Source organism: Arachis hypogaea, chromosome 18, assembly GCF_003086295.3.
Source record: "Arachis hypogaea cultivar Tifrunner chromosome 18, arahy.Tifrunner.gnm2.J5K5, whole genome shotgun sequence".
Taxonomy (NCBI): Eukaryota; Viridiplantae; Streptophyta; class Magnoliopsida; order Fabales; family Fabaceae; genus Arachis; species Arachis hypogaea.
Genome location: NC_092053.1, coordinates 124,378,853 through 124,523,031, shown reverse-complemented (window position 1 = coordinate 124,523,031; position 144,179 = coordinate 124,378,853). Strand labels below are relative to the sequence as shown.

General features: G+C 36.4%; 7 protein-coding genes, 1 long non-coding RNA gene and 1 other non-coding gene across 12 annotated transcripts in view; 5 read left to right on the top strand and 4 right to left on the bottom strand.

Annotated features, from left to right (window-relative positions):
* Window positions 1-410, top strand: part of LOC112770921 (structural maintenance of chromosomes protein 2-1) — an 11,764-nt gene extending 11,354 nt beyond the window's left edge. The window contains exon 20 of the mRNA XM_025815404.2: window positions 49-410. Within this exon, the coding sequence (XP_025671189.1) occupies window positions 49-168 (120 nt within the window). The 3' untranslated portion in view covers window positions 169-410. The remainder of the gene's footprint in view (window positions 1-48) is intronic.
* A 12,860-nt stretch (window positions 411-13,270) lies between these two features.
* Window positions 13,271-19,266, bottom strand: LOC112770644 (CRM-domain containing factor CFM3, chloroplastic/mitochondrial). Of its 2 annotated transcripts, none has more exons than XM_025814970.2 (11): window positions 18,878-19,266; window positions 17,847-17,912; window positions 16,086-16,894; window positions 15,613-15,985; window positions 15,404-15,534; window positions 14,974-15,318; window positions 14,686-14,842; window positions 14,314-14,606; window positions 14,160-14,219; window positions 13,913-13,994; window positions 13,271-13,795 (listed from the first exon to the last, which is right to left on the bottom strand). In XM_025814970.2, the coding sequence occupies exons 3-11, from the start codon at window positions 16,869-16,871 to the stop codon at window positions 13,776-13,778; spliced, it is 2,247 nt and encodes a 748-aa protein (XP_025670755.1). In that variant the 5' UTR covers window positions 16,872-16,894; window positions 17,847-17,912; window positions 18,878-19,266; the 3' UTR covers window positions 13,271-13,775. The 2 variants fall into 2 exon arrangements, with proteins under 2 accessions (XP_025670755.1, XP_025670756.1); XM_025814971.2 differs by having other exon boundaries at window positions 13,271-13,703.
* Window positions 19,267-24,043: 4,777 nt separating this feature from the next.
* On the top strand, window positions 24,044-24,757 carry LOC140181463 (uncharacterized). The gene is made up of 2 exons (XM_072225058.1): window positions 24,044-24,079; window positions 24,314-24,757. The coding sequence occupies exons 1-2, from the start codon at window positions 24,044-24,046 to the stop codon at window positions 24,755-24,757; spliced, it is 480 nt and encodes a 159-aa protein (XP_072081159.1).
* A 32,718-nt stretch (window positions 24,758-57,475) lies between these two features.
* On the top strand, window positions 57,476-60,301 carry LOC112771745 (uncharacterized). The gene is made up of 3 exons (XM_025816555.3): window positions 57,476-58,671; window positions 58,831-58,932; window positions 59,983-60,301. Exons 1-2 carry the CDS (start codon window positions 57,561-57,563, stop codon window positions 58,911-58,913), a joined length of 1,194 nt encoding a protein of 397 aa, XP_025672340.1. The 5' UTR covers window positions 57,476-57,560; the 3' UTR covers window positions 58,914-58,932; window positions 59,983-60,301.
* Window positions 60,302-77,229: 16,928 nt separating this feature from the next.
* LOC112771579 (uncharacterized) lies at window positions 77,230-85,841 on the top strand. 2 transcript variants are annotated; one of them, XR_003187111.3, is made up of 12 exons: window positions 77,230-77,628; window positions 78,290-78,399; window positions 78,918-78,987; window positions 80,414-80,561; window positions 80,661-80,798; window positions 81,606-81,745; window positions 83,291-83,338; window positions 84,113-84,223; window positions 84,305-84,486; window positions 84,583-84,718; window positions 85,119-85,195; window positions 85,277-85,841. XR_003187111.3 is itself a non-coding variant. In XM_025816365.3 (12 exons), exons 1-12 carry the CDS (start codon window positions 77,374-77,376, stop codon window positions 85,397-85,399), a joined length of 1,524 nt encoding a protein of 507 aa, XP_025672150.1. In that variant the 5' UTR covers window positions 77,230-77,373; the 3' UTR covers window positions 85,400-85,841. The 2 variants fall into 2 exon arrangements, 1 of the variants encoding a protein (XP_025672150.1); XM_025816365.3 differs by having other exon boundaries at window positions 84,597-84,718.
* A 12,747-nt stretch (window positions 85,842-98,588) lies between these two features.
* LOC112770443 (uncharacterized) lies at window positions 98,589-99,491 on the bottom strand. The gene has a single exon (XM_072225057.1). It carries the CDS (start codon window positions 99,489-99,491, stop codon window positions 98,589-98,591), a length of 903 nt encoding a protein of 300 aa, XP_072081158.1.
* Window positions 99,492-104,952: 5,461 nt separating this feature from the next.
* On the bottom strand, window positions 104,953-112,799 carry LOC112770986 (uncharacterized). Of its 2 annotated transcripts, none has more exons than XM_025815515.3 (19): window positions 112,593-112,799; window positions 112,066-112,216; window positions 111,925-111,985; window positions 111,608-111,644; window positions 111,042-111,172; window positions 110,810-110,905; window positions 110,598-110,706; window positions 110,253-110,386; window positions 109,402-109,541; window positions 108,578-108,628; window positions 108,411-108,493; window positions 108,262-108,316; window positions 108,078-108,183; window positions 107,217-107,724; window positions 106,920-107,127; window positions 106,760-106,830; window positions 106,101-106,269; window positions 105,882-106,014; window positions 104,953-105,802 (listed from the first exon to the last, which is right to left on the bottom strand). In XM_025815515.3, the coding sequence occupies exons 2-19, from the start codon at window positions 112,162-112,164 to the stop codon at window positions 105,123-105,125; spliced, it is 2,871 nt and encodes a 956-aa protein (XP_025671300.1). In that variant the 5' UTR covers window positions 112,165-112,216; window positions 112,593-112,799; the 3' UTR covers window positions 104,953-105,122. The 2 variants fall into 2 exon arrangements, with proteins under 2 accessions (XP_025671300.1, XP_025671301.1); XM_025815516.3 differs by having other exon boundaries at window positions 112,066-112,174; window positions 112,593-112,772.
* Window positions 112,800-125,867: 13,068 nt separating this feature from the next.
* Window positions 125,868-125,975, top strand: LOC112773718 (small nucleolar RNA R71). The gene has a single exon (XR_003188254.1). It is a non-coding gene; the product is annotated as a small nucleolar RNA R71 (small nucleolar RNA).
* Window positions 125,976-129,562: 3,587 nt separating this feature from the next.
* On the bottom strand, window positions 129,563-133,121 carry LOC140181657 (uncharacterized). Its single transcript, XR_011876684.1, has 3 exons — window positions 132,978-133,121; window positions 132,832-132,885; window positions 129,563-130,145 (listed from the first exon to the last, which is right to left on the bottom strand). It is a non-coding gene; the product is annotated as an uncharacterized lncRNA (long non-coding RNA).
* Between the last annotated feature and the right edge of the window lie 11,058 nt (window positions 133,122-144,179).

Below are 144,179 nucleotides of genomic sequence, written 5' to 3'. Positions count from 1 at the left end.
ACTCATTGAATTGAATAGCCTCATGTCTTTTGGTTTCTTGTTTTGCAGTTTATTGTTGTTTCACTGAAGGAAGGAATGTTTAATAACGCAAATGTTCTTTTCCGGACAAAATTTGTCGATGGTGTTTCAACAGTCCAGCGAACTGTTGCTGCTAAGCAAAGCAAGTGAAATATTGGGATTATTGGTTCAATCCTGCAAATGAGTTCATCTTGCTAGAAAAAGAAAATGTTCATTCAACTTGTGAACAACAAACACTGTAAGGCTCTTATGTATTAGTATTTGTAGAGTAAGAACTTAATGTTGGACCTGGTTTAAGTAAATCCATACTGATCCATTTCAGATGGATTATAATCATCGATGTAAAAGTGTATGGAGAGTTTTGCTGTAAAATATAGTTTAATTTTCTTGTATTCATACCCTGTACGCAAGCCTTAGCCAGTGGTTTCGAAACCAGCTAGCCAGTGCACCTTGCATGAAATGCACCTTGGTTTCGAAACCAGCCAGTGGCTAGTAGTGGTTAGGTTAGTTAGAACCCCTACCCGTGTGGGTGTGTATCTAAACGCCCTCTGCGCACCCTTTCAGCACTCCTCTGGCTTAAAAAATCACCATTCATAAAATTATTTATATGCAATATATTAAATTTAATATTTACGATAATATATAAAAATTTATAGTATTTAAAATATGAAAATATAAAGTATAAACAACTTAATAACTTTTTTATATTTTGACAAAGCCAAGCAAGTCTAACCAATTAGTTAGGTTAATTTGCAAATATGGATTTGACTAAATAATAAATTTAAGACTTTTATAGCTGCTTGTATCTAGACATGTGACAGATCAAGTAAGGTTAGTCGGAGCACCAGTCAGCTGTCAATCTTTGACAAATTTCTGACCTCTTTCCACTCCATGAGTAGTGCAAGTCCTTGAGAAAAGAAATGTAAAAATAAATGACGAAGATGAGTAGTGTAGCTTTTCTCCCCGCAAGAAAAGGGTTGTGCTATGGTGCTGAAAGTAATTTTTTTCAGTACATGCTGAAATGAAGTGGTACGAAGTAGTTATAATCGGGGACAATAGCTGATGTGCAGTAGATGAGTGACAGTCATTCGGTAGTTGGAGAAAAATAATTGGTCATGTTTGCATGATAAATTAATGCATAGTTGAGAGATTAATGGATTGTTAAGGGAGATATTTTATTTTCTAATTTTGGGTATGGCCAAATTAGGGGTGGTAATAGGTAGGATATAATAGGGTTTGAATCTAATCCTAATCCTATCCGTAGATTAAGAATATTCTAATTCTAACCCTATTCATTCTTAACCTGCGGGTATTCGACCTACCCGCAGGGTACTAAAAAGATGCAGTATTATTATGTATCTTGATGATAATTTAGAATAGAATTGATTTTTATGAAAAAAAAAACGTAGTAAATTATCAATTAATGATCTTCTCTTAATAGCTAAGGATCGTTTGCATTCAGTGAAATTTTTGGTTCAATATCCACTTGAAATATATTTATATAAGTATATAACATATACATATATACGGTGCGGGTTGGTCGGGTAGAGTTGAGGCTCAATCCGCACGAGAACCCTACCTGCACCTTATCCTACCCACTGTAGATCGGATTAGCAACCATATCCGATTGAGTTGAATCGGGTTGGATACATACGGATAGGATTCATGTTGTCACCCCTAATCGCCGTACTATCTAGATCATGAAATACTCTTTTGGACATACAAATCAAATTGGGCCATGAAATGCTTTTATAGTAACAATAAACAAAAAATATAAAGCCTAGAATAAGGATTTTTTATTTTAATAAATAAATTAATTATAATAATTACTAAAATAAATAATTTAAAAAATATTTACTGAAAAAATATCTCTTTCTTATCTCGTTTACACTGTAAACAAGATAATTTTGCACGTATCTCATTTACAGTGTAAACGAAATATATAAACGAGATATGTATATTTTTTTAATTTTCGTATATCTCATTTACACTGTTATTTAAAATCGTCCATCTTCTCTATTATTTGAAACATTCTATTTTTAAAAGTTTGATCTAATTTATATTATTAATATTTTTTATTATTTTTAAAAATTATATTTAATTATTTATAAATACATATATCTTGTTTATACCGTAAACGAGATATACGAAAACTGAAAAATACACCTGTTCATACCCTGACCCAACGCTAAGGCCTAGGATCCAAGTAAAAAGGCCCAACCCAAAAGAGTTGAGCCTCACACTACACAAACTAGATGCCACGAAGTCGGCTATCTTCACGACTTGCTCTAAAGAAGTCGGTACGAGGATCAGCTGGCAGATAAACCCTCCCTCAAGAGGATAACTTCCCCTAGAATCTCTCTAACCACTTCCAAGAGCCATATCTCAACCATTCTAAGATAAAGGGACAGTTATTCCCCTTAAAAGGTGGAACTACTCCAACGGTGGTTATTGGTTCACCACTATAAATACACTGACACCTCTCAGGTATCTCTAAGCCCAATACTCTCTAGACCTGCTCACACCCTTGCTGACTTAGGCATCGGAGTGTCTTTGCAGGTACCACCCCCCGCTCGTTCATACTCACAAGTCGGACGGAGGCCCTCAAGGCGTAGACCCGCTCGAAGGATTCCTTCCTCAGACGATTGGGCCAACCTAGCAAGTCCAGCCCACCATCTCCGGTTACCCATCGTAACATTGGCGCCGTTGCCGGGGACCCGAGAGATCAACCAGTGATGGCGGACGGATCCCCTGAAGAGGGTCATGCAGAATCAGATTCCGAACAAGAGAATCTGGATATCGGAAACAATGATGCAGACCTGACCCTCCACCAGGAAACCAACGATCAGCACAGAGAAGGTACCTCCGGAGTCAAAAATCCGAAGGTGAATTCCTCAGAAGGGCGCGAATCGGAGAAGGATGGATAGTCCCATGCAACTGAACTTATGGGATTAGTCCATGTCCACCAAAGCCGCCTGGAACAATTGGAACAGGAACGGGAGCAACAAAGGGAGACCGAAAAGAACCTAAAAGAGGAGATGGAACGGCGAAAAGAGTTAGAAAGAAAACTCTTGAAGTTAGAATCCTCCCTCAAAGGTCGGAACTCCCGCGACGATCGAGAAGAGTCGCCCCTAGGAGGGAAAGACCCCTTCAGCGAGGACATAATGAGGGCAAAGGTTCCGAGGAACTTCAAAAGCCCCGATATGGACCTCTATGACGGATCCAAAGCATCACTTAAGCAATTTCAAAAGTCGAATGTATCTGGCTGATGCTTCTGACGCTACGCGATGCAAAGCTTTCCCGATAACCTTGTCGAAAGCGGCGATGAAGTGGTTCGACAGCCTCCCTCCGAGGTCTGTCACCAGTTTTGAAGACCTCTCAAGGAAGTTTTTGATGAGGTTCTCTATCCAGAAGGACAAAGTAAAACATGCGCCAAGCCTCCTGGGGATAAAGTAGGAGGTCGGAGAATCCTTACGAACCTATATGGAAAGGTTCAACAAAGCATGTTTAGAAATCCAAGACCTGCCCACCGAGGCAGTCATTATGGGGTTAGTCAATGGGCTTAGAGAAGGCCCCTTCTCACAGTCCATATCAAAAAGACACCCCACCTCCTTAAGTGATGTACAGGAAAGAGCTGAAAAGTACATCAACATGGAGGAGAATGCTAGGCTGAGAGATTCGAGTTGGCGACCTGGGCATCTCCCCTCAACAAAAGAGAGGGAGAGGGAGCCCAAGAAGAAGGAAGAACTCGGTCTCGACTGACCAAGGAAATATCACTCTTATACTCCTCTAAAGGTTTCCATAGTGGATGTATACAGAGAGATTTGCAATACTGAAAGGCTGCCACCTCCCAGGCCCATTAAAAATAAAAAAGAGGGGAGCCGCAGCGACTACTGTGAGTACCATAAAATATATGGTCACTCGACAAATGACTGTTATGACCTTAAAAATGTGATAGAAAAGCTGGCTAGAGAAGGCTGGCTCGACAGATATCTCTTAGAAAGGTCAGACGGTCATGGGAAGAGAAAGCGAGACGATATGGATAGAAGAGACCCACCACCGCAGACTCCGGAGAGACATATCCATATGATCTCAGGAGGATTCGCGGGAGGGGGACTCACCAAGTCCTCTCGCAAAAGACATCTCAAGCGAGTCTACCAGGTCGGAGGAGAGTCATCCGACCTCCCCACCATTTCATTCACAAGAGAAGATGGACAAGGAATAATCCCTGGGCATGATGACCCAGTGGTAATTACTATGATCCTAGCCAATGCCCATCTCCACAGAACCCTAGTAGATCAAGGGAGCTCAGCGGACATCCTTTTCAAGCCCGCTTTTGACAAACTAGGGTTGGATGAGAAAGAATTAAGAGCCTACCCCGACACCTTGTACGGACTAGGCGACACACCGATAAGACCACTAGGATTTCTACCCCTACACACTACCTTTGGAAAAGGGGAAAAATCCAAAACTCTGAGTATAGACTTCATAGTCATCGACGTAGGGTCAGCATATAATGCTTTGATCGGCAGAGCTACCCTTAATCGACTCGGAGCGGTGGTGTCAACTCTGCACCTTTGCATGAAATTCCCGACCCCAGCAGGAATAGCAACGGTGAGGGGAGATCAGAAGTTGGCAAGAAAGTGCTACAATGAAAGCCTGAACCTGAGGGGAAAAGGCAAAGAAGTCCACACCATAGAGCTCGGCGGTGCAAGGGCCCGAGAAGAGCTGCGACCACAGCCGGGAGGAAAAACTGAGGAAACATAGGTCGGCGAAGAGGAAGGAAAAAACACCAACATAGGAGCCAACCTAGGGGAAACCCTAAAGCAAGGGCTGATTAAGCTCCTAAGAGACAATTCCGACCTCTTTGCCTGGAAAGCCTCCGACATGCCCGGGATAGACCCCGAGCTTATGTCCCACAAGCTCTCGGTATACCCAGGGTCCCGACCTGTACAACAGAGAAGACGCAAGCTCGGCCCAGAACGAGCCCTAGCAGTGGAAGAGCAAGTGCAGGCACTCTTAGAAGCCGGCTTCATAAGAGAAGTTAAATATCCAACATGGCTAGCCAATGTAGTGCTAGTCAAAAAACAAAATGGCAAATGGAGAGTGTGTGTCGACTACACCAACTTAAATAAGGCATGTCCCAAGGACCCTTATCCACTACCAAGTATTGATACCCTAGTAGACTCTAGCTCGGGATATCAATACTTATCATTCATGGATGCCTACTCGGGGTATAACCAAATCCCGATGTATGAGCCCGACCAGGAGAAAACATCATTCATCACGCCCAGAGCTAATTTCTGTTACGTGGTCATGCCATTTGGATTGAAAAATGCGGGGGCCACATATCAGAGGCTGATGAATAAGGTGTTCGCTTCTCACCTTGGAAGCTTAATGGAAGTCTACGTCGACGACATGCTGGTGAAAACCAAGAAAGAGGCCGACCTCTTAACAGACCTCTCGCAAGTCTTTTACACCATAAGGTCACACGGGATGAGGCTAAATCCCGCAAAGTGTACCTTCGCGGTGGAGGCTGGAAAATTTCTAGGGTTTATGCTAACACAAAGGGGGATCGAAGCAAATCCCGATAAGTGTAGAGCTATCCTGGAAATGAAAAGCCCGACTTGCTTAAGAGAGGTCCAACAGCTAAACGGCCGACTTGCATCCCTCTCCCGATTCTTGGCAGGATCAGCACTAAAATCCCTTCCACTGTTCTCCTTATTGAAAAAGGGATGTCAGTTCAAGTGGACTCCTGAATGCGAAGAGGCGTTCCAGGAGTTCAAAAGATTCTTGAGTCAACCTCCGATACTGACCCGACCTGTAGTTGGAGAAGACCTCGTCCTATACTTATCTGTAGCAGACAAGGCTGTCGCGTCAGCCCTGATAAGAGAAGAAGAGGTCGGTCAGCATCCAGTGTATTTCATCAGCAAAGTTCTACAAGGCCCCGAGCTAAGGTACCACAAACTAGAGAAGTTTGCCTACTCCTTAGTGGTAGCCTCACGAAGGCTACGGCCTTACTTTCAAGCTCATACAATAAGAGTCCGCACGAACCAACCCATGAAGCAAATCCTCCAAAAGACGGATGTTGCAAGGAGAATGGTTCAATGGGCAATAGAGCTCTCCGAGTTCGATTTGAAGTACGAAACTCGGATAGCAATCAAAGCTCAATGCCTCACCGACTTCATAGCTGAGTACGCGGGAGACCAAAAGGAAAAGCCAACTACATGGGAACTCTATGTAGATGGATCCTCAAACAAGACAGGAAGCGGCGCAGGCATAATATTGGTCGATGAAAGGGGAACCCAAATAGAGGTTTTCCTCAAATTTGAATTCCCAACTTCAAATAATCAGGCAGAATATGAAGCCCTGACTGTTGGATTAAAGCTAGCAGAAGAAGTCGGTGCAACAAAAGTGATGGTATATAGCGACTCCCAAGTGGTGACCTCCCAGATAAGTGGAGAGTATCAGGCAAAAGACCCAAATATGAAGAGGTACTTGGAAAAAACTCTGGAGCATCTTGGGCGCTTTGCGGAAACCGAGATCAAACATATAACTCGGGATCTAAATAGCAGAGCAGACGCCCTATCCAAGTTAGCAAGTACCAAGCCAGGAGGGAATAACAGAAGCCTGATCCAAGAAACTCTCCAGGAACCTTCCGTGGAAAAAACAGAAGAAAGGCAAGTGGTCCTTGAGGTAACCGGATTAAGCCTCGGATGGATGAAACCATTGGTCGAATATATGAAATTCGACATCCTCCCCAAGGAGGAAAAAGAGGCTAAGAAAATCCGGAGGGAAGCACAACACTACACTCTGGTGAAAAATATTCTCTATAGAAGAGGGATATCAACACCATTGTTAAAGTGCGTATCGACCTCGAGAACCACCGAGGTATTAGAGGAGGTTCACAGTGGGATTTGCGGAAATCATCTTGGAGCCAGGTCGCTTGCCAGAAAAGTAATCCGAGCTGGATTCTATTGGCCGACCTTGCAGAGAGATGCCAGGGAATTTGTGAAAAAATGTCAACCATGCCAAATGCATGCAAATTTTCACGTGGCTCCCCCTGAGGAACTAATTAGTATAACTTCCCCATGGCCCTTTGCAAAATGGGGGATGGACCTGTTAGGCCCTTTCCCCCAAGCCCCGGGACAAGTCAAATACTTGATTGTGGGAATAGACTACTTCACAAAATGGATAGAAGCAGAACCACTGGCTACCATCACAGCCCAAAGAAGTCGGATGTTCCTCTACAAGAATATCATCACAAGATATGGGATACCATATTCCATCATTACAGATAATGGAACCCAGTTCACCAACTCTACCTTCAGAAGCCTGGTGGCCAGTATAAAGATTAAACACCAGTTCACCTCGGTAGAACATCCGCAAGCAAATGGACAAGCCGAAGCAGCCAACAAAGTCATACTGGCAGGGTTGAAGAAAAGGCTACAAGATACAAAAGGAGCCTGGGCTGAGGAGCTCCCACAAGTGTTATGGGCTTACAGGACAACGCCCCAATCCGCCACTGGAGAAACGCCCTTCCGACTTGTCTATGGGGTAGAAGCTATGATACCAGTAGAAATCAGTGAGCAAAGCCCAAGGGTGATTCTCCATGATGAAATCGGAAACATACATGGGCACAAAGAAGAGCTCGATTTGCTCCCCGAAGTCCGAGAAGAAGCCCAGATAAGAGAAGCAGCGCTGAAGCAAAGGATGACTACAAGATACAACAAAAAAGTCATTCGAAGAACCTTCACCCCAAATGACTTGGTCTTGATCAGAAACGACATTGGAGTCAATAAAACGGGGGAAGGAAAGCTCGCCGCCAATTGGAAAGGACCCTACAAAGTTAGCGAGGTCTTAGGAAAAGGTTATTATAAGGTGACCGATCTAAGTGGCACCGAGTTACCAAGGTCGTGGCATGCTTGTAACATGAAAAGGTACTATAGTTAAAAGCGAACTCTACTCCCTGATGTACTCTTTTCCCAACTTCATGATTTTTTCCCAAAATCAAAGGGTTTTTTCTGGAGAAGGATTTTTAACGAGGCATCATAGTAGAGGCTAAGGGAAAATAGGCTGTCAAAAGCCCTTAGTAGCAGTAAGGTACCTCCCCAATAAATAAAGATCTTTTTTTTACAATATCTCTTATAAATTCCTTCTCGTCTTTTCTTTCTACGAAACGCGCCGACTTAAGCTTGACAAAACGTGAAAATCCCATGAACCGACCTAGATGGTCGTCAGGATAAAACGACGAGGTACAAGTCGGTGTAAAGAGGTTATAAAAGTCGATCGTGAGAAACTTGGAGACATCTCGACTCATAAGTCGAAATGAAAAACCAAGTAGAAACAAAAACGAATCGCAAAAATAGCCTAAGTCATAGAAGCTCAATAAAACAAAGTTGAGTATAAGGAATAATCAAAAAGAGATCGAAAAACCTAGGAAAAAGTTTAAAGAATGTCCTAAAGCCCTTAAAGGCTTAGAAGGACAGACAAGCAAAAGGTTTTCAGAAAAGATTAAAGGGACTTCAAAAAATCAAAATTGGAAAGCATGCACACGTAAAAGGTAACTGAAACCCTTATCCAAAAAAAAGGGGGTATTTCTTTGTTAAAACTTAAAACCCTTATCCAAAAAAGGGGTACTCATAAATACTTTGTTTACGGCCTTAAAAGACCAGAAGAAATTGTTCAGTTACCACCACCACCAACAAACAAATATAAAGAGTTTAAAAAAGGGGGGACCCACAGGCTGGGCCCCCATATAGCCAATAAAGTTATTTTTTCAGAGGAGTAGACGGATCACCACCAGAACCAGGAAGAGTAGTCGGAGCAGCGTCAGGACCAGGGAAAGAAGCATCCATTGGAGATGGAAAGGAAGTCGGAGGAACCTTTGAAGAGCTCGGAGCATCCTTTGAACGAGGAGGGGACTCAATAATCCTCTGCCCCCCGAGTCTTCAAGTCTGACTCAGAAACAACTTGGGGGGCACGAGGAGACACTATATCGCCATCAATGACGACCTTGTCAGGATCCAAAGGAGAGAGATCCAAGTCAGGAGCAATGACTCCGACTTGCTCCTTAAAAACCCTCCAGGCCTCTTCAGATCCCTCGGCAATAGAGTCCTCCAATTCGTCATAGGCAGTCTGAGCATTCAGCAGATCTTTTTTCACAACCACAAGGTCCTCAAAAAGGCTTGAATAGCTCTCCTGCGCCTTCAGCTTTAAACCGACCTCCATGTTGCACTGGGCTTGCAACTTGCTCTCCCTCTCCTGGAGACCCTTCCTCTCCTCCTTTAGTTTAGCGACCTCCTTCTTCAACTTCTTCTCATGTTCTTGATATAAAAGAAGTCTCTCCTCCAACTCTTTAGCCTTCGAGGACAAACCAAGAGAGCTAAGAGGAGTCTTCTCGAAAATATCAAGAAATTTGGTGCACACCGCCGCTGCCCTGATACTCTCCTAAGCCAGAATAGTGAGGTGGTTCCGGATAGAAACATCATCCAAGCCTATACGGGCATGAGGATAGATGTACTTCCGGATAAATTCAGGGGTATCCACCTTGGCTTCACCCTCGAAAGAAGAGCTAGGCTCTAAAGCCTTGCGTTTTTTCCTTTCAGGCTCAGGGGAGGATCGGGGGGGAGGGGACGGCTGAGAAGGAGCAGAAGAGGAGATAACAATAGGTTCAGAAGGGGTCCCCAAACTACGGGAAGAAGAGGAAGGAGGAGGAAGAAAGGAGCTAGCTACCCTGGCGCCACCGATCCTGGCGCGAGATCTTGCCTTGGCCTCTTGAACCCTTTGGTAAGACTCATTTGAATTCTTCTTCGCCATCTCTGCAAAAGAGAAATAATTAGTAAAACAAGTCGGTAACTACAAGTCGGTAACCACAAGTCGGAAACAAGGTGGATAAGTAAAAACTACCTAGTTGCGACTGGACGAAGGATGGCACCCCCTGGAGAAATTTTTTATGTCCAAATATGGGGCCTCCCCCACACTTCTCGGAGGAACCCCACAATGGCTGCCTCCACTTCATCCAGGACATCCAGACCATATTTCTCACAGGGGGAGGCCTCCAGCCAGTATAGAGGAAAGCGAGGAGAAGAATTCTCATCCAAGAAAAAGGGGTGGTGACCCTCTACAGCTTGCACTTTGAAAAATAATTTTTGAAGTCATGGAAAGATTTATCAAAAAGGGTGAAGACCCTCCGACCTTGTATAGCCCGGAAGGACACCCATTGTTGTTTATTATTTTGCCCACTGAAGGACTTAGTCATATGGAAGAGAAAAAAGAAAATCCTCAAGGAAGTCGGAAAGTCTAAAGCATGGCTGACAAATTGATAAATTTTCAGAAAACCCCAGGAATTGGGATGAAGCTGGGTAGGTGCCACACGGCAGTGGCGTAAAACATCTATCTCAAAGTCAGAAAAGGGAAGGAAAACGCCCAGGCGGGTAAGCATGCTCTCATACATGAAAAAGAAATGAGGGGCTGCCTCCGAAGCCCTCCCAAAACAGACCCGGTCTTCTGGACCCGGGGCAAGTAGTTCATACTTCGGCTCATCCTCATCAGAGGTGCAGAGCCGGTGGCGAGTGCGAAGATCAGTAAGAAAATTAGTGTCGACCCAAGGTTCCTCCCCCAGGACTGTGACATCAACCCACTGAGCAAGACTTTCAACAGAAGACATTTTCTTTCTTTGGAAAAAGGGTTGGTAAAACCTACAAAAGGAAAAAAGAAGAGAAAATCAAAAAACATGGTCTCTAAGGGAGAAGTACGGAATCAAACAGAGGTCTACGGATCAACCTATCCATCTAAAAAATAAAAGCATGCAAACAGAAAGCATGTCGTTAAAGGAAAAGAAGAAAAATCTAACCTTTATCTGAGAATAAGGTTGGAGAAGATAAAAGCCTTCAAATGCAAGAATACTGCACGAACGGATGAAGAGAAAATTTGAAAAATCACAGAAACGAAACAACGAAAGAGAGGGAAAGTATTTATAAAACACGTTAGGGGCATAATGGTAAAAACGGGCAGTCATTAATGGGTGCACCGTTACCAAGGTAATTAATACCTAGGCGAACCCCTAACGGACGCGACGTTCGATTAGACGTAACTGTGAAAATCAAAAGTCACGAAAAGTCACGTCGGTTGCGCAAAATCACGTCGGTTCCCTCATAGGTCGGCTACGACCCTGAGTAGAATACTCGAACCCAATCTTAAAAGAGAAATTGGGCTCAAGTAGGGGCACTGTTCATACCCTGGCCCAACGCTAAGGCCCAGGATCCAAGTAAAAAGGCCCAACCCAAAAGAGTTGAGCCTCACACTACACAAACCAGATGCCACGAAGTCGGCTATCTTCACGACTTGCTCTAAAGAAGTCGGTACGAGGATCAGCTGGCAGATAAACCCCTCCCTCAAGAGGATAACTGCCCCTAGAATCTCTCTAACCACTTTCAAGAGCCATATCTCAACCATCCTAAGATAAAGGGACGGTTATTCCCCTTAAAAGGTGGAACTACTCCAACGGTGGCTATTGGTTCACCACTATAAATACACTGACACCTCTCAGGTATCTCTAAGCCCAATACTCTCTAGACCTGCTCACACCCTTGCTGACTTAGGCATCGGAGTGTCTTTGCAGGTACCACCCCCCGCTCGTTCATACTCACAAGTCGGACGGAGGCCCTCAAGGCGTAGACCCGCTCGAAGGCTTCCTTCCTCAGACGATTGGGCCAACCTAGCAAGTCCAGCCCATCATCTCCGGTTACCCATCGTAACAACACCTATTTCGTTTACACTATAATATCTCGTTTACAGTGTAAACGAGATAAGAGAGGGGTATTTATTTCGATAAATATTTTTTAAATTATTTATTTCAGTAATTATTATAATTAATTTATTTATTAAAATAAAAAATCCCCCAGAATAATAAGTAATGATAATAATAGTAATAATAATTATTTACCAAAAAAAATAGTAATAATAATTATAAATAAAGCAAACTGTGCAGTAAAAATTATAAATACTAAACCTTAGATAATTAAATGGTGCAAACACTAAAGAAACGTGTAACAATTTGAAATTTAAGAGGTGTTTGATGTTTAATGCAAATTTGGATAAAAGTATAAACTGGTTTGGAAGTGTTCAATTAAATATGAAAGTTTAAGTTGGTTTAATGGGTAGGAGTTAATAATTTGGATATATGGATTAGGATTAGGATTTAAGATTTATGTTACACATGTTAGGTTTAGGATTAGGGTTTAGTATTAGGATTTTATTGTTTGTTGTATACATATTAGGTTTAGGGTTAGGATTTTAAATTTAGGTTTAGGATTCAACCGGTTTAAGATTTAGGATATATTTTTCAATAATTATAGGAACTAACTTCATCAATACTAATATTATCATATCTAAATGATATACCAAATCAAGAGATTAAGGAGAAAAAAAGTAAACGAATTTAAAACACATCTTCAAATGAAGAACATATATTTAAAGATGGAACAAAAAAACAATAGAAAATATATACAAATTAACAGTTTAAAAAAAACATATTTTCACAAGAACATAAGAGTAAAGTTACAAGTCTAACAACAACTGAAAATGTAAGGACAAACACCACATAAAAAAACTAAATCCATCAATTAAAACAAATACAAAAATAAAAACAAATATAAATGTAATTTTGTACGACTTCAATATAAAAAAATTTTGTATCATAAAACATTTTAAATAAAAAACATATCAAATTTAATATTAATTATATATATTTTAATTAATTTTTAAATAATACAATACTTAATTAAAATATCCCGCAGGTTTCACCCTAATAAAGTTAAATTGATGGGCAGGTCTCACTCTAATAAAGTTAAATTTTCAATCATTTTGGTATCAAAAGTAGTCTGAGCAGCAAAAGTGAGAAACAAGAAACAGTAAAGCAAATAGGATGCGGGAAAAAACCCCCTAAAGTCAATGTTGCTCCCCGACTACTCAGCTCTACCTCCAACAGTCCAGCCACACCTCTAGCTCCGGCTGCTGCCACTCAGCTCCATCTCCAGCAACAGCGTCACTACTGCCGTCCACCTCCTCCATTGCAAGTTACTAATTAATATTTGACTCTTCTAGTAATTGGATCTGAGTTGTGTTTAGACATTCTGGTTCTTATAATCGGATTTAGGATTAATTGTATCTAGGAATTTCTGGTTCTTGTAATTATATCTAAGTTGTTTATCCTAATTTTTTTTCAAATATTTTCAGAAAGCCGTGGATATTCGTGGGGAATCGAGTCAGTCACAATTGTATCTCATCAAATTGGATATTTACATATTGCAAGGTAATAATTTACAAAGAGAGAGAGAGAGAGAGAGAGTAAGCAGTATCTAAGAATTAAGAAATAAGATAGCAGTGAGATTTCAATTGGTGATGGATTCCTTAAGCATGTCTCCCTGGAAAATTGAATAAACCGGAACGCAGCAATTTTATTCAGCATATATGCAGACTTGATACCTAGCTCTACCCGTCTCCTGGCTGCATGCAACGGCATGTCATCCAGAAACTTCACCGCAACTCTGTAAACCTGCCATCCGAGGATGGTCATCATTTTCAAAGTTTCCAAACTTCTAATCCTCAAAATCCCAGCCACCATCTTCCTCATTGCCAAAATCACTGTCATTTTGTTCCCCGTCCGAATCTTCAAGCTCACTCTGGAAATAACAATCAACAAATATTCAGTTCTCCTCGACTAGAGATCATCTTCCATATTTTATTTTATTTCATCAGTTCTCCTCGACAGCAGCTTTCAGATGATACGAAATTTGATGTTAATAGCGGAAAAAATGCGGTAAGAAAATAAGATCCAAAGCCAGTACATAAATCTTCTACAAGAAACTATATATTTTTGAGGGTGTCTTACCAGGGTGGATTCTGACATGATCTATTTGGTTAAGGTCCTCTATTCCACCCCTATCTTCAGGCTCCAAATCATGAGACAAACCCTTTGAATAATTCGAAGTGACAATATTCAGAGTATTGAATATACAAAACACAGAAAGCTGATGCTAACATGCAAGACCACCAGATACATAGAGAAATCTGATGATTAGGTAACATCTACCGGGCATGCAAATGATGAATGCAAGTTATGATAAGTCAACACTTACAAGTTCCTCTTTCATTTCTTCTATTTTTCTCCCCAATTCAGTAATATGCTTACTCAGTGCCTACACAAGTCATACAAGGTCAATTTTGAGACACAAAAGATATAGTATATAGAAGGAAATATACAGATTTGCCATTGACATAAAAATTTGGAACCTCATGACGTTGCATGGCAATTGACCGCTTTAGTGCCTTTGCCTTTGTTAGAAGGTTTCTTGGCTTTATGGTAACGGGACGCCTATAATTCTTCCCACGGTAGTAAATAAGACAAAATCCTTTTGGAAGTCTATCTATCGAAACTAGTATTCCACCACTCTCATATTCCAGTAATCTAGCTGTGTCCTCAACAAAAGCAAAGGTCTTTTGTTTTGTTATTAATTTAACAAGCTCACGATGTCTCCAATGCAAATGCATATTCTCAATGACACCATCAAAAACTCCACGTATACCTGAAGATTATCATTAATAGTTGTTAGGTAATGCACCATTATAATATAGCAACTTTCAAAACAGCTGAAAATTACCCACCAAGTGGCAAGTACGGCTTCATAATTAAACCAACCCTGCGGAACATAGCACGCTCTTCTTCTGATATTGTTTCCTGATCACAATCAGGATCAGCTGGAACCAAGGAAGCTTCTACCTTGGATAAAAGATTTTCTGCTCTAATTTTTTTGGTCTTGGCCTGTTCAGAATTAGAGTTGTAATGATAATAATAATAAGAAGAACAAGATCACTACCAATAATCATAAATAAATGAAAAATAAAAAAACTCGAGCATATAATCTTCAACAATGAAAAGGATTAGAGACTTACAAGAACCAGTTTACGTTCAACTTTTCTGAAAAGCTTAACATTCTTAGCTTTTGCAGACTCTTTGATCATCTTCTCACGTTCTTCAGCAGATATATCCTTTCCCCAGCGTGTCTGAGCTTCATAGAACTCAGCCAATGATCCTGCTTGAGTCGTTGCTTCATCTGTCCCTGATTGAGTTACATCAATGGCTCTGTGCCGTGCTTTCTCCTCATCATCTACTACTTGTTTCGTCATTTCTTGTCTTTCAGCTAAAACAGCAGCGACACTAGTCGGGACAAAGTCCTTCCCGCGATATATTACAATGAAATATTTATTTCTTATCAGCAAGGTGCCTCCTGTTAATTTCTGAACCAGGAAAGAAAAACAAGATTTATCATCATGCTCCATTGAACAATGACTAGGGCTATAACCGAAGCTACAGATAACATACCTTTAGCTCCCCAGCCATTAGTTCATTGTTTGTATTCAGGATACCACGCTTAACAGCAATCTTCACAACTAAGCTTTTTTCCCATAGCTTCAGAATAGCAACTGCAAGACCTTGGAGATTTCGATTTCTACCTTTACAAGGTTCAACAAAAGATCCATATAAGTAAAAGGACAATGATTTAATACATTACCGTAGTAGAATAACATTACCTAGAGCAAAATGACAAGGAAGAGCTTTGGAAAGTTTCCTCATATTCGTCAGCTCTGCATCTGTTAGTCTCGGAGGCATTCCAGTTGGAAGAAGTCTAAGGGGAGTCTTATATCCAGGTACAGTAGGAGGAAGTAAATCCGCATCAATAGGAAGTATTCCCGTGCCCCACCATTCGACAAAACGAGGACCTAAACCACCAAGCATCCTGTCAAACTCTTCTTCCTCTGGCGTCATGTTCGCAAGCTGTTCTTGATTCATCATAACCGGCTCACTCCTTTCCAAAGATGCAGGTGTTGGTCCTTCATAGTTTTTCCCACGAAACACCAGCATAACACTTCCTGACCTCCATATAACTAACCCTCTTGTTCTGCGCTGCAAAATGCTACAAGATTTCAGTTCATAAGTTCTCTAAACAAAAATGCTATTGAAATCAAGAACAAAATAAGAATAAGTGAAAGCGGAAGCAAGAAACCTCAACAATTTCATGAGCAGTCTTCATATCTCTGGCAAGAAGCTCATGGAACTTGAGCCTAACAACTTCCTTCTTCCTCCACTGATCATGAATCTTGTCCAGCACAGCCTGCGTGAGCCCAGCTTTGGCCACATTCACCTTCTCCTTCAGTTGCATCCCCAATCTTCGCAACCGCGCCCGCTCCTCCTCCTCAAGATTCAATTCCGCCAAAGTTGGCGGCTTCACCTTCCTCTTCTGCATCACCTTATTCTCTATCTCCACAGCTTCCTTCTCATCCTCACCATCTCTATCCCATGGCAGAAGCATGTCGTTAGCTTCATCCTCAGCCAATGCGGTATCAGAACGAACCCAGTCTCGGCGTAGCAAGCGACTTAAACCTCCGGGTGCTTCCACGTTATCGTCGTTGTAGGAGGCTAATCGTAAATTTCGCAAGCGGATAACGACTCTGTCGATTGCGTTGCAAGGGTTGTTGTCATTCCGCAAGAAGTGAGAGTCGTCGGGGTCAAAGAGGTCATCGGCGGCCGGTTGGGGGAAACGTGGTGAGGGTTTGGGGTTGGGGAATCGGGAAGAATTAGGGTTAGCGGGAGGCCACTTGGTGAGCCAACTGTCAGATGAGGTGACTTTATTGGAAGGTTTGGGTTGGGAGTGGGTTGGGTAGGTGGCAGAGACACAGAAAGGCCTCAGAATGCTAAGTTGATAAGAGTGCGAAGCAGTTGTGCACAAGTAAGAGGTCCCGACACTCAGAGGGAGTTCCGATAACTTAGCAGTACTGTTCCCAAGTGCCATATTAGCCTCTCCCCAGCATTTCTCTGCGCACTCAGAGTGGCACAAACATAGTTATCAGAACCGAACCGGTAATTGACCCGGTCATAATTATAAAAATAAAATTAAAATCAAAAGTTAAAACTTAAAATGCATGTCAAACATATTAATAACAATCTAGTTCCTGGTACAAAATACTTTCTCAATTTAAATGAACAAGAGAGAGAACAAAAAATAACACAATCAGTAAATCAAATTCAAGGAGTGATCTCAAAGTTGGCATCTATATCTTCATAGGACAAATTTGAAGCTGGACCAACATTTCCTTCATTTTGATTTGCATCTATATCTACATTTGTGTATTTTTTACAAATCAATACCAAGAATAATTTATAATAGGAACCGAGTTGTGATTAAGACATTTTTAAAATTCTAGCAAAAAAAAAATAGAGAGTGGGAACAACAATTTAACTGAACAATTTTATTCTGACTTGCAGAGAACATGAACCTAATTTTCAACAACAAATTCAAATATGATAATTTTTAGTAACAAGAGATTAAGCTCAAAAGATGATTTACAGATTTACAGCAACAAAAAATTCAGCTAAGTGATTATTTCAGCAAAACAACAACAGACAACCTTCAGTGATGATAATCAGTAATTCAACTCAATGATGATTTTCAGCCAAAAAAAAAATAGTTCAGTGATATTTTCAGCAACAAATTCAACTTTTAGCAACAAAGTCAAGGTGCATTAATGAATTACAGCAACAAAAAATTTAGCTAGGTGATTTTTTTAACAAGACAGCAACAGATTCAAGATTTGGTGATGATAATCAGTAAACAATTCCACTCAGTGATGATTTTCAGCAACAAAAAAATTAGCCCAGTGATATTTTCAGCAAAATATTCAACTTTCAGCAACAAAATCAAGGTGTAAAGATGAATTACAACAACAAAATTAAGCAAGAAAGAAAAGAGGAATTTGTTAGAACTCACCAAATCAGCTGCTGACGGCGAGGCTCGAAACAAGAAGACGACATCGACGACCAGCTCCGGGACGTGCTTAAAATAAAATATAAAATATAATTATTAAAAAATTAATATATAATTTTAAATATTTAAATTTAATGATTTTTAAGTTGATAAAATTCAAAATTTTACAATTTTACCTAATAAATTATCCATAATTTATCATTAAAAGTTCACAAACATCTTCAAACATTAAAATTTATAACTAATAAAAATCAAAATGCGCATAAATGACAAATCGGAATCAGAAAAATCAGCATAAACAACTCAGAATAAAAAAAATCAGCATAAACAACAATTCAGAGAAAATTCCAACATAAACAATGCAGTGAAGCACTGCACCACACCACCATCAACAACTCAAATCAGAAAAATCAACAACCAGAATCAACAAATCAGAAAAATCAGCATAAACAATTCAGAATTAGAATCATAGCATAAACAACTTAGAATCAGAAAAAATTCCAACATAAACAATTTGGCGCATTGAGTTGAATTGAAGATGTAGCACTAAAATCAAAGGATGCCTCAACTTCCAAGGCTAATTAACATCTGCTAAACAAAAATCCTAATTCAAACCTAGTGTTCAAAATTAGTAGAATCAAATCAGCCCTGATCACCTCAGAAGCATTAATAAAAATAAATAAATAAAATTCACCCCACAAAACAGAATCATATTTACATATTTGGAAGAATAAAAACTACATGCCAACCAAGAAGTAAGAACATGCCATTTACTATTTTTGACATCAAAACAAAGCACATGCTCTTGATTGGAATGATGGAAGTAGCAGCAGCGGTAGCACAAAGCAATTATATTATATCAGGACAAAAAGCATGAAAATTGGAAGCAATTTCTATTTCATATTTCATAGCTTCCATAGGGAATATTTGGAGACTAATCCTAACACAAGAACACACAAACGAAATCTATTGGATTTCTCATAATCCTAAGAAGTGACCCTTATTAAGATTACGAATATATCCAAATTTAATACCAAATCCAAATCTAATGCTTGTGCAGCTCTCAATGAGACTGATAAGACAGAGACAGAGTGAGCTCGGAGAGAAACAGAGAGCTTGAAGAGAGACGCGACGGCGAGGAGAAGAACTCCGAGCGCGACGGAGAGAAGAGGGCTGATCGATAGAGACCACTTTTGGCGACGACGGCACGCTTTCTATCACAATCCCGGCGGCGACGGCACCCTCTAGCCAAGGAGAGGAGATCAGTGATGGAGACGGTGGCGGCTAGGGCTTCTGGTGGTGATTGCTCTGATAGGGTTCAGGGTTGCCTTTGGTCTACTCGGTGGCTTTTTTTTTCACATAAAACGGCGCCGTTTTGACTAGCAGAAGAGCGAGCCACACCTTTCAGAAAACGGTCGGGTTCAACCGTTTTGCCGGTTAATCTTAATCTTGTATTCAAAATCTTGATCGCGTATCAGTGTAATCAGTCTTATTTTTAAGGATAAAGTATATTTTTTATTTTTAAAGTTTGGCGAAAATTTTAAAAATATTCATAAGTTTTATTTTGTTTTAATTTTATTCCAAAATTTTTTTATTTGCATCAAATATACTCTTCACAGTTAAATTTTCAAAAAATTTAAGACTAATGTAACAATAATACATGAAAATTATGCATGATTTGCAGGAGTTGAGGGTTGTTATAAAATTGTTGTTGAATTGGTCTCAAATTTTTTAAAAAATTAGTCGTCAGGAGTATAGTTGATGCAAATCGAACATTTCTATGACAAAATTGAAACAAAATAAAATTTAAAGATATTTTTGAAACTTTTATCAAATTTTAGGGACAAAAAATATACTTTATCCTATTTTTAATATGTATTTTTGAAGTAAATTTAAAAATAGTATATATTATTATTTATTAAAACAAATAATATTTTAAATACTTTATATAATTAAAATAAATATTAAAAATTAATTTATATTCTAATATCAATAAAATAACAAAATATCATTACAATTTATCTAAAAATTAAATATATATATATATATATATATATATATATATATATATATATATATATATATATATATATTGATATGGCCGCCTTTAATACGAGCTATAACTCGGTATTATAGCCGTTCTCACTAAGAGTTATAACTGTCGCCCGTTATAAGCTTGGCCTTTCATGAGCCATAACTCGGTCAGATTAATACTTCTATCATAACTGACATTCAAACGGCATAATTAAATCGGTTACAATATCAGTCATTCCAAAAACCGACGATTAATGCCGAGAATGTAACGGACGAAGAATTCATCATATAAAGCAAGGTAAAGCATTTCTTCTGGATTAAGTTCGAATAGGACAATATACTGACTTAAGATTTGGCGTGCCTTTGCAGGTACACTCCCCCTCTTCATTGCTCGTACACTCACGCTGCAACGAAAAGAAAAGTTCGGACTCAAGTGTTAGACGCTCAGCCTCCGAGGTTATAGCTCGGCCATCACCGGATAGTTGAAGCCGATCTATTTCACAGGCAAGATCAATCGGCGCCCACCATGGGGCCGAAGAAATCAATTCTTTCTTTTTGGTCCCATTACCTTCGCTTACACCCATGGCTAACGTACCACCCCCTTCCATATCCGAGCTTATGCGGATGGTAACCGAGCTACAGCAAGCTAATCAACGGATGGCCGACGAAAATCAAATAATGGCTGCCCAAATCGCTGAACTGAATCATGTCCGGATAGAAAATGACAACACTCATCACCGGCAATTAAAAGATAATGAGCATCATTCTGAACCCTCTCACGTCTCGGACACCATCCGAGCTGAGGGAGTCCAGCCTGAAGATGAAAACGAAGAGTCTGATGAACTCGTAAGACCTTTCACGCCAGAAGTGATGAACTTCGAGCTACCAAAAAGATTCGCCCTCCCGCTGACCCTCACGCCTTATGATGGGCTTGGAGACCCGAAGAAATTTCTCAAAAAATTCCGATCAATAATGATCGTTAACGGTGCATCAGATACTGTTTTATGCCGTTATTTTCCGAATTATTTAGACGGTCCTGCACTTGATTGGTTGTGTGCTTTGCCTGCAGGTTCCATTTCACGATTTCAACAACTAGCCAAGCTATTTGAAGAGTATTTCGCCGGATCTGCAATTTATTTGCATGACTCGGATTATCTTAATACAATCAAGCAAGGACAAAATGAAAGCCTGAAGGATTACATGACCCGTTTTACGAAGATCGCCATAAGCATACCAGACCTTCACCCCGAGGTCCATCTCCACGCAATCAAAAGCGGACTCCGACCAGGGAAGTTCCAAGAAACCATCGCGGTAGCCAAGCCAAAGACTCTTGCCGAGTTCCGCGAGAAAGCCAAAGGCCAAATCGATATCGAGGAGCTCATACAAGCTCGAAAGTCGGACAAAACGAGTTACAGAGATGAACATAAGACTCCGAGCAGTAAGCAAAGTTTTAAACTAACCCCTCGGTTTGATTCTTATACGGAGTTCAACACTAGGCGAGAGGACATAATAAAAGAAATCCTGAATTCAAAATTGATCAAGCCACCGAGAAAGGCTGGTACCTATCAAGATACTAAAAACGCGGATAAATCCAAATATTGTGCATTCCACCAAAAGCACGGCCACACTACTGACGACTGTGTGGTGGCCAAAGACCTTTTGAAAAGACTGGCTCGGCAAGGCCACCTTGACAAGTATATTGGAGGTCACATCCAAAAACATACAACGATGTCTACAACCAATGATTTACCCGAACAACCGCACCGAGGCAAAGAAAAGGTAACGTCGGGCAGTAATGAAAAGCCTCGAGAAATAATCAATTGTATTTCAGGAGGATACGCCAGTGGAGGATCCTCAAGCTTGGCAAGAAAAAGATCATTCCGAACAATATGCTCATTAGATGGCCCACAGAGCGAAGCCAAAGACACAACACAACTCGCACAAGTCACATTTACACAAGCAGACTTTAATTCTACATTACAAAACCTAGATGATCCTGTGGTGATCACTCTTCAGGTAGGAGACCTTTTGGTCAAGAAGGTACTTCTAGATCCTGGGAGCAGTGCCGACGTCCTGTTCTACTTGACATTTCAAAAAATGAAGCTTAGCAACAACATTCTCCAGTCAACAGGGAGAGATCTCGTCAGTTTCTCGGGTGAACGAGTTCCAATATTAGGGTCAGTGTGGTTACAAACCATACTGGGTGAGCATCCTCTTTCAAAAATATGTGATATTCAATATTTAGTAGTAGATTGCTTCAGTCCATATAATCTTATACTTGGCCGACCTTTCTTAAACAAGTTCGACCCCTCAGGACGATCATGTTGTCACAATCCATGGAGATTATAAAGAAGCTCGGCATTGTTACAACATCGGCATGAAGTTCCAAAATCATTGGAAACAACAAGTCAACAATGTCAACCTTACCAACAATAGCTCAGCATTAGCCGACCTGGATCCAAGAGCCGACTACCGAGAAAGACCTACTCCATCCGATGACTTACAGAAAGTGTATTTTAACAATGATCCTAACAAATCACCTTTGTAGGTACGTCAGTAAGTGCAGAGGAGCTACAAGCCATCACCACCTTCCTACAAAAACAAGCCGACTTATTTGCATGGACGCCTTCTGATATGCCCGGCATCGATCCACAGATCATCAGCCATAAATTAGCTATAAACCCATCTGCACGACCTGTGCAGCAAAAGAAAAGGAAACTTGGCGATCAAAAAAGAAGAGCATCATTAGAAGAAACGCAAAAGCTAATCAATGCAGAATTCATCAAAGAGATCAGATTCACCACCTGGCTGGCCAATGTGGTTATGGTAAGGAAACAAAACGGTAAGTGGCGCATGTGCGTCGATTTTACTGACTTAAACAAAGCATGCCCAAAGGATTCTTATCATTTACCATCCATAGACACTCTGGTAGATAACGCTTCCGGTTACGCTACCTTAAGTTTCATGGATGCCTATTCGGGGTACAACCAAATCCTTATGCACCCCTCCGATCAAAGTAAAATAGCATTTATTACTGACTTCGGCAACTACTGCTATAAGGTTATGCCTTTTGGACTAAAGAATGCATGAGCAACTTACCAGCATCTTATGGATAAGGTTTTTGCCAAACAGATCGGTAGAAACATAGAGGTTTACGTGGATGACATGGTCGCCAAGACAAAGGTCGGCCGGAACCATATTGACGACTTAACAGAGATATTCGGCCAAATACGCCACTACAATATGCGTCTGAACCCGGAAAAATGCGCTTTCACAATACAAGGTGGTAAGTTCTTGGGGTTTTTATTAACAAACAAGGGCATTGAGGCAAACCCTGACAAATGCCGAGCAGTTGTGGATATGACGAGCCCGAAAACAATAAAAGAAGTACAACGCCTCACAGGAAGGCTTGCTGCACTATCAAGATTTGTACCATGTTTAGCTTCAAAGTCTAGTCCTTTTTTCCAAACAATAAAAAAGAAAACCCGATTTCAATGGACCGACGATTGTGAAAGAGCTTTTAGCACACTTAAAGCAACTCTCTCACAACCGCCGATTTTACAAAAACCCCTTCAAGAGGAAGACTTATTTTTGTATTTATCAGTTACTGATTGGGCGATAAGCTCTGCTCTTGTCACAGAAAGGAACAAAACTCAGTATCCAGTATACTTCGTCAGCAAAACGCTCTACCACGCCGAGCTTAATTATCCGAGAATAGAGAAGCTGGCCTTAGCATTAGTATTTTCAGCAAGAAGACTCCGACCTTATTTCCAGAGTCATGTCATCAATGTCAAAATAGATCACCCATTGCGACAAGTGTTACACAAGCCAGACATTGCAGGGAGACTTATAAAGTGGTCGATCGAATTATCGGAGTTCGACATCAGATACCAGTCAAGAGGGCCGATCAAGTCACAATTTTGGCCGATTTTATTGCAGAACTTACCATACCCTCAGAAGAAGACCACACAAAACAATGGAGCTTATACATAGACGGCTCATCCAACAAGGAAGGATGTGGTGCTGGAATACGACTGGAGGCCGACGATGGTTCCATCCTTGAGCATTCCTTACACTTATCTTTTAAAGCTAGCAACAATCAGTCAGAATATGAAGCCCTAGTCGCAGGACTCCGACTTTGTTTAGACCTCCATATATCCACTATAATGGTATACTGTGACTCACTATTGGTTGTTCAACAGGTAAACGACCTGTTTCAAGTAAGAGATCCTCTTCTATCTAAATATTTACTGTTAGTTAAAGATTTAATCTCAAAATTTTCAACATTTGAAATACAACACATACCAAGAGAACAAAACCAAAGGGCCGACATTTTATCCAAGCTCGGCAGCACCCAGTCCGACATGTCTACATTACATCAATTTACTATAACATCTCCAAGTGTTAATCTAACAGAGGTGCTAAGTGTTACACAGGAAAGAGATTGGCGAACAGATTTCATAGCTTATCTCCAAACAGACCGTGTACCAGATACCACAGATAATGTAAAAAGGTTCCGAAAACAAGCAAGTTTTTTCACATTACTCAACGGAACCTTATACAGACGAGGATTCACTCGCCCACTGCTAAAATGCCTTAGCAAAGCCGAGGCCGACATAGCATTGTCCGAAGCCCATGAGGGTATTTGCGGAACACATACAGGAGCTCGGAGCTTAGCCTCCAAAATCCTCCGTGCTGGCTTCTTTTGGCCATCTCTCAAACATGACAGCGAAAACAAGGTTCGAACCTGTGCCAATTGCCAGAAGCACGCCTCGATCATCCATATTCCTGCCGAAGATATGCATCATTCCGATGTCACATGGCCCTTCAACCAATGGGGGTTATACATACTCGGTCCGTTCCCCACGGCACCAGGTTAGGTAAAATTTCTTGTTGTCGCAATTGATTATTTCTCAAAATGGGTCGAGGCCCAACCTTTGGCTAAGATTACATCCCAACAAATGATCTCTTTCGTTTAGAAAAATATTATTTGCCGTTTTGGCATTCCTCACCATATCATCACTAACAATGGTCGCCAGTTTGCCGATCAGAAATTTCAATCTTTTTTGCAGAACCTTAAAATCAAACAACACTTTGCCTCCGTTGAACATCCTCAGACAAACAGACTAGCAGAAGCAGCAAATAAATTCATCTTGCACGCCTTAAGAAGAAATTAGACAACGCTAAAGGGTTCTGGGCCGAGCTCATACCTGAAGTCCTTTGGGGATACAATACAACTCCTCAGTCATCAACCAAGGAGACACCATTCCGACTCGTATATGGCTCTGAAGCCATGATACCACTGGAAATCTCCCAAAGCTCAATCAGAACACAGCTCGGAATCCAAGATGAAGCTTGGCGAGCCGAGCTAGACAACATCAAAGAAATAAGGGATATAGCCACGCTCAGACAATGCGCGGCACAACAAATATTATCTCGGTGATACAATAAATCGGTAAGGAGTCGATCATTTGAAAAAGGAGATTTAGTCCTTCGAAAGACAGAAGTTGCACGAAGACCACCATCCCACGGAAAGCTCGCCGCAAACTGGGAGGGCCCATACCGAGTCACACAAGTCCTCGGCAACGGAGCATATAGACTAGAATCAATAAATGGTACAATCCTACCTAATACTTGGAATGTGTCCTCCCTAAAGAAATTCTATAGTTAAAAGTCGGGGACAGGCTTGTACTCTTTTTCTTACTACCAAGATTTTTCCCAAAAAAGAGTTTTGCTTGGAGAGGTTTTAACGAGACCAGCCTACCTGCACCTTTGTACTCAAAGGTTCATCAATTTAATCAATCAAGTTCATCTTCAAATATATATGAGCTATGCGCATCTATCACCATTTTGCTTTAATAATTTAAAGCATAACTACAAATTTGTCTACTATCGACACCCAAAATGACGAACAATTTCAAACCAAAATAACTCGGCGCTACTAACATACGAGAGAATATTCTGTTCAGAAATTCTAATCAAACAAGCAAAAGGCTTCTATAAACAAAAAGCCATTCCAGCCACTGATATGTAAACAAAATCAAGATATTCCATCAGCGTCAATAGCAAGTGTCACAAACTTTAAACCCTTAAACAAGTTCCAACAACATATCCAAAAAAGCTCAAAAAGTTCCCTTAAATTACTGCTTTTACAAAACAACAGAAGGAATATTAAACAATCTCGGCCTCGCCTTCGGCCTCCCCATCATCCTCGACCATCTTCCCATCACGAACAATCTTCGCAGGATCCATCTCAGAAAGATCAGCATCCGGAACCAAGAACTTCGCCTGTAAGCATGCTCTCTCAAAACCCTCAACAAAAGAGTCCAATATTTCATCACCTTTCTTTTTCTCCAGCTCTTTAAGCTGAGCAGTAACCTCAATTAACCGAGATTCCATGCTCGCTAGATCAGCTTCCTTTTTCTTCCAATCTTCCACATCCTTAGCATAATTATCTTTTGTTTCCTTCGACTGCTTCTCAGTTTCGGTCAACCGACTTTGTAACCCGGCAGCAATACCCTTACTCTTAATTAACTATTCTTTATACACAACACATTCCGCTTTTTCACCTGCCAGCTTTTTATGCCTCAATTCTTGACTACGCCCTAAGCTCGCTAGCCTAAGACCAACAACCTACAAAACATGATAACCACAAGGTATATAAAATATACAAATTAAAGTAGATTACCAATATAAAAGCACGATATTACCTGCATATACTGACCAATAGCCATCTCACCGACTTCATTCGCCAAAGAAGCATCGGCAAAAGATTGACAGTACTGGTCAGCCACAGCCATGTAGGGATACTCTTTCCCCCACACAGACACACCTCCACTTTGCTCAGATATCTCATGAAGTTTTCTTTGATTCACGACAAAGGCCTCAATTTCCTTTATAGCAACACCATGCTCTTTCCCACTAGACTCCTCAGACAAATCCACAACATCCGACTTCCTCATTTTCACAATCACCTTCCTTCGACCCTGAGTAGGCTGACTCACTTCTCCAGCCACTACCACCTTCTCAAGATTTGATGAGAAAACCTCCTTTTCCAAGTTCTTATTTTTGAACCGAGACCTCAGCGACGCAGCTGAAACGCCAGGATACTTCCCTCCTGCAAAATTCCAAGGAAACAACAAATCAGTACAACACAAGGCACTAAAATAAAACGAAATCACAAACAAAACTCACCCATATATTCTACCACAGCATCTCTGTTTTCATCCCACTTTAACAATTCAAACATCGAAATCAAGTCTTTCCGATCAATTTGTTCCACCAAGAACTCAATAATACAGACATTTCTCGGAGTAATGACTTCGGCACCGAGGATGTTCTGTGGTTTCGAACACCACCATAAAGGAAACCTCTCACCCAGCAACTCATCCATATAAAACGGAAACTCCCTTTCCACATTCTTCACTTTAAGGTACATCTCTTTAAAATCCTTAAAAGATGATTTATATAGTTTGAAAATACCAAACCCAGGAGTGCTGTTCAAATTAACCCACCCCCCTTTCCAAACCCCCTTTGCTTGGAACATAGAAAAGAATAAATCCACAAAAGGCTCTTCCTCCAGAAACTCCATCAATATCTCAAAGCATTGCAGAAATGCCCACCCATTATGATGCAACTGTGAAGGAGCACAGTTAAGTTGCTTCAGAATCTGACATTCAAAAACAGTAAAAGGCAACTTCACTCGTAACTTCTCTAACACACAACTATGCATGTAGAAAAACTCAAATCCCTGCCCCCTATGATAAACCCTATCCTCACTACAACATGGCAGCAACTCCACTTCAACACCACACCCAGCCCTTACAATTCTCTTCACATCTATCTCCTTCACAGCCGTGTCATCACGAAACAAAGACACTCGGGACTTTACATCATCACTTACCCAGTCATACGACCAATCAATCTTCCCTTTCTTCTCCTTTTCAAAACCCATGAGAGACCCAGAACAGAAAAGCAAAAAGAAGAAAGAAGATAAAGATGATAAAATAGAAATGAAAGAAATGACGTGCATATCTCTTTTACTCATTTTGTTTTCAAAACAGCAAAAACCAAAGGTCATGAAAAAGTTAGCAAGCCAAACCTTTGAACTTAACCACATCAGAAAAATAACTGTTACCTCAATCACACCAAATGGTGCAAGTGTCTTGGGAACATAAGAAGCTTTTAATACCCCACGCACTACTTCTCTCTCCTCAATACAGGGAAACAACCCACCAAATTCCAAGTAACTAATTTCATTTTTTAATGAAGTACGTTGAACTGGGGACTCACTCAATAACTCATCTGACCGAGTTATAACTCATCAAAAAGCTCAACCTGCTTCATTAAAAACCCCTCCTCATGTCAAGCTTGGGGGCTATGATATGTCTGCCTTTAATACGAGCTATAACTCGGTATTATAGCCGTTCTCACTAAGAGTTATAACTGTCGCCCGTTATAAGCTCGGCCTTTCATGAGTCATAACCCGGTAAGATTAATGCTCCTATCATAACCGATATTCAAACAGCATAATTAAATCGGTTACAATATCAGTCATTCCAGAAACCGACGATTAATGCCGAGAATGTAACGGACGAAGAATTCATCATATAAAGCAAGGTAAAGCATTTCTTCTGGATTAAGTTCGAATAGGACAATATACTGACTTAAGCTTTGGAGTGCCTTTACAGGTACACTCCCCCTCTCCTTTTCATTGCTCGTACACTCACGCTGCAACGAAAAGAAAAGTTCGGACTCAAGTGTTAGACGCTCAGCCTCCAAAATTATAGCTCGGCCATCATCGGATAGTTGAAGCCGAATATATATATATATATATATATATATATATATATATATAGATATAGATATATATATGCCTTTGTATCTTATAAAATTTTAAAATTTATATGTGTCATGTTTCATATTATGTCATGTTTTGTATCTATATTCATACATCATAATTGATAAATACTTCTCAATACTAAAACCTAATTTAATAAATTATAATACTCCTCCAACTTTTTAATTTCTGAGACACAGATAAATTCTGTTAGTAGACTCTTTTTTTTATGTGTTGTATGGAAATTGTGACGATAGATAAATAAAAATAAAAATTTTGTAATAAATTGAGATTGTTTTCTTAGAAGCTAGAACTACGATTAATAATTAACTCTGTCAAAAGCAAAGTAACTATACTGTGAATTATACACAAAGACATAAGAAATATAACATCTATGCTTAAAAATTAAGAAGAATTTATACTTAAATAATTTTTTTTCATTTTCCTTAAAAATAAAATTTTTAAATGTTATTTTTTTTTATTTTTGCAGCCTCCTCATAGAATAGATTTATTAGATTTGAAATATATGTGGTAAAAAAAATTACTTAATTAAACATAAATCTTGTGTTGTATTTATTTTTGGTGGACAAGACACAGAAATATGAACAGTAAATATTTAAAAAATATTTTAATAAAAAAATATGAATACTAAATAAAGTATTTTTAGGATAATTTTTTTTATGTGCACTTTTAAACGAAAGACATTTGTAGATACTGAAATTTAAAAAAATAAACATGGATTTTTAATGAAATTTTTTCTTTTTTTTCGACAGATAATTACCTTTTTTAAGAACCCTCATTTGAGTTTTTCCTTTGCGGAAAAGGTTTTAGAGAGATACACAGAGAATATAAAAAAATATTATTTTTCCTGTTTTTTTTTATATTTATATTTGTATTTTTATTTTTTTTTTCAATGTGTTTTTTTTCTCTTTATAAAAAGACCAAATTTAATACCTATTAAATCTTTTAATTTATACAATAAAAATTTAAAAATAAAAATAAAAAATTTAAAAAAATACAAAAATAAATTATATCAAAAAAATTTAAATGTTGAGTTTGAGAAGAAAGATTGAATTGGCAAAAACAAAATTTAGCAAGTACTGTATATATCATTCTTCGACAGTAAAAAAAAGAGAAAAATAAAAAAAAAATATAAAAAATATATTTATTTTAGTTATTTTGTATAATATGTTAGTTTTATCTATATATATATATATATATATATATATATATATATTGAAACATAACTAGTAGCAATTTAGTACAAATCTATTGGGTGTTTAATAACGGGACTACCCACGTCATTTGTTTTGTTGCTTTTCATTATTTCCATTATTTGACTTCAACTACCCCACGTTTCATTGGTTTTTATGTACTTATTTTAAAGATCAAAAGTCCAAAATGAATTTTGAACCTTTCCATTTTTTACTTATTCTAGTTGGCAACCCGTGTATTCGAACGGCCTTAAATAGATTTTTTTCGGTTAATTTTATTTTTAATTTTTGGATTCTAATTAAAATATAAAATATTTAATTTAGTGTTACAATTGATTAGAGATGATAAAATGGGTTGAATCTGTTAGGTATGTCTGCTAAATATGCTAAAAATGGTAGATCGGACTAGGATTTAAAATTCGCCAAATTAAAAAAAAATTCGTCAAATTTGCACCGTTAAATTGGCGGGTTTTGACGGGCGGGATGGGCCAGTCCGCCAAGCCGAAGATTTTTATTTTTTTATTAAATAAAAGAGTGATTACTATTATAAAATTAATAATTATAGAATTTTTAAAATACTTTTTTTTGTTTTTATTTTTTTTTTAGTTATTAACTTTATTTATTTTATTTTATAATTTCTTATATTTGCTTAAATTATGTGACTTATTTTTTAAAATAAAGATGGTTCTATTGACAAATATTATTTTGAATAATTTTATTGAAGTTAAAAATAAAAAAAGATAGTGAAAAAAATTATATTATAATTTGACTATCTTTTATTTGTATTTGATTTTTTAATTATTATTTTTGGTTAATTAATGAATTTTAATTTTGAAAAAAAAAAGAGTCAAGCGAACTAGCCTGCCGATCCACCAATCCGCCATAAAACGGGACGGGCTAGCATTTTGAACCCATCTTAGCTGACGGGACGAGTCGGCCCGGCCGCTTTGCCACCCCTACAATTGATAATGACTATACACTTGTGAATATTGTGACAAATTTACCATGTAAATATAAGATGATTAAACATATTTAGAGTGAAAAAAATATTATAATTTAAAATTTAAAAACATATAAATAGTTAAAAACTTTTGTAATTGAAGTCAGAAAACTTCTTAATATACTTGCACAATAACTTACTTATCTCCAATAACATAGTTTTATCTAAATATTCTAGTTAACTATTCCAAATCATCCAATTTTTTTTTAATAGTTATTAATTAAATAATTCTTTTCGCACACGGATCACAAAATAAAAATTATATTCTAACTATTAAAACTAAAAACTAAACATCAAGCACGACACTCGTCCATATGCTCATCAAAATTATAATTCGAATCTTTCAGAATAGCAAGTTGTTGCTTATTTCTGGGAAACAAGTCATTACTATGTTTAACACTTGGACTATGTGAATATTTGACACTCTGATTAATAACATCCTAAATAACATAAAAAAAGCAAAAATATTCACTGCAAAAAATACCATTTATACAAAAAAATTGAACAATAATCTTTAGTATTAATATCTACTCATATACTTTATTGAGTATACAATTTTATAGGAATTACCTTGTATTGTGGATCCCTCAAACATGTAATGTCACTTGATGGGTTCTCTATTGTTTTAGAAAAAAATAAATTAACATACATATATAATTAACTTACATTAATAGTTTCAAAAAAGCTGAACAAAAAATAACTCATTTTCACATATTAAGAATTAAGATGGAGGCAACATTTTTTTTCAAAGGAATATGAGAATCATCACTAAATCAACAAAATGCCTTTAGATAGAAGCAAACAGGAGTAAAAGGCGAAAAAGAAAAAAAGTTCTATAATTATTGTTTAGATCTCAAAAAGATAAAATTAATTTAAGAAAAAACCTTAGTCATGCTACATAATATCAAGTAATAACATATAATACCTGGAATACGATGTTTTGCATGAAAATATAATTATAAAAAGATAAAGGAGAATGCAAATATAATATAAAAAAACATAAATATAGTAATAGGCATAAATTGAGATTATCTCTTACTATTCAATTCTTGAACTTAGAATATATATTGTAAATTATATCACCAAAGCAATCAGTAATATATACATTTACACTCCATTTTATATCACCAATTGCATTGTATTTGCATAATCACTTAAAGACATTGGTTGAATAACTTCTTTTATCATATTATTTTTCTAAAATAAGAATTTTGAGAGTTGAAGCAGAACTGAATAGTAAAAAAGCTCTATCACAGTAAGTGATCTAATTAGATTAGGTACAAAACACTGCAATTCAAAAGATAGTTTTTCAATTTTTAGTAATGTAAGAAAAATTTGATGTCTTATATTATAGAATAAAGACCACAAAATCAAAACTCATTCGTTCATATGCCTGAAAGGTCAATACAAAGAACACAATCAAAACTCATGACTTCATATAAATGAAAAACCAACCAATTATGTATATACCACTTTCTTTATATGCACATTTAATAATCCAACATTTTTTTCTTTCGTTCACTTGTATACTGATCATGTTTTCAACTTGAACAAAGAACAACAAAAGAATATATTTATAGAAAATTTTGATGCATTCATTAATCGTGAAGAAAACCTTCCTCCACTAATGCCTTTTTATAAGTAAGGAAGTGTTATTTCCAAATCAATTTATGACGAAGTAACAAACAATTAGGGACATCAAAAAAAGAAAACTGTAAAAATTATATTACACATCTTGTTCATGAATCTAACTTTAAAATTAAAGTGAACCAAAATAAGTATCAATTAATGGAGAACACAAAATTATACTGACAAATGGCAACACCAATATTTTATTCCAATGTATACAAACAACATTTGTTAATTACTCAAGAGATGGAAGTTATCGGAGATAAATTATTCAAACAAGTTAAATAGGAAACACATGTTTTGAAAATTAACATTTTTCTCATTTGTAGTAGGACGTCACTCACTCATAGATCCAAAATTAAAAAAAAAATGGATATTTACATTGGGGCCATCATCATTATTCACACATGAAAGAACAATAAATATGAAGATGATACCAAAACTTTTCATCATAATTCATAACAACATAATAAAGATTACATCCAGAGAATCAAACTTGGTGCACATGTGAATGACCTTATATTAAGATCAAAGGTTTTTTTATTGCTTATTTCTATCCTCACGCAATCTTATATAGGAACTATTCACAAAATTCTAATTTCTAACACAGGTCCAATTTCAATCAATTTGTATTGAAAGACTCAACAAACTCATACTTCCGAAAATTCACATTCATCATCACACATTAAAAATTAAGTATTTCATACACAAATTTTGTCTTCTTTTTTTCTTTTGTTGAACTTCTGATCATTAAAATTTAATAAATTAAAGCAAACCTTAAAAGTATCAAATACACAATCCAAATACACAAGACTAAATGACTTTATTAAAGAGAAAAAAAATTAAGTTACACTATTCTTTCTTTAATTGTATGTTAATTGTTAACATTAGTTAGCAAAACCTTTCTTCAGCTAATACATTGAAAATTCAAGTAGCCAAGCACTAGGGTGAGCAAGAAAGAATAACCTAGGAAATATCAAACCATATTCAATCATTCTTGAACCATGGCTTTCGAAGGACGGTTTAATAACTAATACCAATTTAATCAAAATAAATTTCAAACGAATTCAGCACAACCAAGAAAAAGCAAAAAAGAATCTAGTATTTAATATTACACGAATTTGAAGCTTTTGTCATTGATAGTTAATTTTTTGAATGCCACAAAATTAAAAAATAAAAGACATGAATTGAGATAAAAGTTATAGCTCAACTTCTAAACACCTAAGAAAAAAATCGACATAAAAAAAGAAAAACCAGAATTCAAAAATGCAAATCATTAAAAAATTAGAAAAGAAGATATTTGAAGGAGAATGAGAAAGAAGACTGAGCCACAAGTTAAAAGATGTACATCACCTACTCCCTCTGACTCACATGCAAACTTTTTTCAATTCTGTAAAGGAGAAAGATTATAACCAAAACAAACATAGATTGATGTGAGAAATATAACTGCACATCTATAAAAAAGTACTGACTACCTCAACTACCCTCAAATCTTATGAGATATCGTGCCACCCTGTAATATAGAACCTAAGAATATAACAATAATAAATTTAAATAAACAATTTACTTAACCAATAATATAAGATGCACAATTTCCAAGGTTACCTAACTACTTCAACTACTTTAACATGTATTTATAAAAAAATTAACTACCTCACTTGTCCTAACCTCCTACATTATAGTTGACAAACCTATGAAACAAAACTTAAGAAGTGAACTATGACTCGCATTCTTGTAAGCACAAAAGAGAATGTCAATGACATAATGAAGTTAATAAACCTTTACTAAAAAAACCTAATAAAGCTAACATATGAAGTTGGTAAAACATATGATTCAGATAGAGTGCAAATACTGCAATATGTCATCATTATTCTATAACAGAACAACAGTAAACATCACATAGTAATGGTGACAAATGACAGCAGCAGCCAGCAGGTATTTTCTTTGAATCAGTATAGACTCGGAAATTGTCAGTCCTTTATTTTGAATGATAAAACCAGTGAATTTTTTAAATGAACACAACATGTGTAACTGCATGCATCTTAAATTAAGCAACAAATCAAACCTTCCTATTTCAAATCAACCAATCCAATTAGGTGAAAGTAAATATAATTAGTTTGTTTGAAACTCATTTACTAAAACAAATAAATAGCACAAAAAAAAATATTTTTGTTAATTAGATCAAGGCTTCAAAGGCACATACAAAAATTGATTCAAAAATTTTCGTTCTATTCTCACACAAAATGAAATGAAAATTAAGATTAAATATCTTAATTCTAAAATTTATTATAGATCACAAGTACCACCTAATGAGAGTTAGCTCAGAAGGGCTAGGTTGAATTCCAAGTAAATCTTATTCTAATTAATCTCAAAAGCTCTAATCTTAAAATCTCTCTTGGGAGGAGTCATGTGCCAGTTACCACTATAGATTCTGGGACTTAAGAGTTTCCTTCCTTATCTTTGGTCAATCAGAAACAAAAAAAGTTGTAAGTCCTTGGTGAATTCTTTCTATAAGATACTTAGTCGGGCAATCAAAGGAAAGGAGAAGACAAATAAAATTGTGCTGAACTGTTTCGTTTTCACTAAAAACCAATCTTTCTAACATAGGGAAAGGACCTTTCAACGTCATAAAATGTTATATTTGCTAGAAGAAATCAGAGACATTGATTCACACATTTTAAAGAGTTTATCTTTATCTTAGAGAAAGAAATATATGTTGAAAATGAAAAATAGTAAAAAAAGGTGAAAAATCAACATCTCTAATACATACACATTTATGAATATCCAGAATGACAATATGCCATATTTTCTAACCAAAAAAAGAAGTTTTATCTGTTAACATGAAAACATGATTCTTGATTTTTAGATTATAGATTTCCATAAATATAATACAAAAGAAAAATGATCAAATAACTTTTATTAGAAAAATTATTATCGACTATATAAATGCAGATTAGAGCGAAGAAGAACAATAGATTAAGAATAAAATAGAATAACAAACCTGAAAAAAGTAGTGATTAAAGACGATTATGCATGTCCTTAAAATAATGTAGAACCAAAGATTTGATAAAATTTTAAGAAATTAAAAATAAAAGACCAGAAATTTCAGAAAATAAAAGTTCATACCCCAAACGAAGGTTGACCTAGCGTCGTCCATGTCGAAGCCATCTTAAATTTCATCAATGGAGGTCCTGAATGAAGCCACCGTCTCTCTGTTGAAAACGAGACGGAGTGGCATCGGTGATTGCGGCAAATCGGTAGCGATGCACTGGCGGGATATCGATAACGCATGACGTGGAAGAGCGGTCGCGGTGAGCAGCATCGCTGGAAGAGAATAAGGTGTTGCCGATTCGACTTGAAAGGGAATCATCGAGGATGGATGACCTAAAACCAAAAGGGTTTAAGTAAAAATTTGAAATTAAGAAAAAAACTGAAATTGAAAGAAGAAGAAAAAAGGAAGAGAGATGCGTACCACTGTTGAAGGGGAGAAGAATCACTTAATCAGTGACCATGGCTTCTCTGAGTTATCTTTCTTTCTCTCACTTCCTTTCCTATTTTCTCTGTATTTCTTTGTTGAGCTTTTAATGTAACACCCCAATTACCCTAAGCCTTACCTCTAGCCGTAAAGCGAAGGTTAATCAAGGGTTACGACAATTCTAAGGCTTATACATATTTATATATAGAAGGAAATAATATATTCTAGAAACCCGATGAAGCATTTAGCTCAAAGACAGAATTACGAAAACGCGAAACGTTCACACGAAGCTAATGCGTAAGATGCACGATATAAATGCAAAAGAATGGAACATATATAGATATAATAGTATAATAATCATACAGAACTAGCCGCGGCTTGCGGAGTTTGAGCCGACTAGTTACAAACAGAAAAATACAGAGTTTTGGAATTAAAATAGCTTATACAACTTATCTCTCAAATGAGCCTCTAAGGCCATAAAGTTAAATATACAAAAAGTGAGAGAATACTACGACAAAAGTAAAATAGAAACATACGAGGAAAGAACCATACTCCGCTCTGTCACCATGTCCGCAATTTCACCGAGGTGAATTACGACCTGCATCTGAAAAACAACAACAAAGTATGGAATGAGAACCGGAGGTTCTTAGTATGGTAACAGTGCCCAATAATGTAAGATGTAAGGCTCCGTGACGCCGAAGGCAATCCTAGAACTTCACATCAAACCGATATTCAAGCTTAGAATAAAATAATTAAATTAGGAACTTAAACCATAAACCGAGTTATCTAAACTTATGGGAGTTCTAACTAATACTAATTTCACCGCTGTATCCCACAGCCTTCGCCACCCTAACCTCTGTGCGATCCCATCGTCATCACCTACCTAACCTCCTTAGTAGCAGACAAACACAATTAATGCAAGCAAGTAATACACAGGTAATAATCATATATGGCAAGTAATTCAAGAAGCAAGTAGACATATTATACAATTAGGCAAACCCAAGTAGTCAAAGCAAACAAGCACATAAGAGATGCATATGATGAATGCCTGTCCTATTGGCTCGTGATATTACTTGTCGGTCTATAAATGCCAACCCGACACACCCTTTCGGATGTCGCCTTTTTGCCACTTCCGAGGATATAGCGCCTGGCATGCTCTTGTTCCGAGGATATAGTGCCTGGCACACTCTTGCGGTAGAGAAGGAAAACAACAACAACATCTATTTCATCATAAATCGTTCCAAGGATATAGTGCCTGACACACTATCATTCAAAGGATATAGTGCCTGACTCACTATCATTCCAAGCATATAGTGCCTGGCTCACTATCATTCCAAGGATATAGTGCCTGACACTTTCCACATCCAACAAGTCCGTCCATCTCAATCATCACAACTCATCACCAATTCTCATCTCAATCCTCTTTTATTTATCAATTCTCAACATTTCAAGGATATAGTGTCTGACACACTCTCCACATAATTCAATAATTTTATCATTCCTCTCCAAATTCTCAACTCATCACAACCATCATAAATTCATAACTTTCCATTCCAAACTCATTAGTTCATTAGCTTCTCAATTCGTTGTCAGTAATCATCAAGTTCACTATTTTTCCTTCTCTCTCAACCAAACTCATCCTCATTACACTAGAAACCTAAACCTCTGTTTGCTAACTTTTTAAAGAAATACCAAATAAATTACCTAGGACCTTTCCCATGTTCTAATACTCGAAATTAAGCCCAAAAGTCTTAAAATGGTGTCTTAGAAGCTTACCAGCTTGTTGGAAAGGTGAAATAGTTGAAAACAAAGTTTAAGTTTGAGAAACAGGGCGTGTGCGTATGCCCAGGAAGTTTCAAAACGTGGCGTACGCACAGGGGTGTGCGTACGCACAGGTGCTAAAATTCACACTGTCTGTTCACTCGCACAACCTATGCTAGTGCCCCCAACAGACGACCCTTCCCAATTTGTGTGTGCGCACAGGGTTGTACGTATGCACAGGTTGTAAAACTCCATTGGTGTGTGCGTGTGCACATACCAAAATCACAAAATTCTGTAACTTCTCCAGAATTTTAGATTTCGACACCAATCTTTGAATGATCATAATTTCCTCTACAAAAAATCCAAATTTTACAAACTTTATATCAATTTAAAGCCCTTGAAATCATCTTCAATTTAAAATAAATTTCAATCGATTTCGAAAATCGAGGCTCAAGTTATGATCCATCAAAATTCACCAAAAATCAATTGTTACCCAAAATCTCAAAAACTCAATTTTAAACAAAACTCAATCCAAAACCAATTCAATCACATTTCAACCATACCAAAACAACCTAAAATTCATACCAAACACTACTTCAACCATTTTCTCAATCACACAACATTCTAAACCATTCAACAATTCTAAATCCAACCTAATTCACAATTTCCGCTTTCCATTAACCTTATTAACATCAATCTAACCACTCACCATTACCATTCATCATCAATGTCACTTATTTCCAACTCTCATCTAACAAACACATTAGCATCAATTCATCATCATCATCATCATCAATACTCAGACTCATTATTCACAATTTCTCAACAATACATTTAATTCATCAAACCTCCTCACTCATTTACTTTCAACATAAACCACAATAACCAACATTCAAAGTCATCATCAACATCCATCTTCACACATCATAATCATCAAATTCATCATATTTCATAATTATCAACAATCAAAAGTATCATCAACATCCATCTTAAATCTCAACATCCACCATCACAACACATCAATAATTAATATTATTTAACAACATCAATAATGTTTCTCATCCAAAATCATCACACATCATACCCCCAACACATACATCCTTCTCAATCTCATCATCATACATATAGTACAAATAACTACATATCCAATTCAATCCTATCCTATGGGCTACTAGCCTAAGTGTCCAGAAACATTACATATTACATAAAGAAAACCGAAACCATACCTTTGCCGATTTTTCATATGCTCAAACACCAAACTTGATTCCAATCAAGTTTCTACCAAGCTCAAAACCATCAAAGCCAAACCAAAAGCCACCAGTAACTCCAAAAACAAGCTTCATACGTACAACATAATCATACATCAACAACTAAAGCTTATACTATACCAAACCACAAAGATAAAGAGGTTTCTTACCTTATCCAATGAGATTAGGGGTAAAATCTATCAATTATCTGCTACTAGATATAACTTAAACAAGCAAAACCACAAAATCTACTCAAAAACCAAACATAAAAACGCGCAGAACTAGAGCTGGGAAACTAGAGCATGAGATTCGAAATCTTACCAGAAAAACCTAGATAGAAAGGAAGAGCTCATCGAGAGCTTCGCGTGGCCACAAACGACTCATCAATCGGAGCTCCGGATCAAAAGTTATAGCTCCCGGAAGGTGGAGGTGAATAGTGTCACCCCATTCCTTCTCTCTTCTCTCTTAATCTGTGGCTCTCTCTCTCTCTCTTGGAGGTGAGAAATGAGCTGAAAGCTCATTAAACATGTATATATATATTGGGCCTTGGGCCCGATCTAATCCGTTAGCATTTTTAGCCCGTTTGGCTCATTTTGGGCCAAAACCTTTAAGATTAGTGCCCGGTTTTCAATTCTAAATTATTTTTGTTCTTTCAAAACAATAAATAATTTTTCAAAATCTTATTTTTTCCAAAACACGCAGTACTGGACTGAGTAGAGTTGGTACTGCCAGCTTAAGTGCCAGTACGCATTTTTACAAAAACTTTTCAAAAAAGATACATTTTCCAACTCAGAAAAATTCACTGAAATCAAATTTCACATTTATATTTTCAATTTAAAACTTCTAAATTTTGAATCCATCTCGACACTTAAAATTATTATTTTATCAAAACAGTTTTACGTGAAAAACTCCGGTTCTTACATTTAACCCTCTATTTTATGAAACAAAGGAAAGGAAGAAAGAAAAGTGGGTTGGGAGTAGTGACAATATACACCTAATTCCTTTGACCAAACAAGACAACTCATGCTAAATTTTGAAACCTAATAAACCTATCTGATGTAGTGCGTAAAATAGGTTATAACTTGTTGAGATGAACAAAAATTTTATCTTATGAAATTTTTGGTCTTTTATTTTTAATTTCTTAAAATTTTATCAAATCTTTGGTTCTACATTATTATAAGAACATGCATAATCATCTTTAATCACTACTTTTTTCAAGTTTGTTATTCTGTTTTATTCTTAATCTATTGTTCTTCTTTGCTCTAATTTACATTTATATAGTCGATAATAATTTCTTTGATAAAAGTTATTTGATCATTTTTCTTTTGTATTATATTTATGGAAATTTGTTATCTAAAAACCAATAATCATGTTTTCATGTTAACAGATAAAACTTCTTTTTTTGGTTAGAAAACTGGCATATTGTCATTCTGGTTATTCATAAATGTGTATGTATCAGAGATGTTGATTTTTCACCCTTTTTTTTAACTTTTTCATTTTCAGCATATATTTCTTTCTCTAAGATGAAGATAAACTCTTTAAGATGTGTGAATCAATGTCTCTGATTTCTGCTAGCAAACATAACATTTTATGACGTTGAATGGTTCTTTCCCTATGTTAGAAAGATTGGTTTTTAGTGGAAATAAAACAGTTAAGCACAGTTTTATTTTCCTTTTCCTTTCCTTTGATCGTTCGACTAAGTATCTTATAGAAAGAATTCACCAAGGACTTACAACCTTTTTTGTTTCTGATTGACCAAAGGTAAGGAAGGAAACTCTAACTCCTAGAATCTATAGTGGTAAGTGGCACATGGCTCCTCCCAATAGAGATTTTCAAAATTAGAGCTTTTGAGATTGATTAGAATAAGATTTACTTGGAATTCAACCCAGTCCTTCTGAGCTAACCCTCATTAGGTGGTACTTGTGATCTACAATAAACTTTAGAATTAAGGTATTTAATCTTAATTTTCATTTATTTTGTGTGAGAATAGAACGAAAATTTTTGAATCAATTTTTGTAACTTTCTTTGAAGCCTTGATCTAATTAACAAAAATATTTTTCCTTTGTACTATTTATTTGTTTTAGTAAATGAGTTTCAAACAAACTAATTATATTTACTTTCACCTAATTGGATTGGTTGATTTGAAATAGGAAGGTTTGGTTTGTTGCTTAACCTAAGATGCATGCAATTACACATGTGTTGTGTTCATTTAAAAAATTTACTGGTTTTATCATTCAAAATAAAGGGCTGACAATCTCCGAGTCTGTACTGTTTCAAAGAAAATACTTGTTGGTTGCTGCTATCATTTATCACCATTACTATGTGATGTTTACTGTTGTTCTGTTACAGAATAATGATGACATATTGCAGCATTTGTACTCAATCTGAATCATATGTTTTACCAACTTCATAGGTTAGCTTTATTAGATTTCTTTAGTACAATTTTATTAGCTTCATTATGTCATTGACATTCTCTTTTACAAGAACGTGAGTCATAGTTCACTACTTAGGTTTTGTTTCATAGGTTTGTCAACTATAATGTAAGAGGTTAGGACAAGTGAAGTAGTTAATTTTTTTATAGATACATGTTAGAGTAGTTGAAGTAGTTAGGTAACCTTGGAAATTGTGCATCTAATATTATTGGTTAAGTAAATTGTTTATTGAAATTTATTATTATTATATTCTTAGGTTCTAAATTATAGGGTGGCACGATATATCATAAGATTTGAGGGTAGTTGAGGTAGTCGGTACTGTTTTATAGATGTGCAGTTATATTTCTCACATCAGGCTATGTTTTGGTTATAATCTGTCTCCTTTACAGAATTGAAAAAGTTTGCATGTGAGTCACAGGGAGTAGGTGATGTACATGTTTTAACTTGTGACTCACTCTTCTTTCTCATTCTCCTTCAAATATCTTCTTTTCTGGTTTTTTTTAATGATTTGCATTTTTGAATTTTGGTTTTTCTTTTTTTATGTTTAGTTTTTTCTTAGGTGTTTAGAAATTGAGCTATAACTTTTATCTCAATTCATGTCTTTATTTATTAATTTTGTGGCATTCAAAAAATTAACTATCAATGACAAAAGCTTCAAATTCGTGTAATATTAGATACTAGATTTTTTTTTTTGTTTTTTCTTGGTTGTGATGAATTCGTTTGAATTTTTTTTTATTATTAAATTGGTATTAGTTATTAAACCGTCCTTCGAAAGCCATGGTTCAAGAATGATTGAATATGGTTTGATGTTTCCTAGGTTATTCTGTCTTGCTCACCCTGGTGCTTGGCTACTTGAATTTTTAATATATGAGCTGAAGAAAGGTTTTGCTAACTAATGTTAATAATTAACATACAATTAAAGAAAGAATAGTGTAACTTAATTTTTTTTCTCTTTAATAAAGTCATTTAGTCTTGTGTATTTATAGTGTGTATTTGATACTTTTAAGGCTTGCTTTAATTTATTAAATTTTAATGATAAGAAGTTCAACAAAAGGAAAATAGAAGACAATATTTGTGCATCAAATACTTAATTTTTAATGTGTGATGATGAATGTGAATTTTTGGAAGTATGAATTTGTTGAGTCTTTCAATACAAATTGATTGAAATTGGACCTGTATTAGAAAGTAGGATTTTGTGAATAGTTCCTAGCTATATAAGATTGTGCGTGAGGATAGAAATAAGCAATCAAAAAACCTTTGATCTTAATATAAGCTCATTCACCTGTGCACCACGTTTGATTCTCTGGATGTAATATTTATTATGTTGTTATAAATTATGATGAAAAGTTTTGGTATCATCTTCAGATTTATTGTTCTTTCATGTGTGAATAATGATGATGGCGCCAATGTAAATATCCATTTTTTAATTTTGGATCTATGTGGTGAGTGACGTCCTACTACCAATGGGAAAAAGGTTAATTTTCAAAGCATGTGTTTCCTATTTAACTTGTTTGAACAGTTTATCTTCGATAACTTCCATATCTTGAGTAATTAACAAATGTTGTTTGTATACATTGGAACAAAATATTGGTGTTGCCATTTGTCAGTATAATTTTGTGTTCTCCATTAATTGATACTTATTTTGGTTCACTTGAATTTTAAAGTAACATTGCATGTTTGAGGGATCCACAATGTAAGGTAATCCGGTAATCCCTATAAAATTGTATATTCAATGAAGTATATGAGTAGATATTAATACTAAAGATTATTGTTCTGTTCTTTTGTATAAATGGTATTTTTTTGCAGTGAATATTTTTGTTTTTTTGTTTTTATGTTATTTAGGATGTTATTAATCAGAGTGTCAAATATTCCAATAGCCCAAGTGTTAAACATAGTAGTGATCTGTCTCCCAAAGATGAGCAAAAACTTGCCATCTAAAAGATTCGAATTATAATTTTGATGAGCATATGGACGAGTGTCGTGCTTGATGTTTAGTTTTTAGTTTTAATAGCTAGAATATAATTTTTATTTTGTGATCAGTGTGTGAAAAGAATTATTTAATTAATAGCTATTGAAAAAAAATCGAATGGTCTGTAACGAGAATATTTGGATAAATTTGTGTTATTGGGGATAAGTAAGTTATTGTGCAAGTATATTAAAAAAATTTCTGACTTCATCACAAAAGTTTTTAACCATTTATATATTTTTAAATTTTAAATTATATTATTTTTTTACTCTTTTCACTCTAAATATGTTTAATCATATTATATTTACATAGTAAATTTGTGACAATATTCACAAGTGTATAGTCATTATTATCAGGGTAAAACACCTCAATAAACCAAATGCACATCAATATTACTTGAATGTCCCAAATCAAAAAATGCAACGTCAAAGTCCCAAAGCACATTTCTATATAAAGTGAATTGATTAAATCGAAACACGTAGTAAATCGAATCCAATAGATTCGAATTAGGTGAAAAACGTTAATTGAATGAAAATCGAATAAAGTTGATTCGAATTAAGTGCATCGTTAAAATGCTAATAAATCGAACGGATTGGCTTCGATTTACATGTTTTGCTTTGTCTCCCATAATTCGAATCTAATGGATTCGATTTACGTGAACTTTGGCTATAAAGTTTTTGTTTTGAAAAATAATTTATTAAAATTAGTTTTAAAAGATAATTTTTAAATAAACTTTTAGCATTTAAAAAGTTATTATTATTATTATTATTATTATTATTATTATTATTATATAATCAATTATTTATTTATTTTGTCCAAAAAAGTCAATAATTCATACATACTAATCTTATTATTGAGAGTATCTAAAAAGAGTACTAAAAAAACGTCACATAAGTATTTATAACATATAAAATAAGATATTTTAGTACTCTTTTTAGGTTATTTGGAACGTTTGGCTAGAGAGGAATGAGCGGCTTTTCAATAATAAAGAAGGGAGTATGGAGGAGGTGTTCCAGAAATTCTTAATCAATTTTAGAGAGTGGAGTAGCTTAGATCCCTTTTGTTGTTGATGGCAATGTCGGAGATGACACTAGGTTTAGTTGTCTGTTTATAGTCCCTACATGTTCTTTTTGTTTGTTTGCTTTCTCGCTCCACTGTTTCTGTTTTGTGTTGAGCTCCTTTGTTTAAAAAAAAAATACTCTTTCTAGGTACTCTTAATATATGAATTGTTGATCTTTTTTGGACAAAGTAAATAATAGTAATAATAATAATAATAATAATAATAATAATAATAATAATAATAATAATAATAAGATTATTGAGAATACTTAAAAAGAGTACTAAAAGAGTATGTTGAGTGAATAAGTCTATAATAAAATAGGTATAATATATTTTTATTTCTCTTATTTATAGAAATATTTCTGCAAGTTATTAATTTATTCTTATTAAAATTAAAAAATTTAATATAACTTTATATATTAATAAATATATAAATTTATTTAATTTTTATATATTTATATTTATTATAATATTTTTAAAATTAAAAAATTATTATTAAATATAAATATTAGTAATTGTGCTTATTAAAAATTATTTTTAGTTTAATTTATCAAAAATAAATACTAAAAATTTATAGCCAAAGTCCACGCAAATCGAATTCATTAGATTCCAATTATGGGAGACGAAGCAAAACATGTAAATCGAAGCCAATCCATTAGATTTATTAACATTTGAACGATGCACTTAATTCGAATCCACTTGATTCGATTTTCATTCAATTAATGTTTTTTTCCTAATTCGAATATATTGGATTCAATTTACTACATGTTTCATTAAATCAAATTTAATCCATTCGACTTATATAAAAATGTGCTTTGGGACTTTGATGTTGCATTTTCTGATTTGGGACATTGACGTAATATTAATGTGTATTTGGTTTATTGAGGTGTTTTGCCCTTATTATCAATTGTAATACTAAATTGAATATTCTATATTTTGATTAAAATCCAAGAATTAAAAGTAAAATTAACTGGAAGGAATCTATTTAAGGCCGTGCGAATGCATAGATTACCTACTAGTATATCATATGAAGCTTCTAATTTTTTGAGAATTCTGATTTTTAAAAAATTCAAAATTCTAAGAAAATGCCATGTCAGGTTGAGCTCTTCCAAGTTTACTAATTTAAAAGATGCCTTTTATGTTTATGACGTTAGGCAGAAGTTCATTCACCTTTTTCTTATTGGCATGAACATATAAACCTGGTTAATGAAGGTGAGTTTATCTTAAATGTTCTGGGATATTTTTTTTTAAATAAAATAATAAATTTTATTATTTTTTAAATTTGATTTTTTAACTTTAATTTTTTAAATATAATTTTTTTTTACATTTAGGACAAGTTTACCGCACTTCCGACGAACTTCTATATTTTATAGAGTTTGTCTTATCTTCTAGGAAACTTTGGCAAGAATATTCAAGAAAATTAGTAACAGAGAGAAAAAGAGAGTGATATAGACTGAGTATTTGTATATTCTATTAAGTGTGTAATATAGAGAGAACAATGTACCGCTATTTTATAGCTAAATTTTGGTAATAGAAAACTATTAGATAGTAACTGAATTTGAATGAGTCAATTCTTATTTCTTGGATGCTGATAGGGATGTCAACGGGGTAGGGCGGGGGACGGGGATGCCTCCCTGCTCCCCATCCCCGCTCCCAGATTTGCTCTCCGTCCCCGTCCTCGTTCCTTGCCGTGGGGAAATATTGCTCCCCATCCCCATTTCCCACAGGACTCAATTCCCCGCGGGACCCCATTCCCCATTTATCTGATAGTTCTAACTGATTATTAATTTCTATATGAATAGAGCTGTAAGTGTCTATCCTATACAAAATAGGAAGATTTTATGCAAAAAATCTAAACGACAAGATGATGACTTCTTTCAAAATGACGTAGTGGGGGGACACAATGGCAAACTAGAGGACAGAGCAGTAGACGAGGTGGGAGATGCGATAATAGAGAAAAAATTGGATACGACGACATAGTTACGGAAAGGGATGCCACAAATAGAGAGCACGGTGCAGTGAGAAGGGAGGGTGGCGAGGGAGTGGCTGCAGAGAGGTTGGATGGAGTATGGACAGCGTTAGGGATCTCTGAATTGAAGAAGGGTTATACAAATGAGGATTAAGAGTTTTGGGTTTCTATATATCTATATATGTGAAATGACTAAAACACATATATGAGAAATAAACTATTAATGACAATTCAATAAATTTATAAATTTCGGGGATTAGCGGGGATAGGGCAGGGACCCCTGCTTGGGTCCCCGCGCTTGTCTCAGGAAAATTTTGTCCCCCATCCCCATCCCCGCGAGAAAAATTCTCCACAGTCGGATCCCCATTCGGAGCAGTCCCCGCAGGGATCCCCGTGTCTCGGGGAGTTTTGCCATCCCTAGATGCTGAGCTGTTATTATTCTTTACATGTCCCCTCAAAATGAGAGAGGGCTTTAAAGCCACTTTCAATTTGTCACGAAACTTGGAAAACTGAGTGATTGAGAGAGCTTTAGTGAAGATATCAGCTACTTGGTCTATGGTGGGAAAATTGGAGACAAATAGCTTCCCAGCAGTCACTTGGTCTCTTACAAAATGAAGATCTAGCTCAAAGTGCTTGGATTTGCTATGCAAGATAGGATTGGCTGCAAGCAAGCAAGCACTTTAATTATCACAATAAATGGTAGGAGGAACTGGATTGGTATGAATAACTCTTTTAACAGGTTTTGAAGCCAAGCAAGTTCAAATTGTGCTGCAGCTAATGCTCGAAATTCTGCTTCTGTGCTGGATCGACTGACCGCGTGCTGTTTGTTGCTTTTCCATGCTATCATATTATTGTCTAAATAAATACAATAGTCAGTGATTAATTTTCTGTCATCACAATCTACTCCCCAATCTGCATCAGCAAAGGAGAGAAGTCTAAAGTTAGTACAACTGTTAAACACTAAGCCTTGATCAACTGTACCTTTTATGTATCTAAGGATTCGTTTGATAGCTCTCCAATGATTGATATTTGGGTTATGCATATACTGGCAGACCTTACTCACTGAATATGTGAGATCTGGTCTTGTAAGAGTCAAGTATTATAATACTCTAGCTATGGACCTATACAACTTGGGATCATCAAATGGGTTAGAATCATGTAAACTTAGTTTTGAAGAGGATACCATTGGGGTTGGTACTACATTAGCTATTAACATGTTAGTACGAGCTAAAAGATCAATAATATACTTTTTTGTGTTAAAAGAAGTTCCTGGCTATTAATAAATATAGCTTCTAAGCCAGGAAAATAACTAAATTGACCAAGATCCTTGAGAGAAAAAATAAAGTTTAATTTGTCAATGAGAAACTGTAACTCTTGAGGATTATTCCCTGTTAATAAAATGTCATCAACATAAGCACATAGTAGAGTAATAGAGTTTGATGCATGTCTCACAAATAATGAGGGATCTGTTTTAGTATTGGGAAAACCAAACTGTTGCAAGGTGGAGGATAAGGTTAGAAACCAAGATCTTGGTGCTTATTTGAGACCATATATAGCTTTCTTAAGGCTACAAACTAGTTGAGTGTTAGATGCTGAGAAACCTTGAGGTTGTTCCATCAGGACTATTTCATGCAATTCTCCATTGAGAAATGCATTATCAAAGTCAAACTGGCGCATTTGCCAACCCTTGGATAGTGCTAAAGAAATTACAACTCTAATAGTTTGTGGCTTAATCACAGGGGAAAAGGTTTGATCAAAATCTACCCCTTCTCTTTGAAGAAAATATTTTGCCACTAACCTGGCTTTATATCTAATTGGGTGGCCTTGTGGATTCTTCTTGACAGTAAACACCCATTTACTATCGATGATAGTAGCATTTGACGGTGGCAATACTAATTCTCAAGTTTTGCATCTGGTTAAAGCTGTATACTCAAATTCTATTGCTATTCTCCAATGTTGATGTTGAAGAGCTTGTTGTACAGTTTTAGGTGGATGATGAAGAAAAGAGGGATCCTCTTTAGAGTCTAACAAGTGAGTGAGATTAGCAAATGGGTTAGAGTGTGTGGATTTTGATCTTGTAGTCATTGGATGAGAATAAAATTTCGGTGGTGGAGGAGGAGGCAGTGGGTGAAAAGGGAGTTGGATTTCAGTGTTAGATATAGGGATCTGTCCAGAAGATAAAGTGTGAGATTGTTGTGACGCTGATGGTGTATTTGTAGCTATTGTAATGAGAGGAATGAGAGGAGTAGGTGCTGGTATAAAAGATGTAAGAAGTGAAGATGAGATAGGTGAGTCTGATTGAAAGCTTGGAACAACAACAAATTGGTGATTAGAGTAAGTATCTCTAAAAGAATCAGAAGTAGATTTAGCAATAGTTTTAGTAAAATGAGTTGAGTATGGAAACTTACCTTCATCAAAAACAACATTACGAGATAAATAGAGCTTACCATCAGGGAAAGACATTTGTAGCCTTTATGTTGAGGATCATATCCCAAAAATAAACATAGATGTGATCTATAATCAAACTTGTATTTGTTGTAAGGTCGTAAAAGAGGATAGCAAGTATACCCAAATATCCTTAAAAAATTATAATCTGGTTGTTGATGATACATCTTCTCAAAAGGAGATTGATTTTGTAAAATAGGAGTGCAATCTGTTAATCAAGTAAGCTGCAGCAAGTAATCTATCATCCCAAAATTGTAATGGCAAGGTAGCAGTGGCTAAGAGAGCAAGACCTACCTCAGTTAGGTATCTATGCTTTCTTTCCGCAGTGCCTTGTTGTTAATGAGTATAGGGACAAGACATTCTATGAATGATACCGTGTTGAGCAAAAAAAGTCTTAAAATCATTAAATAAAAATTCAAGACCATGATCAGTTTGTAGTGCTTTGAGTTTGAAACTAGTTTGATTTTCAAAGAGGGTTTTAAATTGTTTAAATGCAGTAAAAGCTTCTGATTTACTAACAAGAAGAGAGATCGATGTGTATCTTGTATGTGCATCTACAAAACTAATATAATACCTATATCCGTACCGAGAAATAGTAGGCGAAGGCCCCCAAATATCAACATATACTAATTCTAGAGGCTATGAATATATAGAATTAGAATCAGAAAATGGTAATTGATGTAGTTTAGCCATAGTACAAATCCACATACAGACAAAGGAGTAGACAATTTTGAATGAGTAATCTGATTTGTATTAAGAACTTGTAAAACAGTTTTCCTTGAAGGATAGCCTAATCGTTTATGCCATGTATCAATAGAAGTCACTAGATTATGTGATACATTCGTGGCTGTCTTTGTATGTATAGAAGAATTAGATGTAGAAAGATGTCTAGGTACATAGAGACTAGGAAAAACATAAATTCTATTCTTAGTTATCCCTTGCAAAAGCTGTCTCCTGGTAGCCTGATTACGAACCACACAATGATAAGGCCAAAACTAAAAAAATACACAATTATCTGCTGCAAACTTTGAGACACTAAGTAAATTCTGAGTTATTTGAGGAACAATCAACAAATAATTCAATTTAAAGAAAGATCAGTTTGAGTATCACAAAGATATGAGGAACCTGAGTTAGTAATTTGGATACCTTGACCATTACCTATATAGAGTTGATTTGAGCTTGTTTGACTCTCAGCAGCTTAAAGGAGATTATTGTTGTCTGCAGATACATAATGGCTAGCACCACTATCAGGATACCAAGAGGATTCATGGATAGAAGGTGGTGCTGAGAAGAAGGCTCTTGGCTGATGAAAAGAGGGAGGTGGTGCAAGTGGTTGAGTTGATTATGTGAAATTGGATGCATTTGGTGATGAAAATTGTGGGTCAAACCTGTAATAGCAGCTCCATGCAGCATGTCCGGGTCTATTGCAGATTTGGCAGAACAATCTTGATGAGGAATTATTGGACCTTCCTCCTCTTATGAACCTACCTCCTCTTCCTCTTCCTCTAAAATTATTGTTTCTTTGAAAATTTTGATTATTTGCATTTGAAGATTGTGATAGATTAGCTAAAGGAATCGATTGAGAAGGTTTCTTGAACCGATTTAACATGTTTTCATATGCCACCAAATAAGATTCTGTTTTAACCACTGTGAATTTGCCCATTTTTGCCATGACAGTACCAATAAATCCTTGATACTCCTCAGTGACTCCATCAAGAATTGTTTGAACATGTTCATCTTGAGAGACTGGAGAATCTAAAGCAATTAGAGAATCTACAATTTGACGAATGTTGGAGAGATAATCCGCAACTATAGTTGTAAGCCTTACTGATCTCAATTAAGATCGAAGAGTTTGAATTCTTGCTCTTGACGATGCAGTAAAATATTCAATGATGGTATCCCACATTTGATAGAAGTACTTACAGTGCACAACTTTGTTCTTGAAGCTTGTTGATATTGAAGCTATAAGCCATGTAATCAGTGACTTATCTTGGAGCTTCCACTCCTTATAGGTTTCAGATTCAGTTTGTGATGGCTTTGTAGCATCTCCAGAATCTACCATTTTAGTAGGTATGTTTTCCTTCTTGAAATGACCTTCAAGACTCTGACTTTCAACCGTAACAATCGCAACTTGTTTCCATGTAACAAAATTATTGTCATCAAGTTTATCAATAATTACTGGTAGAAGGTATTTGGTTGTAGAAGCATTAGACAGGATCATAGCCATGGTTTAACCTAAGGGCTCCTAATACCATATCAAGAATATTCAAGAAGAATGAATATGATGAAGAACCAAGCAATGAAGGTTCTAGAGAGAAATAGAAAATCAGGAACAGAGAGAAAAAGAGAGTGACATAGACTGAGTATTTGTATATTCTATTAAGTGTGTAACATAGAGAGAACAATGTACTGCTATTTTATAGTTAAAGTTTGGTAACAGAAAACTATTAGATAGTAATATGAGGTTCATAGAGTAGCCTAATCTAACTTATCCAACGCTGTTTAGGTTTTTTCACGTGAGGAGTACATACTCCTTCAACTCGCTCTGCTAGGGTTTTTCCCAAAACAGAATTTTTGTGCCATCTAGGTCAATGTTTGATTTTGTCAATTCCTTTCTTTAATCCTTTCTTTATTCCCTTCTTTATTCATTTCCTTTAATTCGCCATGAGAGTTCTTTCATGGAATTGTCACGGTTTGGAAAGACCCCTAACAGTTCATAACCTTATTAAAGGGATGCGTCAATCCCACTCCCCCGAGATTGTATTTCTATGTGAAACAAAAAACCAATCTCGTCTGGTAAAAAGTAAGTTGAGATCTTGCCATTTTATGGATTGCTGGATTGTTAGTCCGACAGGTACATCTGGTGGATTGGCTTTAGCATGGAAGGAGGGCACAACGGTTGAGATTCTTGCTGAAAAAGAGTTTTTCATAGCTGCCAAGGTAACTGATCATGCTTTGAACTATTCTTGGCGGTTGATTGGGGTACATTTAAATAGTTTGGATGGGATTCGGTCTACCCAATACACAGAGCTTTCCTCTTTTGTACAAGGTTTCTTTGGAAAAGTTATAATTATGAGTGATTTTAATGCTATAGTGAGTCTCGATGAGAAGGAAGGAGGGGGGTTAAAATTATATCTATATATATATATATAGAGAGAGAGAGAGAGATTGGTTTTTTGAATTTGTAAATTTTATTGATGGTGGTGGACTGAAAGACTTGGGTATGATTGGGAGAAGGTTCACCTAGACTAATAGGCAACGAGGGCAGGACCAAATCAGGGAGCGGCTTGACCGTGCACTTGCAAACAGTGAGTGGATGGATTGTTTTCCATCAGCCTCGCTGTCTCAACTCGCAGAAAATGGTTCAGATCATGCGCCTATCTTCCTTGGTACAAATCCGGTCATAGAAAAATCTAATCGGAAGTTTAAGTTTTAGGAGAGATAGTGTGGTTTAGAAGAAATTCGGGTAATTATCACTGAAGCTTGGAAGGAATGGGTCGATGGCTCAGCAATGTTTGTTTTGACTCAAAAATTGAAGCATCGTAGGCACTGTATTATTCAATGGCAGCAGCAGAACAAATCTAATTCGAAGAAGAACATTGGTGAACTCACATTTAAACTTGAAATTCTCAGAGAGGAAGATATTACAGGGGGAGAACAGGTTGAAGCCTTGGAAAATAAACTTGAGGATGCTTACTTTAGGGAGGGAAGCTATTGGAAGGAGAAATCTTGTATAAAGTGGCTAAAAGAAAGGGACATAAATACAAGTTTCTTTCACCAATCATTCCAATCCAGAATCCGGAGAAATAAAATTTGGAAACTGGAAAATAATGATGGTACGTATGCTACCATCTGTGAGGAAATTGCACAAGTAGCTGAAACATACTTCAAGGATATCTTCACATCGATTAACCAAGCTAATCCAGCACATGCATTCGAAGATTTTGAAACCAAAGTTTCAGCAACCATGAACAGAAAATTAACTAGACCGGTCAGTTTTGATGAGGTAAAACATGCGCTCTTTAGTGTTCACCCCCAGAGCGCCCCTGGTGATGATGGATTTACGGCTAAATTCTTTCATTTCTACTGGAGTTTAGTAGGGGAGGATATTTTTAAGGTTGTCTTCAATTTCTTTGTCAGTGGTAGACTACTAAAGAGTTTCAACCATACACAAATCTGTCTCATTCCTAAGATCTATGATGCAAAGGATATGACACAGGTTAGACCCATCAACCTTTCCTCAGTTGTGTATAAGATTATTTCTAAAGTACTAGTCCATCGACTACAGATCATGCTTTGAACTGTTCTTGGGGGTTGATTAGGGTACATTTAAATAGCTTGGATGGGATTTGGTCTACCCAATACACAGAGCTTTCCTCTTTTGTACAAGGTTTCTTTGGAAAAGTTATAATTATGAGTGATTTTAATGCTATAGTGAGTCTCGATGAGAAGGAAGGAGGGGGGTTAAAATTATATATATATATATATATATATAGAGAGAGAGAGAGAGAGAGAGAGAGATTGGTTTTTTGAATTTGTGAATTTTATTGATGGTGGTGGACTGAAAGACTTGGGTATGATTGGGAGAAGATTCACCTAGACTAATAGGCAACGAGGGCAGGACCAAATCAGGGAGCGGCTTGACCATGCACTTGCAAACGGTGAGTGGATGGATTGTTTTCCATCAGCCTCGCTGTCTCAACTCGCAGAAAACGGTTCAGATCATGCACCTATCCTCCTTGGTACAAATCCGGTCATAGAAAAATCTAATCGGAGGTTTAAGTTTTAGGAGAGATAGTGTGGTTTAGAAGAAATTCGGGTAATTATCACTGAATCTTGGAAGGAATGGGTCGATGGCTCAGCAATGTTTGTTTTGACTCAAAAATTGAAGCATCGTAGGCACTATATTGTTCAATGGCAGCAGCAGAACAAATCTAATTCGAAGAAGAACATTGGTGAACTCACATTTAAACTTGAAATTCTCAGAGAGGAGGATATTACAGGGGGAGAACAGGTTGAAGCCTTGAAAAATAAACTTGAGGATGCTTACTTTAGGGAGGGAAGCTATTGGAAGGAGAAATCTTGTATAAAGTGGCTAAAAGAAAGGGACATAAATACAAGTTTCTTTCACCAATCATTCCAATCCAGAATCCGGAGAAATAAAATTTGGAAACTGGAAAAGAATGATGGTACGTATGCTACCATCTGTGAGAAAATTGCACAAGTAGCTGAAACATACTTCAAGGATATCTTCACATCGATTAACCAAGCTAATCCAGCACATGCATTCGAAGATTTTGAAACCAAAGTTTCAGCAACCATGAACAGAAAATTAACTAGACCGGTCAGTTTTGATGAGGTAAAGTATGCGCTCTTTAGTGTTCACCCCCAGAGCGCCCCTGGTAATGATGGATTTATGGCTAAATTCTTTCATTTCTACTGGAGTTTAGTAGGGGAGGATATTTTTAAGGTTGTCTTCAATTTCTTTGTCAGTGGTAGACTACTAAAGAGTTTCAACCATACACAAATCTGTCTCATTCCTAAGATTTCTGATGCAAAGGATATGGCACAGGTTAGACCCATCAACCTTTCCTCAGTTGTGTATAAAGATTATTTCTAAAGTACTAGTCCATCGGCTACAGAAATTTATGACTTCGCTGATCAGCCCTAATCAAAGTGCCTTCATTAAGGGTAGATTGATTTCAGACAATGTCCTAGTCGCTCATGAATGTATGCACTATCTAAAGACAAAGAAGAGGGGCCTATCGAGTGAAATGATTGTTAAATTGGATATGAACAAAGCCTATTATCATGTTGAGTGACATTTTCTTTGATTCATTTTGGAGAAGCTGGGATTTGAATCTTGGTGGATTGGTTGGATACAGGAGGTGGTGACTATAGTTTCTTACTCTATCGTTGTTGAAGGTCAACCTTTTGATTTTTTTAAACCAAATAGAGGTATCCATCAAGGAGACCCTCTATCTCCATATCTTTTTCTTTTCTGTGCAGAAGGATTATCCTTTTTGCTAAACAAGGCAGAGCAAAACGATCTCATTGAAGATATTCAGATCAACCAAAGATGTCCTACTGTTAATCATTTATTATTTGTGGATGATTCAATCTTTTTTTGCAAAGCGTCAGAAAAACAGTTGTAAAAATATTCTCAATCTTCTCCAGTCATACAAGGGGTTCAATAGCCAAAAAGTTAATTTGCATAAATCAGTTCTATTCTTTAGTAATAATACTCCTCCCACTGCTCGATTACTACTGGCTTGAAAATTGAAAATTGATCAAATTGGTGCACAGGATAAATATTTGGGTCTTCCATCTACAGTCCAAAAATAAAAAAAAGGGGCCACCTTCAGAGAAATCAAGAACAAGGTGAGGAAGCGAGTTGAAGGGTGGAAAAGAAAACTTCTCTTCTCTGCAGGCAGGCATGTTCTAATCAAATCTATTGGGGAGGCTATCCCAATTTATTCATTATCATGTTTTCGTCTTCCTGACACTTTAATTAGGGAGATTCACAATATACTCTCGATTTTGGTGGGTCAAAAAGGTACAGAGCAAAAAATGGCATGGGTTAGTTGGGATACTATGACAAGACCGAAATTGGAAGGTGGACTAGGTTTTAAGGACCTAGTGGCTCAGATTTGGCGCTATTAGCAAAATAATATTGGAAAGTTGTCTCTCAGCCACAATCACTCCTATCTAGACTCCTCAAAAATAAATATTTTCGATACAGTTCTATAATGAATGCAGAGATTGAAACCGTACCTTCGTGGGGGTGGCGTAGTATATTGGAAGGGCGTAAGGTTGTTGAAAAGGGGTTGGTTTGGTGAGTTGGTGATGGATCCAGTATCCAAATCTTCAATGATCCTTGGCTTGCACCTCCACATCCTTATGTTGTTTCTTCATCTGAAACTTCTAATCTACAAAATCAACTACTATTGATGGTCAAAGACTTAATACTTTCTAATGGTCAGTAGAATCAAACTTTAATTAGAAGTATTTTTTCTGAGGACACTAGTCAGCCTGTGCTAGCAACAACAATTAGGGGGTGGAGAAGATAAAATTTATTGGGCCCTTAATAAAAGTGGTTTGTATGAAGTGAGTACTGAGTACTGTGTGGCTTATGGGTTCTCGCTTCCTCCCATTGAATTTTGCCCAGAGATTATGAGACAACAAAATTTGTGGCGAGAACTGTGAAAGCTGAAAATCTCAGGAAAGATTAAGATTTTTCTCTGGAGGGGCTTCCATGAAAAGCTTCTTGTGCTACAAAAGCTTTATCATCGCATCCCATCGATTCAACCTATCTGCCGAAAATGCCTACAATTTCTAGAAACAATCAATCATTGCATCTTCCATTGTGTAGAATCAAAGGAAATTTGGTAAAAAAAAATGGACTTACTAGCTACTAGAAGGAGCACCGAAGACTTTGATTTCTATGTTGAGTGGAACTTGAGAATGGGAGTCTTGCGTACCCAACCTAATAGCTCCTCTCAGAGAATGATGATGGTAATTTTGAGCTGGTCCTTATGGAAGGCTAGGAACAAGTTCATCTTTGATAATGTATTAACTAGTGTAGAAGAGATAATGGAGTCGGTTTTGAAGCTGCAGGAAGAGTTTTAACAAATTCCCACTTCTTAATTGATGAGCACTTTACTTTTTTATCTCTCTTATTAGATTATTATATGATGTTACCTCTATAGTAGAGCGTTGGGAATCCCCCATTTCTTTTATTTGTCCCATATATGGACACTTATATGTTTCTTTCATTTCATGAATGGAATTATCTGATTTTGGGATAAAAAAAACTATTACATAGTAACTAAATTTGAATGAGTCTATTCTTGTTTCTTGGATGTTGAGCTGTTTTTATTCTTTATAAATTTTAATATGCTTTTTTCATAAATATGAGATTAGGTGAAGAAAAAAAAGTTAGATGGTTATCAATGGTAACTATTATCATTGTTTTCAGAATACATAGAAGTACACAAAGGTAAACAGGAATAAGTCGTATTTTTTTTAAGAAAATAGTGATTTAAATTAAAAAAAAAATCCTTGTTATATATAGCTTATTCCTATGTACCTGTATATTTTTGGAAACCATAATAATGGTTGTCATTAGCTCGGCCATATTGAAAAAGTCATGCTTGTTGTTTGTGTATTTTTATATACTCCTATGTACTGTTTGGAGACCTATATATTGTTTAGAGATGATGATAATGGTTTATAAAATTGGATTGGAAAAGTATAGGGTACCAATTTCTTGTCTGCCAACTTATTGTTAAAAATAATTAATTATTATATTTTAAACACATGTATAAGGAGACACATCCAAAAATATATATATAAAGACACTTCTATTAAATACAATTATAAAAAAAATATTTTTATTAGACACATTCACAAAGACACTTTCATTAAACACAGTCATAAACAAGAGTTGTTCTTGGTAGAAATTGACAAAAATACTATTGATAACGTAACAGAATTGAATTGGATTTTAAAAATTTGGTTGAAATTCGCCGGGTTAAAATTAAAAAATTGGATTTAAGAAAATAATAAATTTTTATTTTATTTAAAAGAAATCCTAAATATTTTCGTTATTTGTTGACTTTTTTTTTTTTTCTTGAATTGGTTTTTGATGATGGAGTCGGCGGAAACAGGAGCATGCCTGTGGATGGTTACAAACGACTACATCTTTGGCATCCGCTTTGAGAAGTTAGAAAAATTGGGGAAGAATGAGGATAGGGATTGGAAATCCCATCTTGAGCAGGCTCCGTTTGATTTCTGTTTGAATCTTCCAGAGTCCTGCATGTTGGATCACTTTATTTTCGACTCGAAAATTTTCTTAGTCGGTAAGCAAACCGAGTCTGGAACCAAGATCTACCAAATCTCCTATGTCGGCGGCAACACGTTGGGCATATCTGAGGCAGTAGAGACGGGCGCAATCCCTCCGCTACCGACCGAAGACTTCCTTTTCCTTGCAAACATTAAAGATGACGTTTACTTGTTGGAGCTTGGTGCGGTACCACTGTTAGGAAGAAAGACGGGGTTATGGGTTTTATGTCCCAATCCCCGTCCCCCGAACTGGCATTCCGCGCCCGCTCCTCCAACCGAAGTCAACTCTGATAATTATAATTCTCCTCTTTGTTTTGTGCTAAATGATAAATTCTTTTTGCATCGCCTGTCCGCACCAGGAATTGCATATCTCTACGATCCCCAACCTAAAGCATGGATTAAACTGGAGCGCACATTTTCTCTTCCTGGTTATGATCTTTTCCTGCGTGTGCGGTCCCTTGGGGATGTAGGCGATGGCAGTGTGGTGCTGACATGGAAGCTGAAGGGTCTTCCCATACGTGGTGTGAAATATGACATACACGCTTTGCTGGTGGATAATAAAGATTATTGCATTCTTCGCCAGCAATGCCTTGATGAGTTGTGTGAGGCGATCCAACCATCCTTCTTTGATGATTTTTCCTCCAATCTCAACTTGGTTGACCTTGGCAACAACAAAGTATGTGTTACCATCTCTGGTCTCGCAGAAGGCATTCCATCCTTTTGCATTTTAGTAGTTGAATTAAGGTTGGTACAAGAGGAGGAGCAGCAAAGGTTCTTATCTGTGCGTGTACTCGTGAATCGAGTCTTAGATACGAGGCCTTATTTCTTAGATGACCGCGTTGTTCAAGTGCTCTACACCTCCTTTCTTTTCTCCCTCAGAAAGGGAATGCCTCGCAAACATCCATATTCCCAAGGTATAATGTTGCTTTTGTCAGCATGCTTCTTGTTATTCTGTAAGAGTTACCATTAAATTATATCCATCAAAAACATTGTTAGGGATTTGGTGAATAAATTTTCTTTATTTTTTAAAAGACTTGTTATTCTTAAGACTTGAGAACAAAATTACGTTACAGATTGCATCTCTCCAAGGAAAGAGCCCAAGCTAGCTGGTGGGACGAATCCAAGCAACCCAACAACAGCATTCGAACAAGAATGACTAACTTCAACCTGTTCATGTATGCTTTGTTTTATTGTTGTTCCCTCTGCTATGATTACTTGTTTTTCATTGGCGATCAGATTTTGAATACTGATGTGTTTATTCCGCTATTAAATAATGTTAGACATGTTAGTAGGATTTCAATGTTCATATAATCATTTTGTACTTTTTTAGGTTATAATCTTTTTCATTCACAAAATTGAGAAAATATCAAGTTTTAGTCAAAGATAATAGATGAATCAATAAGAGCATATGAGTCAAGAGGAATAAGTGATGTATCTATTTAACTTGTGGCTTATTCCTCTTTCTCTTTCTTTCACTCTTCTTTCTTTTTGATATTTTAATATTTTACTTTTCTGAATTTTATATTTTTACTTTTTTTTTTAAGTTAAGAATTTTCACATAAGGTGTTTGGAATTTGAGATAGATTTTACCTTTGTTGATGTCTTGATCTTTTCCTAATTTTATTGTGGCATTTATAAAATGATATATGATCGGCAAACATTCAAATTCGTTTCTGTATAATTTTTAAATTTCATAAATTATTGGTACCATGTTGATTATAATTTATATAAGCCTTTATTGATAGAGAAAAATATGTGATTCCAAATTTCCAACGCAGTTGACACTTTTGCTCTTTTTAAGCCTTTGATAGTCTTTTTCTTTGTAAAAATTTTGAGCTTTTTTTCCTTGGTTTTAGAATTTCTTTTGGTTAAAATGCTATTAGTTATTGAATCATTATTTCAAAGCTATGGTTAAAGGAAGATTGAAAGCCAAGGTTACAGTAGGGGCCTGTTGACACTTAAAGGGTGAATGCCAAGATATGGTAGGGTCTTGTGGGGAAGGAGATGTTGCTGTTGTCTAATTATCTTAGAATTCATTTAGTTTATTCAACAAATTATGCTCTTTCTCATTTGTTTTTTGGTGATTTGTTTCTCTGGCTTATTTAATTATATATGTCATGAGATTTATTGTTTGTGTTATTTCTAAATCTAGATGAATGAATGATAGTTAACGGAGATCACAGCAAAATTTGAATTTGACAGAGGAGGTTATTTTTGGTCTGCAGATTAAGTGTTATATGAAGCAGTTGTTGTCGATTCTCGGACATTGTCATGCTAGGGGTGTGATGTACTGGGATATCAAGGGATCAAATCTTCTGGTGAATAATGAAGGGATACCGAAGGCGTGGTTGAATATAATAGTACATTGAAATTTTCTTAGTGCGGTATTGGTTGGATTTGATGATTTTTATGAAGAATAGTTCTGGTAGTAGTAGCTTCTGCTTGTCAAATCTATGGATATAAGACTTTTAAAAGAAAATTAGATATAGAGATGTCGACTATTTTACATAACATCCTTTTCAGCAATAATTTTTATATTATCAATGGTTGGAATTGTTCTGTTAACCTGCAACATTTTCCAGGTTAGATAGACGGTGGTTGCGATAATGTCAAAATGGTACATAAGGTAAAGATCTGCTACCCTTCCCCCTCCCAGAACCAAAAAGGGTCGTGCAATATTTGCTAGCTGGAGTCCATTATATTTTCCCAGGTTTTGGTTTGGGTTTAGTAATCTCAGGAATAATTCGAGTGCATGATGATATGCTTATGGTTGAATTTCATCTGTGTTTGTGAATTACAGTTCCTTAGTTATTGCTGCAGATTATATATATGCTACCTAGGACATTTGTTAGTTAAGCATTAAAAAGAGATGTCCTACGTTGCATGAGATTTCAATCCTTAAGTAGAGTTTCACATTTCTTAGGAAAATTCTTTTTGTTTGTTATGTTAAAATAGTTGGAACTTGGAATTAATTAAGTGCATACTTGCCCTATCTGGCTATAAATCTCGGATTTTTGACGAAAATGTGCAGAAATATATTTATGTACATTAAAATTTTTATATTTTGAATGGTTTTGTCTCTCCTATTCAATAAAAAAACACAATAAAATATTCATGATACGAGATATCTATGTGTTACGGGTCTTTCTATGATGATTTCACTTGCTATTGTTCTAACTTCTAAAGGCTTTATTATTTCACTTATGAAAGCATTAGTGGTATGTTATTCGTGATCCTAATCAGCAGTAGCTTAAATTCCAGCAGCTCCCCAACATCCTATATTGTTGATGGCTCAATATTATTATTCATTACGGTCAGTGGTTTTAGCCAGGACTAATTAACCTAATAGGCTTTAGCCAGGACTAATTAACCTTGAAAATGAGGTCGACTATTCATTTACTATTATAAAATAACTAAATAAATAAATAAAGAAGAGGTAATAAAATAAAGTATAAATAGAAAAATACTACTATCAGTATTTACCAATACTATTATATTACTATATAGATAATATATTAATATTATATTAGTAGTATACTGTCACGGCCTTGGACACACTCCAACGCTACCGTACTGGCACTCGGACTTACTCAACCTCTTGAGCTAAGACCAAGTCAGCCTAACCCTCAATACTTAGCAAGAAGGCTAAGAATACAAGAGAACACAAGAGAAAGGAAGCTTTGGTGGAAGAACACTTTATTGCTTAAGTGTGGTTACAAATGATTCACACACCTTACACTAACTCTTATTTCCTATTTATAGCCATCCACCTCCTCAATGGATGGTTAAGATCAAATCTAATCAACGGTCCAGATTAATCCTCCAGAACCTTCTTTACAAATATCTATCCTACCACAACTTTCCAATTGTTTCTAGATTATTCCATACCACTCTTTATACTTCTATATACATCTACACTCTTCTAGAATACTCTATGATCTTCTAGAGTCTTCTAGAACCTTCTAGGATATTCCAGGAACTTCTAGGACATTCTAGAACGTTCCAGAACCATCTAGAGCATTCTCAAATACTCTAGAAAACTCTACAAACATTGTTAAATTTAACCTTCTAAAATTTACTGTGACATTCTCTCCCACCTAATGCGCAGACGTCCTCGTCGCGTTCTGTTCATGATAGCGCTCTAGGTGTTCTTGGAATTGCCACAGATCTTCGCGAGTTTCCCAGCTAGCTTCGGTTATCGGGAGTCCTTTCCACTTGATCAAGTATTGGATACTTGGTGGCACCCCTCTTCGTCGCACGATGCGATTAGCTAGGATCTCTTCAATTTCTTTATCAAATGATCTAATTACCACGGGTGGAGCACGACTCGAGTTACCTCTACTCGGTTCATCTTGGTCTTCATGATATGGTTTAAGCATACTCACATGGAAGACCGGGTGAATCTTCATAGAGGGAGGGAGTTGTACTTTATAAGCAACCTCCCCAACACGTCCAATGATCTCAAATGGTCCTTCGTATTTGCGGATTAAACCCTTATGAACCTTGCGAAAGGCTTTGAATTGTTGTGGCAGAAGTTTAATCATTACCTCCCACTTGATAGCTTGCATGCCTCCTCTTCTTATCTGCCCATTTCTTCATCCTCTTTGCAGCTTTGTCGAGGTAAGAACGAGTAACATCTGCTTGTTCTTCCCATGACTTAATCATATGATAGGCTCCAGGGCTCTTCCCTGAGTAAGAGGAAGAAAGAGAGTGAGGCGTAAGCGGCTGTTGTCCAGTCACAATCTCGAACGGACTCTTTCCTGTAGACTCACTCCTTTGCAAATTGTATGAGAACTGAGCAATGTCGAGGAGTTTTGTCCAATCTTTCTGATTAGCGCTTACAAAATGCCTCAAGTAACACTCGAGTAAGGCATTCACTCTCTCAGTCTGCCCATCGGTTTGAGGATGGAAGCTTGTTGAAAAATGAAGCTCTGACCCAAGGAGTTTGAACAACTCTGTCCATAGTCGTCCTGTGAAGCGTGGATCTCGATCACTAATGATGCTTTTAGGCAATCCCCAATATTTCACCACATTCTTGAAGAATAGTCGTGCTGCCTCTTCTGCAGTGCAATCAGTAGGGGCGGGTATAAAGGTAGCATACTTCGAAAATCGATCTACTACCACAAGAATAGATCCAAACCCCTCGGACTTTGGTAAGGCAGAGATGAAATCTAGAGAGACACTTTCCCATGGTCGCTCCGAAGAAGGCAGATGTTCCAACAACCCACTTGGTGTCTTATTTTCAATCTTATCTTGTTGGCACACAAGACAAGTCTTCACATAGCTCTCCACTTCATCTCTCATTTGGGGCCAATAATAAGAAGATTCAATGAGTGCCAAGGTCCTTCGCTGACCTTGGTGACCAGCCCACTTGGTGTCGTGGCATTCTCTCACTAATTTTCTTCTTAGATTTTTCCATTTAGGGACGTATAGTCTTCTCCCTTTAGTGTAGAGAAGGTCGTTTTCTAGCCAAAATCTTTTGGTCTTACCTTCTCTAGCCAACTCCACCAACTTCTTGGCTAATGGATCGTGATGCAACCCTTCCTTGATGGTATGCACAATATCTCCTTCAACCATAGAAATGGCCGCCAACTCAGCCTTGCGACTCAACGCATCTGCTACCACATTAGTCTTGCCTGACTTGTATTCGAATTCGAAATCAAACTCAGCCAAGAAGTCTTGCCACCTAGCTTGTTTGGGGCTTAACTTCTTTTGAGTTTGGAAGTAGCTTGTAGCCACATTGTCTGTCTTGACGATGAAGTGTGAACCAAGCAAGTAGTGACGCCAAGTTCTCAGACAATGCACCACCGCAGTCATCTCCTTCTCTTGGACAGTGTATCGCCTCTCTGTATCATTCAACTTGCGACTCTCAAAGGCAATAGGATGTCCTTCTTGCATCAGAACTCCTCCAATAGCGTAGTCAGAAGCATCAGTGTGGACTTCAAATACCTTTGAGTAGTCGGGTAGTGCTAGTACTGGTCTTTCTGTGATAGCAGCCTTCAACTCATCAAAGGCCTTTTGACACTCCTTTGACCATTCCCAAGAGTGATTCTTCTTGAGAAGATCAGTTAATGGTGCAGCCTTAGTGGAGTATCCCTTGATAAACCTCCGATAGTAATTAGCCAACCCAAGGAATGACCTCAATTCAGATACCTTGTTTGGCGGCTCCCACTCTTTGATAGCCTTCACCTTTCCTTGATCCATGCAGAGAGTTCCACCCTTAATGATGTGTCCCAAGAAGTGGACTTCGTCCCTTGCAAAGGAACACTTTTCCTTCTTCACATATAGGTTATTCTCTCGCAAGATCTTGAACACGGTTTGTAAGTGTTCTACATGTTCCTCCAAAGTATTGCTATAGACAACAATGTCATCCAAGTAGACCACTACAAACCGATCAAGGTAAGGTCGAAAGATCTCATTCATCAAGGTACAGAAGGTCGCAGGAGCGTTGGTCAAGCCAAAAGGCATCACCAACCACTCATACGATCCATACCTCGTGACACACGTGGTCTTAGGCTCATCACCATCGGCAATTCTCACTTGGTGATATCCTGACCTCAAATCTAGCTTTGAGAACCACTTGGCTCTACCAAGTTGATCAAACAAATCGGCTATCAAAGGAATGGGGTATTTGTTCTTGATGGTTACCTTGTTAAGTGCTCGATAGTCGATGCATAGCCTCAATGAACCATCATGCTTCTTTTGGAATAAGACTGGTGCGCCATAAGGTGCCTTCGATGGACGGATGAACCCAGCATCTAGCAAATCCTTGAGTTGCTTCTTCAACTCCTCAAGTTCTGGCGGTGCCATCCTATAAGGTGTTGAGGCGGGCGGCTTTGCTCCTGACTCCAATTCAATCTTGTGGTCCACCTTCCTCCTAGGGGGTAGTTGTTTTGGCAACTCGGGAGGCATCACATCCTTATTTTCTTCAAGGACTTCCTTGATTTTGGGAGGGACGTCTTCTCTTTCAGATGTTGACTCCTCTTGTAATAGAGCCAAATATGTAATCTCTCCCTTCTTGAACCCTTTCTTGAGTTGCATAGCAGAGAGTATCGGTGGTCCTCCAACTTTAGAGACTGTAGGGATCATGCATGGAGACCCTTTCTCCATGACACATACTACGTCGTAGTATGGCATAGGTATTATATTTGCCTTCCTTTGCAAATCGAGCCCGATGACTATTTTAAAATCATCCATGGGTGCTACTGAGAAATCTACAAGGCCCTTCCAAGAACCAAGAGTCATCTCAACCCCTTTTGCTACTCCCTTAAGGGGTTCACCCTTGGTATTTACGGGTTTGAACCAACCATTCTTTTCGGTGATCTTCAACCCAAGCCTCCTTGCTTCATCAGGCGTGATGAAGTTGTGTGTAGCACCAATGTCGATCATAGCCATGACAGGTTTTTCATTGATAAAGGCTTTGACATACATCAAGCCTTTCTTTTCTACAGTGCTTGCCTCTTTGCTCTTCACAGCATTTATGTGTTGGATAGATCCAACACACTCAGTTACTTGAGTTTGAGCTTCTCGTTCCTCGGCGATAGATGCCAAAGTCCCTAGCTTGGGACAATCCTTCATTTGGTGTGGTCCCTTGCACACGAAGCATCCTCCTTTGGGCACGAAAGCCTTCTTCTTTTCTTCGTACTCTTTCTTTGAAGAGTATTTTCCTTCCTTCTTGGTTGAGAAACTCTTCCCCTTGTCTCCCCCACCTTTAGCAGAACTAGGCTTGGAGGAAGACTTGGGTTTAGAGTCTCCCCTATGATACTCAGTGAGTGATTCGGCCACCACGATGGCCTCATCGACATCCTTAACATTCCTTCTTTGTAGTTCTTGCTTTGCCCAAGGTTGGAGTCCATCAATGAAGAAGAACAATGCATCCTCTGATGCTAAGTTGGGGATTTGAAGCGTGAGAGTAGTAAAGTCCTTTACGTAGTCGCTAATCGTACTCTTGTGCTTCAACTCCCTCAACTTCTTCCTTGCTTCATAAACCACATTCTCAGGAAAGAATTGTCTTTTCAATTCCCTTTTGAAATCTTCCCATGTGACTATGTTGCAAGTACCCTTTTCCATATCTACGCACTTTCTCCTCCACCACAAAGTAGCATTATCAGAAAGGTAGAGAGCTGCAGTGCGTACCTTTATTGCTTCTTCGACCACCCCTTGGCCTTCGAAGTACCTCTCCATTTGCCATAGGAAGTTCTCCACCTCGCGAGCGTCCCTTACGCCCTTGAACTCCTTTGGCTTGGGGAGATCAATCTTTGTCGTCTCCCTTATAATGGTTGGTCGAGATTTCGCCTCCTCGAACCAAACTCGAACTTCCTCAAATAGCTTCAAGGAATTCTCAAGCTTCTCTTCGATTTGGAGCATGCTTTCTTTGAAAGCATCTAGTTCTCCTAACACGTGAGCCTCGAGGGTCTCCTTGTCATGTTCTATCCTTTGGAACCGCTCATCCATAGAGGATAGAACATTTTCCAACATAGAAACTCTTTCTTCTAAGAAGTTAGAGTCCTTACCTCTAGGCTCACTTGAAGAACGGCCCTTCTTGCCTCCCCATTGAGAAGGAATAGTATCCCTTCCCCTTTGAGACTCAACATGCTCCATGGTGATACTAGAAGCCATACCCACAAGCGACTTGTGCTCCCTCTCGAACCTTGCTCAGATACCAAATTGTCACGGCCTTGGACACACTCCAACGCTACCGTGCCGGCACTCGGACTTACTCAACCTCTTGAGCTAAGACCAAGTCAGCCTAACCCTCAATACTTAGCAAGAAGGCTAAGAATACAAGAGAACACAAGAGAAAGGAAGCTTTGGTGGAAGAACACTTTATTGCTTAAGTGTGGTTACAAATGATTCACACACCTTACACTAACTCTTATCTCCTATTTATAGCCATCCACCTCCTCAATGGATGGTTAAGATCAAATCTAATCAACGGTCCAGATTAATCCTCCAGAACTTTCTTTACAAATATCTATCCTACCACAACTTTTCAATTGTTTCTAGATTATTCCATACCACTCTTTATACTTCTATATACATCTACACTCTTCTAGAATACTCTATGATCTTCTAGAGTCTTCTAGAACCTTCTAGGATATTCCAGGAACTTCTAGGACATTCTAGAACGTTCCAGAACCATCTAGAGCATTCTCAAATACTCTAGAAAACTCTACAAACACTGTTAAATTTAACCTTCTAAAATTTACTGTGACAATACGAATAGAGAAAGTAAAGAAGTACTTTATTGTATAAGAAAGAGAGAGAGAATATTTGTTGTTAATATTGCTGTGTGTATTGTCTGGTATCATATCCCCATTTATACATGTATAGGATTCATATTTTCAACCTTCATTAAATGTAAATTTTTTCTTGGTAACATGAATACTAAGTCACCTATGATATTAATGGGCATCTATATCCTGTGTTTATCACAACACTCCCCCTTGTATGACTATTTAGGATTATTGTCTCGTTAAAACCTTACTAAAAAAAATCCAATAGAAAAAAAACCTTAGTGAAGGAAAAAGAGTACAATATCCTTTGTGATGGGGACTGCCTCATTAAAAACTTTGTCAAGAAAAATCCAATGGGAAAAAAAACTTGACCAAGGGAAAAAGAGTACAATCTTCCCGTCTTATCAACATCATTTAATGTCTCGAAATCGACGCATCCCAATCTCATACACCAATCTTTCAAATGAGAATTTTGGGAGTGACTTTGTGAATAAATTTGCTAGATTGTCACTTGAGCGGATCTGTTTGATATCAATTGTCCCTTGATTTTGAAGATCATGAGTGAAGAAGAATTTGGGAGAAATATACTTTGTTCTATCACCTTTGATGTATCCGCCTTGAGCAATGCATGCTGTATTATTTTCAAACAAGATAGTTGGAGCTATCTTATGATCAATCAGTCCACATGATGACATAATATATTGGAAAACACTTGCGACTAGCTTCATGTATTGCTAGTATTTCAGCATGATTAGAGGAGGTTGTTATTATCGTCTATTTCGTGGACCTCTATGATATAGCTGTACCACCATATGTGAACAGGTATCCTGTTTGAGATCTTCCTTTGTGTGGATCAGACAAGTATCCAACATCTGCATAGCCAACTAATTGTGATTTGGATCAATAGGGATAAAACAATCCTATATCAACCGTTCCATGAAGATATCGAAAGATCTGTTTGATTCCACTCCAATATCTTCTGGTTGGAGAGAAACTATATCTTGCTTGTAAATTCACAGCAAATGATATATCAGGTCGTGTATTATTTGCAAGATACATTAGCGCTCCAATGGCACTAAGATATGGTACTTCAGGATCAAGGATATCTTCATTTTCTTCTTTAGGATGGAAGATGGAATTGATCATTTTCCACATCCAAAGATCTTACGATCATTGGGGTACTCAAGGGATGTGACTTATCCATATAAAATCTTTTCAAGATTTTCTCTGTGTATGTTGTTTGATGAATAAAGATCCCATTTTTTATATGTTCGATCTGCAGGCCGAGACAAAATTTAGTTCTTCCAAGATCTTTCATCTCAAACTCTTCTTTTAGAGTTTTTATAATTGTTGGAATCTCTTCAGGAGTCCCAATGATATTTAAATCATCAATGTACACAACAATTATAATAAATTCAGATGCAGATTTCTTTATGAAAACATATGGACAGATATCATCATTCTTGAATTCACTTTTGGCCAGATACTCAGTATGACGATTATACCACATTCGTCTAGATTGCTTCAGACCATATAAAGATCTTTGCAATTTGACTGAGTATAACCCTTGTGAATATTCATTGGATGATTTAGATATCTTTAGTCCTTCAGGGACTTTTCATATAGATATCCCGATCTAATGAGCCGTATAAGTAGGTTGTTACCACATTCATTAAATGCATATGCAGTTTATGATATGTAGATAAACTGACCAAATAACGCAATGTTATCGCATCCACTACAGGGGAATACGTTTCTTCATAATCGATACCGGGCCTTTGTAAAAAACCTTGTGCCACAAGTCGGGCTTTATAGCACACAATTTCATTTTTCTCATTTCGTTTTCTCACAAATACCTATCGGTATCCAACATGTTTTACATCTTCTGGTGTACGGACTACAAGCCCAAAGACTTCACGTTCTGCAAGTGAGTCTAATTCAGCCTTCATGGCTTCTCCCCATTTTGGCCAATCATTTCTTTGTCGACATTCTTCGACTGATCTTGGTTCAAGATCCTTACTTTCATGCATGATATTTAATGTCACATTATATGCAAATATTTCATTGACAATTGTCTTATTTCAGTCCCATTTTTCTCGGATAAAGACATAATTTATCGAAATCTCGTCATTTTCACAAATTTCAGGTATCTGAATGTCTTCTGGCGTTAAAACTATATCAGAATTTTGGACAACTGCAGGTGTCTTTACTATGTCTTTTTCAACAGGAATAGTATTCACCTCTTTTCGCTTTTGAGGATTTTTGTTTTTGGAACCGACAGGCCTGCCACGCTTCTGGCGTGAATTTGCTTCAGTGGCTACTTGTCCTACTGGGACATCAATTCGAATTGGGGTATTTTTCGCTGGTATATAAGATTTGGTTATCCTCTTTGTATCGGAAAATGCATCAGGCAATTCATTTGCTATTCTCTGCAAATGTATAATCTTTTAAACTTCTAGTTCACATTGCTCTGATCGAGGATCTAAATGCATCAACGATGATGCATTCCAATTAAGTTCCTTTTCAGGAAACTTATTCTCTCCCTCCTAATGTTGAAAATTTTGATTCATCAAAATGACAATCTGCAAATCGGGCTTTAAATACATCTCTAGTTTGTATCTCAAGATACCTCACTATAGAGGGAGAGTCATATCCAATATATTTTCCCAATTTTTTTTGGGGTTCCATTTTGGTGCGATTAGGTGGTGTAATGGGAACATATATCGCACACCCAAATATTCTTAAATGGGAAACATTTGGCTGCTGGCCAAAAGTTAATTGCATAAGAGAGAATTTATGGTAACTCGTTGGCCTCAAACAAATAAGTGTTGCGGCATGTAAAATAGCATGCCCCCAAACCGAGGTTGGGAGATTTGTTCTCATAAGTAAAGGTCTAGCAATTAATTGGAGGCGTTTAATAAGTGATTCTGCTAACCCATTTTGTGTGTGAACATAAGCTACTGGATGTTCAACACTTATTCCATTAGCCATACAATAAGTATCAAAAGCTTGGAAAGTAAATTCACCAGAATTATTAAGACGAATTGCTTTGATTGGATTTTCTGGGAATTGTGCTTTTAATCGAATAATTTGAGCCAGTAATCTCGCAGACGCCAGGTTGCAAGAAGATAATAAGCACACATGTGACAATCTCAAAGATACGTCTATTAGGACCATAAAATATCTAAAAGATCTACACGATGGATGAATAGGTCCACATATATCTCCTTGAATCCTTTCTAGTAATTCAAGGGACTCAAATCCAATCTTTACTGGTGATGGCCTTAAAATTAACTTTCCCTGAGAACATGCAGCACAACAAAATTCACTAGTTTTAAGAATCTTCTGGTTCTTTAGTAAATGTTCATGGGAGTTTTCAATAATTCTCTGCATCATGGTTGTTTCCGGATGACCCAATCGGTCATGCCAAGTTATGAATTCATTTGTGCTAGTAAACTTCTGGTTTACAATGGCATGTGATTCAATTGCACTAATCTTGGTATAATACAACCCAGATGAAAGTGAGGGTAACTTTTCTAATATAACCTTTTTATTTAAATCATGAGTTGTAATACATAAATACTCATGATTTTCCTCATTCATTGTTTCAATATGATATCCATTTCGGCGAATATCTTTGAAACTAAACAAGTTCCTCAAAGACTTGGTAGATAATAGTGCATTATTTATTATAAATTTTGTTCCTCCAGAAAATAAAATTATAGCTCTTCTGAAGCCTTCTATCACATTGCTTGAGCCAATAATAGTATTAACATATTCTTCTTTTGGCACAAGATTGGTAAAATATATATCACTGTTAAGAATAGTGTGCGAACTTGCACTATCCGCAAGACAAATATCTTCAGAATATGTCCTTGCCATTTTTCTTCAAAGACAAATGATAATAATAATAAAATGAGTGGAAGTACATGCACAGTAAAATTATTCACGTGAATACTTAACAAACACATACACATATCAAACTATTCCATCATTGATCAAATAGCCAATATTTTTTTCAGAATCCTTAAAGAAGTCAGATACATCATAATGAGTGGTGGAATTTTCAGCATCATTTGAAACAACATTTGATTCATTTCCTTTGTCATCCTTTTTCAAAGATGCCTGGTAAAGATCGACTAGGTGCCTTAGGGTACGACAGGTACATGACCAATGACCCTTTCCACCACAACGGAAACACTTATCTTCTGTTGATTTATTTTGCCCAATATTTCTTTCTTTATCCCACTTCTGGTGAGATCCTTTCTTGTGAACATAATTTCTTTTCCTTCCATAATTTTTCTTGTTATCAAAATCTTGTCATTTACCTCTTCTGGGGTTATAAGTTGCCGCATTTGCTTCAGGAAATGGGGCGGCCCCAGCTAGGCGCGCTTCATGATTTCTTAAGAGCAACTCATTGTTGCGTTCAGCAACAAGAAATCAAGAAATTAACTCAGAATATTTTTTAAATCCTTTTTTCTCGATTGCTACTGCAGGAGCACATTCGAGGCATGAAAGGTCGAGAAAGTTTTCTATAACATATCGGGTTTGAGGAAATATCACCGTCTTTTGATGATTATACCTTTCTTTAAGGCCTTTCCACAGATCTGCAGGATCTTTTAATGTGAGATATTCATTTTTTAATCATACGTCAAGATGACGATGAAGGAAAATCATAATTTTGGCTTTATCCTTCTGGGATGTATTATTTTCAGCCTTAATGGTATCTCCAAAATCCATTGAATCAAGATGGACTTTAGCATATAGTATCCATGATAAATAATTGTTTCCAGATATATCAAAAGCATTATATTCAAGATGAAAGAACTTCGATATAATAAAAATTTGTTACCTGAAGTCTTCCTAAAATATCGTTAGAGTTTCGTGTTGATAACGTGTTATAAAATAACTAAATAAATAAATAAGGAAGAGGTAATAAAATAAAGTATAAATAGAAAAATACTACTATCAGTATTTACCAATATTATTATACTACTATAAAGATAATATATTAATATTATATTCGTAGTATACGAAGAGAGAAAGTAAAGAAGTGTTTTATTGTATAAGAAAGAGAGAGAGAATATTTGTTGTTAATATTGCTCTGTGTATTATCTCGTATCATATCCCCTATTTATATATGTATAGGGTTCATATTTTCAACCTTCATTAAATGTAAATTCTTTCTTGGTAACATGAATACGAGTCACCCATGATATTAATGGGCATCCATATCCTTTGTGTTTATCACAACATTTACAAGGCATTTTTTGAGTTCGTCAAACAATTGATTGAAATTTTAAGACTTTTAATTTCTTTTAAAAAATTTAAATAATAGTAAATAGGGGTGTTCAAAACTAAATAAAATAGGCGATCGAAATAAGAAAATTAAATTATTACACGTGCAAAAATAACTATTTTTTAGGACAAGTTATCGAAATAAATTGTTTGAAAACCAATATTACCAAAATACAACATTTGAACAATGAAGACGCAACTATAGAAATCGTGAGAGGGGTATAGCGGACATCCTATAGCAGTTGCTGAACAAAAAAGAAACTGCGGTGCCTTTGTAGCGGTTTTTTCACAAATACAACAATGAGAAAATCGTGACATTCCGCTAACGGTTTACATGTGCCTCTATAATTAATACTACCATATATATAACATACACCAATAAAAAGAATTTATAATTTCATTATATTGCACAAGTTTTATTTTTTTTTAAATTTAATTAAATTTAAAAATATATTTTTTCTAGATCAACTTTAATATTTGTATACAACAACGTTATTATTTGAATAAGATAAATGAACATAAATTACAATAAAAAAAAACAAACAAATAAGGTATATATTTCTAAATTTCACAAAATTTCAAATACTAAAAAATTCAAATGCCTCAATTGAATTTTCATTAATTATAAAATTTTTCATTTGATTGAAATCAAAATATTAGTTGCATTTATAAAAAAGGTTTAGCCAGCATGTACTTCAATGTACAAAATTTAAGTTTCTAATATATTTTGTATTTATTAAAAAAAACTAAAACATGTTTATTATAATAATAATAATCTTATCATATACTCTTAAAATAAATATTTATAAATTCTTTATATAGGTAAGATAATTAAAAGAATATTCGAACAAAAACTCAAAAAGCTATTCTTTATATACTCTTAAAAAAATATTCCTTAAATTTTATAAATTCTTTCGGATAAAATAAATCATGCATTGAAGAGAAACTAAGTCTAAAACCATACGAAATAATTTGTATATATATTGATATATTATATTACTATATAAAAAATATTTTGAGTACTCTGATGTTTTAATCATTTTAGTAATTTTAACTATTGGTTTTAATTATATATTATATATATTATAATTGAGATTAATAATTAAAATTACTATAATACTTGAAATACTTTTTATGATATATAATAAAATGATTATCAAAAAGAAGAAAGAAACACAAAACTAAGAATATATTAAATTGGAACATGAATAATGTATAAAAAAAGGGATAAAATAAATAATATAAATTTATTATATAATAGTGATGATATTATAGAATAATGATAATAATATATTTTATATAGTATATAGGATAATATGATGATCAAATAAAAGATATAGATTGAATTGAAATGATATATGCGAAGAAATTGCTGTAGGAGTGCCGCGGTTTCTTCTTTGTTCAGCTCTTTCAGAAATTACTATAGGATATAGCGGTTTCTACTTGCACGTGTTTTAACGTAAATCGTTGTACCTTCTAACAGTTTACGTGCAATCTCTAATTCGCTATATCTCTCCCGTATTTCTATAGAATTATAAAAGTTGTATTTGCATCTTCATTATTCATATGTTGTATTATGATAATATTATTTTTCAAATAATTTATTTCGATAACTTGTCCTTTTTTTTATATTAATTGCGTGAATAATCATACAAAAGAACGGATGTGATTTGTACGTAAAAAATAAATTCTCTGGACCATGTAAAACCCTCCCCCTTAAGAGTCCAATAAAAATATCAAGACTGTTTGACCAAAGTAAAGAAAGCAAAAAAAAAGGGTGATAAAATTAGTAAAATGAGAGGTTATTACACTTAAATTTGTAAAAAAAAAAATAAATAAAATGATAAAATAAGTGATTAATTATCATTAAATTTATAATTTTTATCATATATAAATTTTATTATTTTAATTTAAGAGTGATTAATTTTTTATTTTATTACTTTATTAACTCTCATATTTTAAAAGATGTTTATCTAGTACACTTATATATTTAGGGCGCAACTAAATTTTTATTATCCAAATTATATTATTGAATAAAATTACTAAATATTAGTGAGTATTCACATAAAAATAACAGATAAAAATTACTAAATAATTAGACATATTTTATTAAATCACTTAACATAATAAGTGTAAATATCACACGTGTTATATTATGTGAAAACATTTTATGTCAATTACTCTCATAAATATTTCATGAAAGCAAGCATCGAAAAGCGCCCATGGCCTACTGTATAAGGTGTTTGACTTCTCTTTTTTTTTTTGGACTTGAAGGTGTTTGACTTCTAATCAGGCAATTGAGAGTTCGAGTCCCCATTGGACGTGTGATTTTTATTTGTTCTTTTTCTTGTTGGGCCAAAAAGTCTTTAATGAGCCTTACATCGATGAAAAAGATATTTGTATTAAGTCTACAAAGCTCATTTTTTTGCCTTGTTAATTAATTATAATAAAAGAGTAGATATAGTATATTTAGTATTCAACCCTAACGTTTTTCTTATCTCATGTAAAAGTAAGAATTAATCTCTACATACAAGTTTTTCATTATACAAGATATACAAGTCCTGAAAATTCCTAATTCCTAGAACGCGCCTCTTATGACACGTATGTTTCACGCGCCTCCTTAACAGATTTTCTAATCAATTAACGCGCGAATATATAACTTCTTTTTTTGAAAAGATTTCGTTTCCTTTTTTGAATTTCTTTTGCGTTTTCTTACCTTCTCTCTTCGATCTCTTTCGTGCGTTTCTCTCTCCCTTTTCCTTCGCTGTTTACATAAGTTTTCTCTCTGTTCTCTTTCTTCGTTTTTTTCGTTTCCATTGTTTCTAAAATCAAGTTCTGAAATCGTTTTGAAGATAATGGATGATTCAACTTCAGATTATCAACTGAACCAGAACGAAGTAGATTTTAAATTTAAATTCAATGAAGTTTCTGAGGTGTGATTTAATTCCAATTAATAATTGAATCTGAATTTGAATCCAATTAGTAGTTTATGATTATGTAACTGAATAATATGTGAACCTTGTCTGTGAAATTTGCTGTTCATTGTTTCTTGTTTGAATTGAATCTAATGTACTAATTCTGATGAATTTTCTGCATTTTATATCAGGGGTGTAAATCAAGAATATTTTGGTGTATTTCAGGAAAGTTTGGGTGTATTTACAGTTTATGACATTTCATCTCATTGAGGGTGAATTGTCTTATTGTTTTAATTGAATTGCTTTAGTTTTTGTTTATTGATAATTCATGAATTTGATTTTTATTATTTTTTATAATGGTTTTATAGTTGTATTTGCATTCTATAATTTATGCTTATTTTAATATGGTGTATTTTGGGTGTATTTTGCAGCAAATCTGTGGTGTTGATGAGCAGTTTGTATCCAAGCTTGGGATGACCTTTAACACCCTTGAAGATGCTGCAAAATTCTACAAAGATTATGCGAAGGCTGCAGGTTTTTCTACAAGAGTTCGGAGCACAAATAAAAAGAGAAACGAAATTAAGAATCAATTGATTACATGTAGCATAGAAGGAAAATGGAAATTGAAAATATCTCCGACTGAGAAGACAAATCCCTCAGCTGGATTTGAAGTAAGAAAATCGAAATATTTTTTATTGTTTTAAGTCCACATCAAGTGATTGAGGTGTGGTTCAATTTAGAAGAAAAAAATATAGTATTAGAGGAAATATTTTTCTATATTTGCAACAAATTTGGGTGTAACACGAAGATATTTGTATGTAAGACAAAGATATTTGGGTGTATTTATAAGAATTTTGGGTGTATTTTTATTATGATAAGTTCTGCATGACTTAAAACTCTTCCTCTTCCTCTTCCTCATCTTCTACTTCTTTTTTTTTTTCATCATCATCATTATCTTTTTCTTCTTTTTTCTTTTATTCATCTTCTTTTTTTGTTTTACCTTCTTAAGTTTTTTCTTATTTTACTCTCTTAACAAGAATAAAAACAAAAAAATCAAACAAAGAAGAAGAAGAAACACATAATGCTGTAAAATTATTTGGAAGAGGATAAATTTACATTCATTTAGCTAAAAAAAAGAAAGAAATAAGAAAAAGAAGAAGAAGAAAAAAATGCAGCATTAGAAAAAATATTTTTCTTTCAAAAATGGTATTTGTACACTAAAATCAGCTACCAATGTATTTGTGTATAAATACATGTGTGCTTAATTTATTTTCAATGTATATTTGTATTCCAGTATACTTTGGTGGCTGATTTTAGTGTACACGTAGCATAACTCATTTCTGTATTTATAGCAAATTTGGGTGTAAAACGAAAATATTTGGGTGTATTTTTATTCTGATAAGTTCTGCATAATTCAGAACTCTTCATCTTCCTCCTCCTCTTCTTTTGCTGTTTCTTCTTCTTCATCTTCTTATTTTATATTCTCATAATTCTTTTTGGGAGGAGAATATCAAACAAAGAAGGAAAAAATATATTTTTAATAATTAAAATTTAATACATAATCGATTAAATCGTGTTATTTTTGTCAAAATTAGGCCAGACAAATTAATTTGACTGAAAAATGATAATTAAATTTTAAATCGATCTAAATTAATATTACTTTTTATAAAAAATGACTACAATACTCCTATTATAGAAAATGATTAAAATATTCTTATCATATATATTAGTTTTGAGAATCCTAAATTCTAACTCTTTTCTTCTCTGTGGTAATAGAGTTAAAATTTAAAATTTTTAAAATTTATATATATATATATATATATAGTTTTGGCTAAACTGATTTATCCGGTCTAATTTTAATAAAAATAATAAAGATTAATAAAAATAACAAAGATTAATTGATTATATATGTTAAATTTTAATTTTTAAAAAATATTTAAAAAAAACATTTTTGACATTTTTATTTATTATTATTATTATTATTATTATTATTATTATTATTATTATTATTATTATTATTATTCCTCGATTTCTCCCACGATCACCGGCTAGTACGGTTTCCATTTATTTATCTTCTTCTCTTTCTTCTCCTCTCATTCCAAAACGGTCAACCACGCCGGAGAATCGAGCTCGGCCACCGCTCTCCGATGAAGGATTCATAGGAACGATGGCGGAGCAGAGCAGCGCCGCCATGAACGACCGCGAACCAGAGCTCAAACAGAACGAACACCAAAACAGCAACAGCAACAACAAAATCGAAACCAACAACGCCGACGGCGGCAACAAGAAGAAGAGCAGCTCAGATCCAGACTTGTTCTGCTGCTTGTTGCAACCCGCAACCGCCGAAGGCGATCCCGAATACATCGGCATCCGCCGCCTCCTCCTTCACCGGAAGGCCGAGGCCGGACTTCTCAGCCGCAGAGTACGTTCCATTTTGAAAATTTGCGCTTCATCGATTCATAGTTTCAAATTTATCGCACAAATCTGAAAAATCACATTGTTACAGTGTTCGCTGCTTCTAAATTCTCTATGCGATTTCTTTGTTAATCTCATTCTATTCTGTTTTTCCATTTGGTTTCTTTGGAACTTCATGTTTGCTCAGATCAATCGTGCTAGATTTGAATTTTGGTTTAAAATCATATATATATGATTTTTCCTCTTGGAGTTGGTGCTGTTACTTTTGGAGTTTTGGAATGATTTTGCAGTTCGGTCATTGATTCGCGTGTTGTTACAGTGCTCTGTAAGCAATAGATTTGAGAGAAAATTGTAAAGCAAGGTAGAAGTACCGTGAAAAGTATGATAGAATCTGGTCATGTGTGGAAACTACCTTTTCGATGACTAAAGATAGAGGAAAAAGAAAACAACCTATTGGTGGAAAAAAAAAGAAAAAAAAGAGAGGAATAAAAAATGATTTACATATGATTCACAATAGGATGAATGTCACCTAATCGATTACAATTTGGTTGCTTTTCCACGAATTTTCTACTCAGTTTTGTTTGTAGGCTGTCTTTTATGCTCTTCTCAATTGTGTTGTTTTGGATGAAGTTCAGCACATTTTTGACGTTGGAATATTTGTGTTGAAGGATTGGAGATGCAATGGAAAAACTTATGTGGCATACAGGAATTATATATCTAGGCCCAAGAACTGGGAAAGTTCACGTGTCCCAAGTCTGCAGAGTACTCCAGGAAACAGGTTTTGGAATTTTTTACTTGAAGTTATGAGCATAGATGTTTGATGTTGAACTCCATGATTTTCAACTCATCAAAAGGGTGACAAAATTTGAAGACCTAAAGATAGGCATGGTTGTAAATGGAGTTTCAGTTCAAATGATCCGGATATATAGTTAGATACATTAATATCTCTCAGACATTATTCATATGTATTAAAATATCTCAGACTTTTTGGCTGAAAGAACCGGGAGCTCTTTTAATCTGGTGTATTTTTCTTCACCAATCCTTTTCTATTATTTTCTAGGTTAAAAATGATATCACATCTTATAATAAAATGTTGTTATAAGACCTTTCTCTTTCCCAATTCAATTGCCATCCTTCTGTTTTGATATTCATATGTACTTCTTTGTGGTTAATTCTTTACTTTTAGTCAAATATGACCAAATATTTTGCCAATGCAGCTTTCTCATATATTGTGCTAGCTTAAATTTGTTTCGGTACAATTCTGACATCAGGATAATTTACTGGTTGATGCATCAGTGGTCGATGGATGTCATCTCCAAATCCCTTCTCCCGCTGGTCTGAGGCAGACAGCTGGACTTCTAGTCGGGTATGTTTAGTTCCCTATAGATGTTGTGATAAACTTGCATTGAGTGTGCTGTCATTGAAGAAAGATTGTAGTTGCGAAGCACCCCTGAGGATGTAGGATACCTAGGTTTATTTTGTTATTTGTTCTTTTAGAAAGGGAATGTCAGAAGAAATCCTTAAGCAATTGAATTAGGTATATTAGGAAAAATTACTAGATAAGTTCTTGGTCTGGACCGTAAGGCTCTGTTTACTGAAACTTCTCAGGATGCATGCTTGTTTATCTAACTATCCTAGACTTCACAATAATTGGAGCTTCTCAAAGGTCTTATATTCTTTTCCTTTTATATATTCTTTTAAAATATCTTTTTTTAAAGGGAAAAAAAAAGAATCTAATATTTAGTTTGCTGTATCTTTAAGCAGCTTTTTTGTTTGGAAGAATCCTTTCCGTTTTAATTCTTAAAAGGCTATAGTATATAGCTTCAAACTTTCAAAATGTTCAACCAAACATGCTAGCGAAAGGATGAAAAGTAAATATTAAACTCACACAAATGATTTTATATCTAATATGTGCTAGTTTGGATTGGCTTTTTTGAGTGAAAAAAATACTTTTCTTAAAAAATAAAGTACTTTTATTCAATTTAAAACGTATTTGGATACGTCTTTTAGAAAAAGTACTTTTATTTAAAAAAGCAAATTATTTGCTTTTTCTAAAAGCTAACAATACTTTGCTTTTAAAAAAAGCAAAAGCAAAAGACGTTTTTCATACTTGAAAACTCTTTTTAAAAAGCCTATCCAAATGTAAAATAATTTTGTCTGTTAAAAAAGATCTTTTTTAAAAAGATGAAAAAAATAAGTACTTTTTTCAAATGCCAATACAAACTGACCCTCCTCTCATGCAAGAGTCCTCTGGATTTGAAGGATAGATAATATTTTGATCTATCCTATCTTGCATGGGAATATAACTTTTCATTAGAAGAATGAGGTTACAGAGATCCAATTGTGCCCCACTGAATTGGCGGGACTGATATCATATTGTGAACCATCTTTTCCACAAATTCTAATAATTAAGTGAAAGCACATGAATAGATTTTGTATGTAACATTAGCAAGTTCAATGCTTCTCTAGCCGAAATTACAATGGGCAAAAGTTGAAGTATCTCCCAACCGTCTTTTCTAGATTTTGGAAAACCTTACCGGACCTTGTGTTTCAGGTTTCAAATTATTAAAGGAAACTATGGTAATGCAATAGGATAGCGACATGTATATTAGATAGTTACAGTTAATGAATGTAAAAGAAACGTGGTTTTGCTTGAAACATGCAGTGTTCAGTTTTTTAAATTGGAGGAGGTTCGTTAAATTTTTCTATAAAACTTCAAATGGTGGTTTAATTTTCTTGATCTTTAACCTTTTGACATGTCATGACCAAATCATGTGTTCGTTTAATTCTAGGATGTGCAAACTCCAAATCCAGCATCCAATAATAGAGCAAGTTTTGGTTCAAGTGTAAGTGATTCTGATCGTCCACGGCATCGGGGGGTTGAGCCTGGCTATTCTTTTATTGGCATGCATTGCATCTTTGATCAGTGCAAAGCTGCTGGTAATATCTAGAGCTCTTGGTTTTCTTTCCATTATGCCACTGATTTATATCTAGTCCACTTGGTTTGGAAGGAATAATGCCTAAATCCTTTATGTGTAGTTACTGTGATAAAGTTTGGACACATGAGTTCTGATCTACTAGCTTATGGAGCATCAGATGGAACCTTGACTGTTTGCAGTGTTTCTGAGACACCTACGGTCATCAAACAGTTAAATGGGCACTCCAAAGATGTTACAGGTTGGATAGACTGGTATTTTTTTTTCAGTCTTTTATTTCATCTTGTATCACATGTATTATTATAAGTTCACTAAGGCAATATCATCAATGTATTATTTTTAATGTGGATTATGCTTGAAAAAATTGTGTTTTGCATATTTCGTATTGTAGAGGAAAGTTGTGACATTTCAGGAAAAATAGCTTTGCTATTGGTTAACCATTTTTCAACATGTGATTCAGCCAAAGTTTTATTACTTAGACGACAAGATCTAATATGCTATTATTGATTGCCTTGCCTTTTTTCTCTCCCTCTGTTTTCTATATTATAGAGGAGTTTTCATCCTCTTTAAGATCTGTAACTAAATTTATTTTCTATCAACTATGATTTTACAAAGAAAGAATTTTGACAAATATAAACCTGTGATTAATCATCAACTAGTTCACCTATAGACTATGATAGGCTATCCTACAATTTTAGGCCAAGTTCATACCTTAATGGTTACTTTGCTTTTATAATAGAGTTTGCTGCAATTTATATATATTAAGGATAAAAAAATACTATGTGCACACCAAAAACCAGCCACCAAATTAGTCACCATATATTTGTGTATAAATACATGTGTTGTTTAACTCATTTTCAATGTATAGTTTTATTTCAACATGTATTTTATATGGGTGGCTGATTTTGTAATTGATTTTTGATGTACATGTAGCATGATTATTAGAAGGTCAATGCCAAATAATTGTTATTTTTCACTGTTATGTTTACCTTATTTTAGTTTGTTCCTTTACAATCAATGCTTTCTCTTTTTGATGGTTTATTTACAGATTTTGATTTTACATCAAACAACCAGTATGTTGCGTCATCTTCATTGGATAAAACTGTGAGAGTATGGGAGATAGGAAAAGGCATTTGCATACGGGTGATATATGGAGTTTCTTCGCAATTATGCATCCGTTTTCACCCTGTGAGTACAAGATATTGCATATATATGAGTGTATCTTAACCTTGTTTCCGAGTTGATAGCTTGATAGCATTGCTATCTTTGATATTGATAGCTGGATAGCAAAATACTTATCCTAGATTTTAAAATGTTCGAATTCCTTAAGTTTTTCTTGGATTTTATAATTAGGTAAAAAACTAAGGGTGTGTTTGCGAGTTGCAAGAGAAAGGAAAGGGGGAAGTGATTAATATTTTTAAGCCCTTTTTTGTTTCACAAATATAAAATATGTAATGAATAGGGATTTGGAGGGCTTATTATATATGTTTACAATTTTATCCGTTATTAAATATTAGAAATAATAAAAGTAAATGGTAATAAATTCTAAAATAATAATATATTAAGGATAAAAAGGTAAATTAAATTTAATACCTCCAAAACCCTTGACCTCCAAAAACAAAACCCATGAACGAGATTTAACCTTCCAAAGCCTTTTCCTCCTCTCCAAAACCAAATTCATGATCACACCCACCCCAAGGGTCCACAGATATTATTCTATTTTATTTCTATCTTACTTTTAGATCGATTTTTTTTTATCTTTATAAGTTTCAGTTTTTTTAGCTGTTCCATTGAACATTGAATGAAAATTAATGTACTTTTCATTGTAAACGAAATATTATCTAACACCAAAGAAATCCTAAAATTCTATGCCAAGTATCTATGACTTTGTATGTGTTGTATTAGATCCTCAGTCTCTTCTGTCTTCCTTCTCCTCGTACCCTATACTAATGAAAGAGGTGATAAAATTGACTTGTAGACTAAAGACTAGATATTTCATGGGTGGTTTTGAATCCCTCACAGTTTGAGGAAGTCAAGCCCTTAAGCTTTGATTTACTTATGTCTGTGTGTTTCTTTTTTTTCTTTTTCTTTTGTTTTTCCCTTTTCCTGGTAGTTGCATAGATTGACTTTTAAAATTTTTATTTTGAAGAGAATGATAAGGCAATAGCCAGTTTGTTTCATTGAGTTTGGTAAAGAATTGGGACTACCTCCTAATATATGTTGGGTTATTTGTAAGTTTCTTTTTCTTGTTTTGTCGAAAAGTAGTTGCTGTTGGGGGGTTGGTGGCGTGAGTAGGATTTATTTATTTTTTCTTAAACTTTGTCCTCCATGACATCCATCGACCACAATGATATTTCCCTATGATCAATAGTGTCTACACTGTCTTTGACCATCACCAACGCTTCTCAACCTGGTTTGATAAAGTCTAAACCGGTTCAAAACCAATTCCATGAGTTTCAATCTGATTCTGAACCTGTTCAAATGTTTTTCAACTAGTCTGGTTAAAAATCTAAATCATATTAAATCAGATTGTTTCTTACAGTAACTCAAACCATGGTCACTCCTAGTGAATTTCAAAATATTTCAATTGGTTAATCTTAAAAACGATATGTTCTCAGCAACTTTCTGTATTTAATATGCTTGCATAATTTTTATTTTTATATGGGTAATAAATTTATTCTTTCCATATATCTTTGGTTGTGATGGAAGTCTGTTTCTCTCTATATGGTGCAGGTAAATAACAACTTCCTTTCAGTTGGCAATTCACACAGGGAAATCAATGTAAATATGCTGCCTGTTTCTCTTTTTACTCTTTCAAAACAAAAAGGAAGCATCATATATGACAGATCCTTTTCTGAAATGTCATGAATTGCATCATGTTCTTTCTTCACATAGTATAGTGAAGAATTTATAGTTTGGATCCAAGGTTATTCGTGGAAAGATTTGGAGAGACTGGGGTGGAATGGGGAGTAATGGCATAAGATAGAAAGGGAACAGAAATGAGTTACCCGATTTGTGTTTGGATAATTTGAGTTAAGCAATTGGAAGGGTAATGTGGCTTACAAATTGTCATATTGTTAAATTTCAGTATAGCCTATGTAAATGTTTTTGGTATAATCCTCATTATTATGAGGGAGAACCCATTCATAGTGTAAATGACTCTCAGCAGATCCCAATCACTCCAAAACTCCCAAATACAACTATGCTTTGTTCTATCAACAATGTCAATACCCTGCCATATAAGTCCCAGATAAGTAGAATTATTCCCTTTGTCACTTCCCCATGTAAGTGAGAAGAAATAATCTTTTCTTTTTTTCTTTTTTGTGGAATTGGAAAAGAAGCAAGGAGAGTCATTTATTCTCATGAACATGTAAATTCATGATACGGTCAATATTCTTGCCATCAGCTACTCGTGACTTGTGGATACTCTATTACCTTGAATAATTTCTCCTCTAAAATTCTGTGCTACTATATATTTTCACTTACCATATGTTAACTGTCATCGTAACTTAATTGTTTCAATTCACTTTTCTTAAACTTTATATTTTGTACTAGGTGTTCAATTTTAGCACTGGAAGGATAATTAATACATCAGTATTTGACAGTGAAGTTACCGCAATGGACATTAATCATACAGGAAACCTCATATTTTGTGGGGATGCACAGGTGTGCCTCTAATATACATGCATATGTATATCCTTCTTCAGTTTTATCTGATTTTCTTTACTTACTGGATTGTGTATGCAGGGATGTATATACTCAGTAAATATGAACTCCCACACAGGTGTGTTATCCCGCGCTCATCGTTACCGAAGTAGCAGCAGACACAAATCTCCTGTAACAACAGTGCAGTATCGGAGTTTTTCTTTACTGGCTGGAGGACCCGTATTGTTGACCTGTACTCAGGACGGAAACCTGTCTTTCTTCAGGTTTATAAAGAACTGCCGTTAATCCTCAGTGCATTTCCTTGTTTTTTAGTGAAACTCTTATTCTTTGTTTATTTATTTTTCTTTGGATCACTGAAGTTGTTATGTTGTAGTGTGGCTTTGGAGACACAAGGTTATTTAACTATACGATGCTCACTCAAGTTAGCCCCACGTACACACAAAATTCAAGCTTCTTTCTGCCCCCTTCTTTCCTTAGAAAAAGGAGAGTTCATAGGTATATCATTGTCACTGCTTTCTCTTTTTCTCCACGACCTCTTTGCATAGTTTAAATTTAAATTATGTTGCTCTTGTAAATTTGACCCAAAATCTGGCTTTGTTGGCACTTGCACCCATATCTCAATAATTAAGCTTTGTTGACACTGCTATAAAATATATAATGCTCTATTGAGACTTGATAGTTGATAGGCCTTAGAGACCAATTTTCTGCGAGCATGTTAGGGCCTAGTTGGTTTTTCTTTTTCACTTTTGATATTTTCTTTTAACAAAATTTTGAAAACGAAAGATACTAAAATGAAAACAAAAACCAAAAGGCCATAAGTTTTCCCGAGTGTCTTGTATTACATAGCAGTATTTAAGTTACTATCTTTTTAATATTATCCTGTTGTCATGTGAAGTTGCTGGAAGTGAAGACTCAAATGTCTACTTCTATGATTTAACGCGGCCAAAGCATACTTGTGTAAACAAGCTGCAGGTTAGTTTTCTATTTTAGTGGACTCTTCAACGTGATGAAAAATCAAGAAGCTCAATATAACTTGGAATTTATATTATATAGGGTCATCGGTTTCCTGTCCTCGGAATTGCTTGGAACCATGGAGAAAACTTTTTGGCTACATCTGATTTTTATGGCATAGTAATTGTTTGGAAGAGAGCAAAAACGCATGAAAACAATACATAGCAATAGAAGTTCAAAGAATATAGTTGAAGGCTTGTGAAGTTAGTTTTCTATACCTTGCTTTGCGTCTTCTTTTTTTTTTTTTTTTTTCAATCCTTGGTATCTCGTGTTATTTACTCATTATTATTATTTTTAAAATTTTTGTATCAATGAAATTAACCAACTGATAGTACGTAGCTTATCAAGAAAAAGCATATCCCGAAAGTGTATTCCTTCTTTTTCTTTTTTTAGGAAGATAATGTATTAGTGAAACAAGATTTGGGATTTTGTATTGTAAACATTGCATCGACGTTGTGCCCCATGTAATTTAGACAATTTAAAGAATAAGATATTTGGAGCTAGAGATAAAGATGCAAATGTGAGTTATGATGAATTAATGTGATTAATACTATATACGAAAGTGGTGGTTAAGTAATTTGTAATGATATCAATTCGTTTTTGTAAATTCTTTGAGTAGCTTCTCTTGATATCATCTTATTATTAACAAAAATATTATTTGTATTTGTGTATAAATATATGTGTGGTTTAATTTATTTTAAATATATGTTTATATTTTAACATATATTTTATATTGATAGCTGATTTTGGTGTATACGTATAGGTAAAATGGAATGAGTTTTTGTTAAATGTTTTTGGTTTTTAAGCTGGATTAAAATTTAAAACTTTTATCTGGAGAAAAAATGTTACTCATCCTTTTAATTTCGGCCTTTATTTAGTCTTTTAATCTAATAATATTATTTAATTAATTTCATAATAGAGTTACTTTTTTAATTTTTAGGTAAACACTTTATTAAATAGATTTAATTTAACTCTTGTTAATTAAAAATTTCTCTAACCTTTTTTTAAAGTAAAGCAGTTAATTTTTTTTTCTCTTTCATTTTCTCTCTCTCAATGTACGTGTGCTTCATTCCTGAAAAAGAAAAGAAAATAATCAAAATATTAAGAACTCAATAAGTGGTGGCCATAAATTAATATATTCAAATTGATAAAACAAAAAGCTTAACAATATCTATTTTATTTACAGATATATTTTATTTACAGATATAGGTAATGAGTTCAGTTACACATTCAAGTGTTTTTGGTAATTAAATCTAATTAAATTGGTCAAAACTCAACAAAAACTATTTTCATTACACTAGCGTGTACACACGCGCGTTTTAATAACGTAACACATACCTTCCTTGCGCTCTTCCTTCTTTTTTTGCATTCTTCCTTCTTCTTTTTCGCGTTCCTTTTTCTTCTTCGTGTGTTTTCTCTCAATTGTCATTCTTTTATTGCTGCGTGTTTTCTTTTCCTCCTTTTAATTGAGATTCATTTGGATCCAAAAATGAATTCAATGTGTTTTTGTTGATGATGGAGTCTTTTTGATGGCTTGTTCAAAATTGAAATAATTTCGGTTCATTTGTGAATTAATTGAGATTCACTTGATGCTGCCGATAAATATTGACCAAATTTTTTATTCCTTAGTAATTTCGATTCATTTCTTAGTTTAATTGAGATTTATTTGGATCTAGAAATAAATTGTATATGTTTTTGTTGATGATTGAGTCTTTTTGACTGCTTGTTCAAAATTGAACTAATTTCGGTTCATTTATATGTTAATTGAGGTTTAGATGATACTGCTGATAAGTATTGACCAAATTTTTTATTTCTTAAGTAATTTCGGTTCATTTCTTAGTTTATTTGAGATTTATTTGTATTTAGAAATAAATGTATTTTTGTCGATGCTTGAGTCTTTTTGACTGCTTGTTCAAAACTGAATTAATTGAATGAAATGGAGTGGAATCTAATGCAATTGAATAAAGTGATAATGATTAATTTCATTTTTCTTTACTAAAAAATTTGGTCAATACTTATCAGCAGTATTAAGTGAATCTCAATTAGCACCAACCGAAATTAGTTCAGATTTGAACAAACAGTCAAAAAGACTCAATCATTAGTAAAAACACATTGAATTCATTTTTGGATCCAAATGATCTTCAATTAAACTAAGAAATGAACCGAAATTACTTAGAGAATAAAAAATTTGGTCAATACTTATCAGCAGTATCAAATGAACCTTAATTCACACACAAATGAACTGAAATAAACTAAAATTTGAACCGAAATTATTTAATGATGGCATAGAAAAAATCAAAACCAATAAAAATGTTTGCAAAATATTGGTGTTATGGGTGATGACGATAATGAAAGAGAAAGATAACGAAAAAAAAGGAAGAAGAAGACGCAATATCGAAAAAGTGTGCACAAATTTAAAAGAAGAAGAAAAAAATTTGTCGTTTATGTTAAAAATGAGAAGTTGTTTATGTTTAAAAATCAGTTACATAGTGTATAAATATAAAACAAGTTATAACAACTTAGTTAGATTTTGTTAATAAAATTACTTAAATATAATAATATATCAAACTTGAAACTACATAGTTGAGTTAATACTCAAATTGGCCCCTGAAATTTGACCCCCGACTCAATTTAGCCCTTTTGGTTTCAATTGACTCAAATTGTACCCTGAAATTTTGACCCGCGCCTCAAATTGGCTCTTCTGGCGTTTTCCGTCACCGGAAAGCTGAGCTGTCAATTTTCGTTGACACCTGGCACCCTTGCAGTTAGATGACATGGCAAAATGTTTGAAGGCATCAATTTAACCCCTAAAAATTTTAAATAAAACCTAGAAGTCCCAATTTCTCCAAATCGCAAGAGTGTCTCGAAGAGTTGAGAAGAATGTTGGGAAGCAGCAGCCAAGGCTCAGGTAGCTCTAGTAGAGCTCGTTCGCATGGTGGGTGGGTGAAGAATGCACACCGTGACAGAGGTGACAGAGGTGACAGAGGTGGAAAGGTTCCGCATTGGTGCGGTTGTGGGTTGCGTCCTATTCTTCGATGGTCTGGGACAGATTCCAATCCAAAAAGATCATTCTATGGATGTTCTAACTATAATGTAAGTTAGTTAAATTGTTGCAAGCTGATTGTGTGTCTTATTTCTCAAATGCTTGTTGGTTTTGTAGTTGTTCTTCCTCTCAATTTTTTTTTCTTTTGGATTTTTGGTGTTGTAGACTACTGGTAAGAGATGGTGTGGCTTTTTTAAATGGGCAGATGTTGAAGAAGAAGAAGGCATAGTTGGCAGAAATGAAAGTTCAGTTAGTGAAGACCATTGGAAAATATCTCTGGGATGGAAAATTAGTGCAGTTGAAGCTGAAATTAGAATATTAAAAATGTGGAATATTATGTTGTCTGTGTTTGTTATTATTTTTGGAATTGTGATTGTAGCTTATGGATTAGGTGGGATGAAATATATGTAACTATGATGTCAGTTATGTGAATGAAGCATTGTTATGTATTTAATGACAAAATAGAAATGGAATTTTATGTTCTCTTGGTAATGATATATCTTGTAAAAATTCTTTAAAAGTGAGATTATACAAAAGATGAGGTATAACTTATGACCAAATAAGTATCAGAAGAGCATAGTTTGTTCAAATTGGTCAAATTGTTTTGAATCTGTATATGAAGACAAATCAAGAGCTAGCTCTGATAATGATATATGTAGTATGCACTTCCATTAGTTACAAAAGAAAATCTAATAGAACCTTTTGTGGTTCTTGCACTTGACAGGGGATCCAGAAATAAGTAATTCATTAAGCAATTCAAAGTCATTAATCATTGTCAATATCACAGCATTAGCAATAGCAGTATCTGTATCATACTTCAAATACCTTAAATAACATAGTTTCAAATATCCTAAACCAAAACAGATTACTCTACATAACATAGTAATAAAATATCAAATGAGCATAGTTTGATCAAATGCTCTTTACAAAATATGTTCTACACAACTTCCAGTCAACATTGCAAATCGTTTTCTATTTTGTTGTTGGTGGTTTGAAGCCCGGGGTGGGGACGAATGTCATAAACTCTGCCAAGCGTGCAGCTGTCCCAGAACTTGCTCCTTGCATTGGGTCCACATTGAAAATTTTTTTTCCTCTTCGATTGCAGCTTGTCAGGCCTTGTGACCTGTTGTGGAGGTGGAGGTGGGTCTGATGGAGGGACCTGTTAAAATTGTTAACAGAATTAGTGACCAATACAGCCCAATAAAAACCAGTCAATATATTATTAAAATAGTATCAATCAATTGGATCTACCCAACATTTACTCATGTATTATAAACCAATACAAACCAGTTAACAGTTAATCAAATATTAGAAACCAATCACTACCTGTTCTTGATTTTCTGGTTGTGAGTAAGTGGGTTGGGTGAGATCAATCTCTGAAGCATTTGCATCATCAACACCTTCCCTTGGTGCTAATGGAGCATTTTCATTAATCTCAGCAGCTTGAGTGTTACTAGTAGCAGCATTTGCTGAATCTCTAGTCTCTCCAGCCTTAGAACCTTTTTCTTTTGCAACTACAGCCGCTGCTGCACTAACAAGGGCACTAGCAAGGTCATCAGCTTTCCTATGAGAGCAACTTCTCTTTGTATGCCCTCTCGTACCACAGTAAGTACATGTGAATTCTTTGTATTTCCTCTTCAACTTGGTTTCAGTTTTTGACTTCTTAACACTAGATGGCTCTTCATCACCATCCTTCCGTCTTTTTTGGATTATCGGCCCTGGCTTTCGCTTCATTTTAGGTGGATGAGGCCTATTTTGTTCACTTCTCTCCCAAAGATCTTGTCCTGGTATTGGATTGAGAGAGTGCTTGTAAGTATCTCTATAGGCTTCCATGGTCAGCCAATGATGACAAAAATCCTCAGAATTTCGATTTATCTTGGAGATGGCTGCACATGCATGGACACATGGCATGCCTACGAAGACAGATGTGGTGAAACATTATCCAACAATCTATTTAAATAGAGACCAATCACCAGAGACAAATAAAATAGTAAAATAAATAACAACACTTAAATGAATACAAAGCAGTCACTATTTAATCTAAACTATGTTTAATAAAATGATACAAACATATAGAAATAAGAAATTATTGTAGACCTCAGTACCTGTTATTTGCCAAAACCTACAGGTGCATATGCTCTTTCCCAAGTCAACAGCCATGTTGGTAGGCCAATCGTGGATCTCAAATCTTTGATACTCTTCATCTCCACTCCAAATCGGTGTCCATTTTTGAGATTCTTTTCGGATTTTCTGCAATCTACTATGTTGGATTGGTGGGAGCTTACCAACATGGTGGGATAACTTAACCTTGTTTTTTGCAATGGACCGCATCGCAAACATCCGAACCTTCTCTAACAAGGTGATTATTGGCTTAGCTCTGTATATCTAATACGTCCTCATCCAGCCCAGTCAACTCATCAGTGTGATCATTGTCATAAACCAAACTGCCATTTGGTTTGGTGACAAAACTGCCTCCATGATGATACACAATCGTTATACCTTCATCCATCTATAAATAAGATTCAGGAGACACAATGGTTAAAAACAACACTAAATTCAATAAATTGAAAATAATAAAAAAAGATTATAGACAATTCAGTTGGGGCTTAGTTCTAATATGTTAAACAAGTTAATCAATTAAAAGTGTTTTGGCTACCATTAAAAAATATGAATATTTTATTAAAGACAGATATCTGGTTTAATTTCAATTTGTCTCGTACAATACTTAATCATTAAACATGAAAGAATAAAACAAGTAAAATCAACAATATTTAGATACAATTACAACTTTGCTGTTCAAAATGCATTAAACCCCGAACTTGGCCAAGTAATCACACGCGTTAAGAATTTCCATTACACATCATAGGCTCATCATTGAAACTATCTCATCTCCATTGTAATGGAGCAGTTACAAAACCAGGCACACCATAAAATTCATCCATAATTTGGAAAACACTAAAGTTCTGCATTTTCACTTTAATTTAGAGTTAAAAAACAATCTGTTCGGTAGGTCGGGTACCGGACGGTTCGGGTTAGGACCCTGAAGTCAACGCTTGGGATGGTGGAGAGGCTCGTCTGGCCGTGGTTTCCTGGTCCCGGGTGTGCGAGGTCCCAAGCACTTCGTATGTAGAGGGGGGGTGCCACCTGCAAAGACACTCCGACGCTCTTGTCAGAATATGTGCAGGCGGAAAGGAGGTGGTGTAAGAATGTGATGTACCTTGGGGGAAGAGCCAGTCTCCCCTTATATACATGTCAGTAGTGGGCCCCTCCAGCGGTCAGGCCCATACCCTCAAGGGCGCTGTCCCACGGCTGTGTGCAAGCCGTACGGGACGCGTGTCCGGGTCGGGTGGAGGGCGCGTTGTTGGGCTGGCGGGAACTCGGGTCGGGTTAACCCGCGTGAGTTTGGGCCAGGCCATAACAGTGCCCCCGACGCGTCAGCGATGGCCGTGAGGGCCATTGGTGGCGCGTGATGTCTACGTTCGTACGTTGTCGTTGGGTCGGCTGATCGTGGGAGAGACGCGTCTCTTGTGCGCGTGTCTCTTGATCTGCTGTGGCATCTGTTTGCCGTTTCATTCTCCGCGCTGGGCATTTAATGCTCATAATGATTTAAAAAAATCTGTGCGCAAAGACTATCTTGCCCCTGCTTCCTTTTGCGCTTTTGGAGGTGGTTTTTAAACAGTTTTCTCCCTATCCACCTCCCACTCTTACTATTTCCAACTCCTTCTCTCCCTAACATCCAAAGCTTCCAGTGCGAACTCCCTCCTGCTTCAACTTTCAGTCCAAGTTTCCTTCATCGTTCCAGGTAATTTTCTGGTTTCTTTCCTTTGGCATCTGTGTTATGTCCTGTTGTTGTGCGATTGTTGCTTGCGTTTGTTGCATGGCTAGTTTATTTTTGTTGAAAGGTTTTTCAATGTTGGGGTAGGTGAGTTAGGGAAGGGGTACCATTCCAGGATAGGTTTTTTGGGTGGTTTGTGTGGTAGGCGTAGTTTTTAGCCGTGTCTGGTCATGATTGAGTTGAAAAGGCGTAGTTTCTGAGTTTTTTCGGGCTCCCGACCTCATAAACTAACGGAGTGGTACCCCGCTGTAGGTATGCCTCGCGTTGTCTCCCGGTCTTCCGGATCTGGTGCGGCTTACGACCCGTATGCTTGGGTGACTGACGATATAAGGAGCTCACCCAACCAGATGGGTTTGGAGGAATTGACGGAGTTCCGGCAAGCCGGCTACTTGTGTGGGGGGACTGACGAAGAGGCCAACTACGAGGCCATTGTCCCTGCTCCCCATGAGCGTATTTATGAGCTCAATTTTCACTCCCCTCGTGTCCCTGATGGGATCTGGTTTTATAAGTCCATGTTCACGCAAGTTGGCGTTCGGATACCGTTCTCCGAATTTCAAATGGCGCTGCTGAACCGGATATCCGTCCCCCCGTCTCAGCTTCATCCGAATAGCTGGGCTTCGATCCGCTGCTTCGAAATGGTCTGCGAGTACTTGGAGCTGCCGATGTCGGTGGACGTTTTTCTTTTTTATTTCAACCTTACCAACCCCTCCAAACAGGGGAAGGTGAGGAAAGGGTTTCTTTCTTTCCGTGCTGCCCAGGGTAGGAAGATTTTTAGCCTTTTTGAGGACTCCTACCATGGTTTTAAGGATAAGTATTTCAAGGTTCGTCCCGTCAAGGGTCGTCACCCCTTCTGGTTGTCGTTAGAGGGGGAGCGCCTTATCCAGACTTACTGGAGTTTTGGCGCGGGGTCGAATCCTTTCGTCAAAGTGTCGTACAAAAGGTTGTCGGCTGTAGATAAGCAGATAGCTGACGTCCTTCTTGCTATCTTTGAAAAGAATCCCGTGAACCCACATCTTCTTATGGGTGAGCGGGAGGCCGCCAGGAGCTATATTCGTGAGTTGTCTTCTTTGTTTGCCTATGTTTCTTTGTCGTTGTTTTTCTCTTTCCGATCTAACGACTAATCGTGCCTGTTGCTTGTTGCAGTGGAAATGTCTGCCACCGTGACCGGTCTTGAGAATCTGATGAAGACCTTTTTTGAGGCAAGTGATGACGAGAATGCCGAAGAGAAGGACATCGGTAAGTCGGAGGGTCCTTCAGGGGAGAAGGAGAGCCAGACTTCCCCTACCTGGGATACCGAAGCGTCGGGAAAACAGGGCGCAGGGGGTCAGGCTTCCCCTACCCGCGAGGAAGGGCCCGCTGATGGGCATGTGACTCTCACCCCTCATCCGGATAGTGACGTGGAGCTTATCCATACTCCCAAGAAGCGAAAGATGTCTTCCAGCCCGGAAGGGGCCCTTACCATAATGGAGAGGAACTTTGATGCTACCAAATTCATTGACTCCCAACTGATACCCGGGACAGAAGAGCATTTTCATGAGACCGAACTGTCCGGGCAGGCGAGGTGGATGTATCGCACCTTGCTTCGTGGGGCCGTGATAGCTCGGAAGGCCGAATTCGAGTTATCCGGTATGGAGGCGCTCCGGAGGAAGCTTGAGTCCTCTGCTAAGGCGAACAATGACTTTAAGGCTCAAGTTGAACTCCTCCAGGGTCAGCTGTCCGAGATGGGGGGAAAGCTTAGTGCTGCTGAGGAGAAGTCGTCGTTTGTTGCGGAGAGGTTGAAGGCGTCCGATGAGACCGTGGCCCGGCTTCTTGAGCGCGAGATGACATTGGAGGGTCAACTGAACGCCGCTCAGGGTCGGGTTGTCGCCTTGGAAAAGGAGCGGGAGCAGGCCGTCTCGGAGGCGAAGGCCGCTAAAGCAGAGGCCGCTGAGCTTAAGAAGAAGCTTAAGGTGGCCAAGGAGCAAGGGAAGAATGCTATCTTGATGACCGAAGATGCCCTGAAGGCTCAGCTGAGGATCGCTGCTCCTGATTTCGAGACGTCGTCAATTGGCGTTTTCAAGACTATCCAGGACGGAAAAATTGTTGATATGCCGAGGAAGTGAAGTCTTGTAACTTAGGATATTTTGTCGTTTTGTTTGTTTTGAACAATTTACTTGTCCGTTCCATATTTTGACGCTTTATAAGTTATCGTCGTTTGATTGCTGTGATTTGTGCTTGTTTCGTTGTTTTGTCGTGTTGCCGTTATCGTGTTACCGTTTATTCTGAGCGGGCTTATTTCTTGTGCCCGTCTCGCCGTTTTCACATTTGGCAATAGTTCGGACTGATTTGGTCGCGTCGTCGTCGAATTGGTTGAGGCCTATGAGCCGTATGGCTCCCGGGGTGATCAATCCCGAGGTGCCGTTTTAGGTTTTGGTCATGTGAAACAGATGTGAAGTAAGAAAGTTTTAATAAGTAAAAAATTTGAACAAGTGAAAATTACTCGTCAGTTGGGCAAGTATTTGACAAAGTAAGTAAACAAGATGAATTAACATGTAGATAGGGCAAGTATCAACTATCTGGTTAGGCTCCCTGGTCGGCGGGCCGGTGGGTCAGGAGTAGAACCTCTTTAGGTTACCTGCGTTCCATGTTCTGGGTATTTCCTTGCCGTCGAGTTTTTCGAGTTTGTAAGCGCCTTTGCCGAGTACCTCCCTTACCCTGTAGGGACCTTCCCAATTTACCGCCAGCTTACCTTCTCCTGGGGTCGGGACGCCGATGTCGTTGCGTCGCAGGACGAGGTCCCTTTTCTCGAAGTCTCGTTTGAGGGTTTTTGCGTTGTAACGCAGGACTATTCTTTGTTTCAGCGCCGCTTCTGTTAGGTGGGCCATCTCCCTTGTTTCTTCAATCAGGTCTTTCTCGACCGCTTCGCTCATGCCCGCGAGTAGTAGTCGGGGACTTGGTTCGCCGATTTCGACTGGTATTACCGCATCGACCCCGTATGTTAGGCGAAAGGGAGTTTCCCCCGTGGCGCTTTGCTCGATTGTCCGGTAGGACCATAAGACGGAGGGGAGTTCGTCAGCCCAGTTTCCTTTCTTACTGTCTAGGCGCTTCTTTAGACCAAGAAGGACGACTTTGTTTGCGGCTTCTACCTGCCCGTTTGTTTGGGGGTGTTCTATTGAGGAGAACTTTTGCTTTATCCCCAGGCCAGAGAGGAATTCCATGAACTTCTTGTCGGTGAACTGGGTCCCATTGTTCGAGATAACGACCTCCGGGATACCGAAACGGGTTATCACCTGCCTCCACATGAACTTCCGGCAGTTGGAGGACGATATCGTGGCTAGTGGTTCAGCCTCCACCCATTTGGTATAGTAGTCAATGGCTACAATGAGGTATTTGACTTGTCCTGGGCCGACCGGGAAAGGTCCCAGGAGGTCGACTCCCCATTGTGCAAAAGGTCGTGTAGTCGTTAGCGAGCTTAGCTCGGAGGCCGGTGCCTTGTGGAAGTTGGCGTTTTGTTGACACTTCGTGCATTTTCTGACGAATTCCTTTGAGTCCTTCATCATTGTCGGCCAGTAGTATCCTGCTCGGATGAGCTTCCTTGCTAGGGCTTTGCCCCCGATGTGGTGTCCGCAACACCCCTCATGGACTTCTCTAAGCACGTAGTCCATTTGGTCGGGGTGCAAACACTTCAATAGGGGCTGGCTAAGTCCCTTTTTGAATAGTTGTCCCTGTATGATTGCATATCTGGCCGCCTCCCTTCTTAAAGCTTTGGCTGCTTTCTCATCTTCGGGCAACTTGCCGAGTTCCAGGAAGTTGGTGATGGGGTCCAGCCATGAGGGGCTTGACTCCGTCAAGTGGAGGGCGACCGTTGGTTCCTTCACCATGCCTTGGATGAGCGACCGGTTACCCGATCCTGGCTTTGTGCTCGCAAGCTTCGACAAGAGGTCTGCTCGTGTGTTCCTTTCTCTTGGAACGTGCTGGACGATGACCTCCTGGAACTGGCTTGTCATTTGCTTAACCTTTTCCAAGTATTTTTGGAGGAGGGGGTCCCGGGCTTGGTAGCTTCCGTTTATCTGTGAGGTGATGATTTGGGAGTCGCTGCATACTTCGACCCTCGTCGCCCCGACTTCCCGAGCCAGCATTAGTCCGCCTAGGAAAGCCTCATATTCTGCTTGGTTGTTCGACACTGGGAACTCGAACTTGGTCGATTGCTCATAGATGACCCCTGCTGGACTTTCCAAGATGACCCCTGCTCCTCCGGACGTTTGGTTGGAGGCTCCGTCCACATGAAGCCTCCACCGTGTGCCCGTTTCCTCGGGAGGGTCGCCCGTTACCTCCACCAAGAAGTCTGCCATTGCCTGGGCCTTGATTGCGTGTCGGGGTTCATATTGTAGGTCATATTGTGAGAGCTCGATGGCCCAGGTCATCATCCTACCAGCCAAATCAGGTTTTTGCAGTATTTGTCGAATCGCCTGATCTGTCCTCACAACTATACGGTGACTCTGGAAGTATTGTCTTAACCTTCGGGAGGACACTAGGAGTGCCAGCGCCAGTCTTTCCAGTTTGCTATACCTCAGCTCTGGTCCCTGGAGTGCCCTGCTCACGAAGTAGACGGGCTGTTGTGTCTTTGCTTCTTCTGTAACGAGGACCGCGGCAAGCGCTTCCTCGGTTACTGACAGGTAGAGGTAGAGCGGTTCTCCGGCTCTGGGTTTCCCGAGGACTGGTGGTGCCGCCAAGATTTCCTTGAAGTGGTTGAATGCCTCTTCGCACGCTGGGGTCCATTCGAACGTCATTCCCTTTCTCATTAAATTGAAGAAAGGTAGGGCCCTTGCTGCCGATGCGCCGAGGAAACGGGACAAAGCTGTCAACCTCCCAGCAAGTCTCTGGACGTCTTTGATACAACCCGGACTCTTCATTTGAAGGACCGCTTGGTATTTTTCGGGATTGGCTTCCACTCCTCTTTGAGTGATCATGAAGCCCAGGAACTTTCCGGCCTCCATGGCGAACGCGCATTTGAGCGGATTAAGCCTCATGTCGTGTTGTGGTAGTGACGAGAAAACGCCGTTAAGGTCGCTCAGGAGATCGTCAGGTCGTGTGGTCTTTGCGAGTATGTCATCCACATAGACTTCTACTGTTTTGCCCATGAGTTCGATGAATATCTTATTCATCAACTTTTGGTATGTGGCTCCGGCATTTTTTAGACCAAACGGCATTACCTTGTAACAATAGATGCCCCCTGGCATTATGAACGCCGTTTTTTCCTCGTCGGGTCGGTGCATCGGTATCTGATTGTACCCTGAGTAGGCGTCCATGAAGCTCAGATATCTGTACCCTGCCGCTGCGTCGACGAGTGCATCAATATTAGGTAGGGGGTAGCAGTCCTTGGGACAAGCCTTGTTGAGGTCAGAGTAGTCCACGCACATTCTCCACCTCCCATTGTGTTTTTTAACCAGAACCACATTCGACAACCAAGTCGAGTAGTCCAGTTCCCGGATGAATCCCGCTTCTAAGAGGCTGGCCGTTTGCTTGGCCACCTCATCCGCCCTTTCCTGCGACATTTTTCTCCTTCTCTGGGCCACTGGTTTGGCTCCTGCCTTTACGGCCAGGTGATGCGACATGAGCTGGGGATCTATCCCGGGCATGTCGGCAGGTGTCCAGGCAAAGAGGTCGGCATTGGTCCTGATCATTTCCATCAAAGGCTCCTTTATCTCGTGCGGGAGGTTTCTGTTTATGAATGTGAATTTATCGTCCTCCTCGCCGACTCTAAACTTTTCCAAGTCTCCTTCTGGCTCTGGTCTGGGTTTGTCGTCTACCCTGGCATCCAGGTCGGCCAGGAAGACCCCTGACGCTTCCTTGGATTTTTTCCTGAGAGAAAGGCTGGCGTGGTCGCAAGCGACCGCCGTTTCCAAGTCGCCCCTGAGGGATCCCACGGATCCGTCATCGGTGATGAATTTCATCACCAATAGTTTCGTACTGATAGCTGCCCCCAAGCCGTTAATGGTCTTTCTCCCCAGGATGATGTTATAAGCCGTCGAATCTCGTAATACCACAAAGTCTGCCATGACTGTTCTCCGTCTTTGCCCTTGTCCCACAGAGGTCGGGAGTGTGATAATTCTGTCCGGCTTGATGAAGTGGTCACCTAACCCTACCACACCGTGCTGGTGGGTCGTCAGGTCGGAATCTCTCAATCCCAAGGCATCGAAAACGTTTCGGAACATGATATTTGAGTCTGCCCCCGTGTCTACCAGGATTCGTTTGACGAGGCCAGTTCCGACCCTAGCCGTGATGACCATGGGCGGACTTTCCGGCGCCTCGTCGAACCACTGATCCTCTGGGCCGAAAGAGATAGTTGGGAGACCCTTAAGACTTCTAACGGGTGAGGTGGAGATCGCTAGGACCTTGGCATCTTTTTTCTGTGCCGATTTCGACTTCGGGGCGGTATTTCTGGCCGTTACCACGTTTACCACCGTGAGGCCGTGGTCGTCACCCTCTGGTTCTTGTCATCGCCTCGTTGGCCGGGATCTATCTTCGCTGTCGTGGTCTTGGTTGCGTCTCCTTGGTTCCCTTATAAGGTGGGAGAAATCGGCGAGTTTGCCGTCCCTGATAGCTTGCTCGAGGGCGTCCTTTAGGTCAAAGCAGTCTTGGGTCTTGTGCCCATAACCCTTGTGATACTCGCAGTAGAGGTTCTTGTTTCCTCCCGTCCTGTCCTTCAGTGGTCGGGGCTTCGCCAGTATCCCCTTTTCTGCTATCTGTTGGTAAACTTCTGTGATCGATGCCGTGAGGGGTGTGTAGTTGGTGAACTTCCCAACTCGGGGGAATGGTTTGGGTGGTTTACTCGGACCGCCGTCCCTGGCGTGTTCCTTTGGTCTTTCTCTGGCTTCGAAGTGCCGGGCTTGGTTATAGGCCGGCTGCCGTTTATTGGCAGCCACAACCCGGCTGACTTCCTCGTCATTAATGTATTCTTTGGCCACGCACTGGATCTCTTGCGTTGTCCAGACGGGCTTTGTGGTGAGGTGTTTCCTGAAGTCCTCATTCGAGAGCCCGTTCGTTAAGCACAAACTTGCCACTGAGTCCGTCAGACCGTCAATTTCCAAGCACTCGTCATTAAAACGGTCCAGGTACTTCCTGGTCGGCTCTCCGTGTCTCTGTGTCACCCCCAGCAAATTAATTGGGTGTTTGGCTTTGACAATCCTAGTTGTGAACTGAGCCAAGAAGGCGTGGCTGATGTCAGAAAATTGGGTCACCGAGCCTTGCGGGAGGTTGTTAAACCACCGTATTGCCGGGCCCGCTAAGGTGACCGGGAAAGCGCGACATCTGACCTCGTCTCCCACCCCTTCTAGGTTCATCCTGGCCTCAAAGGCCGTCAAGTGTTCCAGGGGGTCTTGCGTTCCGTCATACTTCATGTCTGACGGCTTGTCGAAGTGTTTCGGTAGTCGGACCTCGAGTACGGAGCGGTGGAAAGGAGTCGCTCCTATTATGACGGGTCCTCGGGCAGTTCTTCTCGACTCGTTGTTCTCGCGGTGAGCCTCCTCGTCGCCCCTGTTCGACGCGCGCCACCTTTCATGTCGGGCGTAGATAATGGGGTCGCGACTTCTTCTTCTGGGGCGTACCCGCCCCCAGTGCTCTCCGACTCGTATTGGGGGCTCGGCGTGCGCCTCGAGCGGCTCCTTGAACGGGAACGGGTGGGGCTTCGCTCTGGGGAGCGTTGGTCGCGCTCTCTTTCTGCCAACCTGCGCTCTAAGTCCTGTATTCTGTGGCGTAGTTCTTGCATTATCCTGGCGTGGTTATCACCTGTCCCCCCGAAGGGGCGTCTCTCGTGAGTCTGTGTTGCATCCCTCAGGGGCGACCGTTGCTGTTGCCGGGATTCCGTCGCGACGGCGCCTCCCCCGAGCACGGGAGGCGCTACCTCGGAACCTGTCCCAGTCTGGACCAGCACGAAATCCATGGACGAGTGATCCCCACAGACGGCGCCAATGTTCGGTAGGTCGGGTACCGGACGGTTCGGGTTAGGACCCTGAAGTCAACGCTTGGGATGGTGGAGAGGCTCGTCTGGCCGTGGTTTCCTGGTCCCGGGTGTGCGAGGTCCCGAGCACTTCGTATGTAGAGGGGGGGTGCCACCTGCAAAGACACTCCGACGCTCTTGTCAGAATATGTGCAGGCGGAAAGGAGGTGGTGTAAGAATGTGACGTACCTTGGGGGAAGAGCCAGTCTCCCCCTTATATACATGTCAGTAGTGGGCCCCTCCAGCGGTCAGGCCCATACCCTCAAGGGCGCTGTCCCACGGCTGTGTGCAAGCCGTACGGGACGCGTGTCCGGGTCGGGTGGAGGGCGCGTTGTTGGGCCGGCGGGAACTCGGGTCGGGTTAACCCGCGTGAGTTTGGGCCAGGCCGTAACACAATCCAAGGAATAAAAAAAAGAAATCAAATGAAATGGCAAAATTAAAATAAGAACATTGAATACAACAATCATACAAACCCACACAACAATAATCAGAACATTTCATTCCACAAAATTCAAGGTAAAACTAAAATAATAACAACACAACAAGAATAATATAGAGCTGTTTTACAAGGTTCACTGGAAGAATCGGTCAAACACCAGGTACCAAAAGAATTACTCATCCTAGTCAAAACAAAACTATGTACAAAGTACTAAAATCAAAATTCTCACAAAAAAAATGAATGGCCAAAATGAATAAGGACTAAGAGACCAGAGATCTTTAACCATAATAATAATAATAATAATAATAATAATAATAATAATAATAATAATAATAATAATAATAATTAGGGCTAGAAGTGAGCCGAGCTGAGTCGAGCTAGACCAAGCTCAAGCTCGGCTCACGAAAATTGAGTTTGGCTCACGGCTCGACTTATTAACAATCGAGCTTATTTCTTAAGCTCAAGCGCGGCTCACCAAAAGCTCACGAGCTAGCTCGAGCTCACGAGCCGGCTCAAATAAGAGAAACATAGATACATAATCTATAATTTTATATCAATAAATTATAACTTATATATTTTTAAAAATATTTGAAAAGATCAATTTTATATATTGTTTATCTATCAATAAATTATAAATTTTTTATTTATGTCCTATATTAAAATTATATGTAAAAATAAATATAAATATTAAATAAGTTATAATATATATATATATATATATATATATATATATATATATATATATATATATATATATATATAATCGAGCCAGCTCACGAGCTAATGAGCTGAGTTTATCCAAGCTCAAGCTCGACTCATTTAATTTATGAGCTCAATTTCAGGCTCAAGCTTGGCTCACCAGCTCACGAGCTTAGCTTATCGAGCTGTTAACGAGTCGAGCTCGAGCTGGCTCATGAGTTGGCTTGACTCACTTCCAGCCCTAATAATAATAAACAGAGAAATAATCAACAAAACATACTATTTTCATCTGTGTTTTAATTATTGTTAAAACCAATGAACATTATTTTCAATCTTTAAGTAGAAAAGCAAATAAGAGAAACTCATTGTCCTATCTAAAAAAATGACAAGAAAATAAAAGGGCAAATATTTTTCACAACTGATTGCCAAAATAGAACAAAGTAATTAAAATCTTCACACAATCAATTACATAACTAACAGTCACAAGTGTCTGAAATACCTAAACATGAAGGATTATGCTTTTTACAAGGATAATTAATGGCAGAGTAATTCAGACACCAGAAGCAAAAAAAAATCAATTTCATTTCCCATTTAACAGCTTAAGAGAAGGGTTCTTGATAAATAAAATAGACTACACTTTAATCATTAAGTCATTCATTCCCTCAAAGATTCCAACTAGTAATTACACCTTCAAAGTTCTTGTATTAAAATAAGATTTTTTTTATCAAAATTATATTTTTGTTATGATCATTACATAATGCAGTACTCCCTTTCCACTATATCAGTACTCTTGTAAATAATAGTACAAGAAGGAACAAGAAAACACATGAAAGCAAACTTGTCAGATGTGTTCATTAGTAGTGGAATATGAAGGAGTAAAATTGTTATTTTAAAGGAAGAATTCTTGATAAATAAAATAGACTCCTTTAATTAGTAAGTCATTCCTTCCCTCAAAGATTCCAACTAGTAATCACACCTTTAAAGTTCATGTATAAAAATAGGATTTTTTAATCAAAATTATATTCTTGTTATGATCATTACATAATGTAGTACTCTCTTTACACTATATCAGTACTCTTGTAAACAATAGTACAAGAAGAAACAAGGAAACACATGAAAGCAAACTTGTCAGGTGTGTTCATTAGTAATGGGATATGAAGGAGTAAATTTGTTATTTTAAAATAGAATATGAAGAATCAAGGACTGCCCAAACAGACAAAGAACTGAACGATTCAGTTGATCACAGTCACACACATGCAAAAAAATTAAACCCTAACAAACAAAAACTCTATTATCATCAACAACCATAATCAACCACATTCTCCCAAAGTTACAATGATGAAGTGGACTGAAAAAATTGAAATCAACCCACAACCAACATTTTGAGAAAAAACAGAGCATGAAAGTTGAGAGCAGCGTTTTTGTTACTAACCTGTTTTTCAAAAGATGACTTCCAGTTAATTAATCTTCACAAAGGAGAGCGAACCAAGTAAGAAAATTTTCAAACCTCCATTACTGAGACACCCATGGTGCTTCTCTGAAGGGAAGGGAACGTATACGACGAGAAGAGAAGGAAGAGAAATGGTCAATTGGGTTTCACTTCAAAAGTGGTTACTGTTTGGATTTCATTTAACCCTTTTTTTTCATGTCAACGACGTCGTTCTAAGCATTTCGGCGCCAATAGTAAAACGGCGTCGTTTTGATACTGCCAGGTGTCATTTAAAATTGCCAGGTCAGCTCTCCGGTGATGGAAAACGCCAAAAGGGCCAATTTGAGGCGTGGGTCAAAATTTCAGGGTACAATTTGAGTCAATTGAAACCAAAAGGGCTAAATTGAGTCGGAGGTCAAATTTTAGGGGCCAATTTGAGTATTAACTCCTACATAATTATAATCTTAAGCTAGGCTTAGATTTTTTAGGGTTTTGTTATACCAGTTTCTCTTTCGTAAAAGAATTTCCTTTGATATTTGATTACTAAACAACGAAAATTTGCTGCTTATTCACGCATTTTTTTATGCTTTTTTTTTTCTTTTTTTAAATTTATGCACGCATATTCTTCTTTACCCCTAATGCTATGTCTTCTTTTTTTCTTTTTTTTTCATTATTTTTTAAATTTGTTACTGTCGTCGCCAATACCACCACCATCACCTTCTCCTCCTCCTCTTTCTCCTTTTCTTATTAGAATTTCTCTCCTCCATCATCATCATCGTTATTGTCATTGTCGTCTTCTTATAATGCGTATCATCGTTATTGTTATCGTCGTTATTGTTATCGTTATCATCAAATTTTTGCCATATTGATAACATTGTCTAATCTAAAATTGATTTGGATGTGTTTTTGTTCAAAATTGACTTGGTTTGTGTTTGTTTTGAAACGAATTTATTTGTGTATCATCATTAAGTAATTTCGGTTCATTCGAAATTTAACTTTCGGTTCATTTTTTATTGAATTTCTGATCATTCAATTTTGTTTGTGGGCTTGTTTTTGAACGCAATCATTAATTAATTTCAGTTCTTTCTGAATTTAAATAAGGTGCACTTGGTCTGCGCTTGTTTTGAAACGAGTTTGTTTGTGTATCATCATCATTAAATAATTTCGGTTAATTCAGAATTTAATTTTCGATTTTTTTAATGTAATTTTGATTCATTTCTGAGCAAATTAAGGTGCATTCAGTCTCGTTATTCTGTACAATTCAAAATTCTTCCTCCTCATCTTCTATTGTTTCTTCTTCTTTTTCATTTTTTTTCTTTTTCATCTTCTTCTTTTTTCATTTTGTTATAATTCTTTATAATGCTGCAAAATCACCAAAGAAAGGAGGAGGAAAAGAAAAAAAAATGCAGCAACAGCAACATTAGAATGACGATGGGGAGAAAACATGCGAAGAAGAAGGAATGCAAGGAAGAAGAAGACGACGATGATCACGTAAAGCTCCGCGCGTGAACGTAAATGACTTGGTTGGAAAAATGGCATGCGTGCGTATAATCACGCTCTTTTAATGAGTGATTTTTGTTGGTGGAATCTACTTAGTATAATCACGCTCTTTTAATGAGCGATTTTTGTTGGTGGAATCTACTTAGTTGAACTTGAATGACAATAATGCTTGAATTTGTAACAGATCTAAATATAAAATACGTTGCAAGTAAAAACTAAATTCTTTGTTTTTTAAGATAGTATTTATTTCTAGAAATTAGAACTTAAATTAGGAGATTAGATCAACTTAATATTATATTTGATAATCTCCCAAGACATAAATTTTAGTTCTTTCAATATCTCCAAAAAGGAAACTAAAATTTCTAGAAATAAAAATAAAAATTTTAACTATTTTTTTTAAAAATTAAAAATATTTTAATAAATATTCTTATTTTATATTTATATTTATTTTAAATCAAACAAAATACTATAATATAACTCAATCTTATACACTTTACACAAAATATAATACAAAAATTTAATTTAATATTAATCTCTCCATTTTTATCTTCTAATATCTGTCTTAGTCTCTCTTCTAAATACAGCCTAAAAATCCAAATCCAGTTCAGCCTCACGTTCGCACTGCGATTGCTGAATAGAGGTATAATTGCATGCCTACTCCCTAATATATCAACACACTAGCAACCATCCGTACTACACATCAAATCACCATGAGAGTTTTTGCTAGTATAAAAAATAAACTAAGCATTTTGTTCACTCTTAAAATCTTTGCTTAACCCCAAATACAAACTATGATGGCAATAAGCAGTACGCAGCAAAATTTATATCAGATGATAATAAAACAATCGCAAGGTGACGTATAAAGTTACATCATCACATCTCTACCAGGTAATGAAAAAAAAATTTAGGAAAAAAGGGAAAACAAAAATACTTTTTGCAAGTAAAATTTCTTAGCATGGTGATATCTATACATCAAACCACTTTCTAAGCTGTTTGGATGGTTTTTTGTCACCGTCGTTCGCTTCGGAACGTTTGTGTGAGAACTTCGATCTATATTGTTCTATAAGCATGTCAAGCTTGTCTACCACGTCTTTTCCAACTGATTGTTTATTCTTTTTTGGACGTTTCTTAGAAACCTTTTGGTCTCCTGGTTCGTTTTGCATCTTCCTTTTTCTTGATCCAACATCTACCTTGTTTCCTGATGTTGTTTTCTTGGTGTCAATGGAAGGGTTTTGACCTTCAAGTTGTGCACGACCGCGGCTCCGGCCATGTGTGTTTTTCTTTGGTTTCATGGCCAAGGCATCCAAATTCTCTTTCTCTGGTAGTTCTTCAGCCTTTCTACCTTTTTTGCCTTTCTGTTTCTTGAATTTGTGTCCTTCTGGGGTGTTTCCATTTGCCACTGTAACACCTGATTCACCATTTCTATCCGAATCATTCATTGGTTTGCCACTCTCCCGAGTTATCCGTTTCCTGTCCTTCACATGTGTGTCAACTTCGTTTTTGCTGGATACGCCATTTTCACTAGCTTCGATTTCATCACGAGAGGCTTGCTTTTGGAATTGTAGCCTTGTCTTCCGGAGTTTCAGTGTTTGAACATTATCAAGAGCGAACTCCACAATTGGCCGGTGTTCAGGACCAAAAGTTTCTGTAATCAATGAAACATCAGTTTAAAGAGAAGCGAGAGTAACGTTCCCCATATCTAACAATGAAATGAAGGATGTTACCAGGATTATTGTTTAGAACTCTCAGAGCCACAAGGGCATGTTGATGCTCTGAAAATTCAACAAACGCAACTCCACGTGAAAAATGTTCACGGACAACCTTTCCTCCTTTCTTAACATCTTTCAAGAACTTTATCTGCACAGTAAGTGTTCGTAAAATTGAATTCATAAAATTGTGTAGAACCTATTTGATGACTCCAAATCAAAACATATTTAACCAACCTGCCGAATCACAGGTTTTTGCTTGGTAGCTCTAGAGATGACTGCATCAATGCAAACTTTCTTTAGTTCTTTTTCAGACATTGGCTTCGGTACATTGTAGATGATAAGTCTTGTTCTTGAAACATGAAAATTTGGTGATTGAAGCTTTGTCTTCTTTTTCTTTTCTAACCTAAAAAATTTCAACAAATAATGTTAGATCACAAAAACCAAGAGAAATTATACTTAGAGAATATTTACCACTGGCAAATATGGAAGATGAAAGGACCCAAAATACGGAAATCAAGATAGTATATAAGATATGTTGTTATTTAATTTTCAAGAGACTGGATTTCTCTTGCCCACTTGTTTTGATGTCAAATAGATGAGCAAATATGAAAAGGGAAACAGTTTATAAAAGTTCAGATGAGAGCAAACGCTGCAAGGACCAACGAGGGATTGTTCCATTATCAGGTGAACATGAAAGAAAACCACTCTTGAACAAAGTAACATAAACATGAACATATTAAATAGGACATAAGTACCACATGCAATAGCCATAACCTTATTGCAAATGTGAGATAAAAGACAACCTCAATCACAGCACACAAAAATTAGAACCAAATGATAGATGTTAGTTAAAATTACAATGGCACTTGCACTTGAAACCAAAAACTACTCACTGTTGGCGTTTTAACATATCACTGGCCGAAACCCCTTCAGCTGCTGGAGTTCCCTCCAGAATGAGTCCTTCCTATCATATAATGTAGATTGTAGCAGCAAAAAATGTTAGTACAATTGCACATCAGTTGCTATAGTGCTGGTACACAGGAGAACACAAACCTTTGCCAGGTAAAGATTGCGATGATCATTAACCTCATTCTTTGCCTTCTCGAGTTCCTTGCTATGGGCTGATTTCTTATCCAGAGCCTTCAAAACTTTCAATGGTCTACCTTTCAGCAGAATACCTGAAGCAGCATTTGATGCTTTAATTGCATCATTAGCTGCTTCTGTGGTTTTAAACTTAAGAAAACCAGTTCCTCTTGGACGTCTGCACAGCAAAAACGGGATGATAAATAATGTTTGGAGTGATATAGAGATGCAAAAAAATAAATAAATAAATAAAGAACCAGAGCATACTTGGTGACTTGGTGTAAAACTGGAACAAAGTATTCTACTTCCCCAAATCCAGAGAATCGTTCCTTCACTTCCTCATTATCACAATCAAAAGGAAGATTATTTATGAAAACTGTTCGCTGCAAATCAACATCTTCTGTTTGCTTAGGATTTGATAAATTGCTTATGTTGGAAATTTCAGGATTAGAAACACCTGAAACTTTTTCTGACTCATTATTTCCTTTATTATCCACATCTTCGGCTGACTCTGACTCTGGCTCTTCATTTTCTTTGGGCAACATAGAATCATTCTGCGCTGATGCTCTTTTTGTGGAGGATGCAATCAAGTTGTTAAGAACCTTTCTAGTAATGTCTACTTCCATATCAAAATCAACTTCAGGAGGAACACCTTCCTTCTCCATGGGACTAGGGTTGTCTTCATCACTATCATCGTCATCACTAGAGTTATCATCACCAATGTTCTCAACATCGTCGTCAGTGGCACTACTATCTCCATCTTTTGTCTCTTGTTCTAAATAAGTATAAAAAGAAGTTTCTTACTCAAGCTATGAATTATCTCATTTGTATTCAACTATATGAAGAATGTTTTTCAAAGTGAATCACAAATTTACGTCACATACTAATCTTAGGAAGTAAAAACAGGAGACAATTAACCACAAATATAATTTCTGATCTTATAAACGATATTACTTTCCTTCACAATAATATCCAATTGTAATCTACCTCCAGGAAATAAGCAAGTTGGGGTAAAGAACACACCTTTCCACAGCATTATTTTATTTGACCTACTCACATCAAATACACATACACATACACATAATAATTGCTGGTGGGAGTATCACTTCAACCAATTATAAAGCTTACCTTTTTCAGTGGCATTTGAATCACTACTAAATATCTTTTTTGGAACAGCCCAATCAACAGCTATGAGCCGTTTTGCAAATTTCGATCCATTAAACTTTTGAATGGCCTGAATCAAAAGCAAAAGCTTCAGGTTATTTTAGAACACAAACGGTACTCAATGTAAAACTTTAGCAACAGATCATACATTTTCCGCATCTTGCTTGCAGGTGAATTTCACAAATCCAAAACCCTTGGATAGCCTAAAATAGGAAAGGGAAAGAAAACCAGCTTGAAAAGACATTATATATTTATGCAATATTAAAAACAGTTTAAGTCTGGCAAGTAAGAATATACCCTGTATCTGACTTGTGTGGAATAAAGACGTCCCACACATACCCTGCAGAGGAAAACACATCCCTTATTTCCTTTTCACCAGCCTGTATCATGTTTAATCAACTAGTCAAAAGTCAATATTGCCAGATAATAATGATTTTCATGTCTTCTAATTATAAGCACCAAACCTTGAAAGGAAGGTTTCTGACGATAAGCTTCCATTTCTGAGTCTTGGAACCCTGGCCCACATACAGAAGATAAGAATTAAGAAACCAGTAGTTATAGGGAATCCTATAGAGAAGTTAACTACATCTACATGGTCAACTGAAGATCAATACAAGAGAGCATGAAACAAAGCATCGATCTTCTGTCACTTAACAGATTATTTGATGATTCTGACAAGAAACACATTATATATTCTAGAAAACCAATACAACTAGTCACTAAGCCCAGCAGAAAGCTTTCTTCATGTATATAGTCTTTCAGCCCGAATGTTGGGCATGGTAGACAAAACCAACTCTAATTTCAACAGATTGTCGCATAGCAGACACATGGTATTGGATAAAATGAGAGAATGAAATACATCAGAGTAATTGTTCTACAAAAGTACAAATATAAACTGGATAAAGAACAAAAACCAAACTAAAAGAACTAAAACCTATCAAGGCTTTGAGGCATCACATATCACAAAGTCCCAGTATGTAATTATAATATGAACATAATGAATATGTTGTGAACAGAGCACAAAGAAACTTATAGTTGATGGTTTATTTCATAACAGAAATTTGAGGAGAATAGTATTTTCATCTTCAGAAGTCAGAAGATAAATAACACATTCAATATGATACCATGGAATCTAATTTTTATGACATTGGAAAAGGCTACATTTTATGAAAGCAAAACAATAAAGCCTGTCTAGCGGATAATAATCATTTTGACACATATAAAGCAGATACTTATCTGTAATAAAATGATATTATACTTTGTGGGTTATATGACACAAGCACTTTACCTCTCCACCCAGTTGCCGTGCCCAAACAGTTCCCCCTTTGATCTCCTTTTTATGTAATGCCATAACAGCAGCTCGAGCTGACTTTACACTTGTAAAGAGTACAGCTGAAGCATCCAAAGCACAGCCATCTTGCAGGAGACCTGGAAAAATTGTGTAATGACCACTAACATCCCAAGCAACAAACAATAACCTCAAATAATTGATAAAACATATTTAGATCCTAGCTGAAAAACCAACTCTTTGGGAATGGACAAACAAGCTTCGATGTCCTTGTCAGTACTTGTTAAAATCCATGATTAACCAGGTAAATAATAGAGTAAGATAGTGACTTGACAGATGAGAGGAAGGATATATAACATTTATGTGATGTGTCTTAGCTCTTAAATGAGGGGAATACTAGCATCTATTTATAACAATAGTAAAACCCTACCACTACTAATGGTATAACGATAAATTTTAATGCTAATCCTAAGAAGTCATATTTGATACTCTTTGATATGGTATGATCCTACCTGATTTCTAACAGTACTCAAATTAAATGTTTGCCTAGTGCAAAGGAGCTTAATAGTAGAATAATAAGATTTAAACTCCCTTAGAACTTAGAATGGTATAGACAGGAGCAAATCTTGCACATTAATCTGTTTCACACCTTAATAATGTGATGAATTTACATAAAATAGAAAAAAAAATGGTAAGTCCTGACTCAAAAATAACATGAACACAGCCCCGTAAAGTATCAATGTTACATTTTCTAATATAACTGGTTTACCACAGTTTAAATAAACCAAGTGCGGAGAAAACTCATCTGCACTATACATCCTATGGGCTAAAAAGCTCAAATGTGCAGTTACCTTGCAGTTCAATATCTTTCCTTGGAAGGGGGTACTTAATAGAACACACAGTGCCAATCTCTTTGGCTTGACGGTGAACATCTTCAGCCATATCGGAATTTATGAGACTACCAAATATAACAGTTCTGGCGACCCTGCCAAACACAATACAAGGACCAGCATTTTAGGAATATACATCCACAAATAAAAAAAGAAACAACCATAAGTCCAGATCAGATTATCTCATACCAACTAAATCGCAATTCTCAACCATGTAACATTCAGTTTGTAGGGATTATCATTCACCTCCAAACTGGAGTGCATAATTAGCTTATGCACAATACATAAAAGTAGAAGAGTAAGTACCTCTGCTTTTCTGAGCCACCTCCATCATCTGCTATATCACTACAAAGAGTTGCTTTTCTCATTTCCATGGGCCTCTTTGAGCTTCTTTGTTTATTTGAAACTTGTACCTCTAAAAGACAATAAAAATAATACTAAATAAACAAGTAAATAAAATTGTAAGCAACTAAGAAAAACAATTTCATGTGTAGTAAAACCATAAACATATTCTCCACCTTCTGCCTTTGAAATTGAAACAGCTTTTTCTTCTCCAGAATCTTTGCTGTCTTTATCATCATTTTTTGACTTTGGGTCATCTTCTGTCTTACCAACTATTGGGTGACAGAATAGAGAGAGAAAATAAGCCAGAGAAATAAAAATATGATTACATTGTGTGCTCATATTTCAAAATGCATATCATTCAAAACTATCACAGAACAGTGAACCAGAATTAAAGTGTGGATCAACCTTGAATTGGTTTCGATTGTCGTTCTTCACGGGGAGGACGTGGCATTGCATGCTTCACTGCAATTTTCCGGCCACCAACAGATGAACCATTCTTTAGTTCAATAGCACGGTTAGCATCTTCCTCGACAGCACTACAGATGGCAACATTTAGTACTAAACTAGAGAAACCTTTGGTACTAGACTAGAGAAAACTAAGAAACAAATTCAATTTCTAATATGTATGACACACCGGAAAAAGGAGGAGTCTGCCTATGTACATAAAAACAGTGTCAACTGATAAGTTATAGTTATTGATTAATTTACCAATTAAAAGTTAATAACAGTATAACACCATGGTTATACAGCACAGGCACCATATAAACACATACAGCGTGTTTGTATATATCTGTGTCTCAAAAAATACTGCAATGAGATATTATGGAATCCTTATTTTCCAAATGCAAAAACTTTTAGTTGTATCTGTCTATTTGAGCTAAGGCTCTTCTTATCAGATTTCACACTTAACGAGCAGATGACGGTGACAATGAAGACGAAGCATTAAATAGTTAAAAGGCTAAAACACTTACAATTGAACATAACCAAAGCCACGATGTTGGGTTGACCCTGTGGATAATTGATCAAAAATAGCATCACAAGTCAGTGTTTTGTTAAATTAGAACAAGTGTACAACTCAGCTTGGGTCACATGCGGCAGAATTTCTTATTCTTGCTTGGTAATTCCATCCATTGAAACAGGTATTAAGCAGAAACTGACATATTTTATCCACCCAATTTTATAAACACAAAATTAAGTAAACTTCCCCACAAAAGTATAGAAACAGGCAGTTCTAAATCCTAATGTTATACACAGGTAAACAATAGAAGGTAGATGCACTGCTCCTTACCCTTCTGAGTGACCATGAAGCAACGCCTGACAGGTCCAATCTCACTGAATGCCTCCTCAAGCTGATATTTAAGAAAAATTTAGCAAAGTCACAAAGATATTTGTATTCACAAGTGGAATACATATGAACAAGACTAAATACCTGGGAGTTGGAAAAAGAGTATGGCAGGTTGGATACAAAAAGAGTTGAGGGACAATGCTCTTTGCCACTATGTTCCTTCAGTTTACTTTTCTTCCCCATCTCAGCAAACCTTCAACGAAGAAAATACAATCTCAACACAAAACTCTTCTATCTGAAAGAAGTAACCGATGCATTGAGGATTCATCAATAAACAGCTTGGCGACTTAGAAATTCAGACAAAAAACTACCCTCACTTGGGGTGCATTTGGTTCAGCTTTCTTTCACTGGAAAATTGAGTTTTCACATATTTGTATAAATTTTTATAAAATAAACAAAAACTCAATATATTTTCAACATTTTTGAAAAAGCTAAACAGAAGCAGCTTTTTAATTAAATTGGTTTTTCATCTTCTTTTTCCAACAAAATGGAACACCATCAAATTATAAAAGCACTCTTTGAATAATCAAAACCAAACACAGCCTTAAACGGCAAGGTACGTAGCACAGAGAGAGAGTTACAGGAAGACTCTTGAGTATGGAGGCAGTTACCAAAGAGTGAAAGGTGTGAGGAAAAGCGCAAAGGCGTTTGATGCTAATGTAAGAGCACCGGCCAGAGAGAGTGAGAGGCGGAATCAGAGAAGAGAGAAAGCGAAGAAAGTTTGACAGTTAGAAACGTTTTAGGGGTTATTCATCCAAACATGGTTTTAGGGGTTTTTTTTTTTTGGACGCGATTTTAGGGGTTCCTCTCGTATTTTTTTATGGTTTTTGGTTCTCTCTCTCTTCCGGCAAAATATTATCGTTTTTTTTTTCAGGTAAACATAAAAAAAAAATTATCTTTTACTTTCTTTTATCTGCACTTTTGTTGGGCCTAGCCCGAAAGAAATTATATGATTTCAAACATAAAAAATTACAGACACCCGTCCAAAACATATAAAAAATAAAAATGCAGACCAAAAAACCAAACTCAGTTCTTCTAGTGATTAATTCATTAGTTGATTTAGTGTTAATATTCGAATTCTGTCTTACAACTCATGAGTTAGTAACAAATTTTTAAATAGAGTTAAATTGGTCTCTAACTTATTGAATTAAAAAAATTATTAAAAAAAGACCAAAAAGAGATACAAATAAATAAAATAATTCAGACCAAAAACGTATATTATATTTTTACAGAGTTGTATTTTTTTATTAGTACTACTATTTTATATTGCATTTTTCTTCATTAATTTATAAATATTTTACGTTTAATAACTCTTTAAATTGGCATTATGTAATTAAATCTATTTTTTTTGTAAAATTTTAAGAATTGTTAATGATATAACTGAAACTAGAGTAACAAAATAATATAAATAGAAGACTTGAAAAATACACATTTTTTTAAAAAAAAATTACAAATGCACATGCATGAAAGTTAGATCTGTGGGAAAAGAAATCTACATACAATTAAAAGTGATTGATAAAATGAGAAGTAAAAAAAAGTATATTTTATATACTATAAGAAAAATATTGTTACGACGTATTATCTGAAATTAAAGTAAATTTTGGCTTTATACGTGAGTAGGGATGAAACTGGGTCGGGTTACTCGACGGGACTCACGGCTCGGCTTGTTTTATTAAACAGGTTAGGTTTGGACTTTTTGAAAAGTCTATTAGTTAAAAAAATCAAGTCACATGCTTTGAAAGAAGCCTACAAAACTTGTTGGATTGGCTCGTCAAAATATTTTTTTTTAAAAAAATTATTTTTAATTTTACTTATATTAAACACAAAACAAAACAAAAAAAATAATCAATAATCAAGACCAGTTAAGATTGTAGGTTTTTTGTTAAAAGAAAAATTTGTGGATTGTAAATATGGTTATTATGTGTAACTAATTATTAATATATAAATAAACTATGCTTTATAATTTATGAATTATAAATTTTAGAATGCATTTAATGTCAATTTAGTTTTTTTTTTAACTGTATTGTTCTGAGCTTTAATTCATGAAATAGGCTTTTCAAATAGGCTCGTGGGCTTGTCGGGCTTTAAACAGACTAGGCTCGAACTTGAAAAAAAGCCTATGAGAGACTTGAGCCATCTATTTATAACATGGGACAAGCTCATCGAAGCCAAAATTTGGCTCAACTCGACCCATTTCCACCCCCTATACGTGAGGTCAAAACGCCCTTTGGAGTAGGTTCCGACCTAGATGCCAATACAGTGGTTGGTCCGATGTCCTCACCTGGACAATGGGGGATACTTGCAAAGGATTCTAATATTTAAGTTAGCAAGAAATTGAGCAGGTTTAAGTGAGATTGGATTGCAAAAAGTACCTGTGAGATGAGATATTTATAGAGTAGAAGTATAGGACTTGGTCATTTTTTGGAGATGAATCATGGAGATCATAGGTGGTTACTCCCTTACAGTGTGGGAAATAACCCTCATATTCTAGGTGATTACCGAAATAGTAGAGAGAACGTTTAACTTGCTTCCCAAATCGGATTGGGTTCAGGTTTCAGAGACCTGCATCTAACCTAGTTCAACCTTGGTAAACTAGGCCTTCTGTAATGGTCTTGGAGTAATTGGGCCGATCTTGGCAGGCCCAATTTTGTGTGTAGCTTATATGTTAAAAATAAAGTGGGTTGGTCTTATAATGCGTAGGTCTAGGTATAAACAGTACCCCTACCTGAGTTTTGATCTCTGGTCGGAGCTCGAGTAACAAGTCGGTTAAATAGGGGAATGGATCCTCTCAATTTTATTTAACAATTGAGAGAGTAAAGTGTAATCTCTCACCATTAATTTTTATAAGTAGGACCAAGAGAAAACATGAGAGACAGAGCATTGAAGGGCTATAGATCATACTTTACTCAATTTTTTTAACAATTGAGAAGATCCATTCCCGTAAAATAGTAGATCATTTGATAAAGTCGCATCGTCAGAGTTGTAGTCAGACTAATACTCGATGTGATTTTGAAGAGACGTGTGTCACTTTAATATCTCTTGTGTCTTTTCAGTTTTTATCAATTATTGTGCCAGCTTACAAATATTTAAAATAACATTGAATTGACCTTAATGCCCCTACTCTTAGTAGCCTATAAATAGTATTTCTTTTTTATTTCATCTTTTTCTTGCTCGAATTCTCTCCCAACTTCACCCATTTTCTGCATATTCTACTTTTGTCCTTTTTTCACTGTGCATTTTCTTTGCCTGTTTCCTTTATACTTTTTTGTCTTCATATTTTAAGGTTGGTATTTTCTCTTTTATTTCCCCTACTTCTACATTTTTTGTGTTCCTATTTATTTATTCTGTACATTTTTTTAATTTGTTTCTATTCCTCGTTGTGTTAGCATAAACCCGAGAAATTTTTCAGCTTTCACTGCAAATGCATACTTGGTGGAATTTAATCTCATCTCGTGCTTCCTTATGGTGGGGAATACTTCCGTAAGGTTGGACGTTAAAAAGGAAGCTTTTGTTGTCTTCTCTAGCATGCCATCTACATATACTTCCATAAGGTTTCCCAAGAGAGGTTGAAAAACCTTATTCATTAAGCACTGAAAGGTGGCTCTTGTGTTTTTCAACCCGAAAGGCATAATCCCGTAGCCGTAGTTTGCCTTGGGAGTAATAAATGATGTATTCTCCTCACCAGGGCCATACACTAGAATTTGATTATATCCCGAGTAGGCTTCCATGAAGGTCAGATATTGATATCTAGCTGCCGAATCCACTAGAGCGTCGATACTCGGAAGTGGGTACAGATCCTTGGGGTAAGATTTGTTGAGATCCGTGTAATCTAAGCACATTCTCCACTTGCCATTTTGTTTTTTTACTAAAACGACATTAGCCAACCACAACGGGCACTCGACTTCTCTATTGAACCCAACTTCTAACAGTGCTTGCACTTGTTCTTCGATAACTCGTGCCCGCTCCTTACTTAGCTTCCTTCTTTTTTGTTGAATGGGCATGGATACTGGAAACACTATGAACTTGTGATTCATAAGTTTAGGTTTGATACCTGGCATGTCAAATGCCTTCCGTGCAAAAAGGGCAGTGTTGTCTCGCAGAAGTTGAATGAGTTCCTCTTTCAGTCCTTTCTATAATTTTGTTCGAACCTGGTTTGTCTTTTCTGGTAGGTCCTTGACCTGGACTTCTTCTAATTTTCTTTTTGGTTGTGGTCGGAGTTGTTCCTTTTCCTTAGGTCGCTTAAGCTCAAGGATAGTTACCTATCCTCTGACCTTTTGTCCCCTGAGATTCTGGATTTCATTGTAGCATCTTCGGCCTAATGCTTAATCATCTTTTACTGTAGCTATCCCATTTTTGGTTGAAAATTTTATGCATAAATGAGGGGTTGAAACTACGGCAAAAAGTTGATTCAGTGTGTTCCAATCTATTAGGGCTTTATATGTTGTGGACGCATTGATAATTATATATTCCTCCTTTAAGGTGTTACTTCTCGGTCCCTTCCTAAATGTGGTGTAGAGGCTGATGTACCCCATTGGTTGAATTGGGGTTTCTCCTAGTTCAAACATGGTGTCTGGATAGACTCTCAGGTCTTTGATTTTCAGTCTTAGCTTTTCGAAAGCAGGCTTGAATAAAATATCTGCCGAGCTTCCTTAGTTGATTAGGGTTCAATGTAGGTTGGTGTTTGCTAATACCATCGTGATTACAAATGGATCATCATGTCCTGTATAACTTCCTTTGCACCTTTCTTAGTGAAGATAATCTCGAGAAATGGCAAATTTCCGATTTTCTTTTCTAATCTAATATATCTCCTTTAAATGCCTTTTCCTGGAAGACTTGGAGGTTCCTCCTACTGCAAATCCCCTGGCTATGACATGGATATGTCTTTCCAGGGTCTTTTTCCTTTCCTCACTTTTGTTTGTCACGAAAGCTTCTTTCGTCTCCCGTGTCCTGCCTCCTCCTTTGTTCCAACCTAGAAGGAGCGATGTATTTATCCAACCGACCATGATGTGCCAACTTTTTTATTACATTTGTGAGATCATAACAATTGTTAGTGTGATGCCGGTAGATATAGTGATACTCGTAGTATTCCGCCTTGTTTCTCCCATTCTTACTTTTGATCGACTGAGGTGGTGGTAGTTTCTCCATATTATAGTTATCCTTCTAAATTTTCACCAATAAAACTCTAAGGGGGGTTAAGAGTGAAACCTTTTGCTACGAGAAGACTCCTCCTTTTGCTTCTTCTAGTCTTTGTCCATGTTGCCATCATGAGTTTCCTTATTATATCGACCTTGGTGTGGACTTTTGAGATGTGTGGTTTCTTCCATATTGATATACTTTTTGGCTCTGACTTGTACATCGGCCATGGAGGTTGGATGGCGTTTGGAGATGGATTGGGAGAATGGTCCATCCATCAATCCATTTATCAGCCCATGATGGCTTCTTCAGTGGATAAGAATTGGATTTCCAAGCAAGCCTTGTTGTACTTCTCCATGTAGGCTCGTAGTGATTCTCTGACCTCTTATTTTATTCTAAGTAAACTTGAAGCGTACTGGACTTTTTTCTTTCTGAATGGAAAAATAGGTCAAAAATCCATGAGCTAAATCATTGAAACACGTGATTGACCTGGGAGGTAACCCGTCAAACCATTTGAGGGCCGCTTTAGTGAGGGTAATCAGGAAAGCTTTACACCAAGTTGCATCAGATGCTCCTGCAAGGTACATCTAAATTTTGAAGTTGCTGAGATAGTTTTTTGGATTAATGGTTTCATCATATAGAGCCATCTTAGAATTTTTGAATTTTTTTTGGAACTTCTGCCCGCAAAATAACCTTTGAAAATGGGTCCTCTCCACTATAGTGGTAATCGGAGTCATCAAATGCTTCCCAACTACCTTTCTACTTTAGCTCCATTTCCATTCTTTTAATCTTCTTGCCAGCCTCTTTTTGCCACTGTATCTCCTTTCTGAGCTAGTACTCGACATTCTTTTGTCGAGCCAATTCAGATTTCAATTGCTTAGTTTTCCCAAATGGTTACGCACTAGCCCCAGAATCTCAATTGTGCTATGTCCATCCCCTTCATTTTGGGGATCATGAACGGTTAAGTTGAGCTTGTGCGAATTTTGAGGTTGTGGGTTATTTGGATGAGGTTGAGGAGAGGGTTGTATGTTAGCGTGATGGGAATAGGGAGGAGGTAAAGGTGGTATCGGTGGAGAACAATGATTCTGGCTACGACTTTTGGTATGAAAACCAGAGTCCGAGGTTGTTTCACCCTCTTGTCTATTGCTGTTAGCCATTAAGACGAATGGCACTTCAGATTCCTCAACAACGAGCGCCAATGTTCTCAGGTTTTACCTGAAACCAAGGTGAATTCGGGCTTTAGACGTGAAGTCCAAATGCCTTTTAGAGTGGGTTCTAACCTAGGCGCTAATACAGTGGTTGGTTCGATGTCCTCGTCTGGACGGTGGTAGGATGTACTTGCAAGGGATTCTGATACTTAAGTTAGTAAGAGTTTAAGAAAATTTAATTCTACGTATGGTCGTTAAATCTTGAAGCATGCCAAGATCAGTTAATAAATTATTCTCTTAATTAATGTTAATAATAAATACATAATTAGGATTTAAGATTATTTAAAACATAAAAGTAGCCCTTTAGATTTAAGATTATTTAATTATATAAGAAATTAAATTTTTAATTCAATTTAGAAAATTAAAATGTTCGTTGAGTTCATTTTAAGAGATTCAAATACTTCTTTAGTACTAATTTTAAAAAAATATTAAAGAAATTGATATATAAACTCTATTCCACAAACTATGGTGAATAATTAACTTTTAAGAGGGATTGGATTGGAATATGTTTCATTTGGAACAAAAATAAAAAAATCGACTACCAACACAAAGTAGAGGTTCCAACAGAATCAAAATCAGTGCAACTGGAGTATACTCATTATTATCTAATCAAGAAATACAGTTGAGAAAAATGGTGTGAGTTCTCCCATTCACCCACAAGAATTCAAGAAGTGTAAGCGAAAGGGTAAGAAAAAAAAATACAAATGTCTAAAGTTCTTGACGAGAAAAAATCATCAATAGTTGAAAAATATCTCTCATGGAGAATATTAAGAAAAATGAGCTACTTGAGAGGGAAAAGAAAAGAGAAACAGAGAGGGAATAAGAAAAAAGATTATGGTAATCAAGAAAGAAAAAGCTACAAATTCAAGCAACAATAAATAAAAATGAGTTGCAGACTTAGAGGTGCATCAAAGAGATGGAGATAAATGTAACGAAAAGAGAAATTGAGAGGATGGCAAGGGAAAAAAAAAAAGAAAAATGGATATGCAAATACTTAATAGTGACACATCTACAGTAAGTGAAAAATGGTGAACTCTTCATAAAATTACATGTGAAAAAATTATTGCAAAATAGTTTACTTAATTGTTAATTGAATTCATAAAGCTAAGTAATAAGTTATGATTGTTTGTTCAATATTTATTATGTATTTCTATTTGTGATATACTATATTTTATTATTTTGTGATGTAATTTTTAAAATGAGTCAATATTATTATGAACTAGCATTTATGAAAATAATTGTTACAAAACTAACTATTTTCTAATTGTTATAAACTAACCGTTATAAATTAGTCATTCCAAACTAGTTGTTATGAACTAGTCGATACAAAAGTAGATGTTAGAAACTACCTAACTAGTGCAGAGTATAACACCCTACTATACTAAATCTTATGCTTAAGTCATAAGACTGAGATAGTAAGGTATTACGAACCTCTAAGCAGTAAAAATATACATATATTTTTGAAAGAAATAGTATACTAGGAGCCTTGAAACAAACAGGTGAACAAAAATCACAAAATGAAAAGCGCAACGCACAAGAAATAAAATTACTTGCGTAATAAGAAACCTAATCAGAAAAAAGATAAAGGTAAACCGAGATGTAAAGGAAAGCCAAGGAAACAGTATAACTAGCCCCTGACTCAGCCTGCGAAGCCAAGGCTGGCCGGAGGATATATATATACATATAATCATACATAAGTATCCCCAAAATACTAAAGTAAACTCCTATCTCTCCCTCAACCTCTAAAAGGAGCAGCATACATAAGTTACTTGGAGAGTAAGTGGTGCACGAAATTGTGATGTCCAAACTCAAACAATCCCCGGCAACGGCGCCAAAAAAAACTTGGTGCACGAAATTGTGTTGTCCAGGCTCGAACAATCCCTGGTAATGGCTCCAAAGCTTGGTGCTTTGATCCTAATTCGTTCTTTGTACTTGTGTGAGATTAACAATATATAATTGTATTGAATCCCCATTGTGGCTCTATGTGTGGACACAACTCCGTACAACTAACCAGCAAGTGCACTGGGTCGTCCAAGTAATACCTTACGTGAGTAAGGGTCGAATCCCACGGAGATTGTTGGTATGAAGCAAGCTATGGTCACCTTGTAAATCTCAGTCAGGCAGATATAAAGTGATGAAGATGTTTTCGAATTTAATATAATAAAATAGGGATAGAGATACTTATGTAAATCATGGGTAGAAATTTCAGATAAGCGAATGGAGATGCTTTCGTTCCTCTGAACCTCTGCTTTCCTGCTATCTTCATCCAATCAGTCTTACTCCTTTCCATGGCTGGCTTTATGTGATACATCACCACTGTCAATGGCTACTTTCGGTCATCTCACGGGAAAATGATCCAATGCCCTGTCACGGCACGGCTAATCGTCTGGAGGCATCACCCTTGTCAATGGCTTCATCTTATCCTCTCAGTGAATAATATGCTCACGCACCCTGTCACGGCACGGCTATTCATCTGTCGGTTCTCGATCATGCTGGAATAGGATTTACTATCCTTTTGCGTCTGTCACTAACGCCCTGCAATCGCGAGTTAGGAGCTCGTCACAGTCATTCAATCATTGAATCCTACTCAGAATACCACAGACAAGGTTTAGACCTTCCGGATTCTCTTGAATGCCGCCATCATTCTAGCTTACGCCACGAAGATTCTGGTTAGGAGATCTAAGAGATATTCATTCTAGCTTAATTCATGTAGAACAGAAGTGTTTGTCAGGCACGCGTTCATAAGGGAGAAGGATGATGAGCGTCACACATAATCATCACCTTCATCACGTTCTTGGGTGCGAATGGATATCTTAGAAGCGAAATAAGAAGAATTGAATAGAAAACAGTAGTACTTTGCATTAATCTTTGAGAAACAGCAGAGCTCCACACCTTAATCTATGGAGTGTAGAAACTCTACCGTATGAAAATACATAAGTGAAGGTCCAAGCATGGCCGAGATGGCCAGCCCCCTATGGTCTAAGAACAATGCGTTCCAAGATGATCCTAAGATCCTAAGATGATCAAAAGATCAAAAGATGATCAAAAGATGCCTAATACAATAGTAAAAAGGTCCTATTTATAATACACTAGCTACTAGGGTTTACATGAGTAAGTAATTGATGCATAAATCCACTTCCGGGGCCCACTTGGTGTGTGTTTGGGCTGAACCTGAGTGTTGCACGTGCAGAGGCCATTTGTGGAGTTGAACGCCAGTTTCTGTGCCAGTTTGGGCGTTCAACTCTGGTTTTGGATCCATTTCTGGCGCTGGACGCCAGATTTGGGCAGAAGGCTGGCGTTGAACGCCAGTTTACGTCGTTAATTCTTGTCCAAAGTATGGACTATTATATATTGCTGGAAAGCCCTGGATGTCTACTTTCCAACGCAATTGGAGGCGCGCCATTTCAAGTTCTGTAGCTCCAGAAAATCCACTTTGAGTGCAGGGAGGTCAGAATCCAACAGCATCAGCAGTCCTTCTTCAACCTCTGAATCTGATTTCTGCTCAAGTCCCTCAATTTCAGCCAGAAAATACCTGAAATCACAGAAAAACACACAAACTCATAGTAAAGTCCAGAAATGTGAATTTATCATAAAAACTAATGAAAACATCCCTAAAAGTAGCTAGATTCTACTAAAAACATACTAAAAGCAATGCCAAAAAGCGTATAAATTATCCGCTCATCACAACACCAAACTTAAATTGTTGCTTGTCCCCAAGCAACTGAAAATCAAATAGGATAAAAAGAAGAGAATATACTATAAATTCCAAACTATCAATGAAACATAGCTCCAATCATATGAGCGGGACTTATAGCTTTTTGCCTCTTGAATAGTTTTGGCATCTCACTTTATCCATTGAGGTTCAGAATGATTGGTATCTATAGGAACTTCAGATTTCGAATAGTGTTATTGACTCTCCTAGTTCAGTATGATGATTCTTGAACACAGCTTCTTTATGAGTCTTGGCCGTGGCCCTAAGCACTTTGTTTTCCAGTATTACCACCGGATACATAAATGCCACAGACACATAATTGGGTGAACCTTTTCAGATTGTGACTCAGCTTTGCTAAAGTCCCCAATTAGAGGTGTCCAGGGTTCTTAAGCACACTCTTCTTTTGCTTTGGACCTTGACTTTAACCGCTCAGTCTCAAGTTTTCACTTGACACCTACACGCCACAAGCACATGGTTAGGGACAGCTTGGTTTAGCCGCTTAGGCCAGGATTTTATTCCTTTAGGCCCTCCTATCCACTGATGCTCAAAGCCTTGGGATCCTTTTTATTTGCCCTTGCCTTTTGGTTTTAAGGGTTATTGGCTTTTTCTGCTTGCTTTTTCTTTTTCTTTCTATTTTTTTTCTATTTTTTTTTCTATATATATATATTTTTTTTTCTGCAAGCTTTGTTCTTTGCTGCTTTTTCTTGCTTCAAGAATCATTTTTATGATTTTTCAGATTATCAAATAACATGTCTCCTAGTCATCATTCTTTCAAGAGCCAACATATTTAACATTCTTAAACAACAACTTCAAAAGACATATGCACTGTTCAAGCATACATTCAGAAAACAAGAAGCATTGTCACCACATCAATATAATTAAGCTAAGTTCAAGGATAAATTCGAAACTCATGTACTTCTTGTTCTTTTGAAATAAAACACTTTTCATTTAAGAGAGGTGATGGAGTCATAGGACATTTATAACTTTAAGACAAAGTTACTAACTACTAATGATCATGTAATGAAGACACAAACATAGATAAGCATATAACATAGAAAACGAAAAACAGAAGAGATAAGAACAAGGAATGAATCCACCTTAGTGATGGTGGCGTTTCCTTCTTGAGGAACCAATGATGTCATTGAGCTCTCCTATGTCTCTTCCTTGTCTTTGTTGCTCCTCCCTCATTGCTTTTTGATCTTCTCTTATTTCATGAAGCATGATGGAGTGCTCTTGATGTTCCACCCTTAGTTGCTTCCAATAATTGTGTGGAAGAAAATGTATCCCCTGAGGTATCTCAGGGATCTCTTGATTTGCAGTCAAATGTTCTACCACTGAGCTATAGACCCTTGATGGAAGCTTTTGTCTTCCCTTTCCTCTTTCTAGAGGTTTTTCTGGCCTTAGGTGCCATCAATGGTTATGGAAAAAACAAAAAAGCTATGCTTTTACCACACCAAACTTAGAATGTTGCTCGCCCTCGAGCAAAAGAGGAAAGAATAGAAGAAGAAGAAGAAGATATGGAGGAGATGGTTGTGTTGTGTGAGAATGAGTGGGTGGGTGTAGGTGGGTTGTATGATGGTTTTAGAGGAGTAATGGATGGATGTGAGTGGTGAAGTGTTTTGGGGAAGAGTGTTTATGGGATTGTGTGAAAGGATGATTGAGAAGAGAGAAGAGAGTGAGTGGAGGTAGGTGGGGACCCTGTGGGGTCCACAGATCCTGAGGTGTCAAGGCATTTACATCCCTGCACCAATTTAGGCATGTAAAATGCCCTTGCACACAACACTGGGCGTTCAGCGCCAGGTTGGTGGCCATTTTGGGCGTTCAACGCCCATTTGTGTGCCATTTCTGGCGTTGAACGCCAGAACCATGCCTGTTCTGGCGTTCAGCGCCCAGAAGCTGCCCATTTTGGGCGTTCACCGCCAGAACCATGCTCTGTTCTGGCGCTGAATGCCAGACAGATGCTCCTCCAGGGTGTAATTTTTCTTCTGCTGTTTTTGATTCCGTTTTCAATTTTTATATTTATTTTGTGACTCCACATGATCATGAACCTAAGAAAACATAAAAATAAGAATTAGATAAACATTGGGTTGCCTCCCAACAAGCGCTTCTTTAATGTCAATAGCTTGACAGTGGGCTCTCATGGAGCCTCACAGATGTGCAGAGCTTTGTTGAGACTCTCCAACACCAAACTCAGAGTTTGGATATGGGAGTTCAACACCAAACTTAGAGTTTGGTTGTGGCCTCCCAACACCAAACTTAGAGTTTGACTGTGGGGGCTCTGGTTGACTCTGCTTGGAGAGAAGCTTTTTCTGCTTCCTCTCCATGGTTGCAGAGGGAGATCCTTGAGTTTTAAACACAAGGGAGTTCTCATTCCATTGAAGGACTATTTCACCTCTGTCAACATCAATCACAGCTCTTGCTGTGGCCAGGAAAGGTCTTCCTAGGATGATGGATTCATCCTCTTCCTTTCCAGTATCCAGGACTATGAAATCAGCAGGGATGTAAAGGCCCTCAACCTTTACTAACACGTCCTCTACTTGTCCATAAGCCTGTTTTCTTGAGCTGTCTGCCATCTCTAATGAGATTTTAGCAGCTTGCATCCCATAGATTCCCAGTTTCTCTATTACAGAGAGGGACATGAGGTTTATTCCTGAACCAAGGTCACACAGAGCTTTAAAGATCATAGTGCCTATGGTACAGGGTATTATGAACTTTCCAGGATCCTGTCTCTTCTGAGGTAATGTCAGTTGATCCAGATCACTCAGTTCATTGATGAACAAGGGAGGTTCAACTTCCCAAGTATCAATGCCAAATAATTTGGCATTCAGCTTCATGATTGCACCAAGAAACTTGGCAGTTTGCTCTTCAGTGACATCCTCATTCTCTTCAGAGGAGGAATACTCATCAGAGCTCATGAAGGGCATAAGGAGGCTCAATGGAATCTCTATGGTCTCTAGATGAGCCTCAGAGTCCTTTGGTTCCTCAGAGGGAAGCTCCTTATTGATCACTGGACGTCCTAGGAGGTCTTCCTCCTTGGGATTCACGTCCTCTCCTCTCCTCACAGGTTCGGCCATGGCGCTTATGTCAATGGCCTTGCACTCTCCTTTTGGGTTCTCTTCTGTATTGCTTGGGAGAGTACTAGGGGGGCTTTCAGTGATCCTTTTACTCAGCTGGCCCACTTGTGCTTCCAGATTTCTAATGGAAGACCTTGTTTCATTCATGAAACTTACAGTGGCCTTAGATAGATCAGAGACTAGAATTGCTAAATTAGAAGCATTTTGTTCAGAGTTCTCTGTCTGTTGCTGAGTTGATGATGGAAAAGGCTTGCTATTGCTAAACCTGTTTCTTCCACCATTATTAAAGCCTTGTTGGGGCTTTTGATCATTCCATGAGAAATTTGGATGATTTCTCCATGTTGAGTTATAGGTGTTTCCATAAGGTTCACCTAAGTAATTTACCTCTGCTATTGCAGGGTTCTCAGGATCATAAGCTTCTTCTTCAGAAGATGCCTCTTGAGTACTGTTGGATGCAGCTTGCATTCCATGCAGACTCTGAGAGATCATATTGACTTGCTGAGTCAATATTTTATTCTGAGCCAATATGGCATTCAGAGTATCAACCTCAAGAACTCCCTTCTTCATAGGTGTCCCATTGTTCACAGGATTCCTTTCAGAAGTGTACATGAACTGGTTATTAGCAACCATGTCAATGAGTTCTTGAGCTTCTGCAGGCGTTTTCTTTAGGTGAATGGATCCACCTGCAGAAGTGTCCAGTGACATCTTTGATAGCTCAGATAAACCATCATAGAATATATCCAGGATGGTCCATTCTGAAAGCATGTCAGAAGGACACTTTTTGGTCAACTGTTTGTATCTTTCCCAAGCTTCATAGAGGGATTCACCTTCTTTCTGTCTGAAGGTTTGAACATCAGCTCTAAGCTTGCTCAGCTTTTGAGGAGGAAAGTACTTGGCTAAGAAAGCCGTGACCAGCTTATCCCAAGAGTTCAGGCTGTCTTTGGGTTGAGAATCCAACCATAATCTAGCTCTGTCTCTTACAGCAAAAGGGAAAAGCATGAGCCTGTAGACTTCAGGATCTACTCCATTAGTCTTAACAGTATCACATATCTGCAAGAATTCAGTTAAGAACTGAAAAGGATCTTCAGATGGAAGTCCATGAAACTTGCAGTTCTGCTGCATTAGAGAAACTAACTGAGGTTTCAGCTCAAAGTTGTTTGCTCCAATGGCAGGAATGGAGATGCTTCTTCCATGTAAATTGGAATTAGGTGCAGTGAAGTCACCAAGCATTCTCCTTGCATTGTTGTTGGGTTCGGCTGCCATCTCCTTTACTTGTTCGAAATTTTCAATCAAGTTGTCTCTGGATTGTTGTAATTTAGCTTCTCTTAATTTTCTCTTCAGAGTCCTTTCAAGTTCTGGATCAGCTTCAACAAGAATGTCTTTTTCTCTGTCCCTTCTCATAAGAAAGAGGAGAGAAAAAGAAAAGAAGAGGAATCCTCTATGTCACAGTAAAGAGGATCCTTATTGTTAGTAGAAGAAAAGAAGAAGAAATTCGAACACAGATAGAAGAGGGGGGTTCGAATTTGGTGATGATGTGAAGAAGAGATGTTAGTTAATGAATGAATAAATAGAATAGGATGAGAGAGAGAGAGGGAATTTTCGAAAATTATTTTTGAAAAGGAGTTAGTGATTTTTGAAAATTGGTTTTTGAAAATGTGTTAGTGATTTTCGAAAATTAAGATTTAAAAATTAAAATAATTAATAAATTAAAAAGAAATTTTGAAAAAGAGGGGAGATATTTTCGAAAATTAGAGAGAGAGAGAGTTAGTTAGGTAGTTTTGAAAAAGTTAAGAAACAAACAAAAAGTTAGTTAGTTGGTTGAAACAAATTTTGAAAAGATAGGAAGTTAGGAGGTTAGGAAAGATATTTTGAAAAGATATTTTTGAAAAAGATAAGATGAGAAGATATTTTTGAAAAGATATGATAGAAATTAGTTTTTGAAAAAGATTTGATTTTTAAAATCTCAATTAATGACTTGATTCACAAGAAATCACAAGATATGATTCTAGAACTTAAAGTTTGAATCTTTCTTAACAAGCAAGTAACAAACTTCAAATTTTTGAATCAAAACATTAATTGATTATGTTATTTTCGAAAATTTGGTATAAAAATAAGAAAAAGATTTTTGAAAAATATTTTTTTGAAATTTTTGAAAATAACTAATAATTTTGAAAAAGATTTGATTTTTGAAAAAGATTTTGAAAAAGATAAGATTTTCAAATTGAAAATTTGATTTGACTCATGAGAAACAACTTGATTTTTTTAAAAAATTTTTGAAAAAGTCAACTCAATTTTCGAATTTGATGAGAGAAAAAGGGAAAGATATTTTTTTGATTTTTTTTTTTTGAATTTTTATGATGCAAGAGAAAAACACTTAAAAAAGATGCAATGCATGAAATTTTTAGATCAAAACAATGAATGCATGCAAGAATGCTATGAATGTCAAGATGAACACCAAGAACACTATGAATGTCAAGATGAACATCAAGAACAATTTTTTGAAAAATTTTTAATGCAAAGAAAACATGTAAGACACCAAACTTAGAAATCTTTCATGTTTAGACTCTAAGAAACGAAAAATGCACATGAAAAACAAGAAAAGACACAAAACATGAAAACATCAAGATCAAACAAGAAGACTTACCAAGAACAACTTGAAGATCATGAAGAACACTATGAATGCATGATATTTTCGAAAAAATGCAGGATGCATATGCAAGTGACACCAAACTTATGATATGACTCAAGACTCAAACAAGAAACAGAAAATATTTTTGATTTTTATGATTTTCTGATTTTTTTTGGATTTTTATCTTATATTTTTCGAAAATTATTTAAAAAAGAAAGAAAAATAAGGATTCCAAAATTTTTAATATGAATTCCAGGAATCTTGCCATGTTAGTCTAAAGCTTCAGTCCAGGAATTAGACATGGCTCACCAGCCAGCCAAGCTTTCAAAGAAAGCTCCAGTCCAAAACACTAGACATGGCCAATGGCCAGCCAAGCTTCAGCAGGTGATCATGGATCAGCAGCAGGTGGATGAGCAACAACTAAATTGCTCTTGATAACAAATTGCAAGCCTCAGTCCAAATGAATTTAGACATGGCTTTACAGCCAGCCAGGCTTCAACATGCTTCATGAAACACTAGAATTCATTCTTAAAAATTCTGAAGCCATAGAATAATTAATTTTTGAAAACATTTTTATTTTTTTCGAAAACAGATGAGAGATTTTTGAAATTATTTTTGAAAAAGAAAAGAAAACAAAAGGAAAATTACCTAATCTGAGCAACAAGATGAACCGTCAGTTGTCCAAACTCGAACAATCCCCGGCAACGGCGCCAAAAACTTGGTGCACGAAATTGTGTTGTCCAGGCTCGAACAATCCCTGGTAATGGCTCCAAAGCTTGGTGCTTTGATCCTAATTCGTTCTTTGTACTTGTGTGAGATTAACAATATATAATTGTATTGAATCCTCATTGTGGCTCTATGTGTGGACACAACTCCATACAACTAACCAGCAAGTGCACTGGGTCGTCCAAGTAATACCTTACGTGAGTAAGGGTCGAATCCCACGGAGATTGTTGGTATGAAGCAAGCTATGGTCACCTTGTAAATCTCAGTCAGGCAGATATAAAGTGATGAAGATGTTTTCGAATTTAATATAATAAAATAGGGATAGAGATACTTATGTAAATCATGGGTAGAAATTTCAGATAAGCGAATGGAGATGCTTTCGTTCCTCTGAACCTCTGCTTTCCTGCTATCTTCATCCAATCAGTCTTACTCCTTTCCATGGCTGGCTTTATGTGATACATCACCACTGTCAATGGCTACTTTCGGTCATCTCACGGGAAAATGATCCAATGCCCTGTCACGGCACGGCTAATCGTCTGGAGGCATCACCCTTGTCAATGGCTTCATCTTATCCTCTCAGTGAATAATATGCTCACGCACCCTGTCACGGCACGGCTATTCATCTGTCGGTTCTCGATCATGCTGGAATAGGATTTACTATCCTTTTGCGTCTGTCACTAACGCCCTGCAATCGCGAGTTAGGAGCTCGTCACAGTCATTCAATCATTGAATCCTACTCAGAATACCACAGACAAGGTTTAGACCTTCCGGATTCTCTTGAATGCCGCCATCATTCTAGCTTACGCCACGAAGATTCTGGTTAGGAGATCTAAGAGATATTCATTCTAGCTTAATTCATGTAGAACAGAAGTGTTTGTCAGGCACGCGTTCATAAGGGAGAAGGATGATGAGCGTCACACATAATCATCACCTTCATCACGTTCTTGGGTGCGAATGGATATCTTAGAAGCGAAATAAGAAGAATTGAATAGAAAACAGTAGTACTTTGCATTAATCTTTGAGGAACAGCAGAGCTCCACACCTTAATCTATGGAGTGTAGAAACTCTACCGTATGAAAATACATAAGTGAAGGTCCAGGCATGGCCGAGATGGCCAGCCCCCTATGGTCTAAGAACAATGCGTTCCAAGATGATCCTAAGATCCTAAGATGATCAAAAGATCAAAAGATGATCAAAAGATGCCTAATACAATAGTAAAAAGGTCCTATTTATAATACACTAGCTACTAGGGTTTACATGAGTAAGTAATTGATGCATAAATCCACTTCCGGGGCCCACTTGGTGTGTGTTTGGGCTGAGCCTGAGTGTTGCACGTGCAGAGGCCATTTGTGGAGTTGAACGCCAGTTTCTGTGCCAGTTTGGGCGTTCAACTCTGGTTTTGGATCCATTTCTGGCGCTGGACGCCAGATTTAGGCAGAAGGCTGGCGTTGAATGCCAGTTTACGTCATCAATTCTTGGCCAAAGTATGGACTATTATATATTGCCGGAAAGCCCTGGATGTCTACTTTCCAACGCAATTGGAAGCGCGCCATTTCGAGTTCTGTAGCTCCAGAAAATCCACTTTGAGTGCAGGGAGGTCAGAATCCAACAGCATCAGCAGTCCTTCTTCAACCTCTGAATCTGATTTCTGCTCAAGTCCCTCAATTTCAGCCAGAAAATACCTGAAATCACAGAAAAACACACAAACTCATAGTAAAGTCCAGAAATGTGAATTTATCATAAAAACTAATGAAAACATCCCTAAAAGTAGCTAGATTCTACTAAAAACATACTAAAAGCAATGCCAAAAAGCGTATAAATTATCCGCTCATCAGTAAGCTAAATACATATATACATATATACAAACAGAAAGCCAAAATACACCCAAGGACTACTTCGCTTCCCAGGATCCCGACGCCTAGCAAGGAGCCTCTCGACCTGCATCTGAAAAACAACAATACAATATGGAATGAGAACCGGAGGTTCTTAGCATGGTAAAAGTGCCATGCGTATAATAAATAAGATCCTGAGAATGCCATAGGCAATCCTAGAACTCCGTTATTCAGTTATCCAACTTAAGGACTAAACAGAAGCCATAAATAGGGCGTAGGTGTTCTAATTCTACCTAACTTACTCAAGTTCCATCCTAACCTAACACCAAACCGTTTCTCCATTTCCTCCATTCCTCCATCAATCATAACGCAACAGAAACAAGCAACCAAACAAGTTCACGCACAAGTAATGAGCAAATAGTACAAATAGCAAGTATAACAGATAGCAGGTAATATATATATCACTTAGACATACCCAAAAAAATGCATAGCAACCAATACAAACAAATGCAAATGATACATGCCTGTCCTATAGCTGATGGGGCCCATCTGTCGGTTATCCAGCCAACTCGACAAGTCCAAAAACCTTAGACTGTCCCCCATCGCGCATCCCCAAGAGTCTATGCATAGGGTTCATATTCATTCATCATATAATCACTCAATGGGAACTATCCATACCCGGAAATTTATACGTGCCCGGTCACCCTTACGACACAGGGTCAACAGAGTATCGAGAATCAACCTGGAACACGTGGTGGCAAGTCACTGTTCTTACCCAGGGAAACTCGTATCTCAGATACCATCATTAACATTTCATAATCATTCATTACTTACTCAACATATCATTGCACCTTAATACATAACTCATCATATCCCGGAGCAAGTGGGGCAAAACCACAATTCTTGCGTCTACCCGGGGAGCCTCTATACTAACCAACCTGGAGCAAGTGGGGCGAAACCACCCCTCTTGCGTTTACCCAGGAGGTACGTTCTCATATGCCCAGGAGGAATAAAGGAGGGGATCCTAACCTCCCACCATCTCGCTGGGGGCGATTTTACAATACCAGGAGGAACAGAGAAGGGGATCCTCACCTTCCACCATCTCCTGGGGTCGCACTTTCAAGAAAGAGTGCTCAGGTGCGATATTTATTCTTTTCATTAGCCAGTTTTATGATATTTATATATATATTTGTACCACCTGCCTTCTCACATCTAAATTACCACCTTATCGACTTTACTTCACCTCCAAGTTACCTTATTTTCCTAACTTCTTTTATCTACTGAACCTAGAACCATACTTTAAGCCTTAAAGGGAAGAAACTGGAGGTTTGGAAGTGGAAAATTGGTTTAAAAACAGCCAAAACCGGTCTTTGCAGCAGGCAGCATCCACGCGTACGCGTGAATATGCTCACATGCGTACGCATGCCTCTCGCGCATGCGTCGCCAAAATTCCACGCCACGCGTACGCGTGCACCACACGTACGCGTGGATGGCGTGTTTTTGAAAAAATAGGCAGAATGCCCAGAAGCATTCTGCAGCCAACTTTGCCACCCTGCAACCTAGCTTTATACACCAAACTTGTAACGTCCATAACTTCCTCTACAAAATTCCATTTTCCACAAAGTTGATATCAATCAAAATCTCTTTAAACCATATTTTATTTGCAACAAATTACAACTCAAACCAGAATTTGTAGAGTAAATTATGGACCTCCAAAGTTTACCCAAAATCATTTTTACTAAAACACTTTCAAAACCTCATTTCCACCACATTCACAATTCCTTACCTATAAAACATACAAATTGCTAACATATCCATTTCTATCTCCTCAACAACCATTTCAAGCTAATTTTAACCAATCCAAAGAGCCATAATCTTATCTTGCATTTAGCATAAATCATATGTAAATATATGAACAACCCTTCACAATTACCATTCCATTCATGCACTATCAACTTCTCACACACAATGTTCCATCAACATATCACCAATCCATTAATGCCATCATCAACCCTCACACATACATTAAACCACCAACTCATATAACAACTTTTCAATAACAACACCAACCATAATCATCAATCTATATCAACACCAACACAACCCATCACAAGCAAGTCCAAGGCATAAAATTAATAACCTCAAGGCCTCATATCTCCAATATATGTTCACCAACAATTATACTAACAACAATACAAGCTACTCATTAAATGCCATTAACAATTCAACTTATCTTATGGTTCCTCTAGTCTAAGTTTTCACAACACCGTAAATATTAAACGTGCGAAACTTTAACCATACCTTGGCCGATCACTTAATTCATCCAAGGCTACCTCACAACACAAAATTACAGCCCCTCCAAGCTCAATCAAACAGCCCCAAAGCAAGTCTTGGTCACCAACAAACCTCCAAGTAATTCCAATTCAATTCCAACGCATAAATACCCACTTAACCCACGCCTAATACATATATATATGCTCCAATTCAGTTTTCTATCACAAGTACAAGATTGAGCTAGGTTTTAGGTTGCTCTTACCATACCCATATGCTCAATAGCTTTAGCCCACAAGTTCCGGAAGCTAACTTGAACCTAGAACACAAAAATTGGACAAGATTCACCATAGGTTTTCAAGTTCACCAAAGAAAGAGGGATAGAGATTCTGAACCTAATAGGAGGCTTACCAGTAAAATTGTTCAGATAGAAAGGTAGAGCTCAATGCGCTGAGCGCGTGGCCGCGAACGGTGCGGCGATCGGAGCCCGGACGGAGGAGTTATGGTAGAGAGAAGGGAAGGTGAGGGTTTGGAAATCTCCTCATCCCCCCTTGCTGTTATGGCGTCGCAGAAGCTTATGAGGAAGAAAAGAGCTGCTGCTTCATTTAAGTATTTGGGTCCGGTTGGACCCACGGGCCCGGTTTGGGCTCTGGTTCAACTGGTTCGGTCCTTCTGGTCCGATTTTAGGCCAAATTTTTGAAATTGGTATCAAAATTTCCGTTTTGACGAGCTCTATCCCATTTTGATATTAGTTTTGTATTTTTAGCTTTTCTAATTAAAATTCAATTTATTAACTAATTATTTACCGTTTTTAGCGGGGTTTACACAGAGAGATTTATAAATATCAATTATCATTCATTATATTCTCATACTCCATTTTCAAGTTAGTTTCTCACCTATAAAACTATTGAAAAATTCATTTTAACAAATAGTTAGAAATTCTTATGAGAAAAAACAAGTACTTTAATGAGTTGCTTAAACTGTTACAAATTAGTCATTCTAAAACTAGTCGTCATGAACTAGTCACGGCAAAAAAAAAAAAAAAAAAGATGTTAGGAGCTAACGAGTTGTTGTCGAGAGATTTATAAATACAAATTATTTCATTTATATTCTGAGACTCCCCTTCAAATTTAGTTTCTTACCTTGTAAAACTACTAAAAAAATTCATTTTAAACAATGGCTAAATTTTCTAATGAAAAAAAAAAGGTCTTTGATAAGTTGCTTAATGATAAGGAGAAGAAAAAAAAATAAAAGACACAATGAAAATAATAAGAAATATAAGGGTCTTTTTACTATATTTCTAAAAAATTTATTCTTAGCAACTCAAGTCATTGGAAGAGTTTTTCCTACCTAAGATTAAAAAAATATGTCCTTTGACAATCTAGATCAAAGTATAAAACTGAAAGAACTAGTATTAAGAGTTACCTTAGATTGGATCTTTCAATTTCTTCATATATGAGTGCGACCAATCATAGTTATTAGAATCGAACTGGTAATTAATCTGGTCATACGACTGGGTCACTGGATCATTGGGTCAACCGGTGACTCATTGATTCACCCGGTTGACCCGGTCATAATTAAATAAAAATATAAAATTATAAAAAAATTAAAACTAATAGTTAAAATTTAAAATACATGTTTTACAAATATATTAATAACATTAAGTATCAATTCTTAGATATAATTTATAATGCAAAAGAGATAATAAATTAGTCAGTAGTATAAAATACTTTCTCAATTTAAATGAACAAGAAAAGAGAAAAACACAATACAATCAATATATCAAATTTGGTATTTATGTGAATGCATGTTTAAAAAGATAAAAATAAAAATAAAAATATAATTTATTCAAAGATACTATATATTTATCTTTTGTCATATATAGTAATAAGATACTTGTTGGCATAGTGGCAAGGGAAGGGGCATTATATGCATGATGTCCCCTGTTTGAACCCTTGCATTCAATTTTTTAGTTTAATTTCTGCTACTCTTAGTGGACATGCAGAGCTCTTTCAGTAGTTCGGCGGCATGCGGGTCCACCATGCACCCGCGCGGGTCAACAGTGGTCTAAGTACGAATTAGTCGGTTTTTAACGGGTTCGATTACTGTTGACCGAGTCAAATGTAAGTCCGGTCTGAATTATTAACCAAATCGGCTAGACCACTGATTCACCGGTTTTTCGGTCAAACTAGTCGGTCCGGTCCAGTTCTGATAGCTGTGCTGCCAAGTTCCCAAAATTCTCTTTGAACTTCTATCCATGTGCTCTAGTGATGGGACCTTCCAAAAGCGCACAATCTCTATTTTTTCCCTTTGTCTTTGGATGTCTAAATTATCCTCCAAGCATGTATCATTCTCTCCTTTCTAAAAAAGATTTATCCTCAAATCTATATCCATATCAAAACGAGAAAGATAAAAATACATTGAAAGCAGCTAAAATATCATACTCACCTGGTTAATCAATCTTGTAGGCATTATCATTGATTTTCTCTAATACTTAGAATGAACTATCTTCTCTAGTATCAATTTTAGACTTTCTTTGAGTAGAAAATCTCTCCTTCCTTAAATAAACCCAAACCTAATCTCTTGGTTCAAAAACTATATGCTTTTGACCCTTATTTATCCTTTCAGTCATAGCATTGTTCTTCCTTTCAATCATGTCATGAGCCTTCTCATGTATTGGTTTAATCTTCTCAGCTTTGCTCTTTCCATCTAAACTAACAAGATCACTCAAAGGTAAAGTCATTAAATCCAAAATATTGAAAGCGTTAAAACTATATACAATTTCAAAAGGGGAATAACCAGTAGAGGAATGCATATAATGATTATAAGCAAACTCAATAAATGACAAGTAGTCCTCCCAAATCTTTAAATTCTTACCTACCACAACATGCAATAATGTTCTTAATGTCCTATTAACTAGTAGAATACAACAATTTAGTTTCCAACTTATCCCATAAAACCCTCTAAAATTGACTAAAAAACTTAGCATTATTGTCAGATATAATGGACCTAGGAACATCATGCAAATGAACAACTTTTTTAAAGAATAAATCAACAATGTGTGTGGCATCATCAGTTTTATGACATGCAATGAAATGTGCCATTTTGTTAAACCTATCCACAACAATGAAGATGATATATCTACCTTTCCTAGTCCTAAGTAATCTAAGCATAAAATCTATAAAATATTAATCCAAAGATGAGTAGGAATAGGCAAAGAGTATACAACTCATGTGGTAAGAATTTAGATTTGGCTTGTCTACGTGCAACACATCTAGAACAAATTTTTTCAACATTTTTATACATGTGGGACCAATAAAAATGCTCAAAAACATCTAAAGTCTTTTGAATTTCAAAGTGACCCGCTAGACCACCACTATGTGATTCATTCACACGCAATTTCCTGATAGAGCAAGTAGGCACACAAATCCTATGATCTCTAAAAAGAAAACCATCATGCTCATAGAACTTGTTATTTGCACCCTTCGCACACGCAATATATATAGAGACGGAATTAGAATCCGTTGCACATAAATTCTTCGTGTACTCAAAATCTAACAACTTAGAAATGAAGATAGTAATTAAGGAATACCTCATGGACAATGCATTAACAACCACATTCTCATTACCTTGCTTATTTGCAATCACATATGGAAAAGATTTAAGAAATTCTATCCACTTTATATGTCTTTTGTTCAACTTTCCTTAACCTTTCAAGTGCTTTAAAGATTCGTGGTCAGTATGCACTACAAACTCCTTAGGTAGTAAGCAATGTTGTCAAACTTTCAAAACTTTCACCGAGGTATATAGTATTATAAGTTGAATACTTAAGATAAGCTCCATTCAATTTCTCATTGAAATAAGTCATTGCTTATTTTTCATGCATCAAAATAGTACATATACCAATTCCAGAGGTATCACATACTATTTCAAAAGTATTGTAAAAATCGGTAAAACAAAAATAAGTGTAAAACACAACAAATCTTTTAGAATGTTAAAAATAGTTTTTTTGTTCTTTTTCCCATTTAGAACCTACACCTTTCAAAAATAGGTTCAGTAATAGTAGAAAATTTTTTCACAAGCTTCCTATAAAAACTTGCAAGACTATGAAAACTTCTAAAATTAAAGACACTATTAGGTGTGGGACATTCTTAATTGTCTTCATCCTTCTCTTCATCTATCTCAATTTCCTTAGAACTTATCACAAAATGCAAGAACACCACTCTACTCAAACAAAATGAGCACTTTTTTAGATCAACATACGATTTTTCCTTTCTCGGCTCGCTTTTCTTTCGCGCCTTCTGTTAGGTGGGCAGCGCTACCCCCCTTTGTTTGCGTTGTCCTGCTTTCGCGGTAGAAGCAGGAACCGCCTTCAATGACAAGCAAAGCATACTTTCTTCATATGTGATTTATCTCTTTTAGAATCTTCTCCTTGTTTCAAAGAGGGCCCTGATGCCCCTAAAGATTGAACTATACCGCTAGGGAGCGAAACCAGGATACTTCGATGATACTATTAGATAATAGAATAGTAGATAGGGGGACTGTATCGCGGAATCATCCAGTGGTGACCAACCAAAAGAGGTTGCGTTGATTATTCAATGATAAGATCATGGCACGAAAATACTTAAGGATTGGAGTAACTAGGCTGGGCGGCAGATACTTCAATGAAAGAGCTCCTTTGGAATTTTCCTTGAGAAAAGAGAATGAAATAGCATCCTTCCCTATCCCATCAGATATACCTCTAAAACAGCCTTAACATAAAAAAACATGATCATTAAGACATTTACTACAAATAAGTATATCATCAAAACAAATAAATACAAATTTTTATAAAAATTTCCTCAAAATATTATTCATTAATTTCCCAAATGGCATACCTAATCACTCATACAATCCATATTTAGTTTTAAAAACTATTTTTTACTTATCACAGGTTTCATTCGTATTTGTTAATAACCACACCTTAAATCTTTCTTTTGCATAAAATCACATTTTTTTTATCAATCTCTTTATTTTTCATTCTCACAAATTTTTCAATCCCTATAACTCTCTTTTTCACTCATACTATGACTCTTTTTCTCACTTTTTTTTCTCTCAGAATCCTCTCTTTACCCTCTTATGTTTTAAATTTCTCACATCCAAAAGATTCTTTTGTTAATTCACACATTATCAACTACTTCAAGTACACCTTTTTAGGAGATAATTGATACATGCTTCAAATATTCATGATATGAAGAGTTCAAGTATTATTTAGTAGTTATTAGTTTATATTTTTAAATAATAGAATGTTTAATTTAATTTTATGTATTTTTTTATTTTATTTATTTAGTTATTAGATTAGGTTTTATGTTAGTGGGTTTAGGATTTTCTTTATTTTGACCAAATAAGATGTTATAAATACTTCTTAAATTATTGTAGCTATCATATAGAGAGATTAGATGAGTGCTAAAGTACTTTTTGATTTCGTGGTGAAACCATGGTGTAAGCAAGTGTAGTTGAGTGAGTCTCTCTTTTGTTGCATTGGAAAATTAGATAGAAGGTTGAGTGATTCCCTTCTATTCAATTCCTAAATTATAGTATGGACAAGTTAGATTGAGTGAGTCTCCTTTTTTGTTGTATCAAAAAATTGGATAAAATGTAGAGTGATTCTCTTCGTATTCAATTTCAATCTTTATCTTTTTGTTTATCTTTGAATTTTTATCATTTGGTATCAGATTTTAGATATTAGATTAATCTTTATTAATATATGTGTGTTCTTCTTGTGTTCTTAAAAGAAGTTCTTGTGTCTTTTGTATCTTTCTTTATATTTTTGTCATCCTTATCTTCTCTATTTGTATTTCATTATTATTTCGTCATTGTTGTTGATTTCATTACTTAAAAAAAACATACAACGCAAAAAAAAATGAAAAACACACAAAAAAAAAGAAAAAATTATCTTATTTTAATCATTTTCATATACTATTTTTTCAACTACAAAATTCAAGGACGAATTTTTTTTGAAGAGGAGGAGAATGATACATGTTTTAAAAGATTAGTGATGTGAAGAGTTCAAGTATTATTTAGTAGTTATTAGTTTCTATTTTTAAATATTAATGTTCAATTTAATTTCATATATTTTGATTTTGTTTATTTAGTTATTAAATTAGGCTTTATATTGGATTTAGGATTTTCTTTATTTTAACCTAATGAGATGTTATAAATACCTCTTAAATTATTATAGTTGTCATATAGAGAGACCAGTGAATGCTAAAGTACTTTTTATTTTCGTGATGAAACTATTAGTGTGGATAAATGAGGTTGCGTGAGTCTCTTTTTAGCTACATAAGGGAATTGGGTAGAAGATTGATTAATTTTTTTCGGTTCAATTTCCAAATTATGATGAGGACAAATTAGGTTGGGTGAGTCTCTTTCTTGTTACATCAAGAAATTGGATAAAAAGTAGAGTGATTCTCTTTGTATTCAATTTCAACTTATCTTTTTGTTTCTATTTCAATTTTAATATATCTTTTTTATTCAATTTCAATCCTTGTCTTTTTGTTTATTTTTGAGTTTTTTATCAGTAATGGTGTAAGGGTGATTTTGCTGCCAAAGTAGGTAAATGAATATTTATTTGTAAAATTATCGTATTACCATGGACGCCCTAAGAGTAAATGATAAGCTTGTATGGGTACAACATCACATAGTACTTCATAACTGTGTCTCCCAATAAAAAAATTCTCACGAGTTCGCTTTATGACCTTCAATTCTCTAACATTACTCAACCACTCTAACTTATAAGAATTAGGGTCTTTGGTAGATTTTAACCATAAGTTTTCAACCATGGTAGTGCTAGCAACATTTGTGGGACTTTCAGCATCAATAATTATAAGTCTAATATTTTATCCCATTATAACTTTTGTGTGAAAAATATTCTCTCACTATTCTAAACGATCGTCCTTGACTTGAACATTTAAAATTCGTCTAGTAATAAGAGCCTCTCCACTAATAGCATATCCAATTACATTTTCATCATTTGTAGCATCTTTTAAATGTGACATGTCTTCACACCCATCTGAGCCTTCATCTTCTAATTGTGAGAACACATCATTTTTCTTTATGATCATCGTCCTTTTATTTGGACAATTTGAAGCATAATGGTCTAATGCTCTACACTTAAAGTATGTAATATGTCTATGCCTTGAAAAAGAATTAGATGTTGAATTGGATGAATTATTCTTCCTCTGTTGGTCTATGCTTCTTTCTTTTGAATCTAGAGTCTTGAAATTGTTCTTCTCCTCGAACTTAGCTCCCCTCAAATTCCTCTTGGAATTATAGTTGGGCAAAGCTTTCATCCCCTTCAATCTTTGTTGTCTTTTCACCTTTATAACTATGTTCACCAAATCTTCCACTTGCACATACTAGTGAAATTCAACAACATTTGCAATGTCTCAGTTCAATTCGCCCAAGAAATATGCCATAATAGTTTCAGAATCTTTCTCAATATTGGCCTTGATCAATAACATCTCCATATCCTTGTTATATTTTTCTACGGACTTAGATACCTGGTACAACTTTTAGAGCCACTGATGTAGCTCCCTGTAGTAGTAAGATAGTATGAACCATTGTCGCATAACCTTCTTTATCTTCTCCCAAGAGTTAATTAATGCTTTCGTAATCCTTCTTCTAGTTTTCTCTTACTCATCCCACCAAACATTAGCATAATTTGAAAATTCTACAGTTGCCAGCATCACCTTCTTTATCTTGGAATAATTGTGACAAGCAAAAATTAGCTCCACCTTTCTTTCCCATTCTAAGTAAGCCTCGTGATTAATTCTATCTTTGAAAGTCGGGATGCACATTTTGATAGCATTGATGTTACTATCAGCATCTTTCTGTTACCTATATCGTTTGGAGTTAGATGAATTATCCCCATCGGACTCCTCAATTGATTGTGAACACAATCTCAGGAACGAGTTTTTCTAGGAGAAGGTAATGAATCAATCATTGAATCCATGTCATCAGGTCATTGAATCCTTTGATGTTCTCTATGGAGGGGTTCAAACATAAGTTTTTTATTTATGACCACCCCCTCATCACTTGTAACATTCTTGTTTGTTTTTATGCCATTGAAGAACCTACAAGAAGAAAAGACCTCACAACACTCTTCTCACGTGTATCACTTGAATTAGGATACTCGTGTCTACACATAATTTGTGGTTTTTTTTCTCTTTTGAATTGATTACTCTTGCCTTTTTTTTCACTCTTAGATTGCTTTAAACAAATTGCATTTCAAAAATTAAGAATAAAGAGAAACCAAATTAAGATAATCTTAATGTAAAAACTTTCAACTTGATAAGGAAATCAGATAATGTGACAAGGACACAAAGCAAAGACAAACACTTTTCTAAGTTTAAGAGAAACTACAAAAAAATTCCAAACCCAATTGATACTCGAAAGTAGAACCTTTTTTTTTAATATTGGGCCTCCATTGGTGTAATTCACCAAAATGCTCAAAGATGCCTGTTTAATGCCATTATGGGAGTTTCTGACTGGCGCAGAAAAACGTCAACACTGTTTAGCACAATACGTCACTGCTGTTTTGCACAAAACGCCACTGACGTTTTGTGTGCATGCTTGACACGTGGCGCGAGCCTCTCTCACAAATATACAAAACACTATGAATGTGAAGAACAATGCTTTCACAATGAACAACTACTTTGCAATTTAGCACAACATAACACTTTTTTTATAGTTGATTTTATATTTTTTTATTCCTACAATCACAAAATGTCACTGACATTTTTACTTTTTCTTCAACATGTCAATGACATTTTGACCGAATTATATTTTAAAATATTTTTGCATATCAAAACGTCATTGTAATTTTTTAATTTTTTTAATTAAAAAATTAAAATACTTAAAACGTCATTGACGTTTTTTATTTTGAATTAAAAAAATTTATCAAATTAAAAAGGCACTGTCGTTTTGTGAACAAAAAAATTTAATTATTCTTTTAATCAAAACGTTGGCGTCGTTTTATATTTAAGTAATTAAAAAAATATTTTTGCACACAAAGCATAGGTAACATTTTGTGCCTTTTAAAATGTAAAAAATATCCTATAACAGTATAAAACACATGCACAAAAATATTGAGACACATTACGCAATTTGTTACAATATAAAAAAACAGCCTCCAGAATAATGTGAAACAAATCTAAAATTTTTTTTTAATTTCAGCATTCTTTTTTAATTATTCTTTTTTATTTTTTTCTTTTTTTTTGAATTTTTTGTTTTCATTTTTTTTAAATATGACGCTAAAGTAAAATTGCAGAAATAAAATATAAAACAAAGAAACTAGATGAAAATTATAGAATATGTAAATAAATAAGAATTTACTTATGACCTATAACTGATACCAAATGATAAGAAGAAGAACAAAGAATAAAAACACAATGGAAATAATAAGAAAGATAAGGGTCTTTTGTTAAACCTCTAAAAAATTTGTTCTTAATAACTTAGGTCATTGGAAGGATTTTTTCCACTAGACATTCAAAGAACGTGGTCTCTAAAACTGAAAGAACTAACACTAAGAGTTATCTTGAGCTACATTCTTCAGTTTCTTCATGTATGAGTACTGTAAAATTTCCAAAACTCTTATTAAACTTCTTTACACATGCTCTAGTAATGGGATCTTCCAGAAGTGTAAAATATCTATTTTGTACTATTTTCTTTGGATATCCAAATTATCCTCACAAGCATGTATCACATAATAAAACTTTGTATGAAAGAAAAATTTGATGAGATAATACAATCATGTTTGTATAATGATTCAGAATATGAAGATCTTTATATCACACTAAACCAAAATATTAAATGCTCTTTTTTTACTCATTGTAGATGGATCAATAGGGATCACAAACTAGGACATAATCATCTTTTTAAAGATTGCTTTGTAGAAGAGCCGATGTATTATGTTGAGATTTTTCAACAAAATTTTGAATGGGAAAATATGTATTTTTTTGGAATGTTGATACTCTCTCATTTGTCTATCTGTATTTTCAACAGAGGTCGGTGGTACTCGAAAAAAGGCTTATCACCGTTGCAAAAATGAAATGCTGAAATGCAGATGTTAGCATATGATGTAGTAGCTAATGTTGTTGAGGCTTATGTGAGTATAGGCGAAAGCATCACAATTGAATACTTGAAAAAAAGTGTTGAAGGTGTGATACTATTTAGCAGAAGATATTTCTCTTGAATGGACATTAGTCAATTCAATATCGAAACCACAAGGAGAGAAACATAAGCTATTTGCACAATATCAAGAAGGGCAATGCAAATATGTGAAGTGAGTATTCAGAGTGTTGTAGGCACACTTCACAATCATAGTGGTCTAACGCACTTTTAGGAGAGGAAGAACGCAAACATAATGAAAGCATGTATTATATTGCATAATATGATTGTTAAAAATAAAAGATGTGCTTATGCAAAAAATTTTGCTCAAAACTTAAAGTATGATAATATGAAAAATGGCTTATAACAACCATAGTTGGGAGAGAAAGATTTTGCATTATACCATTAATTTCTCTAAAAAAATGCTTAACTTCAAGATAGACAGAAGTATCAACAACTGAAAAAAGTCTCAATTAAACTCGTGTGACAATTTCACTATGTGCGTCGTCATCTATAAAGTTTAATTATATTTTTCTTTATATTAAGTAATGCTGCTAATTGGTTAAAACTCGAGTTATGTATTATTTGTTGTCGTTAATTATGAAGTTATTAAATTTTTTTCGTATATTATTAATTAGTAATAGTTAAGTGTTTTTTAATTTATAAATTTTAATAATATTATTGTGAAAAAAATTTAATTTAATCATTAAAACTAATTTATTTTTATTTTAATTAAATAAATAAGTTAGATCACAATAGGACTAGAGTTTGTCTTTCCTATCGAGAAGAAAGGGACACTCTTAATATTTTTTATTGCTTATGATACAAAAAATAATGTAAAATTATTTTATATGAGAAGTGGATCATAAATAAAAATTTGATGTAATTTTTTATTGGGATTATTCTAATATTCATATGTAACTAAGTTTATATTCTGTAAGATTTTGGTAACAATGTGGCTAATTTTTTTTGTTATAAAAGTAAAAGTAATAATATACTTTAATATTGTAATTTTTGCTGTTTTTTAAAATTGTAGATAGTACACAAATTGGAGGGTTCGATTTTTGTACCTCAAATTTTTTAATTTTTTTTAACATAAATTGAACGGTCCGATTTCTGTACCTCTAATAAGTCCGATTTTTATTTCTCTAACTAAACGGTTTCATATTTGAGAATAACATCCCAACAATTCATATATTAAAAAAACACCATTACCACTCCAATATTAAAAATAAAAAGTTCTATCAATGTAGGTAGATTAGATAAATAACATAGAAAATAAAAAATTAAATGTAATATGTGGTAGAAAAATATAATCATGATACGTATATAAAAAAAAATAACCATCTTATAAAATATATATTAAAATATAAGATATACATTAAAATGAGTTACTTTCTCTATTTTCATTTTATCATTTTTTTAAGGTTTAATTACTCTGTTGGTCTCTATAATTTTGCGAAA

What these genes read in the sequence shown, in the direction of transcription:
- LOC112770644 (XM_025814970.2), bottom strand. Translation starts at nt 16,871, where the DNA reads ATGGCACTTGGGAACAGTACTGCTAAGTTATCGGAACTCCCTCTGAGT. An exon ending in CTGCTCATGAAATTGTTGAG is followed by an intron (nt 15,986 to 16,085) that starts GTTTCTTGCTTC and finishes AGCATTTTGCAG; the next exon opens with CGCAGAACAAGAGGGTTAGT. An exon ending in TCCTTGTCATTTTGCTCTAG is followed by an intron (nt 15,535 to 15,612) that starts GTAATGTTATTC and finishes AACCTTGTAAAG; the next exon opens with GTAGAAATCGAAATCTCCAA.
- LOC140181463 (XM_072225058.1), top strand. Translation starts at nt 24,044, where the DNA reads ATGGTATACTGTGACTCACTATTGGTTGTTCAACAG. An exon ending in CACTATTGGTTGTTCAACAG is followed by an intron (nt 24,080 to 24,313) that starts GTAAACGACCTG and finishes AGTGTTACACAG; the next exon opens with GAAAGAGATTGGCGAACAGA.
- LOC112771745 (XM_025816555.3), top strand. Translation starts at nt 57,561, where the DNA reads ATGATGGAGTCGGCGGAAACAGGAGCATGCCTGTGGATGGTTACAAAC. An exon ending in CAAACATCCATATTCCCAAG is followed by an intron (nt 58,672 to 58,830) that starts GTATAATGTTGC and finishes ATTACGTTACAG; the next exon opens with ATTGCATCTCTCCAAGGAAA.
- LOC112771579 (XM_025816365.3), top strand. Translation starts at nt 77,374, where the DNA reads ATGGCGGAGCAGAGCAGCGCCGCCATGAACGACCGCGAACCAGAGCTC. An exon ending in CAGAGTACTCCAGGAAACAG is followed by an intron (nt 78,400 to 78,917) that starts GTTTTGGAATTT and finishes TTGATGCATCAG; the next exon opens with TGGTCGATGGATGTCATCTC. An exon ending in GCACTCCAAAGATGTTACAG is followed by an intron (nt 80,799 to 81,605) that starts GTTGGATAGACT and finishes GTTTATTTACAG; the next exon opens with ATTTTGATTTTACATCAAAC.
- LOC112770443 (XM_072225057.1), bottom strand. Translation starts at nt 99,491, where the DNA reads ATGAAGTATGACGGAACGCAAGACCCCCTGGAACACTTGACGGCCTTT.
- LOC112770986 (XM_025815515.3), bottom strand. Translation starts at nt 112,164, where the DNA reads ATGGGGAAGAAAAGTAAACTGAAGGAACATAGTGGCAAAGAGCATTGT. An exon ending in GGCTTTGGTTATGTTCAATT is followed by an intron (nt 111,173 to 111,607) that starts GTAAGTGTTTTA and finishes TGCCATCTGTAG; the next exon opens with TGCTGTCGAGGAAGATGCTA. An exon ending in CCACACAAGTCAGATACAGG is followed by an intron (nt 108,317 to 108,410) that starts GTATATTCTTAC and finishes TTCCTATTTTAG; the next exon opens with GCTATCCAAGGGTTTTGGAT.